Source organism: Cervus elaphus, chromosome X, assembly GCF_910594005.1.
Source record: "Cervus elaphus chromosome X, mCerEla1.1, whole genome shotgun sequence".
In the NCBI taxonomy this organism is placed as follows: Eukaryota; Metazoa; Chordata; class Mammalia; order Artiodactyla; family Cervidae; genus Cervus; species Cervus elaphus.
In genome coordinates, this window is record NC_057848.1 from 77,620,198 (window position 1) to 77,764,376 (window position 144,179).

Below are 144,179 nucleotides of genomic sequence, written 5' to 3' on the forward strand. Positions count from 1 at the left end.
ATGATAGATATAGTGGGTGTGATAACATTGATATAGTGGGTGGGATGACACAGATGGAGTGGGCATGTTGCCAGATAAAGTTGTGGTCTCAGACACACAGTGTATGATGTCATGTATGGTGGATATATTGTCATAGATAGTGGGTGGGATGTCATACATACAGTGGATGTGATGTTGTGGATACAGTGGATGTGATATCACATATGGTGTGTGTGATGTCACATATAGTGGCTGTGTTCTCACCCACAGAGTGGGTGATGTCACGTACAGTGGATGTGACGTCGTAGACATAGTGGCTGTCATGTCATAGATACAGTGGCTCTGATGTCACAGATAGAGAATGGGTGATGTCATATACAGTTTATGTAACTTCCTCTATATCCAGTGGTTGTAATGACACATGTATAATCAATGTGATGTCATACACCTTGGATGAGATGTCACACCTACTGGGTGCAATGTCATGAACACAGTGGATGTGAGGTCTTAAAGTGTGATGACAAAGATAGAGTGGATGTGACACAGATATACTCTGTGTGATGTCATATATTGCTGTTGTGTTCTCATACACACATGACATGATGTCATATATAGTAGAGGTGATGTCATAAACATAGTGGGTGTGATATCATAGCTGTAGTGTCTGTAATGTCACATGTACAGGGGAAGTGATGTCATAATCAGTGGATCTGATGTCATATATAGTCAGTGTGATGTCATCTGTCATTCATATGATGTCATACATATCAGGGGTGTGGTGTCATACACACAGGGGTTGTGATGACCTAGATACAGAGGATAGGATACCAGAGATAGTGGGTGTATGTCAGAAAGAGCAGCTGTGTTGTCAGACACAGTGTGTCAGTTGTCACATGTAGTGGATAGGGTGTCATAAACATAGTGGCTGTCATGTCATAGATACAGTGGCTGTGATGTCATAGAGTGCACGTGATATCATCTATAGTGGGTGTGGTGTCATGAAAACAGTGGGTGGGATATCGTATATATATTGGTGTGAATTAATGAGTGCATATTATGTCATGTATAGTGCATATGATATCATACATATGGCAGGTGTGATATCAGCGATACAGTGGGAGTGTCGACACAGATACACTGGATGTAATAGCACATATACTGGGTGTGACGTCAGATATAGTGGTGGTGTTCTCATACACCCTGTGTGATGTCGTATATACTGGGTGTGAAGTTATAAGTACAGTGGGTGTAATGTCATAGATACAGTGGCTGTGATGTCACATGTATAGTAAATGTGATGTCATAATCAGTGTATGTGATGTCATAAATGCAGCGGTGTGATGTCATAAAGAGTGCATATTATGTCAGATACAGTGCATATAATATCATAGATAGAGTGGGGTTGATATCATCAATATACTATGTGTGCTGACACAGATACAGTGGGTAAGATGTCAGAGAAAGTTACGATGTGTTATAGTGGAAGTGATGTCATCTTTAGTGAGTGTGATGTCATGAAAACAGTGGATGGGATGTCATCAATGCAGCGGTGTGATTTAATACGGAGTGGATATGATGTAATAGCGGATAAAGTGGCTGTGATGTCAGATATAGTGTTTGTGTTCTCATACACACTGTGTCATGTTGTATATACTGAGTATGATGTTAGGAATATGGTGGGTGTGATGTCATAGATACAGTGGCTGTGATGTCACATGTATAGTAAATGTGATGTCATAATCAGTGGGTATGATGTCAGATAAAGTGGGTGTGATGCAATACACACTGTGCGTTTATGTCGTAAAGAGTGATTGTGATGTCATGTACACTTCTCATGACGTCATACAGATGCCCAGATTGATGTCATACATGGACTGGGTGTGGTGTGATCGAGAGAATGGGTGCAATGAGGCAGGTATAGTTTCTATGATGGCACATGTGTAGTTGATGTGATGTCATAATCAGTGGATGTGATGTCATATATATGGGTCTGATGTCATGAGTGCAGTGGATGTGATGTCATAAATAGAGCAGGGTGATATCATAAAGAGAGGATGTGATGTCATATATAGTGCATATGATCTCATGTTTATACTGGTCGTGATATCATCAATGCAGTGAGTGTGATGACTCAGATACAGTGCATGTGATGTCATGTGTAGAGAAGATGTGATGTCATACACAGTTGATGTGACTGCCTATATTTTGGTGTGATGTATTGAATACAGTGGAAGTGATGTCATCAGTACAGTTGTGTAATGTAATAAACAGAAGATGTGATGTTCACATATAGTGCATATGATGCCATACAGCTAGATGGTGTGATGTCATGCATACAGTGGTTGTGATGACAGCGATAGAGTAGATGTGCTGTCAGAAATAGTGGACGTGATGTCAGATAGAGTTGCTGTGTGCTCATACACACAGTGTGTCTGATGTCACACATAGTGGGCATGACATCATAAGCATAGTAGATGTGATGCCATAGATACAGCGGTTGTGTTGTCCCATGTATAATCAATGTGAGGTCATACACAGTGGATGAGATGTCATACCTACTGGGTGCAATGTCATGAACACAGTGGACGTGATGTCATTAATACAGCGGTTGTCATGACACCGACACAGTAGATTTGATGTCAGATATTGAGGGTGTGATGACACTGATACAGTAGATGTGATGTCAGATATTGCGGATGTGATGTCATATATAGTTGCTGTGTTCTCATACACACAGGGTGTGTGACGTCACATTGAGTGGACATGACGTCATAAACATAGGAGGTGTGCTGTCATAGATGCTGTGGTTGTGTTGTCACATGTATAGTCAATATGATGTCATAAACAGAGGATGTGATGTCATACCTATTGGGTGGAATGTAGTGAACACAGTGGATGTGATGTCATAAGCACAGTGGTTTGATGTCATAATGAGTGGGTGTGATGTCGTATATAGTGCATATGAGGTCACACATATGTTGAGGGTGATGTCATACATGTACTGGGTGTGATGACAAAGATAGAGTGGATGTGATATCAGACATACTCTCTGTGACTTCAGATATAGTGGTTGTGTTCTCCTCCGCACATGTAGTAGAGGTGATGTCATCAGTGTGTGGTAACATAGATAGAGTCGCAGTCAGAGATCAGCTCCCCAGAAGAGACACACGGCACACTTGAGATGGCTCACCAGCTGCCATCCAGGAAGCCAAGTGGCTGGGACTGGGGAGGTGGTAAGACGTACCCCCCAACCTGGGGAGAGTTCGGTCGCCAAGCACCTGGTCGCCAGAGCTGCTCAGACCTTAGAACAGCACAAACCCCAGGCCCAACCGAATCTGCGCCTTTGAGGAGTACCCAAAAACCTGAATTTGAGCAGCTTAGTCTTGGGAAGTGCACGGAACCCATTGCCTGCCTCAGACAGTTCCCGGCAGAGCAATCTAGAGCCTGAGAAGAGTAGACCATGAAAGCACACATGCAGTGAGGTGGGGCAAACCCAGTGCAGCTGAAACACTGTGAGCACTATCCCACACATGACAGTGGTATTTGTTTGCAGTGATCCTCCCTCCCCAGAGCATGACTGAACAAGTGAGCCTAAAAGAGTGATCAAAATCACCTCTTGTGTCAGGGCGGAAATTAGACACTGAAGAGACCAGCAAACAGAAGCAGCCAAAATAAACAAAGGGAAATACAGCAGTGTGATATCATAAAGAGAGGACGTGATATAATACATAGTGCATATGATCTCATGTATATAGTTGTCATGATATCATCAATGCAGTGGGTGTGATGACTCAGATACAGTGGATGCAATGTCATGTGTGTAGAAGATGTGATGGTATATACAGTTGATGTGACTTCGTTTGTAGTGGATGGAATGTCATGAATACATGGATGTGACATCATAAATACAGCATTGTTATGTCATAGAGAATTAATATGATATCATATATCATGCATATGATGTCATTCGTCAGTGTGTGCGATATCATCGATGGCGTGGTTTTGATGACATTGAGAGAGTGTATGTGATGAGATACCATGGGTGTCATGTCAGATATAGTGGTTGTGTCATCATACACAGAGTGTGTGTGATGTTATCGATAGTGGGAATGATGTCATAAACATAGTGGGTGACAAATCATTGTTACAGTGGCTGTGAAGTCACAGGTGTAGAATATGTGAGGTCATATACTGTGGATGTGACTTCATATATATTGGGTGGGATGTCATGAAGAGAGTGGATGTGAGTCATCAATACAGTCGTGTGACTTCATAGAGAATGGATATGATATCCTTCATAGTGAATATGATGAACATCAGTGTGTGTGATATCAATAGTGTGCGTGTGATAACCAAGATACAGTGGATGTCATAACAGATATATTGGGTGTGATGTCAGGTTCAGTGGTTGTGTTCTCATACACACAGTGTGTGTGATGTCATATGTAGTTGATGTGATGTCATCAATATCCTGGGAGACATGTCATAGAGACCGTGGCTGTGATGTCACATGTATAGTCAGTGTGATGTCATAATCAGTGGGTATGTAAGATATAGTGGGTGTGATGCCATCAATAGTGTGTTTTGATGTCATAATGAGTGAATGAGATGTCTTGTAAGTGCATGCAATGTCATACATACACCCAGACGGATGTCATGTATGGAGTGGGTGAGATGTCATCAATAGAATGGGTGTGAGGACACAGATACTGTGGATGTGATGTCACATGGGTAGAAGATGTGATGTCACAGTCAGTGGATGTGATGTCAGATACAGTGGCTGTGGTACCATGAATCCAGTGGATGTGATTTCATCAACACAGCAGTGTGATGTCATAAAGAGTGGGTGTGAGGGATACGTATATAAGGCCGAGGATGGCAGCAGATCGTGGGTGTGGTTTCACACATACTGTGGTTGTGATGACATAGATACAGCGGATATGTGATCAGATAGACTGGGTGTATGTCAGACATAGTGGTTGTGTTGTCACACACAGTATATGATGTCACATGTGGTGGATCTGACATCATGAACATAGCGAGTGTCATATCATAGATACGGTGGCCATGATGTCACTGGTACAGTGGCTGTGATGTCATATATTGGACAGATGTCATATAGAGTGAGTGTGATGTTGTGAATACAGTGGTGTGATGTCATAAAGAGTGGATATCATGTCAAATATAGTGCGCATGATATGATAGATATAGTGGGTGTGATAACATTGATATAGTGGGTGGGATGACACAGATGGAGTGGGCATGTTGCCAGATAAAGTTGTGGTCTCAGACACACAGTGTATGATGTCATGTATGGTGGATATATTGTCATAGATAGTGGGTGGGATGTCATACATACAGTGGATGTGATGTTGTGGATACAGTGGATGTGATATCACATATGGTGTGTGTGATGTCACATATAGTGGCTGTGTTCTCACCCACAGAGTGGGTGATGTCACGTACAGTGGATGTGACGTCGTAGACATAGTGGCTGTCATGTCATAGATACAGTGGCTCTGATGTCACAGATAGAGAATGGGTGATGTCATATACAGTTTATGTAACTTCCTCTATATCCAGTGGTTGTAATGACACATGTATAATCAATGTGATGTCATACACCTTGGATGAGATGTCACACCTACTGGGTGCAATGTCATGAACACAGTGGATGTGAGGTCTTAAAGTGTGATGACAAAGATAGAGTGGATGTGACACAGATATACTCTGTGTGATGTCATATATTGCTGTTGTGTTCTCATACACACATGACATGATGTCATATATAGTAGAGGTGATGTCATAAACATAGTGGGTGTGATATCATAGCTGTAGTGTCTGTAATGTCACATGTACAGGGGAAGTGATGTCATAATCAGTGGATCTGATGTCATATATAGTCAGTGTGATGTCATCTGTCATTCATATGATGTCATACATATCAGGGGTGTGGTGTCATACACACAGGGGTTGTGATGACCTAGATACAGAGGATAGGATACCAGAGATAGTGGGTGTATGTCAGAAAGAGCAGCTGTGTTGTCAGACACAGTGTGTCAGTTGTCACATGTAGTGGATAGGGTGTCATAAACATAGTGGCTGTCATGTCATAGATACAGTGGCTGTGATGTCATAGAGTGCACGTGATATCATCTATAGTGGGTGTGGTGTCATGAAAACAGTGGGTGGGATATCGTATATATATTGGTGTGAATTAATGAGTGCATATTATGTCATGTATAGTGCATATGATATCATACATATGGCAGGTGTGATATCAGCGATACAGTGGGAGTGTCGACACAGATACACTGGATGTAATAGCACATATACTGGGTGTGACGTCAGATATAGTGGTGGTGTTCTCATACACCCTGTGTGATGTCGTATATACTGGGTGTGAAGTTATAAGTACAGTGGGTGTAATGTCATAGATACAGTGGCTGTGATGTCACATGTATAGTAAATGTGATGTCATAATCAGTGTATGTGATGTCATAAATGCAGCGGTGTGATGTCATAAAGAGTGCATATTATGTCAGATACAGTGCATATAATATCATAGATAGAGTGGGGTTGATATCATCAATATACTATGTGTGCTGACACAGATACAGTGGGTAAGATGTCAGAGAAAGTTACGATGTGTTATAGTGGAAGTGATGTCATCTTTAGTGAGTGTGATGTCATGAAAACAGTGGATGGGATGTCATCAATGCAGCGGTGTGATTTAATACGGAGTGGATATGATGTAATAGCGGATAAAGTGGCTGTGATGTCAGATATAGTGTTTGTGTTCTCATACACACTGTGTCATGTTGTATATACTGAGTATGATGTTAGGAATATGGTGGGTGTGATGTCATAGATACAGTGGCTGTGATGTCACATGTATAGTAAATGTGATGTCATAATCAGTGGGTATGATGTCAGATAAAGTGGGTGTGATGCAATACACACTGTGCGTTTATGTCGTAAAGAGTGATTGTGATGTCATGTACACTTCTCATGACGTCATACAGATGCCCAGATTGATGTCATACATGGACTGGGTGTGGTGTGATCGAGAGAATGGGTGCAATGAGGCAGGTATAGTTTCTATGATGGCACATGTGTAGTTGATGTGATGTCATAATCAGTGGATGTGATGTCATATATATGGGTCTGATGTCATGAGTGCAGTGGATGTGATGTCATAAATAGAGCAGGGTGATATCATAAAGAGAGGATGTGATGTCATATATAGTGCATATGATCTCATGTTTATACTGGTCGTGATATCATCAATGCAGTGAGTGTGATGACTCAGATACAGTGCATGTGATGTCATGTGTAGAGAAGATGTGATGTCATACACAGTTGATGTGACTGCCTATATTTTGGTGTGATGTATTGAATACAGTGGAAGTGATGTCATCAGTACAGTTGTGTAATGTAAGAAACAGAAGATGTGATGTTCACATATAGTGCATATGATGCCATACAGCTAGATGGTGTGATGTCATGCATACAGTGGTTGTGACGACAGCGATAGAGTAGATGTGCTGTCAGAAATAGTGGACGTGATGTCAGATAGAGTTGCTGTGTGCTCATACACACAGTGTGTCTGATGTCACACATAGTGGGCATGACATCATAAGCATAGTAGATGTGATGCCATAGATACAGCGGTTGTGTTGTCCCATGTATAATCAATGTGAGGTCATACACAGTGGATGAGATGTCATACCTACTGGGTGCAATGTCATGAACACAGTGGACGTGATGTCATTAATACAGCGGTTGTCATGACACCGACACAGTAGATTTGATGTCAGGTATTGAGGGTGTGATGACACTGATACAGTAGATGTGATGTCAGATATTGCGGATGTGATGTCATATATAGTTGCTGTGTTCTCATACACACAGGGTGTGTGACGTCACATTGAGTGGACATGACGTCATAAACATAGGAGGTGTGCTGTCATAGATGCTGTGGTTGTGTTGTCACATGTATAGTCAATATGATGTCATAAACAGAGGATGTGATGTCATACCTATTGGGTGGAATGTAGTGAACACAGTGGATGTGATGTCATAAGCACAGTGGTTTGATGTCATAATGAGTGGGTGTGATGTCGTATATAGTGCATATGAGGTCACACATATGTTGAGGGTGATGTCATACATGTACTGGGTGTGATGACAAAGATAGAGTGGATGTGATATCAGACATACTCTCTGTGACTTCAGATATAGTGGTTGTGTTCTCCTCCGCACATGTAGTAGAGGTGATGTCATCAGTGTGTGGTAACATAGATAGAGTCGCAGTCAGAGATCAGCTCCCCAGAAGAGACACACGGCACACTTGAGATGGCTCACCAGCTGCCATCCAGGAAGCCAAGTGGCTGGGACTGGGGAGGTGGTAAGACGTACCCCCCAACCTGGGGAGAGTTCGGTCGCCAAGCACCTGGTCGCCAGAGCTGCTCAGACCTTAGAACAGCACAAACCCCAGGCCCAACCAAATCTGCGCCTTTGAGGAGTACCCAAAAACCTGAATTTGAGCAGCTTAGTCTTGGGAAGTGCACGGAACCCATTGCCTGCCTCAGACAGTTCCCGGCAGAGCAATCTAGAGCCTGAGAAGAGTAGACCATGAAAGCACACATGCAGTGAGGTGGGGCAAACCCAGTGCAGCTGAAACACTGTGAGCACTATCCCACACATGACAGTGGTATTTGTTTGCAGTGATCCTCCCTCCCCAGAGCATGACTGAACAAGTGAGCCTAAAAGAGTGATCAAAATCACCTCTTGTGTCAGGGCGGAAATTAGACACTGAAGAGACCAGCAAACAGAAGCAGCCAAAATAAACAAAGGGAAATACAGCAGTGTGATATCATAAAGAGAGGACGTGATATAATACATAGTGCATATGATCTCATGTATATAGTTGTCATGATATCATCAATGCAGTGGGTGTGATGACTCAGATACAGTGGATGCAATGTCATGTGTGTAGAAGATGTGATGGTATATACAGTTGATGTGACTTCGTTTGTAGTGGATGGAATGTCATGAATACATGGATGTGACATCATAAATACAGCATTGTTATGTCATAGAGAATTAATATGATATCATATATCATGCATATGATGTCATTCGTCAGTGTGTGCGATATCATCGATGGCGTGGTTTTGATGACATTGAGAGAGTGTATGTGATGAGATACCATGGGTGTCATGTCAGATATAGTGGTTGTGTCATCATACACAGAGTGTGTGTGATGTTATCGATAGTGGGAATGATGTCATAAACATAGTGGGTGACAAATCATTGTTACAGTGGCTGTGAAGTCACAGGTGTAGAATATGTGAGGTCATATACTGTGGATGTGACTTCATATATATTGGGTGGGATGTCATGAAGAGAGTGGATGTGAGTCATCAATACAGTCGTGTGACTTCATAGAGAATGGATATGATATCCTTCATAGTGAATATGATGAACATCAGTGTGTGTGATATCAATAGTGTGCGTGTGATAACCAAGATACAGTGGATGTCATAACAGATATATTGGGTGTGATGTCAGGTTCAGTGGTTGTGTTCTCATACACACAGTGTGTGTGATGTCATATGTAGTTGATGTGATGTCATCAATATCCTGGGAGACATGTCATAGAGACCGTGGCTGTGATGTCACATGTATAGTCAGTGTGATGTCATAATCAGTGGGTATGTAAGATATAGTGGGTGTGATGCCATCAATAGTGTGTTTTGATGTCATAATGAGTGAATGAGATGTCTTGAAAGTGCATGCAATGTCATACATACACCCAGACGGATGTCATGTATGGAGTGGGTGAGATGTCATCAATAGAATGGGTGTGAGGACACAGATACTGTGGATGTGATGTCACATGGGTAGAAGATGTGATGTCACAGTCAGTGGATGTGATGTCAGATACAGTGGCTGTGGTACCATGAATCCAGTGGATGTGATTTCATCAACACAGCAGTGTGATGTCATAAAGAGTGGGTGTGAGGGATACGTATATAAGGCCGAGGATGGCAGCAGATCGTGGGTGTGGTTTCACACATACTGTGGTTGTGATGACATAGATACAGCGGATATGTGATCAGATAGACTGGGTGTATGTCAGACATAGTGGTTGTGATGTCACACACAGTATATGATGTCACATGTGGTGGATCTGACATCATGAACATAGCGAGTGTCATATCATAGATACGGTGGCCATGATGTCACTGGTACAGTGGCTGTGATGTCATATATTGGACAGATGTCATATAGAGTGAGTGTGATGTTGTGAATACAGTGGTGTGATGTCATAAAGAGTGGATATCATGTCAAATATAGTGCGCATGATATGATAGATATAGTGGGTGTGATAACATTGATATAGTGGGTGGGATGACACAGATGGAGTGGGCATGTTGCCAGATAAAGTTGTGGTCTCAGACACACAGTGTATGATGTCATGTATGGTGGATATATTGTCATAGGTAGTGGGTGGGATGTCATACATACAGTGGATGTGATGTTGTGGATACAGTGGATGTGATATCACATATGGTGTGTGTGATGTCACATATAGTGGCTGTGTTCTCACCCACAGAGTGGGTGATGTCACGTACAGTGGATGTGACGTCGTAGACATAGTGGCTGTCATGTCATAGATACAGTGGCTCTGATGTCACAGATAGAGAATGGGTGATGTCATATACAGTTTATGTAACTTCCTCTATATCCAGTGGTTGTAATGACACATGTATAATCAATGTGATGTCATACACCTTGGATGAGATGTCACACCTACTGGGTGCAATGTCATGAACACAGTGGATGTGAGGTCTTAAAGTGTGATGACAAAGATAGAGTGGATGTGACACAGATATACTCTGTGTGATGTCATATATTGCTGTTGTGTTCTCATACACACATGACATGATGTCATATATAGTAGAGGTGATGTCATAAACATAGTGGGTGTGATATCATAGCTGTAGTGTCTGTAATGTCACATGTACAGGGGAAGTGATGTCATAATCAGTGGATCTGATGTCATATATAGTCAGTGTGATGTCATCTGTCATTCATATGATGTCATACATATCAGGGGTGTGGTGTCATACACACAGGGGTTGTGATGACCTAGATACAGAGGATAGGATACCAGAGATAGTGGGTGTATGTCAGAAAGAGCAGCTGTGTTGTCAGACACAGTGTGTCAGTTGTCACATGTAGGGGATAGGGTGTCATAAACATAGTGGCTGTCATGTCATAGATACAGTGGCTGTGATGTCATAGAGTGCACGTGATATCATCTATAGTGGGTGTGGTGTCATGAAAACAGTGGGTGGGATATCGTATATATATTGGTGTGAATTAATGAGTGCATATTATGTCATGTATAGTGCATATGATATCATACATATGGCAGGTGTGATATCAGCGATACAGTGGGAGTGTCGACACAGATACACTGGATGTAATAGCACATATACTGGGTGTGACGTCAGATATAGTGGTGGTGTTCTCATACACCCTGTGTGATGTCGTATATACTGGGTGTGAAGTTATAAGTACAGTGGGTGTAATGTCATAGATACAGTGGCTGTGATGTCACATGTATAGTAAATGTGATGTCATAATCAGTGTATGTGATGTCATAAATGCAGCGGTGTGATGTCATAAAGAGTGCATATTATGTCAGATACAGTGCATATAATATCATAGATAGAGTGGGGTTGATATCATCAATATACTATGTGTGCTGACACAGATACAGTGGGTAAGATGTCAGAGAAAGTTACGATGTGTTATAGTGGAAGTGATGTCATCTTTAGTGAGTGTGATGTCATGAAAACAGTGGATGGGATGTCATCAATGCAGCGGTGTGATTTAATACGGAGTGGATATGATGTAATAGCGGATAAAGTGGCTGTGATGTCAGATATAGTGTTTGTGTTCTCATACACACTGTGTCATGTTGTATATACTGAGTATGATGTTAGGAATATGGTGGGTGTGATGTCATAGATACAGTGGCTGTGATGTCACATGTATAGTAAATGTGATGTCATAATCAGTGGGTATGATGTCAGATAAAGTGGGTGTGATGCAATACACACTGTGCGTTTATGTCGTAAAGAGTGATTGTGATGTCATGTACACTTCTCATGACGTCATACAGATGCCCAGATTGATGTCATACATGGACTGGGTGTGGTGTGATCGAGAGAATGGGTGCAATGAGGCAGGTATAGTTTCTATGATGGCACATGTGTAGTTGATGTGATGTCATAATCAGTGGATGTGATGTCATATATATGGGTCTGATGTCATGAGTGCAGTGGATGTGATGTCATAAATAGAGCAGGGTGATATCATAAAGAGAGGATGTGATGTCATATATAGTGCATATGATCTCATGTTTATACTGGTCGTGATATCATCAATGCAGTGAGTGTGATGACTCAGATACAGTGCATGTGATGTCATGTGTAGAGAAGATGTGATGTCATACACAGTTGATGTGACTGCCTATATTTTGGTGTGATGTATTGAATACAGTGGAAGTGATGTCATCAGTACAGTTGTGTAATGTAAGAAACAGAAGATGTGATGTTCACATATAGTGCATATGATGCCATACAGCTAGATGGTGTGATGTCATGCATACAGTGGTTGTGACGACAGCGATAGAGTAGATGTGCTGTCAGAAATAGTGGACGTGATGTCAGATAGAGTTGCTGTGTGCTCATACACACAGTGTGTCTGATGTCACACATAGTGGGCATGACATCATAAGCATAGTAGATGTGATGCCATAGATACAGCGGTTGTGTTGTCCCATGTATAATCAATGTGAGGTCATACACAGTGGATGAGATGTCATACCTACTGGGTGCAATGTCATGAACACAGTGGACGTGATGTCATTAATACAGCGGTTGTCATGACACCGACACAGTAGATTTGATGTCAGGTATTGAGGGTGTGATGACACTGATACAGTAGATGTGATGTCAGATATTGCGGATGTGATGTCATATATAGTTGCTGTGTTCTCATACACACAGGGTGTGTGACGTCACATTGAGTGGACATGACGTCACAAACATAGGAGGTGTGCTGTCATAGATGCTGTGATTGTGTTGTCACATGTATAGTCAATATGATGTCATAAACAGAGGATGTGATGTCATACCTATTGGGTGGAATGTAGTGAACACAGTGGATGTGATGTCATAAGCACAGTGGTTTGATGTCATAATGAGTGGGTGTGATGTCGTATATAGTGCATATGAGGTCACACATATGTTGAGGGTGATGTCATACATGTACTGGGTGTGATGACAAAGATAGAGTGGATGTGATATCAGACATACTCTCTGTGACTTCAGATATAGTGGTTGTGTTCTCCTCCGCACATGTAGTAGAGGTGATGTCATCAGTGTGTGGTAACATAGATAGAGTCGCAGTCAGAGATCAGCTCCCCAGAAGAGACACACGGCACACTTGAGATGGCTCACCAGCTGCCATCCAGGAAGCCAAGTGGCTGGGACTGGGGAGGTGGTAAGACGTACCCCCCAACCTGGGGAGAGTTCGGTCGCCAAGCACCTGGTCGCCAGAGCTGCTCAGACCTTAGAACAGCACAAACCCCAGGCCCAACCAAATCTGCGCCTTTGAGGAGTACCCAAAAACCTGAATTTGAGCAGCTTAGTCTTGGGAAGTGCACGGAACCCATTGCCTGCCTCAGACAGTTCCCGGCAGAGCAATCTAGAGCCTGAGAAGAGTAGACCATGAAAGCACACATGCAGTGAGGTGGGGCAAACCCAGTGCAGCTGAAACACTGTGAGCACTATCCCACACATGACAGTGGTATTTGTTTGCAGTGATCCTCCCTCCCCAGAGCATGACTGAACAAGTGAGCCTAAAAGAGTGATCAAAATCACCTCTTGTGTCAGGGCGGAAATTAGACACTGAAGAGACCAGCAAACAGAAGCAGCCAAAATAAACAAAGGGAAATACAGCAGTGTGATATCATAAAGAGAGGACGTGATATAATACATAGTGCATATGATCTCATGTATATAGTTGTCATGATATCATCAATGCAGTGGGTGTGATGACTCAGATACAGTGGATGCAATGTCATGTGTGTAGAAGATGTGATGGTATATACAGTTGATGTGACTTCGTTTGTAGTGGATGGAATGTCATGAATACATGGATGTGACATCATAAATACAGCATTGTTATGTCATAGAGAATTAATATGATATCATATATCATGCATATGATGTCATTCGTCAGTGTGTGCGATATCATCGATGGCGTGGTTTTGATGACATTGAGAGAGTGTATGTGATGAGATACCATGGGTGTCATGTCAGATATAGTGGTTGTGTCATCATACACAGAGTGTGTGTGATGTTATCGATAGTGGGAATGATGTCATAAACATAGTGGGTGACAAATCATTGTTACAGTGGCTGTGAAGTCACAGGTGTAGAATATGTGAGGTCATATACTGTGGATGTGACTTCATATATATTGGGTGGGATGTCATGAAGAGAGTGGATGTGAGTCATCAATACAGTCGTGTGACTTCATAGAGAATGGATATGATATCCTTCATAGTGAATATGATGAACATCAGTGTGTGTGATATCAATAGTGTGCGTGTGATAACCAAGATACAGTGGATGTCATAACAGATATATTGGGTGTGATGTCAGGTTCAGTGGTTGTGTTCTCATACACACAGTGTGTGTGATGTCATATGTAGTTGATGTGATGTCATCAATATCCTGGGAGACATGTCATAGAGACCGTGGCTGTGATGTCACATGTATAGTCAGTGTGATGTCATAATCAGTGGGTATGTAAGATATAGTGGGTGTGATGCCATCAATAGTGTGTTTTGATGTCATAATGAGTGAATGAGATGTCTTGAAAGTGCATGCAATGTCATACATACACCCAGACGGATGTCATGTATGGAGTGGGTGAGATGTCATCAATAGAATGGGTGTGAGGACACAGATACTGTGGATGTGATGTCACATGGGTAGAAGATGTGATGTCACAGTCAGTGGATGTGATGTCAGATACAGTGGCTGTGGTACCATGAATCCAGTGGATGTGATTTCATCAACACAGCAGTGTGATGTCATAAAGAGTGGGTGTGAGGGATACGTATATAAGGCCGAGGATGGCAGCAGATCGTGGGTGTGGTTTCACACATACTGTGGTTGTGATGACATAGATACAGCGGATATGTGATCAGATAGACTGGGTGTATGTCAGACATAGTGGTTGTGATGTCACACACAGTATATGATGTCACATGTGGTGGATCTGACATCATGAACATAGCGAGTGTCATATCATAGATACGGTGGCCATGATGTCACTGGTACAGTGGCTGTGATGTCATATATTGGACAGATGTCATATAGAGTGAGTGTGATGTTGTGAATACAGTGGTGTGATGTCATAAAGAGTGGATATCATGTCAAATATAGTGCGCATGATATGATAGATATAGTGGGTGTGATAACATTGATATAGTGGGTGGGATGACACAGATGGAGTGGGCATGTTGCCAGATAAAGTTGTGGTCTCAGACACACAGTGTATGATGTCATGTATGGTGGATATATTGTCATAGGTAGTGGGTGGGATGTCATACATACAGTGGATGTGATGTTGTGGATACAGTGGATGTGATATCACATATGGTGTGTGTGATGTCACATATAGTGGCTGTGTTCTCACCCACAGAGTGGGTGATGTCACGTACAGTGGATGTGACGTCGTAGACATAGTGGCTGTCATGTCATAGATACAGTGGCTCTGATGTCACAGATAGAGAATGGGTGATGTCATATACAGTTTATGTAACTTCCTCTATATCCAGTGGTTGTAATGACACATGTATAATCAATGTGATGTCATACACCTTGGATGAGATGTCACACCTACTGGGTGCAATGTCATGAACACAGTGGATGTGAGGTCTTAAAGTGTGATGACAAAGATAGAGTGGATGTGACACAGATATACTCTGTGTGATGTCATATATTGCTGTTGTGTTCTCATACACACATGACATGATGTCATATATAGTAGAGGTGATGTCATAAACATAGTGGGTGTGATATCATAGCTGTAGTGTCTGTAATGTCACATGTACAGGGGAAGTGATGTCATAATCAGTGGATCTGATGTCATATATAGTCAGTGTGATGTCATCTGTCATTCATATGATGTCATACATATCAGGGGTGTGGTGTCATACACACAGGGGTTGTGATGACCTAGATACAGAGGATAGGATACCAGAGATAGTGGGTGTATGTCAGAAAGAGCAGCTGTGTTGTCAGACACAGTGTGTCAGTTGTCACATGTAGGGGATAGGGTGTCATAAACATAGTGGCTGTCATGTCATAGATACAGTGGCTGTGATGTCATAGAGTGCACGTGATATCATCTATAGTGGGTGTGGTGTCATGAAAACAGTGGGTGGGATATCGTATATATATTGGTGTGAATTAATGAGTGCATATTATGTCATGTATAGTGCATATGATATCATACATATGGCAGGTGTGATATCAGCGATACAGTGGGAGTGTCGACACAGATACACTGGATGTAATAGCACATATACTGGGTGTGACGTCAGATATAGTGGTGGTGTTCTCATACACCCTGTGTGATGTCGTATATACTGGGTGTGAAGTTATAAGTACAGTGGGTGTAATGTCATAGATACAGTGGCTGTGATGTCACATGTATAGTAAATGTGATGTCATAATCAGTGTATGTGATGTCATAAATGCAGCGGTGTGATGTCATAAAGAGTGCATATTATGTCAGATACAGTGCATATAATATCATAGATAGAGTGGGGTTGATATCATCAATATACTATGTGTGCTGACACAGATACAGTGGGTAAGATGTCAGAGAAAGTTACGATGTGTTATAGTGGAAGTGATGTCATCTTTAGTGAGTGTGATGTCATGAAAACAGTGGATGGGATGTCATCAATGCAGCGGTGTGATTTAATACGGAGTGGATATGATGTAATAGCGGATAAAGTGGCTGTGATGTCAGATATAGTGTTTGTGTTCTCATACACACTGTGTCATGTTGTATATACTGAGTATGATGTTAGGAATATGGTGGGTGTGATGTCATAGATACAGTGGCTGTGATGTCACATGTATAGTAAATGTGATGTCATAATCAGTGGGTATGATGTCAGATAAAGTGGGTGTGATGCAATACACACTGTGCGTTTATGTCGTAAAGAGTGATTGTGATGTCATGTACACTTCTCATGACGTCATACAGATGCCCAGATTGATGTCATACATGGACTGGGTGTGGTGTGATCGAGAGAATGGGTGCAATGAGGCAGGTATAGTTTCTATGATGGCACATGTGTAGTTGATGTGATGTCATAATCAGTGGATGTGATGTCATATATATGGGTCTGATGTCATGAGTGCAGTGGATGTGATGTCATAAATAGAGCAGGGTGATATCATAAAGAGAGGATGTGATGTCATATATAGTGCATATGATCTCATGTTTATACTGGTCGTGATATCATCAATGCAGTGAGTGTGATGACTCAGATACAGTGCATGTGATGTCATGTGTAGAGAAGATGTGATGTCATACACAGTTGATGTGACTGCCTATATTTTGGTGTGATGTATTGAATACAGTGGAAGTGATGTCATCAGTACAGTTGTGTAATGTAAGAAACAGAAGATGTGATGTTCACATATAGTGCATATGATGCCATACAGCTAGATGGTGTGATGTCATGCATACAGTGGTTGTGACGACAGCGATAGAGTAGATGTGCTGTCAGAAATAGTGGACGTGATGTCAGATAGAGTTGCTGTGTGCTCATACACACAGTGTGTCTGATGTCACACATAGTGGGCATGACATCATAAGCATAGTAGATGTGATGCCATAGATACAGCGGTTGTGTTGTCCCATGTATAATCAATGTGAGGTCATACACAGTGGATGAGATGTCATACCTACTGGGTGCAATGTCATGAACACAGTGGACGTGATGTCATTAATACAGCGGTTGTCATGACACCGACACAGTAGATTTGATGTCAGGTATTGAGGGTGTGATGACACTGATACAGTAGATGTGATGTCAGATATTGCGGATGTGATGTCATATATAGTTGCTGTGTTCTCATACACACAGGGTGTGTGACGTCACATTGAGTGGACATGACGTCATAAACATAGGAGGTGTGCTGTCATAGATGCTGTGGTTGTGTTGTCACATGTATAGTCAATATGATGTCATAAACAGAGGATGTGATGTCATACCTATTGGGTGGAATGTAGTGAACACAGTGGATGTGATGTCATAAGCACAGTGGTTTGATGTCATAATGAGTGGGTGTGATGTCGTATATAGTGCATATGAGGTCACACATATGTTGAGGGTGATGTCATACATGTACTGGGTGTGATGACAAAGATAGAGTGGATGTGATATCAGACATACTCTCTGTGACTTCAGATATAGTGGTTGTGTTCTCCTCCGCACATGTAGTAGAGGTGATGTCATCAGTGTGTGGTAACATAGATAGAGTCGCAGTCAGAGATCAGCTCCCCAGAAGAGACACACGGCACACTTGAGATGGCTCACCAGCTGCCATCCAGGAAGCCAAGTGGCTGGGACTGGGGAGGTGGTAAGACGTACCCCCCAACCTGGGGAGAGTTCGGTCGCCAAGCACCTGGTCGCCAGAGCTGCTCAGACCTTAGAACAGCACAAACCCCAGGCCCAACCAAATCTGCGCCTTTGAGGAGTACCCAAAAACCTGAATTTGAGCAGCTTAGTCTTGGGAAGTGCACGGAACCCATTGCCTGCCTCAGACAGTTCCCGGCAGAGCAATCTAGAGCCTGAGAAGAGTAGACCATGAAAGCACACATGCAGTGAGGTGGGGCAAACCCAGTGCAGCTGAAACACTGTGAGCACTATCCCACACATGACAGTGGTATTTGTTTGCAGTGATCCTCCCTCCCCAGAGCATGACTGAACAAGTGAGCCTAAAAGAGTGATCAAAATCACCTCTTGTGTCAGGGCGGAAATTAGACACTGAAGAGACCAGCAAACAGAAGCAGCCAAAATAAACAAAGGGAAATACAGCAGTGTGATATCATAAAGAGAGGACGTGATATAATACATAGTGCATATGATCTCATGTATATAGTTGTCATGATATCATCAATGCAGTGGGTGTGATGACTCAGATACAGTGGATGCAATGTCATGTGTATAGAAGATGTGATGGTATATACAGTTGATGTGACTTCGTTTGTAGTGGATGGAATGTCATGAATACATGGATGTGACATCATAAATACAGCATTGTTATGTCATAGAGAATTAATATGATATCATATATCATGCATATGATGTCATTCGTCAGTGTGTGCGATATCATCGATGGCGTGGTTTTGATGACATTGAGAGAGTGTATGTGATGAGATACCATGGGTGTCATGTCAGATATAGTGGTTGTGTCATCATACACAGAGTGTGTGTGATGTTATCGATAGTGGGAATGATGTCATAAACATAGTGGGTGACAAATCATTGTTACAGTGGCTGTGAAGTCACAGGTGTAGAATATGTGAGGTCATATACTGTGGATGTGACTTCATATATATTGGGTGGGATGTCATGAAGAGAGTGGATGTGAGTCATCAATACAGTCGTGTGACTTCATAGAGAATGGATATGATATCCTTCATAGTGAATATGATGAACATCAGTGTGTGTGATATCAATAGTGTGCGTGTGATAACCAAGATACAGTGGATGTCATAACAGATATATTGGGTGTGATGTCAGGTTCAGTGGTTGTGTTCTCATACACACAGTGTGTGTGATGTCATATGTAGTTGATGTGATGTCATCAATATCCTGGGAGACATGTCATAGAGACCGTGGCTGTGATGTCACATGTATAGTCAGTGTGATGTCATAATCAGTGGGTATGTAAGATATAGTGGGTGTGATGCCATCAATAGTGTGTTTTGATGTCATAATGAGTGAATGAGATGTCTTGAAAGTGCATGCAATGTCATACATACACCCAGACGGATGTCATGTATGGAGTGGGTGAGATGTCATCAATAGAATGGGTGTGAGGACACAGATACTGTGGGTGTGATGTCACATGGGTAGAAGATGTGATGTCACAGTCAGTGGATGTGATGTCAGATACAGTGGCTGTGGTACCATGAATCCAGTGGATGTGATTTCATCAACACAGCAGTGTGATGTCATAAAGAGTGGGTGTGAGGGATACGTATATAAGGCCGAGGATGGCAGCAGATCGTGGGTGTGGTTTCACACATACTGTGGTTGTGATGACATAGATACAGCGGATATGTGATCAGATAGACTGGGTGTATGTCAGACATAGTGGTTGTGATGTCACACACAGTATATGATGTCACATGTGGTGGATCTGACATCATGAACATAGCGAGTGTCATATCATAGATACGGTGTCCATGATGTCACTGGTACAGTGGCTGTGATGTCATATATTGGACAGATGTCATATAGAGTGAGTGTGATGTTGTGAATACAGTGGTGTGATGTCATAAAGAGTGGATATCATGTCAAATATAGTGCGCATGATATGATAGATATAGTGGGTGTGATAACATTGATATAGTGGGTGGGATGACACAGATGGAGTGGGCATGTTGCCAGATAAAGTTGTGGTCTCAGACACACAGTGTATGATGTCATGTATGGTGGATATATTGTCATAGATAGTGGGTGGGATGTCATACATACAGTGGATGTGATGTTGTGGATACAGTGGATGTGATATCACATATGGTGTGTGTGATGTCACATATAGTGGCTGTGTTCTCACCCACAGAGTGGGTGATGTCACGTACAGTGGATGTGACGTCGTAGACATAGTGGCTGTCATGTCATAGATACAGTGGCTCTGATGTCACAGATAGAGAATGGGTGATGTCATATACAGTTTATGTAACTTCCTCTATATCCAGTGGTTGTAATGACACATGTATAATCAATGTGATGTCATACACCTTGGATGAGATGTCACACCTACTGGGTGCAATGTCATGAACACAGTGGATGTGAGGTCTTAAAGTGTGATGACAAAGATAGAGTGGATGTGACACAGATATACTCTGTGTGATGTCATATATTGCTGTTGTGTTCTCATACACACATGACATGATGTCATATATAGTAGAGGTGATGTCATAAACATAGTGGGTGTGATATCATAGCTGTAGTGTCTGTAATGTCACATGTACAGGGGAAGTGATGTCATAATCAGTGGATCTGATGTCATATATAGTCAGTGTGATGTCATCTGTCATTCATATGATGTCATACATATCAGGGGTGTGGTGTCATACACACAGGGGTTGTGATGACCTAGATACAGAGGATAGGATACCAGAGATAGTGGGTGTATGTCAGAAAGAGCAGCTGTGTTGTCAGACACAGTGTGTCAGTTGTCACATGTAGGGGATAGGGTGTCATAAACATAGTGGCTGTCATGTCATAGATACAGTGGCTGTGATGTCATAGAGTGCACGTGATATCATCTATAGTGGGTGTGGTGTCATGAAAACAGTGGGTGGGATATCGTATATATATTGGTGTGAATTAATGAGTGCATATTATGTCATGTATAGTGCATATGATATCATACATATGGCAGGTGTGATATCAGCGATACAGTGGGAGTGTCGACACAGATACACTGGATGTAATAGCACATATACTGGGTGTGACGTCAGATATAGTGGTGGTGTTCTCATACACCCTGTGTGATGTCGTATATACTGGGTGTGAAGTTATAAGTACAGTGGGTGTAATGTCATAGATACAGTGGCTGTGATGTCACATGTATAGTAAATGTGATGTCATAATCAGTGTATGTGATGTCATAAATGCAGCGGTGTGATGTCATAAAGAGTGCATATTATGTCAGATACAGTGCATATAATATCATAGATAGAGTGGGGTTGATATCATCAATATACTATGTGTGCTGACACAGATACAGTGGGTAAGATGTCAGAGAAAGTTACGATGTGTTATAGTGGAAGTGATGTCATCTTTAGTGAGTGTGATGTCATGAAAACAGTGGATGGGATGTCATCAATGCAGCGGTGTGATTTAATACGGAGTGGATATGATGTAATAGCGGATAAAGTGGCTGTGATGTCAGATATAGTGTTTGTGTTCTCATACACACTGTGTCATGTTGTATATACTGAGTATGATGTTAGGAATATGGTGGGTGTGATGTCATAGATACAGTGGCTGTGATGTCACATGTATAGTAAATGTGATGTCATAATCAGTGGGTATGATGTCAGATAAAGTGGGTGTGATGCAATACACACTGTGCGTTTATGTCGTAAAGAGTGATTGTGATGTCATGTACACTTCTCATGACGTCATACAGATGCCCAGATTGATGTCATACATGGACTGGGTGTGGTGTGATCGAGAGAATGGGTGCAATGAGGCAGGTATAGTTTCTATGATGGCACATGTGTAGTTGATGTGATGTCATAATCAGTGGATGTGATGTCATATATATGGGTCTGATGTCATGAGTGCAGTGGATGTGATGTCATAAATAGAGCAGGGTGATATCATAAAGAGAGGATGTGATGTCATATATAGTGCATATGATCTCATGTTTATACTGGTCGTGATATCATCAATGCAGTGAGTGTGATGACTCAGATACAGTGCATGTGATGTCATGTGTAGAGAAGATGTGATGTCATACACAGTTGATGTGACTGCCTATATTTTGGTGTGATGTATTGAATACAGTGGAAGTGATGTCATCAATACAGTTGTGTAATGTAAGAAACAGAAGATGTGATGTTCATATATAGTGCATATGATGCCATACAGCTAGATGGTGTGATGTCATGCATACAGTGGTTGTGACGACAGCGATAGAGTAGATGTGCTGTCAGAAATAGTGGACGTGATGTCAGATAGAGTTGCTGTGTGCTCATACACACAGTGTGTCTGATGTCACACATAGTGGGCATGACATCATAAGCATAGTAGATGTGATGCCATAGATACAGCGGTTGTGTTGTCCCATGTATAATCAATGTGAGGTCATACACAGTGGATGAGATGTCATACCTACTGGGTGCAATGTCATGAACACAGTGGACGTGATGTCATTAATACAGCGGTTGTCATGACACCGACACAGTAGATTTGGTGTCAGATATTGAGGGTGTGATGACACTGATACAGTAGATGTGATGTCAGATATTGCGGATGTGATGTCATATATAGTTGCTGTGTTCTCATACACACAGGGTGTGTGACGTCACATTGAGTGGACATGACGTCATAAACATAGGAGGTGTGCTGTCATAGATGCTGTGGTTGTGTTGTCACATGTATAGTCAATATGATGTCATAAACAGAGGATGTGATGTCATACCTATTGGGTGGAATGTAGTGAACACAGTGGATGTGATGTCATAAGCACAGTGGTTTGATGTCATAATGAGTGGGTGTGATGTCGTATATAGTGCATATGAGGTCACACATATGTTGAGGGTGATGTCATACATGTACTGGGTGTGATGACAAAGATAGAGTGCATGTGATATCAGACATACTCTCTGTGACTTCAGATATAGTGGTTGTGTTCTCCTCCGCACATATAGTAGAGGTGATGTCATCAGTGTGTGGTAACATAGATAGAGTCGCAGTCAGAGATCAGCTCCCCAGAAGAGACACACGGCACACTTGAGACGGCTCACCAGCTGCCATCCAGGAAGCCAAGTGGCTGGGACTGGGGAGGTGGTAAGACGTACCCCCCACCTGGGGAGAGTTCGGTCGCCAAGCACCTGGTCGCCAGAGCTGCTCAGACCTTAGAACAGCACAAACCGCAGGCCCAACCGAATCTGTGCCTTTGAGGAGTACCCAAAAACCTGAATTTGAGCGGCTTAGTCTTGGAAAGTGCACGGAACCCAGGGCCTGCCTCAGACAGTTCCCAGCAGAGCAATCTAGAGCCTGAGAAGAGTAGACCATGAAAGCACACATGCAGTGAGGTGGGGCAAACCCAGTGCAGCTGAAACACTGTGAGCACTATCCCACACATGACAGTGGTATTTGTTTGCAGTGATCCTCCCTCCCCAGAGCATGACTGAACAAGTGAGCCTAAAAGAGTGATCAAAATCACCTCTTGTGTCAGGGCGGAAATTAGACACTGAAGAGACCAGCAAACAGAAGCAGCCAAAATAAACAAAGGGAAATACAGCAGTGTGATATCATAAAGAGGGGACGTGATATAATACATAGTGCATATGATCTCATGTATATAGTGGTCGTGATATCATCAATGCAGTGGGTGTGATGACTCAGATACAGTGGATGCAATGTCACGTGTATAGAAGATGTGATGGTATATACAGTTGATGTGACTTCGTTTATCGTGGATGGAATGTCATGAATACATGGATGTGACATCATAAATACAGCATTGTTATGTCATAGAGAATTAATATGATATCATATATCATGCATATGATGTCATTCGTCAGTGTGTGCGATATCATCGATGGCGTGGTTTTGATGACATTGAGAGAGTGTATGTGATGAGATACCATGGGTGTCATGTCAGATATAGTGGTTGTGTCATCATACACAGAGTGTGTGTGATGTTATCGATAGTGGGAATGATGTCATAAACATAGTGGGTGACAAATCATTGTTACAGTGGCTGTGAAGTCACAGGTGTAGAATATGTGAGGTCATATACTGTGGATGTGACTTCCTATATATTGGGTGGGATGTCATGAAGAGAGTGGATGTGAGTCATCAATACAGTCGTGTGACTTCATAGAGAATGGATATGATATCCTTCATAGTGAATATGATGAACATCAGTGTGTGTGATATCAATAGTGTGCGTGTGATAACCAAGATACAGTGGATGTCATAACAGATATATTGGGTGTGATGTCAGGTTCAGTGGTTGTGTTCTCATACACACAGTGTGTGTGATGTCATATGTAGTTGATGTGATGTCATCAATATCCTGGGAGACATGTCATAGAGACCGTGGCTGTGATGTCACATGTATAGTCAGTGTGATGTCATAATCAGTGGGTATGTAAGATATAGTGGGTGTGATGCCATCAATAGTGTGTTTTGATGTCATAATGAGTGAATGAGATGTCTTGAAAGTGCATGCAATGTCATACATACACCCAGACGGATGTCATGTATGGAGTGGGTGAGATGTCATCAATAGAATGGGTGTGAGGACACAGATACTGTGGATGTGATGTCACATGGGTAGAAGATGTGATGTCACAGTCAGTGGATGTGATGTCAGATACAGTGGCTGTGGTACCATGAATCCAGTGGATGTGATTTCATCAACACAGCAGTGTGATGTCATAAAGAGTGGGTGTGAGGGATACGTATATAAGGCCGAGGATGGCAGCAGATCGTGGGTGTGGTTTCACACATACTGTGGTTGTGATGACATAGATACAGTGGATATGAGATCAGATAGAGTGGGTGTATGTCAGACAGAGTGGTTGTGTTGTCACACACAGTATATGATGTCACAAGTGGTGGATCTGACATCATGAACATAGCGAGTGTCATATCATAGATATGGTGTCCATGATGTCACTGGTACAGTGGCTGTGATGTCATATAGTGGACGTGATGTCATATAGAGTGAGTGTGATGTTGTGAATACAGTGGTGTGATGTCATAAAGAGTGGATATCATGTCAAATATAGTTCGCATGATATGATAGATATAGTGGGTGAGATAACATTGATATAGTGGGTGTGATGGCACAGACGGAGTGGGCATGATGCCAGATAAAGTTGTGTTCTCAGACACACAGTGTATGATGTCATGTATGGTGGATATATTGTCATAGGTAGTGGGTGGGATGTCATACATATAGTGGATATGATGTTGTGGATACAGTGGATGTGATATCACATATGGTGTGTGTGATGTCACATATAGTGGCTGTGTTCTCACCCACAGAGTGGGTGATGTCACGTACAGTGGATGTGACGTCGTAGATATAGTGGCTGTCATGTCATAGATACAGTGGCTCTAATGTCACAGGTAGAGAATGGGCGATGTCATATACAGTTTATGTAACTTCCTCTATATCCAGTGGTTGTATGGTCACATGTATAATCAATGTGATGTCATACACCTTGGGTGAGATGTCACACCTACTGGGTGCAATGTCATGAACACAGTGGATGTGAGGTCATAAAGTGTAATGACAAAGATAGAGTGGATGTGACACAGATATACTCTGTGTGATGTCATATATTGCTGTTGTGTTCTCATACACACATGACATGATGTCATATATAGTAGAGGTGATGTCATAAACATAGTGGGTGTGATATCATAGCTGTAGTGTCTGTAATGTCACATGTACAGGGGAAGTGATGTCATAATCAGTGGATCTGATGTCATATATAGTCAGTGTGATGTCATCTGTCATTCATATGATGTCATACATATCAGGGGTGTGGTGTCATACATACAGGGGTTGTGATGACCTAGATACAGAGGATAGGATACCAGAGATAGTGGGTGTATGTCAGAAAGAGCAGCTGTGTTGTCACACACAGTGTGTCAGTTGTCACATGTAGTGGATAGGGTGTCATAAACATAGTGGCTGTCATGTCATAGATACAGTGGCTGTGATGTCATAGAGTGCACGTGATATCATCTATAGTGGGTGTGGTGTCATGAAAACAGTGGGTGGGATATCGTATATATATTGGTGTGAATTAATGAGTGCATATTATGTCATGTATAGTGCATATGATATCATACATATGGCAGGTGTGATATCAGCGATACAGTGGGAGTGTCGACACAGATACACTGGATGTAATAGCACATATACTGGGTGTGACGTCAGATATAGTGGTGGTGTTCTCATACACCCTGTGTGATGTCGTATATACTGGGTGTGAAGTTATAAGTACAGTGGGTGTAATGTCATAGATACAGTGGCTGTGATGTCACATGTATAGTAAATGTGATGTCATAATCAGTGTATGTGATGTCATAAATGCAGCGGTGTGATGTCATAAAGAGTGCATATTATGTCAGATACAGTGCATATAATATCATAGATAGAGTGGGGTTGATATCATCAATATACTATGTGTGCTGACACAGATACAGTGGGTAAGATGTCAGAGAAAGTTACGATGTGTTATAGTGGAAGTGATGTCATCTTTAGTGAGTGTGATGTCATGAAAACAGTGGATGGGATGTCATCAATGCAGCGGTGTGATTTAATACGGAGTGGATATGATGTAATAGCGGATAAAGTGGCTGTGATGTCAGATATAGTGTTTGTGTTCTCATACACACTGTGTCATGTTGTATATAATGAGTATGATGTTAGGAATATGGTGGGTGTGATGTCATAGATACAGTGGCTGTGATGTCACATGTATAGTAAATGTGATGTCATAATCAGTGGGTATGATGTCAGATAAAGTGGGTGTGATGCAATACACACTGTGCGTTTATGTCGTAAAGAGTGATTGTGATGTCATGTACACTTCTCATGACGTCATACAGATGCCCAGATTGATGTCATACATGGACTGGGTGTGGTGTGATCGAGAGAATGGGTGCAATGAGGCAGGTATAGTTTCTATGATGGCACATGTGTAGTTGATGTGATGTCATAATCAGTGGATGTGATGTCATATATATGGGTCTGATGTCATGAGTGCAGTGGATGTGATGTCATAAATAGAGCAGGGTGATATCATAAAGAGAGGATGTGATGTCATATATAGTGCATATGATCTCATGTTTATACTGGTCGTGATATCATCAATGCAGTGAGTGTGATGACTCAGATACAGTGCATGTGATGTCATGTGTAGAGAAGATGTGATGTCATACACAGTTGATGTGACTGCCTATATTTTGGTGTGATGTATTGAATACAGTGGAAGTGATGTCATCAATACAGTTGTGTAATGTAAGAAACAGAAGATGTGATGTTCATATATAGTGCATATGATGCCATACAGCTAGATGGTGTGATGTCATGCATACAGTGGTTGTGACGACAGCGATAGAGTAGATGTGCTGTCAGAAATAGTGGACGTGATGTCAGATAGAGTTGCTGTGTGCTCATACACACAGTGTGTCTGATGTCACACATAGTGGGCATGACATCATAAGCATAGTAGATGTGATGCCATAGATACAGTGGTTGTGTTGTCCCATGTATAATCAATGTGAGGTCATACACAGTGGATGAGATGTCATACCTACTGGGTGCAATGTCATGAACACAGTGGACGTGATGTCATTAATACAGCGGTTGTCATGACACCGACACAGTAGATTTGGTGTCAGATATTGAGGGTGTGATGACACTGATACAGTAGATGTGATGTCAGATATTGCGGATGTGATGTCATATATAGTTGCTGTGTTCTCATACACACAGGGTGTGTGACGTCACATTGAGTGGACATGACGTCACAAACATAGGAGGTGTGCTGTCATAGATGCTGTGATTGTGTTGTCACATGTATAGTCAATATGATGTCATAAACAGAGGATGTGATGTCATACCTATTGGGTGGAATGTAGTGAACACAGTGGATGTGATGTCATAAGCACAGTGGTTTGATGTCATAATGAGTGGGTGTGATGTCGTATATAGTGCATATGAGGTCACACATATGTTGAGGGTGATGTCATACATGTACTGGGTGTGATGACAAAGATAGAGTGCATGTGATATCAGACATACTCTCTGTGACTTCAGATATAGTGGTTGTGTTCTCCTCCGCACATATAGTAGAGGTGATGTCATCAGTGTGTGGTAACATAGATAGAGTCGCAGTCAGAGATCAGCTCCCCAGAAGAGACACACGGCACACTTGAGACGGCTCACCAGCTGCCATCCAGGAAGCCAAGTGGCTGGGACTGGGGAGGTGGTAAGACGTACCCCCCACCTGGGGAGAGTTCGGTCGCCAAGCACCTGGTCGCCAGAGCTGCTCAGACCTTAGAACAGCACAAACCGCAGGCCCAACCGAATCTGTGCCTTTGAGGAGTACCCAAAAACCTGAATTTGAGCGGCTTAGTCTTGGAAAGTGCACGGAACCCAGGGCCTGCCTCAGACAGTTCCCAGCAGAGCAATCTAGAGCCTGAGAAGAGTAGACCATGAAAGCACACATGCAGTGAGGTGGGGCAAACCCAGTGCAGCTGAAACACTGTGAGCACTATCCCACACATGACAGTGGTATTTGTTTGCAGTGATCCTCCCTCCCCAGAGCATGACTGAACAAGTGAGCCTAAAAGAGTGATCAAAATCACCTCTTGTGTCAGGGCGGAAATTAGACACTGAAGAGACCAGCAAACAGAAGCAGCCAAAATAAACAAAGGGAAATACAGCAGTGTGATATCATAAAGAGGGGACGTGATATAATACATAGTGCATATGATCTCATGTATATAGTGGTCGTGATATCATCAATGCAGTGGGTGTGATGACTCAGATACAGTGGATGCAATGTCACGTGTATAGAAGATGTGATGGTATATACAGTTGATGTGACTTCGTTTATCGTGGATGGAATGTCATGAATACATGGATGTGACATCATAAATACAGCATTGTTATGTCATAGAGAATTAATATGATATCATATATCATGCATATGATGTCATTCGTCAGTGTGTGCGATATCATCGATGGCGTGGTTTTGATGACATTGAGAGAGTGTATGTGATGAGATACCATGGGTGTCATGTCAGATATAGTGGTTGTGTCATCATACACAGAGTGTGTGTGATGTTATCGATAGTGGGAATGATGTCATAAACATAGTGGGTGACAAATCATTGTTACAGTGGCTGTGAAGTCACAGGTGTAGAATATGTGAGGTCATATACTGTGGATGTGACTTCATATATATTGGGTGGGATGTCATGAAGAGAGTGGATGTGAGTCATCAATACAGTCGTGTGACTTCATAGAGAATGGATATGATATCCTTCATAGTGAATATGATGAACATCAGTGTGTGTGATATCAATAGTGTGCGTGTGATAACCAAGATACAGTGGATGTCATAACAGATATATTGGGTGTGATGTCAGGTTCAGTGGTTGTGTTCTCATACACACAGTGTGTGTGATGTCATATGTAGTTGATGTGATGTCATCAATATCCTGGGAGACATGTCATAGAGACCGTGGCTGTGATGTCACATGTATAGTCAGTGTGATGTCATAATCAGTGGGTATGTAAGATATAGTGGGTGTGATGCCATCAATAGTGTGTTTTGATGTCATAATGAGTGAATGAGATGTCTTGTAAGTGCATGCAATGTCATACATACACCCAGACGGATGTCATGTATGGAGTGGGTGAGATGTCATCAATAGAATGGGTGTGAGGACACAGATACTGTGGATGTGATGTCACATGGGTAGAAGATGTGATGTCACAGTCAGTGGATGTGATGTCAGATACAGTGGCTGTGGTACCATGAATCCAGTGGATGTGATTTCATCAACACAGCAGTGTGATGTCATAAAGAGTGGGTGTGAGGGATACGTATATAAGGCCGAGGATGGCAGCAGATCGTGGGTGTGGTTTCACACATACTGTGGTTGTGATGACATAGATACAGTGGATATGAGATCAGATAGAGTGGGTGTATGTCAGACAGAGTGGTTGTGTTGTCACACACAGTATATGATGTCACAAGTGGTGGATCTGACATCATGAACATAGCGAGTGTCATATCATAGATATGGTGTCCATGATGTCACTGGTACAGTGGCTGTGATGTCATATAGTGGACGTGATGTCATATAGAGTGAGTGTGATGTTGTGAATACAGTGGTGTGATGTCATAAAGAGTGGATATCATGTCAAATATAGTTCGCATGATATGATAGATATAGTGGGTGAGATAACATTGATATAGTGGGTGTGATGGCACAGACGGAGTGGGCATGATGCCAGATAAAGTTGTGTTCTCAGACACACAGTGTATGATGTCATGTATGGTGGATATATTGTCATAGGTAGTGGGTGGGATGTCATACATATAGTGGATATGATGTTGTGGATACAGTGGATGTGATATCACATATGGTGTGTGTGATGTCACATATAGTGGCTGTGTTCTCACCCACAGAGTGGGTGATGTCACGTACAGTGGATGTGACGTCGTAGATATAGTGGCTGTCATGTCATAGATACCGTGGCTCTAATGTCACAGGTAGAGAATGGGCGATGTCATATACAGTTTATGTAACTTCCTCTATATCCAGTGGTTGTATGGTCACATGTATAATCAATGTGATGTCATACACCTTGGGTGAGATGTCACACCTACTGGGTGCAATGTCATGAACACAGTGGATGTGAGGTCATAAAGTGTAATGACAAAGATAGAGTGGATGTGACACAGATATACTCTGTGTGATGTCATATATTGCTGTTGTGTTCTCATACACACATGACATGATGTCATATATAGTAGAGGTGATGTCATAAACATAGTGGGTGTGATATCATAGCTGTAGTGTCTGTAATGTCACATGTACAGGGGAAGTGATGTCATAATCAGTGGATCTGATGTCATATATAGTCAGTGTGATGTCATCTGTCATTCATATGATGTCATACATATCAGGGGTGTGGTGTCATACACACAGGGGTTGTGATGACCTAGATACAGAGGATAGGATACCAGAGATAGTGGGTGTATGTCAGAAAGAGCAGCTGTGTTGTCACACACAGTGTGTCAGTTGTCACATGTAGTGGATAGGGTGTCATAAACATAGTGGCTGTCATGTCATAGATACAGTGGCTGTGATGTCATAGAGTGCACGTGATATCATCTATAGTGGGTGTGGTGTCATGAAAACAGTGGGTGGGATATCGTATATATATTGGTGTGAATTAATGAGTGCATATTATGTCATGTATAGTGCATATGATATCATACATATGGCAGGTGTGATATCAGCGATACAGTGGGAGTGTCGACACAGATACACTGGATGTAATAGCACATATACTGGGTGTGACGTCAGATATAGTGGTGGTGTTCTCATACACCCTGTGTGATGTCGTATATACTGGGTGTGAAGTTATAAGTACAGTGGGTGTAATGTCATAGATACAGTGGCTGTGATGTCACATGTATAGTAAATGTGATGTCATAATCAGTGTATGTGATGTCATAAATGCAGCGGTGTGATGTCATAAAGAGTGCATATTATGTCAGATACAGTGCATATAATATCATAGATAGAGTGGGGTTGATATCATCAATATACTATGTGTGCTGACACAGATACAGTGGGTAAGATGTCAGAGAAAGTTACGATGTGTTATAGTGGAAGTGATGTCATCTTTAGTGAGTGTGATGTCATGAAAACAGTGGATGGGATGTCATCAATGCAGCGGTGTGATTTAATACGGAGTGGATATGATGTAATAGCGGATAAAGTGGCTGTGATGTCAGATATAGTGTTTGTGTTCTCATACACACTGTGTCATGTTGTATATAATGAGTATGATGTTAGGAATATGGTGGGTGTGATGTCATAGATACAGTGGCTGTGATGTCACATGTATAGTAAATGTGATGTCATAATCAGTGGGTATGATGTCAGATAAAGTGGGTGTGATGCAATACACACTGTGCGTTTATGTCGTAAAGAGTGATTGTGATGTCATGTACACTTCTCATGACGTCATACAGATGCCCAGATTGATGTCATACATGGACTGGGTGTGGTGTGATCGAGAGAATGGGTGCAATGAGGCAGGTATAGTTTCTATGATGGCACATGTGTAGTTGATGTGATGTCATAATCAGTGGATGTGATGTCATATATATGGGTCTGATGTCATGAGTGCAGTGGGTGTGATGTCATAAATAGAGCAGGGTGATATCATAAAGAGAGGATGTGATGTCATATATAGTGCATATGATCTCATGTTTATACTGGTCGTGATATCATCAATGCAGTGAGTGTGATGACTCAGATACAGTGCATGTGATGTCATGTGTAGAGAAGATGTGATGTCATACACAGTTGATGTGACTGCCTATATTTTGGTGTGATGTATTGAATACAGTGGAAGTGATGTCATCAATACAGTTGTGTAATGTAAGAAACAGAAGATGTGATGTTCATATATAGTGCATATGATGCCATACAGCTAGATGGTGTGATGTCATGCATACAGTGGTTGTGACGACAGCGATAGAGTAGATGTGCTGTCAGAAATAGTGGACGTGATGTCAGATAGAGTTGCTGTGTGCTCATACACACAGTGTGTCTGATGTCACACATAGTGGGCATGACATCATAAGCATAGTAGATGTGATGCCATAGATACAGTGGTTGTGTTGTCCCATGTATAATCAATGTGAGGTCATACACAGTGGATGAGATGTCATACCTACTGGGTGCAATGTCATGAACACAGTGGACGTGATGTCATTAATACAGCGGTTGTCATGACACCGACACAGTAGATTTGGTGTCAGATATTGAGGGTGTGATGACACTGATACAGTAGATGTGATGTCAGATATTGCGGATGTGATGTCATATATAGTTGCTGTGTTCTCATACACACAGGGTGTGTGACGTCACATTGAGTGGACATGACGTCACAAACATAGGAGGTGTGCTGTCATAGATGCTGTGATTGTGTTGTCACATGTATAGTCAATATGATGTCATAAACAGAGGATGTGATGTCATACCTATTGGGTGGAATGTAGTGAACACAGTGGATGTGATGTCATAAGCACAGTGGTTTGATGTCATAATGAGTGGGTGTGATGTCGTATATAGTGCATATGAGGTCACACATATGTTGAGGGTGATGTCATACATGTACTGGGTGTGATGACAAAGATAGAGTGCATGTGATATCAGACATACTCTCTGTGACTTCAGATATAGTGGTTGTGTTCTCCTCCGCACATATAGTAGAGGTGATGTCATCAGTGTGTGGTAACATAGATAGAGTCGCAGTCAGAGATCAGCTCCCCAGAAGAGACACACGGCACACTTGAGACGGCTCACCAGCTGCCATCCAGGAAGCCAAGTGGCTGGGACTGGGGAGGTGGTAAGACGTACCCCCCACCTGGGGAGAGTTCGGTCGCCAAGCACCTGGTCGCCAGAGCTGCTCAGACCTTAGAACAGCACAAACCGCAGGCCCAACCGAATCTGTGCCTTTGAGGAGTACCCAAAAACCTGAATTTGAGCGGCTTAGTCTTGGAAAGTGCACGGAACCCAGGGCCTGCCTCAGACAGTTCCCAGCAGAGCAATCTAGAGCCTGAGAAGAGTAGACCATGAAAGCACACATGCAGTGAGGTGGGGCAAACCCAGTGCAGCTGAAACACTGTGAGCACTATCCCACACATGACAGTGGTATTTGTTTGCAGTGATCCTCCCTCCCCAGAGCATGACTGAACAAGTGAGCCTAAAAGAGTGATCAAAATCACCTCTTGTGTCAGGGCGGAAATTAGACACTGAAGAGACCAGCAAACAGAAGCAGCCAAAATAAACAAAGGGAAATACAGCAGTGTGATATCATAAAGAGGGGACGTGATATAATACATAGTGCATATGATCTCATGTATATAGTGGTCGTGATATCATCAATGCAGTGGGTGTGATGACTCAGATACAGTGGATGCAATGTCACGTGTATAGAAGATGTGATGGTATATACAGTTGATGTGACTTCGTTTATCGTGGATGGAATGTCATGAATACATGGATGTGACATCATAAATACAGCATTGTTATGTCATAGAGAATTAATATGATATCATATATCATGCATATGATGTCATTCGTCAGTGTGTGCGATATCATCGATGGCGTGGTTTTGATGACATTGAGAGAGTGTATGTGATGAGATACCATGGGTGTCATGTCAGATATAGTGGTTGTGTCATCATACACAGAGTGTGTGTGATGTTATCGATAGTGGGAATGATGTCATAAACATAGTGGGTGACAAATCATTGTTACAGTGGCTGTGAAGTCACAGGTGTAGAATATGTGAGGTCATATACTGTGGATGTGACTTCATATATATTGGGTGGGATGTCATGAAGAGAGTGGATGTGAGTCATCAATACAGTCGTGTGACTTCATAGAGAATGGATATGATATCCTTCATAGTGAATATGATGAACATCAGTGTGTGTGATATCAATAGTGTGCGTGTGATAACCAAGATACAGTGGATGTCATAACAGATATATTGGGTGTGATGTCAGGTTCAGTGGTTGTGTTCTCATACACACAGTGTGTGTGATGTCATATGTAGTTGATGTGATGTCATCAATATCCTGGGAGACATGTCATAGAGACCGTGGCTGTGATGTCACATGTATAGTCAGTGTGATGTCATAATCAGTGGGTATGTAAGATATAGTGGGTGTGATGCCATCAATAGTGTGTTTTGATGTCATAATGAGTGAATGAGATGTCTTGAAAGTGCATGCAATGTCATACATACACCCAGACGGATGTCATGTATGGAGTGGGTGAGATGTCATCAATAGAATGGGTGTGAGGACACAGATACTGTGGATGTGATGTCACATGGGTAGAAGATGTGATGTCACAGTCAGTGGATGTGATGTCAGATACAGTGGCTGTGGTACCATGAATCCAGTGGATGTGATTTCATCAACACAGCAGTGTGATGTCATAAAGAGTGGGTGTGAGGGATACGTATATAAGGCCGAGGATGGCAGCAGATCGTGGGTGTGGTTTCACACATACTGTGGTTGTGATGACATAGATACAGTGGATATGAGATCAGATAGAGTGGGTGTATGTCAGACAGAGTGGTTGTGTTGTCACACACAGTATATGATGTCACAAGTGGTGGATCTGACATCATGAACATAGCGAGTGTCATATCATAGATATGGTGTCCATGATGTCACTGGTACAGTGGCTGTGATGTCATATAGTGGACGTGATGTCATACAGAGTGAGTGTGATGTTGTGAATACAGTGGTGTGATGTCATAAAGAGTGGATATCATGTCAAATATAGTTCGCATGATATGATAGATATAGTGGGTGAGATAACATTGATATAGTGGGTGTGATGGCACAGACGGAGTGGGCATGATGCCAGATAAAGTTGTGTTCTCAGACACACAGTGTATGATGTCATGTATGGTGGATATATTGTCATAGGTAGTGGGTGGGATGTCATACATATAGTGGATATGATGTTGTGGATACAGTGGATGTGATATCACATATGGTGTGTGTGATGTCACATATAGTGGCTGTGTTCTCACCCACAGAGTGGGTGATGTCACGTACAGTGGATGTGACGTCGTAGATATAGTGGCTGTCATGTCATAGATACAGTGGCTCTAATGTCACAGGTAGAGAATGGGCGATGTCATATACAGTTTATGTAACTTCCTCTATATCCAGTGGTTGTATGGTCACATGTATAATCAATGTGATGTCATACACCTTGGGTGAGATGTCACACCTACTGGGTGCAATGTCATGAACACAGTGGATGTGAGGTCATAAAGTGTAATGACAAAGATAGAGTGGATGTGACACAGATATACTCTGTGTGATGTCATATATTGCTGTTGTGTTCTCATACACACATGACATGATGTCATATATAGTAGAGGTGATGTCATAAACATAGTGGGTGTGATATCATAGCTGTAGTGTCTGTAATGTCACATGTACAGGGGAAGTGATGTCATAATCAGTGGATCTGATGTCATATATAGTCAGTGTGATGTCATCTGTCATTCATATGATGTCATACATATCAGGGGTGTGGTGTCATACATACAGGGGTTGTGATGACCTAGATACAGAGGATAGGATACCAGAGATAGTGGGTGTATGTCAGAAAGAGCAGCTGTGTTGTCACACACAGTGTGTCAGTTGTCACATGTAGTGGATAGGGTGTCATAAACATAGTGGCTGTCATGTCATAGATACAGTGGCTGTGATGTCATAGAGTGCACGTGATATCATCTATAGTGGGTGTGGTGTCATGAAAACAGTGGGTGGGATATCGTACATATATTGGTGTGAATTAATGAGTGCATATTATGTCATGTATAGTGCATATGATATCATACATATGGCAGGTGTGATATCAGCGATACAGTGGGAGTGTCGACACAGATACACTGGATGTAATAGCACATATACTGGGTGTGACGTCAGATATAGTGGTGGTGTTCTCATACACCCTGTGTGATGTCGTATATACTGGGTGTGAAGTTATAAGTACAGTGGGTGTAATGTCATAGATACAGTGGCTGTGATGTCACATGTATAGTAAATGTGATGTCATAATCAGTGTATGTGATGTCATAAATGCAGCGGTGTGATGTCATAAAGAGTGCATATTATGTCAGATACAGTGCATATAATATCATAGATAGAGTGGGGTTGATATCATCAATATACTATGTGTGCTGACACAGATACAGTGGGTAAGATGTCAGAGAAAGTTACGATGTGTTATAGTGGAAGTGATGTCATCTTTAGTGAGTGTGATGTCATGAAAACAGTGGATGGGATGTCATCAATGCAGCGGTGTGATTTAATACGGAGTGGATATGATGTAATAGCGGATAAAGTGGCTGTGATGTCAGATATAGTGTTTGTGTTCTCATACACACTGTGTCATGTTGTATATACTGAGTATGATGTTAGGAATATGGTGGGTGTGATGTCATAGATACAGTGGCTGTGATGTCACATGTATAGTAAATGTGATGTCATAATCAGTGGGTATGATGTCAGATAAAGTGGGTGTGATGCAATATACCCTGTGCGTTTATGTCGTAAAGAGTGATTGTGATGTCATGTACACTCCTCATGACGTCATACAGATGCCCAGATTGATGTCATACATGGACTGGGTGTGGTGTGATCAAGAGAATGGGTCCAATGAGGCAGATACAGTTTCTATGATGGCACATGTGTAGTTGATATGATGTCATAATCAGTGGATGTGATGTCATATATATGGGTCTGATGTCATGAGTGCAGTGGATGTGATGTCATAAATAGAGCAGAGTGATGTCATAAAGAGAGGATGTGATATCATATATAGTGCATATGATCTCATGTTTATACTGGTCGTGATATCATCAATGCAGTGAGTGCGAAGACTCAGATACAGTGCATGTGATGTCATGTGTGAAGAAGATGTGATGTCATACACAGTTGATGTGACTTCCTATATTTTGGTGTGCTGTATTGAGTACAGTGGAAGTGATGTCATCAATACAGTTGTGTAATGTAAGAAACAGAAGATGTGATGTTCATATATAGTGCATATGATGCCATACAGCTAGTTGGTGTGATGTCATGCATACAGTGGTTGTGACGACACCGATAGAGTAGATATGCTGTCAGAAATAGTGGACGTGATGTCAGATAGAGTTGCTGTGTGCTCATACACACAGTGTGTCTGATGTCACACATAGTGGGCATGACATCATAAGCATAGTAGATGTGATGCCATAGATACAGCGGTTGTGTTGTCTCATGTATAATCAATGTGAGGTCATACACAGTGGATGAGATGTCATACCTACTGGGTGCAATGTCATGAACACAGTGGACGTGATGACATTAATACAGCGGTTGTCATGACACCGACACAGTAGATTTGATGTCAGATATTGAGGGTGTGATGACACTGATACAGTAGATGTGATGTCAGATATTGTGGATGTGATGTCATATATAGTTGCTGTGTTCTCATACACAGTGTGTGTGACGTCACATAGAGTGGGCATGAAGTCATAAACATAGGAGGTGTGCTGTCATAGATGCAGTGGTTGTGTTGTCACATGTATAGTCAATATGATGTCATAAACAGAGGATGTGATGTCATACCTATTGGGTGGAATGTAGTGAACACAGTGGATGTGATGTCATAAGCACAGTGGTTTGATGTCATAATGAGTGGGTGTGATGTCGTATATAGTGCATATGAGGTCACACATATGTTGAGGGTGATGTCATACATATACTGGTTGTGATGACAAAGATAGAGTGAATGTGATATCAGACATACTCTCTGTGACTTCATATATAATGGTTGTGTTCTCATACGCACATATAGTATAGGTGATGTCATCAGTGTGTGCTAACATAGATAGAGTCGCAGTCAGAGATCAGCTCCCCAGAAGAGACACACGGCACACTTGAGACGGCTCACCAGCTGCCATCCAGGAAGCCAAGTGGCTGGGACTGGGGAGGTGGTAAGACATACCCCCCACCTGGGGAGAGTTCGGTCGCCGAGCACCTGGTCGCCAGAGCTGCTCAGACCTTAGAACAGCACAAACCCCAGACCCAACTGAATCTGCGCCTTTGAGGAGTACCCAAAAACCTGAATTTGAGCGGCTTAGACTTGGGAAGTGCACGCAACCCAGGCCCTGCCTCAGACAGTTCCCGGCAGAGCAACCTAGAGCCTGAGAAGAGTAGACCATGAAAGCACACATGCAGTGAGGTGGGGCAAACCCAGTGCAGCTGAAACACTGTGAGCACTACCCCATACATGACAGTGGTTTTTCTTTGCAGTGATCCTCCCTCCCCAGAGCATGACTGAACAAGTGTGCCTAAATAAGTGACCACCTTTACCCCCTTGTGTCAGGGTAAGAATTAGACACTGAAGAAGCCTGCAAACAGAAGAAGCCAAAATAAACAGAGGGAACTTCTTTGAAAGTGACAGGTGCACCTGATTCAAACCCTGTAGTTAACACCAACTACATTGGAAGGGGTCTATAGATCTTGACACGTATAAGCTAGAACAAGGAACTATCTGAAACTGAACTGACTCCACACCTCCTGCAACAGCTCCAGAGAAATTCCTAGATATATTTTTAATATTATCACTTAAAAATTGTTTTTAATTTTTTTTTAATTTTTAAGTCCTCTATTACTCCTTTAATTTTTATTTTTATAACCTACTATTACCTTTCAAAAAAGACCCTATATTTTTTCATTTATTTTTATAAAGCAAACTTCATATATATATTTTAAATAATTTTTGTGATTTTGTTTTGTTTTTTATAATGTATTTTTGAGAGTCTAACCTCTACTGTAGATTTTTAATCTTTGCTTTTTAGTATTTGTTATCCATTTTGTACCTTTAAGAATCCAATCTTCAGTGCCCAATTTTACTTAGGAGTGTGATACTGGCTTGATTACTCTCTCCCTCTTTTGAGTCTCCTTTTTCTCCCCCAGTTCACCTCTATCTGCTCCCTCCCCCTTCTCTTCTTTACCCAACTCTGTGAATCTCTGTGTGTGTTCTGGCCTGTGGAGAAAACTTAAGGACCTGATTACTGCCTAGATCTGTCTGTTTCCTTTTGATCCCCCATCTTCCCCTCCTGGTCAGCTCTATCTCCTTCCTCCCTCTTGTCTTCTCTATGTAACTCTGTGAACCTCTCTGAGGGTTCCAGACTATGGAGAGCACATAGGAAATTGATTACTGGCTAACTTGTGCTCGCCCTTTTTGATTGCCCCTCTTCTCCTCCTGGTCACCTCCATCTCCCTCCTTCCTCTTCTCTTCTCCATGTAACTCTGTGAAACTCTCTGGTGTCCCTCACTGTGGAGAATATTTTCACCATTAACCTAGATGTTTTATCATCAGTGCTGTGTGGATGGAGAAGTTTTGAGGCTATTGTATGAATAAAACTGAAAACCAGAGGCAGGAGGCTTAAGCCCATAACCTGAGAACACCAGAGAACTCCTGACCCCAGGGAACATTAATCGATAAGACCTCATCCAAAAGCCTCCACACGTTCACTGAAACCAAGCACCACCCAAGAGCCAAAAAGTTTCGGAGAAAGACATACCACGTGAATTCTCTAGCAACACAGGAACATAGCCCTGAGCTTCAATATACAGGCTGCCCAAAGTCACACCAAACCCACAGACATGTCAGAACTCACTACTGGGCACTTCATTGTACTCCAGAAAGAAGAAATCCAGCTCCACCCACCAGAACACCGACACAAGCTTCCCTAACCAGGAAACCTTGACAAGCCACCTGTCCAACCCCACCCACAGGGAGGAACCTCCACAATAAAGAGGAACCACAAACTGCCAAAATACAGAAAGGCCACCCCAAACACAGCAATATAAACAAGACAAAAAGGCAGAGAAATACACAGCAGGTAAAGGAACAGGATAAATGCCCATCGAACCAAACAAAAGGGGAGGAGATAGGGAGTCTACTTGAAAAAGAATTCATTATAATGATAGTAAAAATGATCCAAAATCTTGAACACAAAATGGAGTTACAGATAAATAGCCTGGAGACAAGGATTGAGAAGATGTAAGAAATGTTTAACAAGGACCTAGAAGACATAAAAAAGAGTCAATCAATAATGAATAATGCAGTAAATGAGATCAAAAACACTCTGGAGGGAACCAACAGTAGAATAATGGAGGCAGAAGATAGGATGAGTGAGGTAGAAGACAGAATGGTAGAAATAAATGAAGCAGAGAGGAAAAAAGAAAAAAGAATTAAAAGAAATGGGGACAACCTCAGGGACCTCTGGGACAATGTTTAAAGCCCCAACATTCGAACCATAGGAGTCCCAGAAGAAGAACACAAAAAGAAAGGCCATGAGAAAATATTTGAAGTGATAATAGTTGAAAACTTCCCAAAAATGGGAAGGAAATAGTCACCCAAGTCCAAGAAACCCAGAGAGTCCCAAAGAGGATAAACCCAAGGCGAAAACACCCCAAGACACGAATTAGTCTAATTAACGAAGATCAAACACAAAAAACAAATATTAAAAGCAGCAGGTGAAAAAAAAACAAATAACTCACAAGGGGATTCCCACAAGGATAACAGCTGATCTTTCAATAGAAACACTTCAGGCCAGAAGGGAATGGCAGGACATACTTAAAGTGATGAAAGAGAAAAACCTACAAACCAGATTACTGTACCCAGCAAGAATCTCATTCAAATATGAAGGAGAAATCAAAGCTCTTCAGACAAGCAAAAGCTGAGATAATTCAGCACCACCAAACCAGCTATTCATCAAATGCTAAGAATCTTCTCGAGACAGGAAATACAGAAAAGGTGTATAAACTTGCACCCAAAACAACAAAGTAAACGGCAATGGGATCATACCATGGTATGAGATACCATGTGTGTGATGTCAGATATAATTCTTGTTTTCTCATACAGACAGTGTGGGTGATGTCATATAAAGTGGATATGATGTCATAACATAGTGGGTGTAATGTCATAGATCTAGTGGCTGTGATGTGACATGTATAGTGGATGAGATGTCATATAGTGGATGTGATGTCATATATAGAGGGTGTAATGTCATGAACACAGTGGATGTGATGTTATAAATACAGTGGAGTGATATCATAAAGAGTGGGTGTGATGCCATATATAGTGCCTAGGATGTCTTACACATACTGGCAGTGATGTCTTACATACACTGGGTGTGACATGATCAATAGAGTGGGTGTGATGACACAGATACAGTGGATCTGATGTCAGTTATGGTGGGTATAATTTCATAAATACTGTGGTTTGATGTTAAAGAGTGAATGTGATCTCATGTAGAGTGCACGAGATGTCATACATACACACAGTGTGATGTCATAGATAGAGTGTGTGTGATTACACAAATAGAATGAGTGTTATGACACAGATACAGAAGATGCAATGTCACATGTATAGAAGATGTGATGTCATATACATTTGTTGTGAATTCATATCTAGTGGCTGTGATGTCATGAATACAGTGGATGTGATGTCATAAATACTGTGGTGTGATGTCATAAAGAGTGGATTTGATATCATATATAGTGCATTTGGAGAAGGAAATGGCAACCCCCTCCAATGTTCTTGCCTGAAGAATCCCATGGGTAGAGGAGCCTGGTGGGCTACAGTCCACAGGGTCACAAAGAATCAGACACGACTGAGTGACTACACACTTACTTACACTTATAGTGCATATGATGCATACATATACTGGGTGTTATATCATCGATAGAGTGGGTGTGATGAGACAGATACAGTGGATGTGATGTCAGACATAGTGGCTGTGTTCTCATACACAGAGTGTATGATGTCACATATAGTGGTTATGATGTCATAAATATAGTGGGAGTGATGTCATAGTTACAGTGGCTGTCACATTTATGGTTGATGTGATGTCATAATCAGTGGAAGTGATATCATATATAGGGGGATGTGATGTCATGAATACAGTGGTGTGATGTCACTTATACAGTGGGTGTGATGACACAGATACAGTGGATGTGATGTCATATATAGTGGGTGTGATGTCATTAATACTGTGTTTTGATGTTGTAAAGATTGAATGTGATGTCATGTATAGTGCATGTGGTGTCATGCATACACCAGACTGATGTCATATATAGAGTGGGTGTGATGTCATCAACAGAATGGGTATGATGACAAAGATACAATGGATTGGTGTCAGATACAGTGGGTGTGATGTCACACATAGTGGCTGTGTTGTCATACTCACAGTGTGTGAGATGGCACATATAGTGGACATCATGTCCTAAACATAGTGGTTGTGAAGTCATAGATGCAGTGGCTGTGATGTTACATGTATAGTGGGTGTGATATCATATAATGGACTTGATGTCATATATTGAGGGTGTGATGTCATGAATACAGTGGATGCGATAGAAGGGTTGTTGCTGAACCATGAAAAGATGTCAGGATTCTTAGCCTCCAGAGATGAGGCTTGATTGCTCAGAGGTTTTGTATAATAAAGTTTTATTAAAGTATAAAGGAGATAGAGAAAGCTTCTGATATAGGCATCAGAAGGGGGAAGAAAGAGTACCCCCTTGCTAGTGTTAGCAACGAAGTTATATACTCTCAAATTAGCTATTAAAATGAATCAAAAGAATATCTGGAGGTTTTAAAGACCTCACTAGACCTACTCCCATAATTTACATTTGAAGATAACAGGATTAGTCAGAAGGTTTTTTCCAGAGACTGTCCTCAAGCAGGATACATTATTGTTATATAATCCTAAGGAATGTAGAGGGAAAGAGAGGAAAAAAAAAAAAAGTCTGTCCTTTCTTCCTCCTTCAGAATTCCAGACCTCTCTCCCCTTGGCTCTCCTTGGGGACCCCTGGACTTCTTAACAATCTGCCTAGGAATTGACTCTCTCATGATGTCACAAATACAGTGGTGTGATATCATAGAGAATGAATATGATATCATATATAGTGCATATGTTGTCATACATATAGTGGGTGTGATATCATCAATACAGTGGGTGTGATGACACAGATACAGAGGATGTGATATCAGATATAGTAGGTGTGATGTCAGATGTAGTTGTGTTCTCATACACAGAGTGTGTGTGGTGTCATATATAGAGGATATGATGTTATAAACATCGAGGGAGTGATGTCACAGTTACAGTGGCTGTCACATGTATAGTTGATGTGATGTCATAATCAGTGGAAGTGATATCATATACAAGGGTGTGATGTCATGAATAGAGTGGTGTGATGTCATTTATACAGTGGATGTGATGACACAGATACAGTCGATGTGATGTCAGATAGAGTGGATGTGATGCCAGATATAGTGGCTGTGTTGTCATACACACATTGTGTGTGATGTCATATATAATGAATATGATGTCATAAAATAGTTGTTGTGATGACACACATATAATGGCTGTGATTCACATGTGTAGTGGATCTGATGTCATGAATAGCATGGATGTGATGTCATGAATAGCGTGGATATGAAGTCATAAACACAGGAATGACTTCATAAAGAATGGATGTTATGTCATATATACTGCATGTGATGTCATATATATGTGGCTGTGATGTCATATGTACAGTGGATGTGATATCATCAATTCAGTGGGTGTGATGACAGAGATACAGTAGATGTGATGTTAGATATAGAGGTTCTGTTCTCATACACATAGTGTGCGTGATGTCATATATAGTGGATATGATGCCATAAACATAGTGGGTGTGATGTCACATAGAGTGGATGCAATATCACATATAGTGGATGTTTTGTCATCAATACAGTCTGTGTGATGTCATAGATATAATTTGTGGGATATCATAGTTTTACTGGTCATGATGTTATATGTAGTGCATAAGATAGCATATGTTTTGTGTGTGATGTCATATAGAGTGGGAGTGATGTCAAATGTTGTGGGTGTGATGTCACAAATAGAGCGGGTGTGATGTCACAGATATAGTGGTTGTGTTCATAGATATCGTGGTTTTGAAGTCAAAGATAGACAAGATGTGATGTCAGATATAGTGGGAGTGTTGTCACAAAAAGAGTGGGGGTTATGTCTTATACAGTGGATGTGATGGTATATATAGCATATATGATGTCATATAGTGGATGTGACATCATAAATACAGTGGGTGTGGTATCATAAATACATTAGGGTGATATCATAAATATACTGGGCTTGATTTCATATGTAGTGGATAAGATATCATATGTTGTATGTGTGATGTCATATAGAGTCAGTGTGATGTCACATGTAGTCAGTGTCTTGTCATAAATACAGGGGTGTGATGTCATAGATAGAGTGGAAGTGATATCAGATCCAGTGGATATGATGTCACATACAGTGGGTGTGACGCCATTGATAGAGTGGCTGTGATGTCACAGATACAGTGGGTGTGATGGCAGATATAGTGGGTATGATGTCATAAATGCAGTGGGTGTGATGACATAGAGTGTGTGACATCATAGTTATGGTGGGTGCAATATCACAAATATACTGGGTGTGATGTCCTAATAACAGTGGGTATGATAGTTATAGTGGTTGTGATCTCATAGACATGGTGGGTGTGATGTCACATATATATATACAATGTTATGTCATATACATTGGAATTGATGTCATATAGAGTGGATGTGATGTCATTGATGCAGTGGGTTTGATCATAGATATGGTGGGTGTGATGTCACAGATGTAGTGGATGGGAAATATATAGTGAGTGTGATGTTATAAATGTGTGTGATGTCATACAGTGGACGAGATGTCATAAATACTGTGGTTGTGATGTCATCAGTACAGTGTCTGTGATCATAGATATGGTGTGTGTGAAGTAGCAGATAGAGTGGACATGATGTCAAATATAGTGGTTGTGTTGTCATAAACATAGTGGGTGTGATGTCATATATAGAGCATATGATGTCATACAAAGAGTGGGTGTGATGACACATACAGTTGATGTGGTGTCAGATATAGTGTGTGTGATGTCAGATATAATGGTTGTGATGTCATAAACATAGTGGGTGTGATGTTATAGATACAGTGGCTGTGATGTCACATGTACAGTGGATGTGATGTCATATACAATGCATGTGATGTCATTTATAGTGGCCTTTTGTCTTAAATACAGTGGGTGTGATGTCATAAATACAGTGGTGTGACATCATAAAAAGTGGATGTGATGACATATATAGTGCATAAGATGTCACCCATATGGTGGGTGTGATATTACCAATACAGTGGGTGTGATGACACAGATACACTGGATATGATGTCATATATAGTGGACGTGGTATAAATACAGTGGATGTGATGTCATAAATACAGTTGTTTGATGTCATAAAGAGTTGATGTGATGTCATGCATAGTGAAAATGATGTCATAGGTATGCTGAGTGTGATATCATATATACAGTGGGTGTGATGTCATTGATACAGTGCATGTGATGTCACATGTATAGTGGTTGTGATGTCATATACAATGGAAGTGTTGCCATATAGTGGACATTTTGTCATAAATATAGTGGGTTAGATGTGATTAAAACAGCGGGTGTGATATGATAAATACAGAGGGTGTTATATCGTAGTTATACTGGGCATGGTTTCATACGCTGTGGATATCATATGTTGTGTGTGTGATGACATATAGAATGGTGTCAGATCCAGTGGGTGTGATGTCAGATACAGTGGTTTTGTTGTCATAAACACAGTGAGTGTGATGGTATATACAGTGGATATGATGTCATAAATATAGTGTGTGTGATGTCATAGATGTGGTGGCTATGATGTCACATGTATATTTGATATGATGTCATAGATGCAGTGGCAGCGCACAGGTGCTGGATGTAAAAGCACAACCTCATGGGGCACACACATGCAGGCACACGCAGGATGGCCTCACGCTCGAGATTGTGTCTCCTGGATCAGTAGTGCCTCCACCCCGGCGAATGCACTGTTCACCGAGGTCTCTGGGGGAGCTGCGGACCCAGAATTAGCCTCTGGGCAGGAAGGGGCCATCTCCGGGCCCCTGTCTGCAGCCACCTTCTCACAGCCCCGCACCCTGCCTCCTGCCTGCTCCCAGAACACAGGACTAGTGTGGAGAGTAGGACAGGGAGAGGGGTGCCCGTGACTCTCAGCAGGCCACCCTGCCCTGGACTCAAGGTGGAGGACAGGGCTGCCAGCCTTTCCCCGCCTCTGAGGAAAGGGGGCTGTGGAACTCTTGCTGGCCCACCCACCTTTCCTTGGACATCACACCACCGCCCCCACCACCCCTGGGTGCCCAGACCTGGGCTGGCTGCCACTGGCCTGCAGGGGTAGACTGATCTCTGGAAGGTGGGCAAACACCCGAGCCCTGAAATCCTGCACCACAATCCTGACAGCAGCCTTTGACCTCATGACACGACCTTTCTGTGGCTGGCTGGTCCTTGGGATGGCACACATGATCTCTGAACCATCTGGGTACCTGGAGCCCCCATAGAGCTGCCAGGGATCCTGGAGCCTGGTGTCCTTCCTGCTAAACCTATTCTTCCCACACATCAAATCCACTTGTTCCTGGGGGCTCCCTGAGGTTCCTGGGGGCACCAACCAGCCACAGTCCCTGTCTCCCAGCTCCATCCAGCCCAGGGGGCCACACAGACTGTTCTCAGACCCTGCCAGGACCGCACCACAGCACTGACTCAGGGTACCAGTCCACTGTCACGCCCCTTACCCCCAGAACCCCTCCCCTCCACTGTCCAGAGCAGAGACGAGACTCAGCTCAAACTTTCAGGAAACTTTATTGAAAAGCAATCATATCCACTATATATGACATCAAACCCGCTATGTTAATGACAACACAACCACTATATCTGACATCACACCCACTATATCTGACATCACATCCACTTTGTCTGTGTCATCACACCCACTGTATTGATATCACACCCACTGTATGTATGACATCATACCCACTATGTGTGTGACATCCTATGCCCTATATAAGACATCAAATCCACTCTTTATGACATCAGACCACTCTATTTATGACATCGCATCCACTGTATTCATGACATCACAGCCATTATATATGACATCACAGTCAGTATATTTGTGACATCATAGTCACTGTATCTATGACATCACACCACTAGGTTTATGACATCATATCCACTATATAGGACATCACACACACTGTGTTCGTGACATCACAACCACTATGTCTGACATCACACCTGCTAATTCTGACATCACATCTACTGTACCTGTGTCATCACACCCAATCAATATTATCTCACTCACTCTATGTATGACATCACACCCAGTATATGTATGACAATATGTGCACTGTATATGACATCACATTCACTTTTTATGACATCGACCACTGTTTCTTGACACCACATACACTGTATTAATGACTTTACACTCACTATATAGGACATCACGTACACTATACATGTGATATCACAGCCAATGTATCTGTGTCATCACTCCCACTGTATTGATGGCATCACACACACTATTTATGACATCACACTCGGCATATGTATGACATCATTTGCACTACACAGGGCATCATATCCACTCTTTATGACATCAAACAATGCTATTTATGACATCACATCCACTGTATTCATGACGTCAGACCCACTATATCTGAGATCGTATCTACTGTATCTGTGTCATCACACCCACAGTATTGATGATATCACACCCACTGTATGTATTACATCACACCAACTATATGTATGACATCATATGCACTATACATGCCAGCGCATCCACTCTGTATGACATCACACCACTGTATTTATGACATCACATCCAGTACACATGTGACTTCACAGCCACTGTATCTGTGTCATCACACCCACTATCGATGATATCACACACACTGTATATATGACATCACACTCGCTATATTAATGGCAACACATCCAATATATCTGACTTCACACCCACTATATCAACACCTCATCCACTGTATCTGTGTCATCACACCCATTGTATCAATGATAACTCACTATTTATAATATCACATCCACTATATGTATGACTTCATATGCACTATATATGACATCACATCCACTCTTTATGACATCACACCACTTTATTTATGACATCAAGTCCACTATATCTGACATCACATCCACTATATCTGACCTCACGTCCACTGTATCTGTGTCATCACACCCACTCTATCGATGATATCACAGCCACTATATGTATGATATCACATTCAGTATACGTGTAACATCATATCACTATATTTATGACATCATATCCACTATGTATGACATCACAACACTGTGTGTTGATGACACCACGCTTGGCATATGTATGACATCATTTGCACTACAGATGACATCACACCCACTCTATCACACCAAACCACAGTATTTATCATGTCACATCCACTTCAGGCAGGACATCACACCCACTGTATCAGACATCGCACCCACTGTATCTTTGTCATCACAACCTCTCTACTGATATCACACCCACTTTTGTATGACATCACACCCACTATATGTGTGACATCATATGCACTATATATAACATCACACCCACTCCTTATGTCATCACACTACTGCACTTATGACATCACAACCTCTATATATGAAACAACATCCAGTATGTAGGGCAACATATACACTATACATGTGACATCACAGCCACTAATCTGTGTCATCACACCCACTGTATTAACATCACATCCACTCTTTGTATGACATCACACTCGGCATATGTATGACATCTTTTGCACTATACAAGACATCACATCCTCACTTTATGACATCAAACCACCATTTTTATGACATCACACCCACTATATTTGACATCGTATCCACTGTATCTGTGTCATCACATCCACTGTATTGATGATATCACACCAACTGTATTTATGAGATCTCATCTGCTATATATGACATCATATCCATTGTATACGACATCACATTCACTATATTTGTAACATCATAGCCACTGTATCTGTGTCATCACACCCACTCTTTCGATGATATCACACCCTTTGTATGTATGACATCACACCCATTATAACATCATATACACTATATAAGGCATCACATCCACATTTTATGACATCAAACCACATTATTGATGACATCACATGCACTGTATTCATGACATCACTCCCACTATATCTGACATTGCATCCACTGTATCTGTGTCATCACAACCACTCTGTTGATGATCTCAGACCAACTGTATGTATGACATCACACCCACTTTATGTATGACATCTTATGCACTATACATAATGTCACATCCACTCTTTATGACTTCACACCATTGTAGTAATCACATTACATCCACTGCATTCATGACATCACACACACTATATATGACATTACACACAGGACAACACAAATGTTATATCTGCCATCTCACCCACTATATCTGACACTACATCCACTGTATCTATGTCATCAAACCCAGTGTATCAATTATCCCACTCTCTGTATGACATCACACACACTATTTGTATGACATCATATTCAGTGTGTATGACATCACATGAACTCTTTATGACATCACACCCCTATATGTATGACATCACACCCAGTATATTTATGACATCATATCCAATATATATGATATCACACATACTGCTTTCGTGACAACACAACGGCTATACCTGACATCTCACCCACTATATTTGACATCAGAGCCACTGTATCTGTGTCATCACACCCACTGTATCAATGACATCACAACAAGTATGTAAGTCATCACGCTTGGCATATGTATGACATCATACACACTCTACATGACATCACATTCACACTTTATGACATCAATCCTCAGTATTTATGACATCACAACCACTGTATTCATGACATCAGATCTCCTATATATGACATCACATCCACGGTTTATGACATCTCACCCCCTATACCTGTGAAATCACAGCCACTATATCTGTAACATCACACCCACTATGTTTGTGATATCACACACTGTGATATCACACCCACTATATTTGACATCAAACACACTGTGTTAAGACAATACAACCACTATATCTGACATCACACCCTCCATACCTTTATCTGTGTGATCACACCCACTGTATCGATGATATAACACACACTGTATGTATGACATCACACATACTATATGTATGGCACAATATGCACCATATGCGACATCACATCCACACTTTATGACATCACAACACTCTATTCATGACATCAAAGCTACTATATCTCACATCACACCCATTATATCTGACAGCACATCCACTGTATCTGTGTCATCACACCCAGATTATCGATCATATAATCCCCATTGTATGTATGGTATCACAGCCACAATATGTATGACATCATATGAACTACATATGACATCACATCCACTCTTTATGATATCACACCACTCTATGATATCACACCCACTGTATTCATGTCATCACACCCAGTATATCTGACATCACATCCACTGTAGCTGTGTCATTACTTACAGTGTATTGATTATACCACACCTACAATATGTGTGACATCAAACCTACTATATGTATGACATCATATGAATTCTATATGACATCACACCCACTGTATTTGACATCACATCCACTGTTTATGACATCACATACACTATACTTGTGACATCACAGCCACTGTATCTATGACAGGACAACTACTATGTTTATGACATTATATTCAGTATATATGACATCTCACATGGTGTATGAATGACAACACAACCACTGTATCTGCCATCATACCCACTGTATCTGTGTAATCACACCCACTTGATTGATGATATCACACCCTATGTATGTATAAAATCACACCCACTGCATGTATGACACCATAGGCACTGTATATGACATCACATCCACTCTTGATGACATCATACCCTTGTTTGTATGTCATGACACCCACTATGTTTATGACATCATATCCACTATATATGATGTCACACACACTGTGTGTATGACAACACAAGCTCTATATCTGACTTGAAACCCATTATATCTGCCATCACATCCACTGTATATGTCATCACACCTACTGTGTTGAAGACATCACACCAACTATGTAAGACATCACAGTTGGCATATGTATGCCATCATATGTACTATACATGACATCATATCCACACTTTATGACAACAATCCTTAGTATTTATGACATCACATGCACTGTATTCATGATATCACACGCACTATATATGACATATCATCTACTGTGTATATCACATTCACTATATGTGTGACATCACACAATGACTGTATCTATGACATCACACACTCTATGTTTATGACATATCCACTTTATATGGCATCACACACAGCATTATGACAACACAACCATTGTGTAACATCACAGCCACTATGTCTGACATCACACCCACTGTATCTGTGTCATCACACCCAATGTATCAATTTTATCAAACCCAGTGTATGTATGACATCACAGCCATTATATGTATGACATCATATGCACTACATATGACATCACATCCTCTATTTATGATATCACACCAGTCTATGATATTAAAACCACTATATCTCACATCTTACCCACTATATCTGACATTGCCTCCACTGTATCTGTCTCATCACACCCACTGTATTGATGACATCACACCAAGTATGTAAGACATCAACTGTGTATGTATGACATCATATGCACTATAAAATACATCACATCCACACTTTATGGCATCATTCCTCAGTATTTATGACATCACAGCCACTGCATCATGACATCACACCCACTGTATGTGACATCATATCCACTGTATCTGTGTCATCACACCCACTCTATTAATAATATCACACCCTCTGTATATGTGACATCACACTCTGCATATATATTAAAGTATATGAACTTTACAAGCATCACATCCAGTTTTTATGGCATCAAACCACAATAATTATGACATGGCATCCACTCTATTCATGACATTATACTCACTCTATATAACATTGCATCCACTGTATCTTTGTCATCACACTCACTGTATTGATGATATCACAATGACTGTATGTATGACATTACACCCAGTATATGTATGAGATGTTGCTGGTCGTAAAGACCTTCTGAACGACCTGGGGTACTCACAGCATTTGGCCTCATTCCTGTACCTGAAATCATAGAAGAAGGGGATGATTGGTGAGATGAGGTTATTGTACCAAGCCCTCATAACCCCTTCTCTGTGAGTGGGCCACCAGAGTCATTCACAGAGGTAGTTGTCATCCTGGGGCTCGCTGACCTCTTGGTACACATGGCCCTTTTTTGTAGACTGTACCTCTTTACTCCAGTCTCCTTTCTTCTGAGTTCTACAATGGAGAACAGAAGCAAAGCAAGGCTGGTGGGGTCTGGAGAGTTAGTACTTATTTTATCAGAAAGTGTGAGATGACATACTTGTCCATCTATACACTTTGTTAAAACTTTTTTCACATTTATTTTTCAAACTTTTACTTTTGTATATTTATGTTTTAGTTTTACATTATTTATCTATTGGCCACACTGCATGGCTTGTGGGATCTTAGTTTCCTGACCAGGGATGGAACCCACACCTCCTGCAGTGGAAGCATGGAGTCTTAACCACTTAACCACTAGGAAGTCCCTTCTTTATACTTTGTTTGTTCTGTCTTTAACTACTGGTTCAGGAGACTGAGGCTCCACACTGACCACAGCTGCCCAGTTCAGTGTTAGCTTCCTGCACTGCCTGTTAGTAGGTTTAATTCCCCAGCTTTCTTACTTAGAAAATAGTTCACTGAAACATCTACTCAGAAAATAAACGTTTAGGGCACATGACACGTGAGGGATTAAGCAGAGGTCTGGGCATAAACACTAACACAGTGTGGTCCTTATTATCACAACTGGATTTATTGAACTACTTGTAGGTGTCAGCACTTTTGCATTTAATATAATGCTTTCAAACACTGTATGAGTTATGTATCCTTATCTTCATTTTACAGATTAGCAGTCAGGACCGCAGAAAATGTATAAGATTTTCCCATGGCCCCAGTGCTAACTTCATGTCTCAGATCAGTCCAGCTTAAAGCCATGCCTACCCAAAGTCCATGCCACACACCTAGGCCATACTTAGCTTTTCTACAGGGATTAGAGGAAGTAATTAGAGGAACTCCCCAAATTTTCTCTTACCGACTTTTTGTCTGGGGTGCTGTCCAGGGGTCCTTGCTTCTCTGGGAGGGGGTACTGGTTTCTGAGCCTGCTTGGAGCCACTTGTCTTCAGCAATTTTGCTGCTCCTGGCAACTCTTTCAAACTAGAAACCTTACCTAATGGTCCTCTGGACATTGCCTTCTGTGTGAGTAAAAGACAACATGCATTTCTTTAGTTCTTTAGGACTGTATGAAGTGTTTTCACATGCATGACTTTAGTTAATACTTTAAAAATTCTTGGAAATAGCTGGTGGAGGGTGTGGTCTGAACACTGGAGTGTAAAACAAGGACCTAAGTGGGTAGTGAATCAAAACTAGAATTCATGTCTTAAGGTTCTTTCCCTTCAACTTTCTGCATAAAAGTGAGAGCAAGGCAGGGAGAATAGCTGGAGGTAAGGGTTTATAGAGAAATCTGGTGGATTTTCTATTAATTATTGGAGCTTTGATGGAACAGGAACTATGGATAATTACAGAGGGGACAAAACACATCTGGAAAATAAGGTGACAAAGCAGTGAGATTGAGAAAAGACAATCAGCAGAAACTCATTTAGACAGTAAAGAAAATGAGCTGAAAGTTGCAGGTTGCCATGTCCTCTTAGAGACAATGTTCGGAATTAAAGTAGCTGGCCACATCAAATCTGCTTGAACAAGGCTTTACGACTAGTTGGTTCTCCTCAGTTTTCTGATCCATAAATTGGTATATATTTTAATTCTTAATGTTATAGTGAACATGAAATGTAATAACATTCAACAAATTGTTGTGTGAGCTATTTAATACAGTATGAATTTGAGCCTACGTCCTTCCCATCAATATATCCCCTCAACTGCCTCTATATTTGAATACATACTAAATATAAATATATAATAAAATATAAACATATATGATATATTATATATTAATAAATGTAATTAACAATATAATTTAATAATTAGTGGTTATTAATTATAATAATTGATTATATTAATTATTAATTAATATTAATTAGGTATACTTATAATTAAGTATATTATATATTATAGTGTATAATTAATTATTTTTAATTATAGTCACATTATTTTAAAGTTAATATTAATTAATTGTTAATTGTAATAATCAACCATTATAATTTATATAATTAATTTAATAATTAAATAATAGAATTTAATAGTTAATTAAATGAATATATAAATATATACTAAAACTGTACTAAATACTATCTTCAGCATTCCTTGACCTTATTATTCCTAGATGAATGTTTAAATGTGGAGTCACTCATTCACAAAACATTTAGGGGGCCGTCAGGGACTTTGAGCTGGACCTGGACTTCTGAGAATTAACGGGTATGGGCTAGGCTCTCAAAGCTCACAACACAGGGGCAGGCTAAACAAATGATTCCAAACAGGAGAGTTGTCTAATCAGAGCTCAGAGGAAGGACTTGTTACTTCCTCCTACAAGAATGAGCATTTGAAATCATGTCCAGATGAGTTTCTACTCAAAAGCAGGTAACCTATGTGAAGTCCTTCAGTTATTTTCTTATTTGTTGTTTTTAGTCATAAACCTGAGGCTTGTCAGGGCTGCGAGTTGCTTCCTCTTATTGGAGTGGGAGGCTGTGAGGTAGGGATCATGTCACCTTCTTTATCTTGGACCATCCACTCTACAAACTGTCCAGCATGTCCTTAAGCTTCTTCATCTTGGACTGTCCACTTTACAAACTGCCCAACACATCCTTAAGCTTCCCTTAGTCAGATGCCTTAGCATATCCCTCACTAGCACAGAACAAAAGAACTGAGGTTGAAAACATCTCTCAGATGAATGATGTAAAGATATATAAATAAGATATATGAATAAACTTTATAGAACTGTGGAAGTTTCAACCAGTTAGGAGAAGGTGCTTTGGATTAGATTGCACTACCAGTGATACATAATTAAACATTTTTTTTGCCTCAATTTCTTGATCTATAATGGTGATAGCTATATACCTACTTAGAGGTACTGTAGGATTGTTTTAATTTTTAAGTAAGTTTATTCACATAAAATACATAAAGTCTGAATTATTGTGAAAATAATGTAACAATAGAACAGCCTACTATCATTGCTGTTCTTACTAACTATAAAGATGGTGATGATATCAGATATTGTGCTAAAGATTCAGGACAGGAAGGCAGCAGTCTCCAGGATCTCTGTGTTTTCTCTTATTCTCACCTGTGACTGGATCCATGAGGAGGATTTTTGTCAACAGGATTTGGGAAATACTCACCTTCTGGTGTTTGCTGTGCTCCACTCTAAAGGCCATCCAAGAACGTTTACCTAAAAAATGATGAGAATCAGTGTTTTGACTGGACATTCTAATTAAGGACACAGGATTCTGAGTCAGAGAGTGACAAGGACAAGGATTACCAAAGGAGGAATGGAAAGTGATTTCTGTATCATCGACTCCTATGCTTCCAATGGGAGCATTACATAATTTTCTCAAAATTAAAAAGAAAAAAATATGAAACTTCATCTGTGCTTCATCTTATGTCCATAAAGTATCTAACAAATTTACTAGCCTTTCATGACAAAAATACTCAACAAAGTAGAAACAGAAGGAAATGACTGCAATATAATAAAGATCATATATGAAAAGTCTATCTCTAACATCATAGTCATCAGTGAAAAGCTGAAAACTTCTAAGATCAAGAAAAAAAAGGCAAGGATGCCCATTCTCAACACTTCTATTCAACATAATATTAGAAGTCCTAGCCAGGGCATTAGATTAGAAAAGGAAACCAAAGGCATCCATTTGGAAAGAAAGAAGTAAAATTATGTCTGTTCACAGAGGGCATGCTTTTATGTGCAGAAAATCTTTACAATTCCACACACACACACACACACACAATCCTGCACAGAAAGTTGCACAATACAAAATCAACATGCAAATATCTTTCCATGCATGAACAATGACCATTCCAAAAAGGAAAATAAGAAAATAATTCTATTTATTTTTTTTATTTTTTAAAGCTATAGTCAGGAGCTGAGTTTAAATTTTTTAAAAAATTATTTTTGTTGATTTATTTGTGCCAGGTCTTTCTTGCAGCATGTGGGATCTAGTTCCCAGACCAGGGATTAAACCCAAGTTCTCTGCAAGGGGACTGTGGAGTCTGAGCCACTGGACCACCAGAGAAACCCTGATAACCTTATTTATAATAGTATCAAAAAGAATGAAATAATTGGGAGTGACCTTCTGGAGATAAAAGACTTATACATTGAAAACTACAAAGTATTACTGAAAGGAATCTGACACAAGTAAATGGAAAGGTGTCTCATGTTTATGGATTTGGAGACAATGTTATTAAGCTGTTCATACTACCCAAAGCAATTTAAAGCCTCAATGCAGTTCCTATTAAAATCCAAATGGAATTTTTTTCAGATATAGAAAATCCATCCTACAGTTAGTACGGAATCTCAGAGAACCCCAAATAGGCAAAACGAACTTAGAAAGAACAGCAAAGCTGGAGGCCTCTGATTTCAGAGCATATTACAAAGGTACAGTAACCAAAAGAGTGTAGTTTCAGCATAAAGTGCATGCTTAGTCACTCATTCGTGTTGACTCCTTGCAACCTTTTGGACTGTAGTCCACCAGGCTCCTCTGTCCAGGGGATTTCTCAGGCAAGAATACTGGAGGGGGTTGCCATTTCCTTCTCCAGGGGATCTTCTTAACTCATGGATTGAACCCACATCTCCTGTGTCTCCTGCATTGAAGGCAGATTCTTCACCTGCTGAGCCACTGAGGAAGCCCACTGGCATAAAGACAGACATACCAATCTGTGGAACAGAATAGACAGCCAGAAGTCAACTCTTGGATACATGGTCTAATGATCTTCATCAAAGGTGTCAAGACATCAGGGAAAGTTTAATCCCTGTAATGAATGGTCCTGGGGAAACAAACTCTCCATATGCAAAATAATGAAGATTTTACATCATGAAGAAAAATCAATTCAGACTGGATTAAAGACCTAAATGTAAGACTTGATAAGACTTAGAAGAAAATAAAGGTGAAGCTTCACGACACTGAATCAGCAATGATTTCTTAGATCTGATACCAAGTGCACAAGTAGTAACAAAGTAAAAATAGACAAATGAAACTTTATTAACCTTAAAACCTCTGTGCAGCAAAAGACACAGTGTAACAAGAGGAACAGAGTGAAACAAAGGAAAGGAGTGAACAGACCACCTACAGGACTGCAGAAAATATTTGTACAATATGTATCTGATAAGGGGTTGATAAGCATGCACCAATATGAAGGCTACCTATAAGCCAGGAAAAGAACCAGATTGACCACGATGGCACCCTGATATCAAACTTCCATGCTCCAGCATTGGAAGAAAACAAATTCTGTGGTTTAAGCCATGCAGTCTGTTTTGTTATGGCAGCCTGAGCTGACTAACCCAGTGGGAGAAGGAACTGAACAGACATTTCTCCAAAGAAGATACACAAATGGCCAACAAACATATGAAAAGATGATCAATATTACTAATCATTAGGGAAATACAAATTTAAACCACACCATAAATTATCTCATACCTTCTGTGATGGCCAATATGAACAAAAAGACAATAGCAAGGTTGGTAAGGATATGGAGAAATTGGAACCCTTATACACTTTTGTTGGAAATGTGAAATGTTTCAACCTTTATAGAAAACAGTATGGAGTTTCCTCAGAAAATTGGAACTGCTGTATGATCTAGCAATCCAACTCTAGAGTATATTTCCATAAATTTGAAAGCTAGATCTTGAATAAATAGTGTGCACATCTATGGTCATTGCAGCATTATTCCCAATTGGCAAGATGTGAAAGCAGTCTAAATGTTCATTGGTGGATAAACAGATAAAGATTATATATACCTTATATATATTATATACACATGCACACAATGGAATGTTTTGAAGCCCTAAAAAGAATTTTGTCATATGCTACATCAAGGATGGGCCTTGATGATATTATGCTAAGTGAAATGAACCCATCAAAAATGACAAATATTGCATGATTCCACTTTTATGAGGTATCTACAGTAATCAAATCCATGGAAACAGAAAATACAATTCTGGTTGCCAAGGTCTGTGAGGAGGAAGAATTGGAGAATTGTTGCTCAATGGGTATAGGGCTTCAATCATGCAAGATGAAAATTTTCTACAGATTTGTTGTAGAGCAATGTGTACATAGTTAGCAATAGTGTACCCTACACTCAGAAATTGTTAAGAAGGTCAATAAAGTTCTGTAGAGGTATGGTGAACCATGGGGTATGTATTCCCTATGAAGTATCTCTCTTCATGTCAAAACCTATGGTTTTGATGTCTCTTACACTAGTTTTAATAACCTAAGGGAACAGATGGATTTCCCTGGTGGCACAGTGAATGAGAATCTGCCTGCTGATGCAGAGGACACAGGTTCGATCGCTGGCCCAGGAAGATTCCACTTTTTGTGGGACAACTAAGCCTGTGTGTCACAAACTACTGAGCCCGCATGTGCTCTGCAATGAGAAGCCAGTCACTGCAACCAGAGAAACCCCATGCACAGCAACGAAGACCCAATGCATCCAAAATTAAATAAATAATTTTTAAAAATCTGGGAGAACAGAAATCCATAAATGGAGAATCATAGAACGATCTAAATTGTTTTCATCAGTCTAGGCAGATTACCTCTTCTAAACTCTTTGAGCAGCAGAAGAGAAAGAGAGCTGCTCACTTCTATTTTATAATGAGTGTAGTTCATTTTTGTTTACCTGATGCTGTCTCTTGTCAGTGAAATGTGGGAAAGATCAGGGAGAATAAATAGTTCTCTCAAGTCCTTTCCCAGAATCAAAACAAAGAATTAGTTTCAACTTAGGGTAAGGAGATCATGTGGTGTTATTTTATATACATATATAAATAATGTATCTTATCATAATATGTTAATAATTTCCTCTTCTAAGAGATTTAATCCAATAATTGAATTATTATGAGATTAGTATTATGAATCTCTTTGGTGAATTTATAGTCTAAGATTTCTTTAATTGCCTTTCATTAACAATGTTTAGCAAAAATAATTCTTTTTAAAAAGAATGATAAATTTTAAACATAAAATTTTTGAGAATTACACTGGAAAACCTATACTTTCACCTTCATTCAGGCTGATGTCAATATTCGGCCACAACTACTTCAGAATGCTGGAAATTATGTTTTCTTTGCTAATGTCTGAGATGCAGTTGAGACCTAAGCCCAGGCTTGTTTCAGGAAGACACTTCTAAATCATCCTTGCCCCTCACTTTGCTGCCTTGGTGTCCATTCTTCATCAGAATCCCCAGTGTCATTTGCCTGGGGTTTGATGACCTGCCTACGGTGATGCATGAAAGCTGGTTGAGGGGCTCAGAGACCTAGAAAGAAGCAAAATACTTGTACTAAGAAGGAGGCACAGAACACAGAAGCAATGGGAAGTGTCACCAAGTCAGGGAAATTGGTAGATGGGCTGGGACATGTAGGACAAGGCAAGAAGTTTGCTCTGCACTGCAGGAGGCACAGAACACAGAAGCAATGGGAAGTGTCACAAAGTCAGGGAAATCAGTAGATGGGCTGGGACATGTAGGACAAGGCAAGATGTTTGCTCTGCACTGCAGGGTCAACCTCCCTTTGGTACAGAACTATAAACATTTCCTCCAGGTTAGTCTCCACACAAAAGGGAACTGTGAGCAGACGAAGACACCTAAGAGCGGGCCAAGTGAACACTGAGGGTGAAGACCTGTTTCATGTTCCCAGGCTCACAGGCACCCAGCACTTCCTGTTACCTATAGCAAGCAGTGCTTCGTAGTTTCTTTTCACATTCCTATATCAGATTTTTCCCCATTCTGCCATCTCTGCCCATTCTTCCTTGGAGAAGTATATGGAAATGTCTTTGAAAGCATCTTTGGCCTAAGGAAAATAATAGATTTCATCAGTTGTTTACTGATATAAGTCAGACCTTAGAGCTGGGCCTTCTGCTCCACCTTTTGTGCAGGGAGTAGCCTGAACCTAATGGATGGTCTCTGTGAGACAGGGATGAAGACTTCTCTTCCTGACTGTGTCCTGCTTAACTGAGCAAACACTGAGCATTTTCCTAACTCTCCCTGGACACAGAGCAGTTGGTAATGCTAGTATCCTGGTTTGTCCCACTCCACCCCACCATCTCAGACAGGACCAGGCATTCCCATTCTGTGTACGTTCACAGAGAAGTTCACTCAACTGTCCAAGCAAGCAGTCTGTGGTCCTTCAGGGACCAGCTCCATATTCTTCCTGTAGAGCTGGTGTAGAGGTGGACTTTGATGCCTCTGCCTCTCACTGTGGGCTTCCACTCTGTTCTCCCAGCATCTCCCCCAGTACTCTCCTCTGGAGACCTGCTCATGGTCATGGGACTGCAACAAGGTCAAGGTGCCTGTGGAAGAAGAAGATGCTGAGAAAGCCCAGACCACTGTCCAGAGCCTTGTCTGTCTTCCTTGGGTGGAGTGTCCAGGGCAGGAAGGTGAGGGGAAAGTCAGGGTGAGGGTATTGGTGGGAAGGACGGATCCTGACCAGCTATGACAGACCAGCCTAATGTGAATTAGATTTGGTTTCTTTTGTTCTCCGACAGTTTGGCCGCTCTGAGGAAAGGCACTGGGAGGGATGTGTCTGTGGGTGACGGAGGGAGTCTTGAGGAGACCTGGAAGGCTGTAACTTCTAGACTGGGGTCAGGCTGAAAACAGGGCTCTGTTCCAGTGCAGGAGAGGGAATATTTCTCCAAGAAAGGTTTTGAAAATCTCTGTCTGGGGACTCAGAAAAATCTGGGCATAACATGGGATCTATGTCTAAGGGATAAGTCACTTGACTTGAGGAGATCTGGGTCACAAGGGCTGGAGGAACTGGGGTCCTCAGATGGTAAAGATTGGGGATCTTTCAGCTGAGCTATTTCAAATCCTAAAAGATGTTGCTGTGAAAGTGCTGCTCTCAATATGCCAGCAAATTTGGAAAACTCAGCAGTGGCCACAGGACTGGCAAAGTTCAGTTTTCATTCCAATTCCTAAGAAAGGCAATGTCAAGAAATGCTCAAACTACTGCACAATTGCACCCATCTCACACACTAGTAAAACAGTGCTCAAAATTCTCCAAGCCAGGCTTCAACAGTATGTGAACCATGAACTTCCAGATGTTCAGTCTGGATTTAGAAAAGGCAGAGGAACCAGAGGTCAAATTGGAACATCTGTTTGATCATCAAAAAGCAAGGGAGTTCCAGAAAAACATCTAATTCTGCTTTACTGACTGTGCCAAAGACTTTAAGTGGATCACAACAAACTTTGGGAAATTCTTCAAGAGATGGGAATACCAGACCACATGACCTTCCTCTTGAGAAATCTATATGCAGGTCAGGAAGCAACAGTTAAAACTGGACATGGAACAGACTGGTTCCAAATAGGGAAAGGAGGCTGTATATTGTCACCCTGCTTATTTAACTCATATGCAGAGTACCTCATGAGAAACGCTGGCCTGAATGAAGCACAAGCTGGAATCAAGATTGCTGGGAGAAATATCCATAATCTCAGATATGCAGGTGACATCACCCTTATGCAGAAAGTGAAGAAGAACTAAAGAGCCTCTTGATGAAAGTGAAAGAGGAGCATGAAAATGTTGGCTTAAGACTCAACATTCAGAAAACTAAGATCATGGCATCTGGTCCCATCACTTCATGGCAAATAGATGGGGAAACAGTGGAAACAGTGACAGATTTTATTTTTAGGGCTCCAAAATCACTGCAGATGGTGACTAAATCCATGAAATGAAAAAATGATTACTCCTTGGAAGAAACATCATGACCAACGTAGACAGCAAATTAAAAAGCAGAGACATCACTTTGCCAACAAAGATCCGTGTAGTCAAAGCTATGGTTTTTCCAGTAGTCATGTATGGATGTATGAGTTGGACTACAAAGAAAGCTGAGTACTGAAGAACTGATGCCTTTGAACTGTGGTATTGGAGAAGACTTGAGAATCCCTTGGACTGCAAGGAGATCCAACCAGTCCATCCTAAAGGAAATCAGTTCTGAATATTCATTGGAAGGACTGATGGTGAAGCTGAAATTCCAATATTTTAGCCACCTGATGTGAAGAATTGACTCATTCGAAAAGAGCCTGATGCTGGGAAAGATTGAAAGCAGGGGGAGAAGGGGACAACAGAGAATGAGATGGTTGGATGGCATCACCAACTTGAACACGAGTTTGAGTAAACTCCAGGAGTTGGTGGAGGTGATGGACAGAGAGGCCAAGTGTGCTGCAGTCCACGGGGTTGCAAAGAGTCAGACAAGACTGAGCGACTGAACTGACTGACTGAACGAGAGCTGAGCTAATGATAGCTATCCTAAGGAGGGCTGTGCTAAGGAGAGTTGAACTATGGAGAACTGAGGTAAGGAGAGCTAAGCTAATGAGAGGAGAGTGGTGTTAAGGAAATCTAACCTGAGGAGAGTCGAGCTTATCATAGCTATACCAAGGAGGGCTGAGCTAAGGAGAGCTGGGCTAAGGAAAGTTATGGAGAGCAGAGCTAGTGATAGCTATCCTAAGGAGGGCTCCACTAAGGACAGCTAGGAGGGTTGAGCTTAGGAGAGCTAAACTAAGGAGAGCTAAGTTAAGGAGAGCTACAGACAGCTGAGTTAAGGAGAGCTGAGCTAAGGGGAGCTAAGCTAAGGGGAGTTAAGCTAAGGTGGGCTGAGCTAAGGAGAGTGAGGAGATACCAGGTTTGGTGGCTTCTCTGGCTAATTCTACTCTAATATACAACCAAGCATGACAAAAACACTAAGACAACAGTAGCCATCCTAAAAGAGGAGGGAATTTAAAAAATCCTTGCAGCATGGAGGCTTTTCTCTGTAATTGCAGCCTTCAAACTATTGCTGATGTCCATCTGATATTCACAAGGCCGCTGGACTCAACATGACATCTACCCTTCAACATGTCAGGGGTCACACATCAAACATAATAATAATAATATTAGAAACAAACAAAAACCAAAACAAAACCGGGACACACTCTGGAAGTAAACATAACCAGGAAAATACAACTCAAAGTGCTTTCAAAAACCAAAACCCCTATGAATAGTGTAAAAAGCCCATGAATAGTACTAAACAGTGTTTCTTATCAGAGATACAAAATCTAAACTGCCACGAGACATCAACTCTGAGCACTGGAAAAGGCCACCATGGAAAATGGTACAGACCAGAAATGGTAGATTAACATTAGTGAGGGGGATCCTTTTATACTAGTGAGGCATATCAATGGGAAGAGCCAGTATAAAAATCACTGTCCATGTGACTTTACAGAAACAAAAGAGACAGTATGACTTGGCCTTTTCACTCCTAGGATACTTCAGAAATACACAGATTTTGAAAACCACAGGCAAGAGAGCATGCACTGCAGCAGCATTCCCAGTGCCCAGAGATGAATGTAAAGAAAGTACACAGTGAGGAAGAGATGAATGGATCAAGGAATGGAATCCGGGTTCATGATGGAATATGACTTAGCATTGAAACAAGGAAATAATGTCATTGTCAGAGGTACAGATATGTGTGGTGATAATCGGAGTCAGTGAAGAAGGGCAGATGAGAGCTGTGCCATAGCATTTACCTTTCAAACTGGACAGACAATATTGCTGCCAGTGAGTACACCAACTGAGGTTAAGTGGGTTCCCATCAGTGCTGGGAACACCCTGATGCTTAGCAAAGGCAATGGGTGAGAGGAAGGCTTACATTGGTAGGCTGAAATTCATGGATTCCCACAAATACCTGTCACATACATAATCCACAGGGACCGACTTAGCAAGAGTGATATACTACACACTTTCTGAGAGCAGGTCGGAGGAAATAAACACTGCTGAATGCCTCTATGTATTGGTGTAAGGGAGCAAGAATTGGTACAGCCACAACAAAGGCAACTCTGTACATCAGCTTCATTAAACAAGAAATATGAACTACAAGAAAACCGAGAATGAAGGAAACACAAGATTTCGGGGTCGGGGGCAGAGCTTCCTCTAGTTCATTCTACTCTCATTTACAAGCAGAAATTGCTCATACCTCTAAAGATGCAGTTACTGTAGTAACAAGAGGAGAACCTAAAGAAATGCTGCCGCCTGGTGGCCACTTTCGGGAGCAGCAACCATAAACCTGAGGCTGATAGACACTGATTATTCACAAGGCGACCAGGCTCTAAATGACACCTACCCTTACAAAATGGCCAGGGGTAGCACACCGAAATAAAAACAAGAACACACCACACGATAAGGAAGGAAATTTCAACAGGTAAATGCCAGTCAATGCTTAGAAAGAAGCCTCTGGAAATGTGCCTCATTTGCTTCATAATCAGTGATACGAAAAATTAAACTGCAATGCAATAGCTCTAGTGAGAAACCAAACAGGCCATTATCCAAAACTCTATAGACAAGAAAGAGTAGAGCAATATTAGTAAAGCATCCCTTATATGCCCCTGGTGGTAGATAAGCGACCAGAACATTCATGGGCAAGACTGTCAAAATGCCCTGGAATCACAAAATGGGACACATGATATCATGTGGCGGTTCCAATCCCAGAGCATTTGAGAAACCAACAGATCATGGAAAACATGCCCACACCCCCACTCCCACAAAAATGCACTTCAGCAGCATTCACAATGCCCAAGAGATGAAAGGAAAGAGAATCGTTGGCTGCAAATGAAAAGAGAAAGAAATTGGACATAGAGCCACAATGAAATATGACTCTGACATTATGAAAATGCAAAAAATGCCATTTTCAGGGATAGGCAGAAATCTAGAGTGAATCACAGTAAATAAAGAAGGGCAGATTAAAGACAAATCACAACATATACCTTCCAGAGGGGATTAAAAAACATATTGATGGAGATGAGTACCCAAACAAAAGTGAAGTGGACTTAGGTTCCTGGTAACAGTTAGCAAAGGGTATTGGTGGGTGAGAGGCCGAAAGGTGAAGACTGGAATAAAGTTGTACCCACAAATACCTATGCAATTCATAATCCACATGGACCTCCTGTATCAAGAGACATGTCCTCAACAGATCCTAAAAGATAGCTATGATAATAACGACAGTTGAATACCTCCAGGCATCCGTGGAAAGGAAGGAGAAAATGTTTCCCTGCAATGACTACAATGGTGTGAAGAGTCTTAAATAAGAAATAAAGTTAGGCTTAAAGACAAACCTCAAAGGCTAAAGAGACAAAAACTTTTGGTGTCATCTTGTGCCTCATTCTACTCTTATTTACAACCAGGCCTGGAATAACCTCCGAGGCTGCTGTTACCATAGGAACAAGAGGAGGGAATGAAAAATGCTGCCGCCTTGTGGACATTTTCTCTAACAGCAACCTTAAAATGCTTGCTGATGGCCACACTATTCACAAGGGTGCTGAGCTCCAATTGATACCCACCCTTAACAAATTTCCAGGGCTCACAGAGGGGAAAATTAATACAGTAAACACAGGAGAAGCTAACAGGAAGAGGATATGAACAGGTAAACACAATTCCATGTTTTTTATAGAAGCATATGACAATGGGCACATAGGGTGAATTCTAAGAGATACAAACATCTAAGCTGTGAGGACATTATCACCTCTGCCTGAGCATGGAAACAGGCCACTGTCAAATGCTGGACATGGCATCAATGGTAGAGTAGCATTAGTACAGTGGATGCTTTAGGGTACTGGTGGGATGGACATGGTAAGAGCCACTATGACCATGACTAGAAAAGTGCACTCCCATGAGAGAAAAATAAATAAATAAAGAGGTAGAGACAGTATGATAAATCAGATCCTCTCCTGGAGTATTTCAGACATGAACAGATTTCGAACACCATCCACCCCAAAATGGATTCAGCCACACCATTCAGAACATCAAAAAGATGAAAGTTCATATTGTGTACCTGGACAGAGGAATGGATAAAGAAGTGTGATATAGGTCTGGAACGAATTTTGAATCAAGGATTGAAAGTGAAAGTAGGCCATCTTCAGCAATAGAGATAAATCCAGAGACCATCACACTGAGTGAAGGAGCAATTCAAGAAACATCATGGGACATAATGGAGTTTTGGGATACAAAAATCCACTGCAGCGAGCACCCACACAAATGTGAGGTGGACATCCAACCTGGCAAGAAACTTATGGGTGGCTGAGCACCTTGGTGGATGGAAGGGATACATCTGGAACTTGGTATTAATTTCTTCCCACAGATACATATGAAATACAAAATCCATGTAAATCTATTGCAGTGAGAGTGGTAGACGAAACAATTTCCAATAATATGTAGGGAAAAGCAAGCACAGCTGAATACATAGAGCAGTCTCAGTGTCTCAGAACAAGAATCTGTACACGTAAAACCTACTCATCCTTGACTTCAACTTAAAGAGAATAAGAACATTTACTTCAGAGATCCAAGAGTGAGGAGACACTAGGTTTGGTGGCATCCTCTGGCTCCTTCTACTCAAATGTACTTCCAGACCTGATAAAAACTCTTAGGCAGAACAGGCCATCCTAAAAGAGGAGCGAACAATAAAGCCTTGCAGCAAGGAGGGTTTTCTCTGTATCAGCAGCCTTAAAATTATCACTGATGGACATCTGATATTCACAAGGTCCTATTGCTGGACTCGACATGACACCTACCCTTGAACATGACAGGAGTCACTCATCCAAAAAAATAAATAAATAAAAGTGAAAAAGACAATCCAGGACACTCTCAGGAAGAAAACATCAACAGTTAAATACAGCTCAAAGTGCTTTTAAAAACACCAAAACATAATCACTTAATATTCCCAAGGCTGCTGGGCTTTAAATGATATCTGTTTTTCAAAAATTGCTAGCAGTCTCCTGTGAATGAAAAATGTCAAATAGCACACCGTATCTGGAAGCAAATATCAACAGGTAAATCCAATTCTCAGCATTTCTTTAAAAGCACATGAAATATGCTCATTATAGTGAATTACTGTGAACTCTTTCGAGTTCACCTCTTTGTGATCCCAGAGACCATAGCCCACCAAGTTCTTCTGTCCATGGAATTTTTCAGGCAAGAATTCTGGAGTGAGTTGTCATTTCCTCCTCCAGGGGATCTTCCCAAATCACATCTCCTTTGACTCCTGCCTTTGTAGGAGGATTCTTTACGACATTGCCACCTGGGAAGCCCAGTGTATTATTAGAGATACACAAACTATACTAATGAGGTATCACCTCTGAGTAGTGAAAAAGTATCAAATAGTATACAAAGACATTGTAGAGAAACATTTTTAAAGGGGAATCTTTATGGTACTAGTGGGGTATATTTGGTAGGAGCCATTATAAATGTCACTACAAAGTGCCTTGTAAAGAACACAAGAGACTGACCATATTATCTGGCAACTCCACTCCTAAGAGTATTTAAGAAAAAAACAAACAAAACAGATTTGGAAAAAACACATGTAAGCCAATCATGTACTGCACTAAGATTAACAACATCCTACACATGAAAGTCAAGAAACTGATGCAGCCACTATTGAAAACAGTAAACATTTCTCTTACAATTAATTTTTAGATTTTTATTGAAGGATAACTGCTTTACAGAATTTTGTTGTTTTCTGTCAAACCTCAACATGAATCAGTCATATGTATACATATATCCCCTCCCTTTTGAAACTCCCTCCCAACTCCCTCCCCGGTATAGAGTTTTTTTAAAAACTCTAAAAATACAGTTACCATATGATCCAACAGTCTCACTACTCAGAATATATCCAGTGAGATGAAAACTCCCATCATAAAAGTGATATGCACAACAGTGTTTATAGTAGCACAATGTACAGTAGCAAAGACATGGAAACAACCTTAAATGCCCATAGATAGGTGAATGGATAAAGACAGATATATTATGCATAAAATGGAATATTAGTCATAAGAAAGAATGAAATAATGATATTTGTTTTCAACATGGATGGACCTAGAGATGATCATACTAAATAAGTCAAACAGAGAAAGACATGAGGAGCTTAGGTGGGTTCAGCTCACCTTGACACTTCCTTTGGACCTCAGTTGATAGGAGGTCTTCATCTTTTCCTCCTGGGTATCTAGAGTCGGCTGTTCCATAACAGCTCTAGATCCTTGTGGCTTCCCAGTCACCTTAGTCATTCTGAAGACTCCCAGTGGTCTGCTCCAGAGCCCCTGAGCACCCCTATATATACCCCTCCCTAGGGGGCCACACCCTTATGCTTTATGAGGTCAGCAAGTCACTTCCCCAGCCAATGGTGGCCCTGGGTGAGCCTTGATATCACAAAGCCCCATCCTGATACCTCTAGGGGAGGATGGGGAGCAATTCAGACAGAGTTGGCCACCTCCCGATTCTTTTAACCACACCCTCTAGCTTCCTAGAGTTTTGGGCAATTATTTAAATTTCTTATTTTACATGATCTTTGCCAGAAGCTTAAAAGGGAAAATTTACATAACTTTCTTTGTAGTAAAATTCCTGCATGGCTGGATACACAATAAACAAGGAATTATAAAATGACAATTGAAAAATATTTGGACGATAGCTGGCAAAGGACTCATTTACCTCATTTAAGCAGAGTCCAAAGTTAAAATAAGAAAAGATGAAAAACACAATAGAAGAGAATCGTGAGGTAAACCAGGGTACAGAGAAATACCCAGAAAAAAATTACTGAAAATCAGGAAGAAATGTGGAAACTAACTGGCAATAAAAGAAATGCAAACCAAAACAATAATGGAATACAATTTCTCACCATGTAAATTGTCAAAGTTCAATGAGAAATTTGAAAAATACCAAATTTTTCCTCCAAATTGAGGATGAAGAATTGGAAAATGAGTGTTTCAGCAGTGATGTGAAAGCATAGTGTGATGCAAATTTCTGAAGGACAATTTGACATTATCTAGTAAATTTATAATTGCATGGAGCCACTTAGTAATACCCTGTTTGGAATTTGCATTGCATACATATTTCTGTAATATCACCAAGATTATATATCTAATGCTCACTGCATTTCCCCCCATCATCCTAGAGAATTGCTTTAGTACACTTCCCCACAGTGTCCTTCCCCCATGCAACCCCTGTTCTCAGTGCTATTAGTTTAGATTACTTTTGCTTCATCTAGAACTTCCAGTAAATGGAGCCTACACTATGTACACATGTAGTTGCTTAACAAGGTTGTGTTACTTTCTGCTGTACTGCAAAGCATATCAAGCATGTGTGTGTATAAACATAAACTTTTTTTTAAATTACCTTCCAATTTAGGTCACCACAGAGCATTGAGGACAGTTTCTGTGCTACACATATACATATGAGTGAATACAGTTGGATTTTATAAATTCCATACGTTAGCATTTTTCTGTTTCTCCTTGAGAGGGCATCATATGCATAGCAAACATTTATTCATACCCACATGTATATATAAAAGAATACGTTGACATTTTTTGAGTTATATTCATAAGTATTCTTCTGTTTCTCCAAAAGACGAAGCATAAGTGCAATAAATATTTATTCATACTCATATATACCCTGGAGAGTCCCTTGGATTGCAAAGAAATCAAACCAGTCAATCCTTAAGGGTATTATTCCTGGATATTCATTGGAAGGACTCATGCTGAAGCTGAAACTTCAATTCTTTGGCCACCTGATGTGAAGAACTGACTCATTGGAAAAGTCCCTGATGCTGGGAAGGATTGAAAGCAGGAGGAGAAGCGGATGACAGAGGGTGAGCTGGTTGGGTGGCATCACCCACTCGATGGACCTGAGTTTGAGCAGGCTCAGGTAGTACGTGATGGACAGGGAAGCCTGGCATGCAACAGTCCATGGGGTCGCAAAGAATTTCTTCTAGGTCCTAGTTAAATATTTCTTGCATCTTCTCAATCCTTGTCTCCAGGCTATTTATCTGTAACTCCATTTTGTTTTCAAGATTTTGGATCATTTTTACTATCATTATTCCAAATTCTTTTTCATATAGATTCCCTATCTTCTCCTCTTTGGTTTGTTTGGTGGGCATTTGTCATGTTCCTTTACCTACTGAATATCTCTCTGCCTTTTCATCTTGTTTAGATTGCTGTGTTTGAGGTGGCCTTTCTGTATTCTGCCAGTTGGTAGTTCCACTTTATTGTGGAGGTTCCTTGCTGTAGGTGGGGATGGATGGGTGGCTTGTCAAGGTTTCCTGATTAGGGAAGCTTGTGTCAGTGTTCTGGTAGTTGGAGTTGGATTTCTTCTTTCTGGAGTGCAATGAAGTGTCCAGTAGTGAGTTTTGAGATGTCTATGGGTTTGGTGTGACTTTGAGCAGCCTGTTTATTGAAGCTCAGGGTTTGTTCCTGCGATGCTGGAGAATTTGCATGGTATGTCTTGCTCTGGAACTTGTTGGCTTTTGGGTGGAGCTTGGTTTCAGTGTAGATATGGAGGCTTTTGGATGAGCTCTTATTGATTTAATATCCCCTGGAGTCAGGAGTATTCTGGTGTTCTCACGTTTTGGACTTAAGCCTCCTGCCTCTGGTTTTCAGTCTTATTCTTACAGTAGCCTCAAGATTTCCCCATCTATACAGCACCATTGATAAACATCTAGGTTAATTATGAAAAGCTTCTCCACAGTGAGGGACACCCGGAGAGGTTCACAGAGTTACATGGAGAAGAGAAGGGGGAGGATGGAGATAGAGGTGACTAGGAGTAGAAAAGGGGGAATCAAAAGGAGAGGGAGAGAGATCCAGCCAGTAGTCAGTTCCCTAAGTGTTCTCCACAGGCCAGAACACACAAAGAGATTCACAGAGTTGGGTAGAGAAGAGAAGGGGAAGGGAGGAGATAGAGGCAACCTGGTGGAGAAAAAAGAGAGTCAAAAGGCGGAGAGAGCAATCAAGCCAGTAATTGCACTCCCAAGCAAAAATAGGTACTGAAGATTGGGTTTCTAAAGGTATAAAATTGATAACAAATACCAAAAATCAAAGATTAAAAATATATAATAGATGTCAGACTCTCAAAAATACAATATTAAAAAAATAAAACAAAGTCACAAAAAATTATAAAATATATCTATGAAGTTTGCTTTAAAATAGGGTCTTCTTTTGGCAAGGTAATAGTAGGTTATAAAAATGAAAATTAAAGGAGTAATAGAGGACTTAAAATTAAAAAAATAAAAATGATAATTGTAAAAATATATCTAGGAATTTCTCTGGAGCTGTTGCAGGCAGTATGGGGTCAGTTCAGTTTTAGGTAGTTCCTTGACCTGGCTTATCCTTCTCAAGATCTATAGGCCCCTTCCAAAGTAGTCGGTGCTAACTACAGGGTTTCAAGCTGTTGCACCTGTCACTTCCAAAGTGGTTCCCTCTGTTTATTTTAGCTTCTCCTATTTGCTGGTCTCTTCAGTGTCTAATTTCCACCCTGACACAAGGGAGCAAAGGCAGTCACTTATTTAACCTCACTTGTTCAGTCGTGCTGTGGGGAGGGAGGAACACTGCAAACAAATATCACTGGTGTGTGTGGGGAGTGCTCACAGTGTCTCAGCCACACAAGGTTTTCCTCCACTCACGGTGTGTGTGCTTTCCCAGTCTACACTTCTCAAGCTCTAGGTTGCACTGCCGGGGAACTGTCTGAGGCAGGCCCTGGGTTGGGTGCACTTCCCAGGTCTAAGTCGCTCAGATTCAGGTTCTTTGGTAGTCCACAAAGGTGCAGACTTGGCTGGGCCTGCGTTTTGTGCCTTTCCCAGGTCTGAGCAGCTCAGGCGACCATGTGCTTGGCAAGCACAGTCTCCCCAGGCGGGGAGTGCATCTTATCACCTCCCTGGTCCCAGCCGCACAGTTTCCTGGGTGGCAGTGGGAACGCCTGCTGCAGGTGTTCCATGTGTCTCTTCTGGGGCTGATCTCTGTCTGCAACTCTCTTGGCAGATGTCAACCCTCCAGGATCCCAGGAAGACTTGGTTAGCAACTTGGAGCCTGCATGCAGTTTGGTAAAGGATGTCTCTCTGGGGCTGCGATTGCCCCTTTCTGGCTCTGGCTGGCCCCCACCTGCCTCCCTGTCTCCAGCGGGAGATAGACTGGTCTGTAGCCTGCTAACTCTCCTCTGGTATTTGCTCAGCCCTTTGTTCTGTGAGTGGACCTGTAAGTGCCTTAAGTTAGGGCTTTTTGTGGGATAGTTTCTCTCTCTCTCTCTCTGTCTTTCTCTCTCTGGCTCTCCCCCAGTTTGGGTTGCTATCTCACGTTAGTTCCCTCAGATTGCCCTCAGGGCATTCAGGCTTGGTCCTTACCCTAAGCAATGCAGCCCATGCCTCCCTGTTCAGCCCCCACTTGCTGGTGGTGGATATGAGCACTGGGAGTTGCCGTTAGGCACGTAATCTATGGGTTTTATTTATTTATTTGTTTGTTTATTTATTTATTTATCCTCCTGGTTATGTTGTCCTCTGAGATTCCAAAACTACCCACAGACGCACTGGTGAGAGGGTTTCCTGGTGTTTGGAAACTTCTCCTCTTTTAAGACTCCCTTCCCAAGATGGATCTCTGTCCCTACCTCTTTTGTCTCTCTTTTTATCTTTTATAATTTTTCCCTACCTCCTTACAAAGACAGGGGGCTGCCTTTCTGGGTTCCTGATGTCCTCTGCTAGCATTCAGAATTTGTTTTGTGCAATTTGCTCAGTGTTCAAATATTCTTTCGATGAATTTGTGGGGGAGAAAATGGTCTCCCCGTCCTATTCCTCCACCGTCCTAGGATCACCTCCAACATCTTTGGTTTTGAAAGAGAAGAATTTTTCGGGGAAGAAAAATTCTCTTCTTCAAAATATTTTTCTTAGACAATTGTTGTATGATTGTTAACAAATATTTACTAACTTCCACATTGTAAAAGAGTCAAAAAGAGTTTTTTTTATTTGTGCCAAGCATCTTGATAAATCCCATTGTTTTAATTTTACTTGGTTTAACTGTACAAAATAGAAATGAAAAAGAAGTTAGCTCTATTCTTAGCTCAGTTCCAGATTGGCCCAATCAATACTTTTTGGTTAAAGAAGCCATGAAGACAGAGTTTACAGTTATTTAAAAACAAAATAGACTTTTCCCCCTTCAATCTTCCTGTAGATAATACAATCCCCAGCCAAAAAGGGATTTTTTCTCGTGAAACTTTGTTTTCCAGGCCAAGAAGTAAGCTGAAAACATATTACCCTTGGGAACCAAGGAAGAAATTAGACGTTTTAAAGGACAGTGGGATGAGATATTTTGAAAAATCTTATCTGTTTTTGTCATATAGTTTTTTTTTTAACTAAATAAAGTTAGGTTTAACATGGGTTTTTCATTTCCTCTTTGAAACTACATGTTGAATAAGAGACACATGAAACACAGCATGTGTTTCAAATGCTGTTATTCAGTTGGTCAGTTGTGTCTGACTCTTTCAACCCCATGAACTTTAGGATGCCAGGCTCTTCTGTCCTCCACTATCTCCCAGAGTTTGCTCAGATCATTTGTTTCAAATAGCATGCTGTAAACTAATTCAAGCCAGAAAGATTGAGACAAAAGAATAATCATACTTTCATTGAAGTCTTCTCCCTAAAAGACTGAACAAAATTATGAATAGTGTTTTCTTAAGCAGGGACAGAATAATATTCATGCTTTGGTACCACTAGTTACTAACTAAAATTACAAAGAAGGATGTAACATGAGTAAAACCGCCAAGATGAAGAAGGAAGAAGAATTGAACCTAGTGAGGCAGGAAAACAAGCAAAAAGGGAGCAAAAAAAAAAAAAAAAGAGTCTCAGAAAACATATTTTATGCCACAGAATGAAGAATGAACCCAAAGAAATGATGACTTCAGGAATCAAGGGAAATGCAATCTCATTTGCAATTGGGTATATACTGATGGTGGAGAAGGCAATGGCAACCCACTCCAGTACTCTTGCCTGAAAATCCCATGGACGGAGGAGCCTGATGGCCTGCAGTCCATGGGGTCGCTAGGAGTTGGACATGCCTGAGTGACTTCACTTTCACTTTTCACTTTCATGCGTTGGAGAAAGAAATGGCAAGCCACTCCAGTGTTCTTGTCTGGAGAATCCCAGAGACGGGGGAGCCTGGTGGGCTGCCGTCTATGCGGTCGCATAGAGTCAGACACGACTGAAGCGACTTAGCAGCAGCAGCAGCATATACTGATGGATATAGCAGAAAGAGGATCCAAGAGATAACAATATGGTTTATTCTTAATTTTGATAGCTTGAAAATGCGGTGAACATATTTGTTGAGGCTATAAAAAAATCTGATAGCTTCAAGGATGAAATGAACCCCTCTACATAACTGTTCATATTATACATGTCCATATAAATACTCAATAACATGTTGCATTTAATAACTTTCACCAGCATCGGTATTCTAATTTTATACCTTGTTAAAATTTTTTTGGTATCATTTGGAGCTCTTAATATAACCCCAAAAGTGTTCTTAAAAATAAGCCTTAGAGAAGACCAGTCAAGATGGCAGAATAGGAGAATCTCAGGTTCACTTCTCCCCACAGGTACATCAAGAATACATCTATAAATGAAACAATTCACATGGAACCTGCTAAACACTAGCAAAGAACTTTGGACACCTTGGAGGACAAGAAAAGATCACAGCATAACCAGGTCGAATGAAGGAGAGAAATGGAAGAAAAAGAAGAGAGTAAACAGGATGAGACCACATCCTGGGGAGGGAAATGAAGAAGACGAGAGGTTACCACACAAAGGGAGGCCCCACACCAGTGGCAGAACACACTGAAATAGAAAGGGGCCTTCAGGGGCTATCAAAAGAAAATGCAGTGGTTGGTCTGTGGCAGGCAGGACAGAACAAGATTTGCATGGATGATCTGTACCACAGGCCTTGCATGCCCCAGCCTGGGATGGGTGTCCCCCAGTGCAGATGGGAGCTGGGTGCTGAAGCGTGGGGTTAGGAGAGTGGACCTGGATAGAGGATAACTGTTGGCTGCTCAGAGATGGCCTGAAGGGACAGAAGTGAGGAGAACAGCTGTGTGAAGACAGCCTGAGGGGATGGGGTGAAGCACTCCTCAGTCAGGAAACTCCTGGAGGAAGTGTGGACTGACTTGGAAGTGAGATGCCACTGTTGAGTGGGGCACAAACAGTAGGGCTACAATTGTGACTTCTCTTTCCACATGCCAGCCCCTGCCTCTGTGGGAACTGGGAGGCATTCCCAATAGAGCAAGTGTGTGCACCCCAATCTTAGCCATGTTATCCTCTCTCAGCAAGTATATAAGTCTTAGTCAGTTTCTGCCTTTGCACCCTCTTACCTGAGCAAGGAAGAGACACTTGAGGGTGGCCCACACATAGAGGTAGGCCTGAAACCAAAGCTGAGCCCAAGGGACTGTGTGACTAAGGAGGAGGAACAGAAATCTCTGTTCTCTAGAAGCAACGGATTGAATAATTGCTATCAGACTGATGTATCCAATGCCTGCAGAAAATCTGAAATGAAAAGTGCTAGCAGAAGGGAGACCAGTAGCTGTGGATTTTGAGAACACATATATGTGGGACATGGGCTCTGAGTTGTGACCATAGTGCCCACAGTGGGTCCAGAGACCTACCTGGAGGTCTTGGAGGGCCTCCTGGGAAAGTGAGGGTTTCCATTCTTAGCTGCTGGGCTCCCAGAGAATTCCTGACCCCAAGAAATATTAATTGGCAGGAACTCTCCCAGAGGTCCCCATATTGGACCAAGTCTCAGCTCCAACCGAAAAGCTGCAAGCTCCAGTGTTCAATACCCTCAGGCCAAACAACAAGCAAGAGAGGAACACAGCCTCACCCATTACCAGACAGGCTGCCTAAAGTCATATTAAGCTCATAGACACCCCCTTCACACGGCCCTGCTTACCAAAGGGACAAGACCCAGCTTCACCCACCAGAGCACAGGCACCAATACCTCCCACCAAGAAGCTTATATAAGCCTCTGGACAAACTTGCATGTGAGGGAGTAGACACCAGAAGCAAAATGAACTACCACCCTGCAGCCAAAAGAAAGACCACAGAGTAAGGCAAACAAAATCAGAAAATAGGAATATGTTGCAGACAAAGGAGCAAGGTAAAAACCTACAAGAACAACTAAATGAAGAGAAGAGAAGCAATCTACCTGGCAAAGAATTCAGAGTAATGATAGTGAAGATGATCCGAGGTATTGTGAAAAAAAAAATGGAGGCATGGATCAAGAAGATAAAAGAAATGTTTAACAAGAATCTAGAAGAACTAAAGAACAAATAGTGGTGAACAATAAAATAAATGAAACCAAAAATACATTAGAAGAAATCAATAGCAGAATAACTGAAACAGAAGAATGAATAAGTGAGCTGGAAAATAGAATGATGGAAATCACTGCCACAGAACAGGGGGAAAAAATGAAAAGAAGTGAGGACTGTCTCAGAGATTTCTGGGACAACATTAACATCCATATTTGAATTATAGGTCCCAGAAGAAGAAGAAAAAGACAAAGGGCCTGAGAAAATATTTGAAGAGAATTTTTAAAATCCCTAATATGGGAAAGGAAATAGTCACCCAAGTCCAGGAAGTACAGAGTCCCATACAGGATAAACCAAAGGAGAAACATGCCAAGACACATATTAATCAAACTAACAAAAATTAAATACAAAGAAAAAAAATATTAAAAGCAGTAAAACTAAAACAACAAATAACCTGCAAGTGAATTCCCCATAAGATTATCATCTGATTTTTCAGCAGAGCTTCTATAGGCCAAAAGAGAATGAAATGACATATTTAAAATTATGAAAGGGAAAAACCTACAACCAAAAATAGGTCACCTAGCAAAGATCATGTTTAGATTCTATGGAGAAATCAAAACCTTTATAGACATGCAAAAGCTAAGAGAATCCAGCACCTCCAAACCAGTTTTACAATAAATACTAAAGTAACTTCTCTAAACAGGAAACAGAAGAGAAGAAAAAGAACTACAAAAGCAAACCAAAAACAAGAAAATGGCAATACAAACATATATATCAATTACCTTAAATGTAAATAGATTAGGGGTGGGATGGATAGGGAGGTGGGAGGGATGTTCAGGTGGGAGAGGAAATAAGTAACCCTAGGGCTGATTCATGTTGATGTTTGGTAGAAACAAAGACAATACTATAAAGCAATTATCTTTCAATCAAAAATAAATAAATTAAAATAAAATGTAAATAGACTAAATGCTTCTGCCAGAAGACACAGACTGGTTGAATGGATATGAAAACAAGACCTGTATATATGCTTTCTACCAGACAACCATTTCAAACCCAGGGACACATACAGACTGAAACTGAAGAGATGGAAAAAAGATATTCCATTCAAATGGAAATTTAAAGAAAGCTGGGGCAGCAACACTCATATCAGACAAAATAGACTTTAAAATAAAGATTGTTACAAGAGACAAGAAGGACACTACATTATGATCAAGCAATCAAATCAAGAAGACATAACAATCGTAAATATATATGCACCCAAAATAGGGGCCCTGCATCATATAAGGCAAGTGCTGTTTATGGTTGTTAAGCCATAAAAGGGGAAGTTGACAGGAACACAACAGTGGAGGAATTCAACACTCCACATTCACCAATGAGTAGATCATCCATACAGAAAATTTATAAGGAAACACAAGCTTTAAATGACACATTAGAGTGGATATATTTAATTGATATTTGTGAGACATTCCAACTGAAAGGAGCAGAATACACTCTTCTCAAGTGCACATGGAGCATTCTTAAGGATAGATCACATTTTGGGCCACAAATCAAGTCTTGGTAAATTTAAGAAAATTGAAATCATATAAAGCATTTTCTGACCACAAAGATATAGAAATAAATTACAGGGAAAAAAAAAACTTTAAGGAACATGAACACATGGAGACTAAGCAATATTACTAAATATCAATAAACCACTTAAGAAATCAAAGAAGTAAAAATTACCTAGAGATAAACAAAATGAAAGCATGATAATCCAAAACCTATGGGACACAACAAAAGCAGCTCTAAAAGGGAAGCTTATGGCAATAAATTATTACCTCAGGAGACAGGAAAAATCTCAAATAAACAACATATTCTTACACCTGAAGCAACTAGATAAAGAACAAACAAAACCCAATGTTAGTATAAGGAAAAAAATAAAATATTAGGGCAACTATAAATGAAAGAGATGAAGAAAACAATAGCAAAGATAAATGAAACTAAAAGGTAGTTCTCTGAAAAGATAAACATAATTGATAAACCATTAGCCAAACTTACCAAGATAAAAAGGAAGAGGACTCAAATCAATAAAATATGAAATGATAAAGGAGAAATTAGAACTGACACCATAGAAATACAAAGGATTGTAAGAAATTCCCACAAGCAACTATATGCCAATAAAATGGACAACCTAGAAGAAATGGGTAATTTCTTAGAAAGATACATCCTTCAAATACTGAACCAAGAATAGAAAATATGAACAGACAAGTCTTAAGAACTAAAATTGAAACCATGATTAAAAATTTTCTAAGAAACAGAAATCTAAGACTAGATGAATTCACAAGCAATTTTTTTCAAACATTTAGAGAAGAGCTTCTGAAATTCTTCCCAAAAATTGCAGAGGAAGGAGCACTCCAAAGATCATTTTACAAGGCCACCATCACTCTGACACCCAAATCAGACAGATATCACAAGAAAAGAAAATTACAGGCCAATATCATTGATGAACATAGATGTTAAACTCCTCAACAGAATACTAGGAACCTGTAACCAACAACATGTTAAAAAGATCATACATCCTAGTCAAGTGAGATTCATCCCAGTGTTGCAAGACTACTTCAATATATGCAAATCAATCAATGTAATACACAATTAACAAACTGAAGAATAAAAGCCATGTGATTATATCAATATATATAGAAGATGACTTTGACAAAGTTTAAAATCCATTTATGATAAAAACTCTACAGAAAATAGGCTTAGAGGGAACTTACACCAACATAATAAAAGCCACATATGAGAAACCTGCAACAAATATATCCAATGGTGAAAAACTGAAAGCATTTCCTCTAACATCAGAAACAAGACAAGGATGCCCAATCTTGTCACTTTTATTCAACAGAATTTTGGAAGTCCTGGCCATGGGTATCAGAGAAGAAAATTAAATAAAAGGAATCCAAATTGGAAAAGAAGTAAGTGTCATTGTTTGCAGATGACATGATAGCATACATAGAAAATCCTAAAGATGTTACCAGAAAATTACTAGAGGTCACAAAAGAATTTAATAAAGTTGTATGATATGAAATTAATGCACAGAAATCTGTTGCATTTCTGTACACTAGCAATGAAAAATAAAAAAGAAAAATTAAAAAAAAAACAATCCTATTTACCATTGCATCAAAAATATAAAATATATAGCACTAAGCCTACTGAAGGAAGTAAAAGACCTGAACTCCAAAAATTATAAGACACTGATGAAAGAAATCAAAGATGGCACAGACAGATGAAAAAGTATACCATGTTCTTGGGTTGGAAGAATCACTATTGTCAAAATGATTATACTACCCAAGGCAATCTACAGATTTGGTGAAATCCTTGTCCTCTTACCAATGGCATTTTTCAAAGAACAAGGGGAAAATGTCTTAAAATTTTTGTGGAGACAAAAAAGACCTTGAATAGTCAAAGCCATCTTGGGAAAGAAAAACAGAGCTGGAGGAATCAGGTTTCCTGACTTCAGACTATACTACAAATGATACAGTCATCAAAACAGTATGGTATTGGCACAAAACAGGAATACAGATCAATGAACCAGGACAGAAAATCCACAGATTAACCCATGAATTTATGGTCACATAATCTGTGACAAAGTAGGCAAGAATATACAGTGGAGGAAAAAACAGTCTTTTCAATAAGTGGTGCTAGGAAAGCTGGGTTTCTGCTGCTGATGTTAAGTTGCTTCAGTCGTGTCTGACTCTGTGTGACCCCATAGATGGCAACCCACCAGGCTCCCCCATCCCTAGGATTCTCCAGGCAAGAACAATGAAGTGGGTTGCCATTTCCCTCTCCAATGCAGGAAAGTGAAAAGTGAAAATTAAGTTGCTCAGTCATGTCCAACTTTTCGTGACCCCATGGACTGCAGCCTACCAGGCTCCTCCATCCAATGGATTTTCCAGGCAAGAGTACTGGAGTGGGTTACCATTGCCTTCTCCGAGGAAAGCTGGGTAGCTATATCTAAAAGAATGAAATTAGAACACACCCTAACACCATACACAAAGTCAAACTCGAATGTATTAAAGATTTAAACATAAGGCTGGATACTATAAAACTATTAGAGGAATACACAGGGAGAACACTTCCTAATATAAATTGCATCAAGTTCTTTTTTTTCATCATCCTCCTAGAACAATGAAAATAAAAAACAAAAATAAACAAATGAGAGTTAATTAAGTGAAAGCTTTTGCACAACAAACAAAACCATTAAAAAATGAAAAGAAAACTCTCCAGATTAGAGAAAATACTTCAAATGAAGCAAAACACAAGGGATTAATCTCCAAAATGCACAAATAGCTCATGCAGCTCAATATCAAAAAAGGCAAACAATGCAATCAAAAAATAAGTGGAAGATCTAAATAAACATTTCTTCAAAGAAGACATACAGATGCACATGAGAAGATTCTCAACATCACTAATTTTTAGGGAAATGCAAATCAAAACTACCATGTTGTATCACCTCACACTGATCAGAATGGCCATCACCAAAAAGTCTATAAAAAATAAATGCTGGAAATAAGGTGGAGAAAAGGTAACCCTCCTACACTGTTGGTTGGAATGCAAATTGGTACAGACACTATGAAGAACAGTATGGAGATTTCCTTAATAAAACTGAAAACAGAGTTACAATATGATCTAGCCATCCCACTCCTGGGCATATATTTGGAGAAAACAATAATTTGAAAAATACATGCAATTGAATGTTCACTGAAGCACTACTCACAATAGCCAGGAATGGAAGCAACCAAAATATTCATCAACATAGAAATGGATTATGAAGATTGGTACATATACACAATGGAATATTACTCGACCAGAAAAAGGAAAAATGCATGCTATTTTCAGCAACATGTTTGAACCTAGAGATTCTTTTTTTTTTTTTTACTTCTTGCTGTATTTTTTTTAATTTTTTAAGTTATTTTATTTATTTTTTTTTATTTTTTCCCAATTATTTTTATTAGTTGGAACCTAGAGATTCTTATACTGAGTAAAGACAGTCAGACCGAGGAAGACAAATATCATATGATATTGCTTATATGTGGAATCTAAAAAGATGCTACAAATGGACTTATCTACCTGATGGGCTACTGTCCATGAGGTCACAAACAGTTGGACATGACTGAGTGACTAATACTTTCACAAAACCAAAAGAGTTGCTAATGTGGAAAATAAACTTGTTACTGAGGGGTAAAGGGTGGAGGAATAAATTGGAATTGACACATACACACTACTATATATATATCAATAACATAGATAACTAATAAGGACCTTCTGTGTAGCACGAAGAATTCCAGTCAATACTCTATAATGACCTATATGGGAAAAGAATCTAAAAAGGGTGGATATATTAATTTGTATAACAGATTCACTTCTCTGTACATTTGAAACTAACACAACATTGTAAATCAATTATACCCCAAAATAAAAAAAAAATTAAAAAAAAATAAGCCTTAGAGGCAAAATAATAAGTGTAGACAGAACATGCCACTTCCCTAGAATTAACATACACAAAGTTTAGATAATATAAGTCCTTCTAATAGGAATAGAAAAGCCATCAGTTAAATAAGACACTATACTAAGGAAATGTCAGCCTGGGCAACACTTATTCATTTCAGGAAAACCTACACAAATACTTTAGTTTAGTTTTATTTTTTGTTTTTCCTATTGCTTTTCTCAACCTCCTCCTTTATACCACAAGTGTTTGAGAATTCATTTTCTTCTATGTTGAATCCAAAGATTCTTTCTCTAAATACTGATTTTGAATAATCAACTCATATTATATCCAGTTGCAAAGATTCATTAGTAGACACACAACCCATCTGAAGATAGTTTGAACAAATCTAAATTCCTTATAATTCTGTAGAGTTACTTATCTATAGTGGTAAGTTTAATTTTTTAAAAGTATTTTGACAAAAAAAAAGGTGTTTAAATTGGGGGAATGCATGTATAATCAGAGCTTCTCAAATGCTCCATGATGTTTATAAACTTATCCATGTGATGATTACATGTAAATATGTACAAATATTACAGCCAATATCCAATGGTTGATTAATGGCTAATGCTAGTTAAATAGACTGGATAATATTCAATTATCCACACAAAAATCCACACAATCTGAAACTCATACAATAAGTGTTTACCATTGATGCAAAAATCAGTTCAGTTGGACCAATCATGAAAAGTATAACCATAAAAATACACCAGAGAGGTTTTTTTCTGTTGATTCAGTTTTGGTTAATGTAGGAGAATTACCCAGCTATTTTTAGAATCTAACTTTGACTATTACATATGATGTTTTCTGTATAAAATAGTGTATTTGTAATGTATATCTGCATGCCTCTTGCTACACACACACACACACATACATAAAAGTAGGGTGTTATAATAAAAAATATGTTCAAAAGGAAAAATACTTTCTTTTTCTAGTTCCTTGAGGTATAAGTTTGAATTGTTTATTTGAGGTATTTCCTTTTTATTAATATATTTATTGCTATAAAATTCTCTCTTAGAAGTGCTTTAAATGAATCCTATAAATTTTGGTAGAGTGTGTTTCCATTTGCATTTGTCTCAAGATGCTGTTATTTTTTTTTTTTTTTGAACTATTTTCTGTTCAGGAGAGGGTTATTAAATTTCCACACACTTATGAACTTTTCAATTTTTCTCCTGTTATTGATACCTAGTTTCATTCTATTGTGACTGGAAAAGATATTCAATATGATTCCAATTTTGTTTGGTGACCTAATATGTGATCTATCCTGTAGAATATCCCTTATGCACTTGAGAAGATTGCATATTCTGCTTCTGTTGTGTAGAATGTTCTGCATATATTTCCTCTGTTTATTTGGTTTGCATTGTTGTTCAACTGTTTGTTTGTTTGTTTTTTACATATTACTCATCTGTCTGGATAATCTGCTAACTGATAAATGTGGTGTATTAAAGTCCCCAATTATTATTGCATTGCTATTTTTCCATTCATCTCTGTTAATATTTGTTTTATATATTTATGTTTTATGACATTGTGCATATATATGTACAAGTGCTATATCCTTTTGACATATTGACCTCTTTACCGTTGTATGTGACCTTCTTTGTCTCTTGTGACAACTTTTGATGCAATGATTATTTTGTCTGATTTAAGTATAGTTACCCCTGATCATGGCAGCTTCTCTGGTTGCTCAGATGGTAAAGAATCTGCCTGAAAGGCAGGAGACCTGGGTTCGATCCCTGGATCGGGAATATTCCCTGGAGAAGGAAATGGCTACTCATTCCAGTATTCTTGCCTAGAGAATTTCATGGACAGAGGAACCTGGCGGGCTACAGTTCATGGCATCGCTAAGAGTCAGACACAACTGAAGTGACTAAGCACCTATTAGCACCCCTGATCTATTTTAATTATTATTGCAAAGATTATCTTTTGCCATCCCTTTATTTTCAGCCTATATGCATCCTTAATGCTAATGTGAGTCTCTTGTAGGCAGCATTTTAGTTGGATCATGCATTGTATCCATCCAGTCACTTTGTCATTTCACTGGAAATTTAATCCATTTACATTTAAGGTAATTACTGAGAAGTAAGGATTTGCCATTACCATTTTGGTAATTGTTTTCTGTCTGTTTTATAATTCCTTTTTTGCCTTCCTCTCTTGGTGTCTTCATTTCTGATTTAACGACTTTTTAGCAGTGTGTGTTAGTCGCTCAGTTGAGTCAGACTCTTTTCAACCCCACGGACTGTAGCCTGTCAGGTTCCTCTGTCCATGGAATTTTCCAGGATATAATACTGGGAGTGGGTTGCCATATTTAGCAGTAGGCTTTGATTTATTTCTCTTTTAGCTTTTCTACCACAAGTGTTTCTCTTTGCAATTACCATGAAGCTTACATAAAACTTCTTAGAGATGCGCCCCAGCTTTGGCAGCAACTGCCTCTCTACGCAGGTGTGAGCCTTGCTAGCCCTTCTGCCAGGAGACTGTTGCAGTCGGCCAGCCCCTGCTCCTTGGTAACTGTGTATGACCGAAAGGCCATCATCAAGAATGCTGATATGTCGGAGGAGATGCAACAGGACTCGGTGGAGTGTGCTACTCAGGCAGTGGAGAAATATAATATAGAGAAGGACATTGCAGCCCGTATCAAGGAGTTTGACAAGAAGTACAACCCCACCTGGCACTGCACCGTGGGGAGGAACTTCAGTAGTTATGTGACACATGAATCCAAACACTTCATCTACTTCTACCTGGACCAAGTGGCCATTCTCCTGTTCAAATCTGGTTAAAAGCATGGACTGTGCTACACACCCAGTGATCCATCCAAAAAAAAAGGACTGCAGCCTAAATTCCAAATACCAGAGACTGAAGTCTTCAGCCTTGCCTAAGGGAACACCTCCATCTTTGAACCTTTATTGTGTTTTGTATAGGGCATTCTCTGTACTAGTTTGTTGTGGTTATAAAGTAGTTAGCAAAACATCTTACATTAGTATCTATTTTCTATTCCATACCTCTCTGCCCCATGTTTTTTCTTTTCAAATTCCATTCCTTTAAAAAAATAAATCTGTTGGAGAAATGTGAAAAAAATTCTTATAGTTATAACTCTTATTTATAAAATGAGGAGGCTAAATTTTAGTTGAATTCACTAAAATTCCTTTTTGCTTTAATATTTCTGTTTTTTTCTAATGCATATGTGATTATTAATAGCTAATTTTTGGTTCATTAGGTGAGTAGTTTAATAAAAGACTCCAGTTAAAAAACTGATGCAGGAAGTTTTGGGATGGTGAGGGAAAATTACCTATGTTTCAGAGGTACCTCAATACAACATACCCAAAATGGAATTCACTATTTTCTCCCTGTCCATGATTACCTCTCTCCAGTTTATTCCTCCACATAATTTTTAGAGTTTCTTTGTAAAATATAAGATTAATCATATCACTCCCCTTGAATGTTTAAATATAAATGTCTCACCATATCTGTCAGGATAAATTCTAAACAAATTAGCAGAGAATAGAAAGTCTTACATTTTCTAGTTCCAGCTGTAACATGACTCCTATCATTTTCTTATGGCTTCTGTCAAAATATCTTTTTAAATTAACCTTATAAACACACTCCCCTGTCTCTCTCTTGCTCAATATCATTCACCCTTTCTGTCTTTTCCATGCTTTTGTGTAACTTGTAGCAGATTCATAATGAAGTAAGCCTCAATGAGGCAGAATCCTGTAAGGGAGACTACTTCTCTGATTTTGCCTAATCTAAGCAATCAAGTCTAAATAGTCGAGTAAGTTCTGTCCAGTGTAGATGTATTGATTTGAAAGTATATAAAAGGCATTTCAATGTATAACTTAAATATTTTTTAATACTTTTGGATAGCAAAAATACTTACTGAAAATATTAATTCACTATCTATATTGAAAAGTAAAAGTACTTACATTGAATGGTAAAATATCAACATCCATAAAGGATTTACCAGCCTTCATTTTTCTTCACTAAGGAAGAGCTAATAATCTATAATGTTTTAAAGTGTTTATTAGACTATTTTAGTCTAGTCTGGTTTCTCTTTTGGGTATGCAACATTCATCTCATCCCATGTAGTTTGTTCCCTGGAATACCTCCTTCTTGTAGCAATTTAAGTTTCTTGTTATTTGCTTAAAGTCTTTGAATACTAAATATGTATCCATCAATTTCACCTAAAGTCTTTGACTTCTTCCAATATGACCTGCAAATTTGCAGTTTATTTCAGCAGCTCTCTTGCTCTTTGACCTAAAGGTTTTGCATTGCCTTCTCATGAGCAACTGGAGTCAGTCTGACATCTCACATATATGGAGACAGGAAGGGCATTTTAAATTTCCTTTACAATCTGAACTGAACCTTGAAAAATAGGTTAAGACTAAAGCAGATATGAAGAAAAGAAAGGACATTCTAAGAAGGAGAAGTATTATAAAAATTCATGTAGACATAGGTATCCCTGGCAGATCAGTAAGACAATAAGAAGGCAAGTCTGAATGGATAGAGGGTACATATTCAGGAAATGTGGCATGAAAGCTCCCTCTGCCAAGAATGCTCTATCCTTGCCTTTTATCTAAACTCTTACTAGCTGGTAATTTTTATTTGAATCTTTTTCTCACCCAGCAAACCAAGTTAAGTGTCTTCTAATCCACTGTCTTGACATTCTTTACTTCCCTAAAAAATAGTCTATCATATATGGTAACATTTTCGGCTATGCTTCACATGTATCAGAATCATCTAGAGCTGGGGTCAACAAATGATTGTTCAAGGACCAAATCCAGCCCAACTCCCTGTTCTATAAATAAAGCTTTATTGGAGCACAGTCATAGTCATCTTTTTATATACTCTCTATGGTTGCTTTAGTGCACTAATGACAGAGCTAAGTTTTTGCGACAGGAACCTATGGTTCACAAACCTAAATTATGTACAATATGACCTTTAATAGGAAAAGCTTGCAGATCACTGACCTATAGGGGTTGTTAAAACTCAGATTGCTGGGCCTCACTCCTAGAGTTTTTGATTTAGTAAGATAAGAGTGTGGCCCAATGATGTGCATTTCTAACAAGTTCCTAGGTAATACTGGTGTTGATGCTGTTGGTTTGGGATCATAGGCTGACAACTGCTGCCCTATACCTACAGATCTCATCCTTGGTTAAATATTAGAATCATCTGCAGAGCTTTTAAAAATTAATATTAAATCAGAATCTCTAAGAGTGAAACTCAGACTTAAGTACATTTTTAAGTGATTCCAATATGTGGCTTAGAGTAAAACTCCTGTCCTGGGAAGCTCTGGGAAGGTATGCTCTCTGCCTTAGACTTAGGCAAGTGCCTGGCGTGCTGGAAGTGCTAAAGTAAATAATACGTAGATGAACTAACATTTTTTTTTTCAGTTAAAATTAAGAATAGAATAGATTTGATGGGGCAATCCACTATTCCATTGAATTGGGAAACTCAGTACTTTGTAGCATCAAGAATCTCTAAATATCATGAATCAACTTCCTGTACTATCATTCTCCTCAGGAACAAAGTCATACTTAGAGAAAAATGTAACAGGCAGACCACCAGGCTGCCACACAGCTCAGCAGATTTAACAAGAAGTGAGGAAGAACACAGCTGACTCAGTCATTTTTAGGTAGCAAATTGGAATTTGGCCGTTCCCCAAGATACTAATTCCAGCAAAAGAGTACATTTTTCATTCATGATGGGCATACCATTTCTCTCAAAGCCAAAAATTAGAAGACTATTGTGAATGTGGATCCTTTACATGAAGTGAATAGCAGGGGGTAGAAAGAGGAGGTCAGATGATTATAAAAAGCAACTGCTACATGGGGAAGGGGGGAATGAAGTCTCCTAATTGGTCTATCTGTTTCCATGGTAAGAAGCAAAAATGTTAATAATCTGTTCTAAATTGTTTTCAGAAGAAAAATGCATAGGTTAGGTTTTCCCCAGTATAGGAAAACTAATAGCAAATAGGACATTCCTTTCAAAAAAGATGGGAGAACAGTAACACCATTTCCCTACCCTTCACACAATCCACTATCTCTGAATAAAATGGCTCTGCCTTTGAAAACACTACTGCCATAACCAGTTCAGGTGGACAACAAGCAGAGTAGGAAGGCAGAGGGAAAGGAATGGAGGGTAGAAGTCAAGCCACATGCAGCCCATTCTCTGAAGTTTGAGAGAGAAGATAAAAAAAAAAAAAAAAAAAACAACAATGAGTGTAAAGGGAAAATAATGAAACAAATATCAGACAAATAGACAAATAAGACTGAAAATGAAAGAAATTGTGAACAGAGAAAAAAGATACCAGTAAGTGACAAAGAATAGATGAGGGTAAGATCAAGGTAAGAAAAAAGGATGGGAATAACAAAAGCAAAAGAATGCTGGAGAGAGAGAGAATATAATCAATAAACACACATACACATACATGTATACACAGAGATATCTACATAGATAAACATTTGTATCTTTTATTTTCCTCAGAGTAATGTCAGAAAGAAAAGCAGGCTTCTTTCAATGAGGCAACATCCAAAACCCCTAGAAATATTTGCCCCAGGCTCTGAATCAGAGATTTAGGAGCCAGATAAATTAGCTAGCCAGCTATGAGCCTCAAACCGCTGACTGCTATATATATAACTCAGGTTTCAAAACTTGAGTGAAATGCCCCACTATTGAGAAAACCTCCAAGCATAAAGTAAATGAGAGCAAGCTTTCGAGTATTTTGCAACATTTTATAATGGACCTATATAATCATATTATTCTAGACAGTGAGGTAATTTTGGAGATACTACTTCTGACAGTGTTGCATGAAATAGTGACTCGATGTTTACAGTGAGCTTGCTTATTTAGGTTTAAAAAGCACACAACTAGGAACTCTATGTTGTGCTCTTATCTCAAAATACTAAATTTCCACTGCCAGGAAGAAATCTTCCAGAAGCTGAAATCATACTAGCTAGTGGCAAAATTTAGTATTTAAGGTCTCATACAGGATCTAGAAATCAACAAAAAAAGTTCAAAATGCAGTACTTGAGTGCAACCTCAAAAATGATAGAATGATCTTGGTTCATTTCCAAAGCAAACCATTCAACATCACAGTAACCCAAGTTTATGCCCCAATGATTAATGCTGAAGAAGCTGAATTTGACTGGATCTACGAAGACTTAAAAGACCTTCTAGAACTAATGCCAAAAAAGAGGTCCTTTGCATCATGAGGGACTGGAATGCAAAAGTAGGAAGTCAAGAGAAACCTGGAATAACAGGCAAGTTTTGACTTGTAGTACAAAGTGAAGCAGGGCAAAGACTAACAGAGTTTTTTCAAGAGAGCATACTCATCATAGTAAACACTCTTTTCCAACAACCTAAGAGACAACTCTACACATGGACATAACTGATGGTCAATATCAAAATCAGATTGATTATGTTCTTTGTAGCCAAAGATGAAGAAGCTCTATACAGTCAGAAAAAAAAAAAAGACCTGGAGCTGACTGTGGCTCAGATCACCAGCTCCTTATTGCAAAATTCAGACTTAAATTGAAGAACATAGGGAAAACCACTAGGTCATTCAGCTATGACCTAAATCAAATCCCTTTATATTACAGAGGAGGTGATGAATAGATTCAACGGATTAGATCTGGTAGACAGAGTGCCTGAAAAACTATGAATGGAGGTTTGTAACATTGTACATGAGGCAGAGACCAAAACCATCCCCAAGGAAAAGAAAGGCAAGAAGGCAAAGTAGTTGTCTGAGGAGATGCTACAAATAACTGAGGAAAGAAGAGAAGTGAAAGGCAAGGGAGAAAGGGAAAGATAGACTCAGCTGAATGCAGATTTCCCCAAAATAGCAAGGAGATATAAGAAGGCCTTCCTAAGTGAACAATACAAAGAAATAGAGGTAAACAATAGAATGGAAAAGACTAAAGATCTCTTTTAAAAAATTGGAGATATTAAGAGAACTTTTCATGCATGGATAGGCATGATAAAAGACAGACATGGTAAGGACCTAATAGAACCAGAAGAGATTAAGAAGAGGTGGCAAGAATACACAGAAAAAAATATATACAAATGAAGTCTTAATGACTCAGATAACCACAATCGTGGGGTCACTCACCTAGAGCTAGACATCCTGGAGTGTGAAGTCAAATGGACCTTAGGAAGCATTACTATTAACAGTTAGTGGAGGTGATAGAATTCCAGTTGAGCTATTTCAAAAGATGTTGCTGCTAAAGTGTGCACTCAATATGTCAACAAATTTGGAAAACTCAGCAGTGGCCACAGGACTGGAAAAGCTCATTTCATTCCAATCCCATAGAACGGCAATGTTAAAGAATGTTCCAGCTACTGTACAATTGTGTTCATTTCACATGCTAGCAAGGTTATGCTAAAAATCCTTCAAGCTACACTTCAACAATACATGAACCAAGAACTTCCAGATGTACAATCTGGATTTTGAAAAGGCAGAGGAAACCAGAGATCAAAGTGCTGACATTCGTTGGATCATGGAGAAAGCAAGGGAATTCCAGAAAAAAAAAGATCTATTCCTGCTTGGCTAACTGTGCTAAAGCCTTTGCCTGTGTGGATCACAACAAACTGTGGGAAATTCTTAAAGAAATGGGGATAACAGATCACTTTAGCTGTCTGCTGAGAAATCTGCATGCGAGTCAAGAAGCAACAGTTAGAACCAGACATGGTACAACTGACTGGTTCAAAATTGAGAAAGGAAAATGGCAAGGCTGTATATTGTCACCCTGCAAAATTAACTTATATGCAGAGTACATCATGCAAAATGCCAGGCTGGGGAATCACAAGCTGGAAGCAAGATTGCAAGGAGAAATATCAGTAACCTCAGATATTCAGATGATACCACTCTAATGGCAGAAAGTGAAGAGGAACTAAAGAGCCCCTTGATGAGGGTAAAAGAGGAGACTGGAAAAGCTGGCTTAAAACCTGAAATTATAAAAAATAAGATCATGGCATCCAGTCCCATCACTTAATGGCAAATAGATGGGGGAAAATTGAAAACAGTGACAGATTTTATTTTCTTGGGCTCCAAAATCACTGCAGACAGTAACTGCAGCCATGAAATTAAAATATACTTGCTCCTTTGAAGGAAAACTATGACAAACAGGACATTAAAAATCAGAGATTTTACTTTACCAACAAAGGTCCATATAGTCAAAGCTGTGGTTTTTCCAGTAGTCATGTATGGATGTGAGAGTTGGACCATAAAGAATGCTGAGCAACAAAGAATCGATGCTTTCAAATTGTGGTGCTGGAGAAGACTCTTGAGAGTCCCTTGGACAGCAAGGAGATCAAACCAGTCAATCCTTAGGGAAATGAACCCTAAATATTCATTGGAAGAACTGTTTCTGAAGCTCCAATACTTTGGCCACCTGATGCAAAGAGCCAAAAAGACCTCAGCTAGAAAAGACCCTGATGCTGGGAAAGATTGAAGGCAAAAGGAGAAGGGGGGAGGAGAGGATGAGATGGTTAGATTACATAACCAGCTCAATGGACATGAGTTTGAGGAAACCCTGGGAAATAGTGGGGGACAGAGGAGCCTGGTGTGCTGCAATCCATGGCATCACAAAGAGCTGGCAGAACTTATCGCCTGAACAACAGCAACAACTACTACCAAGGAATAGCAATTATCGAAGCAGGTAGAAAATAGTGTAAGTCAAAAATTTTGCTACATAAACATTTTGGCTTTACCCTAAGAGACAAATGGAAAACCAAAGCTGCAATGATTTTAACTTGGAAAATATTGAAGTTTGTGTAACCAAGTACCCACCTCAGCTGTAAAATATATCTTATTATAGCACCTGAGACAGATAGGTTTATGAAATCTTATTCCTAGAGCCTATGATCCTCCTTTAGGGATTTTAAAAACCTCTTCATAACTGCCTTGAAGTTTGACAGAGCTTTATGATTGGCACTCATCAATGAAATGTGATTGTGTCGCTTATGTTTTGAAGAAGTAAAAAGTTCCTGAACAATTCTATAGTCTCCTTCTTACATTAGGATACTAGGGATAAGATCTTAGGTTGAGATCATGGAACTATAAGATTGCTAGACTGTTGAATTACTGCATAGAAAACAGACACCCCTGCAATACTACTCAGACCCCCAGCAAATTTCAGCTGAGTGAAAAGTAAAGTTTTGTTCTGTTAACCTCCTAAGATTTGTTACTACAACATAAGCTTAACGTATTGCAACTAATACAGCATCCATATAAAGTGTATCTCTCATATGAACACCCAGATAAACTGGTTACAAAACATACATATTCCTAAATCACTGAAAGAGTTGACCAATTCTATAGTATCTTTATATATGTCAGTAAAATCTACTGATTGGGTAGAATTTACCCTAAAAAATCAGAGTTTTGCTTTTGAAGTATCCTGTGAATTCCTTCTTTCTGGTAGTAAATAGTACAGTGTCCAGTAAAGCCACCATATGAGTTAGGGTTCCAGCAAGAAACAGCATATAATCAAATAAGATAATTGAGGATAATGCAATAATGTGTTTAAAGTGTTAACAGTGTTAAAATAAATAACAGGATTAGGAAAATCAAGTTCTCATTAATATTCTTAGCTAGCAATAGCACAGATACCTCACCAACACTAGAGCTAAAGGGATAAAGATGATAACATGGTTCCCAGAACAGAAATAAAGCAAGATCTCTAGTCTTAAGGAAAGAAATGAAACCACAACCAACTTGTAGACTGACCTCTCTTTCACTAGCTTTCTGATATTCTGAAATGCATCTCATTGGCTATATCCCATAAGAAGCCAGAGCAGAAGGGAGACTGTCAGTACAGTCCACTGAGGCCCTTTATCCAAAGGGCCTCCACAAAGAAGGTGGAGATTGGAGGGTGGTGGATCTGCGGGGGAGATATGAAGTATATCCAGGATAGCTACTCAAAACTATGCCACCTCCATACAGGGAAATTTTATCTTTCTATTCTCTATAGTGGAAAAATAGTAAGTGATTTTAAACCATCTTGTGCAGCCTTATTTTTATCCCTACTGGATATTATTTTAATGATCCAAATGCCACTCCTATCAAGTTCTAAGATAGTTTAAGATAAGTTTCTGTGTAAATATCAATATTTAAGAGTTTATATTGAGCTCATGCTTTTAACCCACAGTCTATTTCTCTTTGCAAAGTCAAAGACAATTTTATGTAATACTTAATATGATTATCCTAAAAGTGATAATTGGAGAAAAAATTGCAGTGTGGTAAAAAGTAGTTAGAACACTATCAAAATATGTCAAACAAAACATTCTGAGGTCCTAAGGAAAGTTGAAGAGGAACTGGAAAACAGACAGATAAGAGAAGTAATCTTAAAGTTGAATATATAGACTTACAGGTATTGATTGTAGAAAATTAAGACTTTTTTAATAAATAAATAAAGCAAAATGCTTCTAATTTAGAAGAATGAGACTAGAAAGTTGTGCTGGCTCTGATCCAGCTTTTCACGGTCAATTTGAATGGACCCACTGTTTCAGGACCCAGTTTATCTGCAATGGCAAGCTGAGACAAGCCAATTTCTGGAAAATCAATGCTATAAGACCAAGCTCTCCTTCACTACTCCTCAACCTTTTTTTAACAGGGAATTTACCCTCTGACCAGAGATGTGTAAGATCTTCATCAAACCATATCTATACTTGGACTTCTCACTTATATTCATGACATATTGGTTCCCATGTTCTACAGCAGAAAGTAATAATTCAGGGTGCATTCCCTAACAGAGTATTAGTTGCTTTCTGCAGCAATTATAAATCATTTGACATGACATTATTGTTGTGAAGCTTTTGGCAACCATTAATTAAATCTCATAATGTTCTGGTAGGTAGCTTTCTAGTAAAAAATAAACATTCATAGAGGCCTGACCCCTGTCAAAACAGAAATGGACAAGGACTGTGCCCCTTCTCTGTCAGGCACTGATAGCCTCTCCCATACAGCCCATATTCTCCTACCACAGAGGCCCATCCTGGACCTTGAAGGTGACAGTCCTATGCTCTCAAATTCCCTTTTCTGACATCTCAAAGTCTAACCCCTCAGGGTAGTAGGATTCATTTACAAAAATGAACAAATCCTGTCTAACTCAATATCAGAGAATACAATAACTTAAGCCTAATATATTACAGTAAATGGCAGAGGATTTCATGCACTGTGATAGAACAGTGGACAAGATCTTTTTCTTTTTTTTTTTTTTGGTGGGGAGAGTAAAGACATTTGTTTTTCCCCAAGTCTACACTATCAAAGATTAGTTTGGAGGCACACATGCTTCAAATATATAGCATTATTATGAGTCAAGAATGCAAATGCAAGGCTCTGAACAATATGGATAATGCCACCCAGATTAAGTAGTTTGATCAAAAATTTCTAATTGGAAAAAAAATGGAGAACTGACCTATGTGTTCCCACCCACATGGCCATCCTGAATGATTCATCCTTTGAACAGGAAGGGACAAGCTAATGTCTTACTGCCCCACGCACCCTTAGCCTTCTTCTTTATAATTTTCATCATATGACAGCACTACCTTTGACATAGATCAGCTAGAAACAAGAGGTTTGTCCTAAGCATTCCCTTCTTTCTCATACTTCATATACAAAAGAGTCACTAGTCAATTCCTGTTGATTCTATCTACAAAATTAAGAATGAAAATTTTCAACTCTCCTTTGTTTTCCTTTTATTTTCTTAGCTCACACTATTATCACCTATACCCTGAAGCACTGAAACAGTTTCTAGTTTTTGCCTTTTCCAACTGTTCCTCTGTTTTCAGAATAATTTTTAAAGTATCTACTAGTTACTAGTAACTTTTTATAGTAATTCAAACTTCACTTTCCTTATGAAATTTACCCCAATTCTTTAGGCAGTTAACCTTCTCCTTTCTCTGTGTCACTCTCTCTATCGTAGCCATTAAAATCTCAAATTGTTATGCATAAAATTCCATATCTAGTTCTTCATTAAACTTGAAGTGTAGAGATCATGTTTTCTTCATCTCTTTATATCCATAGTTGTGCCAAAACATTGAAGTTGTTTGCTATACATTTGCTGAAATATTCACTATTATAATCATTCCTTAAGGTTAAGGCCTGGAAGGTCTCAGCTAAAAATCAAACATTACCTTTGAAGAAAAATTTCCCATTCAGCTTTTAATTGTTAAAAACCTCTCAGTAGCCCCATCACAGAACAAGATTCCAAAAAGTTGGATCCAAGGACACATAGGTAATGAAAAGTAATCTGGAAATATCTAGAGCAGTGAACTGTATGCTAAAGAAGGTCAGCACACATAGCTTTCAGAGAACCAGAAGCCTTCCCAAGACTACGTGCATAAGAACTGGGGAAAATATGTAAATAGTGCAGAAAATCATCAAAGGGGTATACAAGTCAAACTGTGTCAAATTTGCTATCATGTTCAGGGCTCACCTTGACTAAGGCTAGGAGCTACTCTTCTTTCCCCCAAAAGGGTATAATTACCTTTATTCTTCATCCCAGTTAATGCTATATGACCCCACATTCTGTGTTATTCTATCACCTTGACACTGGATAAAAGGTTTGTCATCATAATCATTCATTAATTCATTTATTCGTTCATTTATCATTTCACCTATAAGATCATTTATTTCTAGAAAAAAAAAAAAAAAAAAAAACTAAGTAAATCCCATCTTGCCACTTAAACAACCAGAACTAGACTTGTGGAATTAGAGAAATAAGAACTTCTTATTTGCAGTATAGCTTAGAGTTGTCCCCTAATCTGTTCTCAAATTGCACCAAGCTATGGTTTCACTCACAAAACACCAAGGGCACAAAGCTGAATGGTTACACATACTCCAGCATATGAAATTCATAGCTTTATGAGGGAAATTAACATACATGTGTGCATTAGTCACTCAGTCGTGTCCAAATCTTTGGACCCCATGGACTGTAGCCTGCCAGGTTCTTCTGTCCATGGAATTCTCCAGGCAAGAATACTGGAGTGGGTTCTTGTTTCCTTCTCCAAAATTAATATATATGTATGCATATATATATATATATATATATATCTTAATTACATTGAAAAATGAAATATATATATATATTAATTACATTAATTAATACCTAATTACATTGAAAATGAAATGCATAGATATCTTAATTGCATTAATTACATTAAGATATCTATGTATTTCACTTTTATATACAAATATCATACCCTTGATGTGTGATGAGAGTCACACATCCATTGGGCATAGCACTGCAATATGGTAAGACATCTTTCCAATAAATGAGCCTTGGAATTTTTAACATCTTGAGCATATACATGAATGCCCAAGGAGTCATCACTAGGACAGCATCAAATGTTGGTAGCTGGAATCCACTTTAATAAAGACCACATCAAGGAGTTAATGAAGTGGCCAACAGTTATTCTTAGATCGTGTATTCCTTCTAAACTATACAAGACAAACTTGCTTCTTTGGTGGTGCCAATTCCTCACTGATATGCTTTTGGCTGTGACTGAACAAATGGGTGCAGTGTAGTAGTGTTAGTCACTCAGTAGTGTCTGACTCTTTGCAATTCCATGGACTGTAGCCCACCAGGCTTGTCTGTCCATTGAATTCTCCAAGCATGGACTCATTTCTGATTCTGCTACACAAAACCTTCAGAGGCCTCCAGAGATGCAGCGACCTCTGTGACAAGAGTAAGTAAGATCCCAAATTCCTGAGGAATGATACCCAAACCTGAACCTCAACTGTGTACACAAGATTAGCACTAAAAGAGCCATGAGCCACACAGTTCTTTCTACAATTGCTGGAACTCACAAAGCAAATGTTAGTGAAAGAAGATGGAGGAAGATGGGGAAGGAATTAGAGAAGCAGAGGCAGCAGTGGTGCAGATAAAAATTTCTGCCCAGACAATGGCCTTATATTTGCAATACTTAATGAATTTTCAGCAGTGTAAACTTTCAGATAAAAATACAAACAAACAAAAATACCAGAGCATTAGTTCTTGACCATCCTGTTTAGCTGTTAAAGTATAGAAGATTGTCCTGTCGGTGTTAGGTTTGTTTCCATCTCTTGTTATGAATAAACAACACTGTATTCCCTTAATGTTTGTCAATTATGTGCCAAGGAAAACAATGTATTGAGTTGCATTTCAGTGTTAATGTACTAGAATTTTTCATATTTTGGATATCTAATTATATTTGCTGCTGCTGCTGATGTAATGTTTAGGTACTAATGATTGAAAAGGTGGCTCTAACGTTCATATATTTGCTTTATTTAAAAGCAGTATATTACAGATGCTTTCCAAACACATTCATTATTGTCTACCTCCTATACTAGATTATTGAAATTATGTTTGATTGACACTTTTTAAAGTGAACATGAAGGTTCTATTAACCAGAATGACAGAGCCCAACTTAAAAAAATGGACCCTCAATATTTATTAAGTGCCTGGTCATCTCTGTGACCTACAAAGTATATTCAGCATCATTACATCAAGTATTTATTAAGGCCCACATTCAGGTACTGTGTGTAGAAGGAAGGGGTGAGAATTAGACAGGGTTACTTTTTTCAAGAAGTTAAATTATAATACAGGAGTTCCATACAAATATGTATCATACATTGCTGTAGTGAATGAATGTAAATAGCACAGTGATGTCATAAATAGAGTGAAAGTAATTCTGCTGGAGTGATGGAGAAGGCTTCATCAAAAGGAAAACTTTAACTGGATCTTGAAGCATGAGCATTTTACTAGTTAATATAAAAAGGAGGGGAGATTGCTCCAGGGAATAATATATGCAAAATCTAAGAAACAAGAACCTATATAACACCTTAGGGACAGTGTGAGTGCTACTTTAAATTGTATCATACAATGAAAAGAGCTGATGGGAGGTTGAGAAGAGCAACAAAAAATGAGGTTAGAGAAGTATTGACATTTAAGGATTAGACCATGATGAGATTTTTTGGACTTCACGTGCTAGTAAGTGAAATAAAAGATGATGAGAAGACAATCATTAGATCTTATTTATAAAAACTCACTCTAATACCAGTGTGGCTAATGGAATAAAGTGGAATTAAAGGCAAGGAGATACACTGTGAGACAAACACAAGAGTTTTCACAGGAGGTGATGACAGCCTGAACTAAAAAAAGTAGCACTGAAGATAGAAAAAAAAGGAACCAAACATTGTAGGAGAAAGTCAGGGGAGAGAATGTCCAGCATCTTCCATCCTAGGGAGAAAATGAAGGGACACAATCAACAGGACTAACTTCTCAGGGACTGTTGTTGTTTAGTCTTTCAGTCGTGTCCAACTTTTTGTGATTCTATGGACTGTAGCTCGCCAGGCTCCTTTGTTCATGGGATTCTCCAGACAAGAATACTGGAGTGGGTTCCCATTTCCTTCTCTAGGGGATCTTCCTGACCCAGGGATCAAACCCACATTTCCTGCATTGTAGGCATATTCTTTACCATTGAACCACCAGAGAAGCCCTCTCAGTGACTACTGTAGAGCAATTAAACATTTAGATTGACAGGCATGATGTGTTGGACTTAAGAGTCGGAAAACCAGGCTTTTAGTACCAGCTCTGCTATTAATCAGTTATGTTACCTTGGAAGAGTCATTTTTCTCTCTCTGGACCCCAATTTCTCATCCTTGAAATGTGAAGAGTTGCTTGATGCCCTATGATATATCTATGATGTCTGCCATTCTATGGCTCTATGGAAGATTTTGACAGAAGGAGGCATACAGTCTACTACCTTAGGTAATTCTCTAATTACTTAGGTCACTTCCTTTCTTAAGGAGTACAGTAAATCAAATCCCTGGAGTAGCAGGTGAAATGAAAGATGCTGAGTCATTTAAGAAAAATCTTACATAAACATGAGTATAGACATCTCTCGTTATCTAGGCACTGATTATTCATTCTCCGGATAACCCCTGACCTCCACTTCTACTCCTTCTGACTGAATGGCTTTTATGTATGTCTTTGTTCAAAAACAAATAAATTCAAGGGATTAGATCTAATAGAGAGAGTGCCTGAAGAACTATGGATGGAGGTCCGTGACTTTGTACAGGAGGCAGTGATCAAGACATCCCCAAGAAAAAGAGATGCTAAAAGGCAAAATGGTTGTCTAAGGAGGCTTTACAAATAGCTGAGAAAAGAAGCTAAAGGCAAAGAAGAAAAGGAAAGATATACCCATTTGAACGCAGAGTTCCAAAAAATAGCAAGGAGGGATGAGAAAGCTTTTCTCAGTGACCAATGCAAAGAAATAGAGGAACACAAGAGAATCAGAAAAACTAGAGATCTTTTCAAAAAAATAGAGATGCCAAGGGAATACTTCATGCAAAGATGGGCACAATAAAGGACACAAATGATATGGACCTAACAGAAGCTGAAGATATTAAGAAGAGGTGGCAAGAATACACAGAAGAACTATACAAAAAGATCCTCATGACCCAGATAATCACAATGGTGTGATCACTCGCCTAGAGACAGATATACTGGAATGTGAGGTCAAGGAAGCATCACTAAGAACAAAGCTTGTGGAGGTGATAGAATTCCAATAGAGCTATTTCAACTCCTAAAAGATGATGCTGTGAAAGTGCTGCACTCAATATGCCAGCAAATTTGGAAAACTCAGCAGTGGCCACAGGACTGGAAAAGGTCAGTTTTCATTCCAATTCCAAAGAAAGGCGATGCCAAAGAATGTTCAAACTACTGCACAATTGCACTCATCTCACAGGCTAGCAAAGTAATGCTCAAAATTCTCCAAGCCAGGCTTCAACAGTACGTGAAGCATGAACTTCCAGATGTTCAAGCTGGATTTAGAAAAGGCAGAGGAACCAGAGGTCAAATTGCCAACATCCATTGGATCATTGAAAAAGAAAGAGAATATCAGAGAAACATCTATTTCTGCTTTATTGACTATGCCACAGCCTTTGACTGTCTGGATCACAACAAACTGTGCAAAATTCTTCAAGAGATGGGAATACCAGACCACCTGACATGCCTCTTCAGAAATCTGCATGCAGGTCAAGAAGCAACAGTTAGAACTGGACATGGAACAACAGACTGGCTCCAATTTGGGAAAGGAGTAGGTCAAGGATGTATATTGTCACCCTGCTTATTTAACTTATATGCCGGGTACATCATGAGAAATGCTGGACTGGATGAAGCACAAACTGGAATCAAGATTGTCAGGAGAAATATCAATAACCTCAGATACGCAGATGACACCACTCTTTTGGCAGAAACCGAAGAAGAACTAAAGAACCTCTTAATGAGAGTGTAAGAGGAGAGTGAAAAAGTTGGCTTAAAACACAACATTCAAAAAACTAAGATAATGGCATCTGTTTCCAGCACTTCATGGCAAAAAGATGGGGAAACAGTGGAAACAGCGACAGACTTTATTTCTGGGGGCTCCAAAATCACTGCAGATGGTGACTACAGCCATGAAATTAAAAGACACTTGCTCCTTGGAAGAAAAGTTATGACCAACCTAGTCAGCTTATTAAAAAGCAGAGACATTACTTTGCCAACAAAGGTCTTTGTAGTCAAAGTTATGGTTTTCCAGTAGTCATGTATGGATGTGAGAGTTGGACTATAAAGAAAGCTGAGAGCCAAAGAACTGATGCTTTTGAACTGTGGTATTGGAGAAGACTTTTGAGAGTCTCTTGAACCGCAAGGAGACGCAACCAGTCCATCCTAAAGGAAATCAGTCCTGAATGTTCATTGGAAGGACTGATGCTGAAGCTGAAACTCCAATACTTTGGCCATCTGATGCGAAGAACTGACTCCTTGGAAAAGACCCTGATTCTGGGAAAGATTGAAGATGGGAGGAAAGGGATGACAGAGGATAAGATGGTTGGAAGTCATCACTGACTCAATGGACATGAGTTTGAGTAAACTCTGGGAGTTGGTGGTGGACAGGGAGGTCTGGCGTGCTGCAGTCCATGGGGTCGCAAAGAGTTGGACAGGACTGAGCGACTGAACTGAACTGAACTGAGTGGTCTACACAGTAATCTAAAAATTGTCTGGTTAACAACCTGCATAGCCTCAAAGCCAGAATTCTGGCCATTAATTATGATTATTCAGGAGTGTAAGTACAAATATAGGGTTGTAAACTAAATTTATACTGACTTCAAGATTTGCCAAATAAGTTATTAGAATAAATGACTGATAAGAGCTTATTGTCTTATTGTTTCTTTACCCCTGAAGTCAAATTCAAGAAAAAATTCTGTTAGAGATCCTCATGGATTGAATCTATATTTCAATATATAAATATCTTTCAACATAAGTTGTTCTCCCTTTTGGCACATCTAACCAAGAGTCACCAGACTAAACAAAATGTAAATGAATTGAGAATCATGGGTCAAGTGAAAATCACTCCCAGTTCTTGGATTCCTCTATGAGGATCCTAGAGGAAGTGGGTTAAGATTTTATTAACTCTGGAGTAGAAATCACAGCAGTGTATAACTTCTGTGTGAAACATCTACATGGTTATCAAATCTACATTATGGAGAGAAAGGAGGTAGAAGGGATACTGCTGTGAGAGGGCAACACTGCAGCTATCCTGGTGCTCTAAGGCAGAAATCAATTGACTGCTCAATGAAATGCAATCAAAGTTCTTGGGAAACTCAAGGTGGACTACCTTAAATACATTACAGTGCACTCAAAAAGAGCAATTCAATAAGCAATATAGGGATCTGTATCTAGAACGAAGGTTTTTTAATATATATATATATATTTTCTTCCAGTGAAGGAGATTTAGAAATACTGGAAGTTTAACAATTTTGATTCACATCTTTCTAATTTCTTTTTAGCACTCTCTTCTCTCAAAGGGTATGAAAAACAAATCTTCAAAGCTTTCCCTGCTGGGATTTTGCTTGGAACCAAAGGCATTCTTAAACAATTATTTTCTTATTAACACAAAGGAGAAGTGTGACTGCCACCACCTCTTCTTTGCCTGTGGCCCCTAATAACCCTAAATAATATTTCATAGGCGATCTACTTCATTATTTATTATTCTTCAGTAAAATTATTTTCTCTAACAGATCAAATGTGTCTTGCATTACTTCATATTATAGCTAAATTTTGACATCTTCTGATCTATGTGTTTTATATATCTATGATAGTGACGTGAATGCAATATAATAAATCTTAGAAATAATCTAAGGGTATTTCAACACTCAATAAAATAAAGCTAACAAACATTTTCTTAATTAGGGTAAGCATTAACCTTCATTTTTATCTAGTATGTTAAATCAACTGAAGAATAATTACTGTGAAGACTAGACCAAATGATGCCCATTTAGTTTCCCAATTTCTTCACGTAGTATGAATTGATGAACTTTTGGACAACCTCATGCTATAGCTAAACTCAATGATTCATTTGCAATTTCTTTCAGTGTCTCCATAAAAACAATTTGTATTTCAGAAGATATGCTAAACACAGGCAATCTGCAATGAACAATAGCTATTTTAAAATAGTTGCCTTTCACAGGAACTGGAAAACATCCCAAATTAATTTCTTTTAATTCTTCAACCAGCAGATTAAAACTGAAGAGCTAAATTTCATCCATTATTTTTTGCATTTTGTTATACATTTATGAGAATGTTTCATTAAATTGTGATAACAGTCATATCCTAAGGAATACTATTGTGTGAAAGTAAAATTTTCATTAATAAATCTTGGATGGCTAGGGAAACAGAAGCCATCTATAGATAATCTAACTTAGCCATAGAAGTAAAACTGTAACTGGGTGCCCCAGGGTTCAAAAGAAGTTCAAATAATTATTCAAGTTACAAAAACTTAATATGTCATCTTCTTTGATAGCTCCTTATTTGTATCTATGGAACTTTGAGCTATCTCCTCTATTGGACAAAGACAAGGGGATAGGGCTTTTGGTAAAAGTCTACAGAACAAAGAAATTAAGAATGTGTTAATCACAATGGAATATTACTCAGCCATTAAAAAAGAATACATTTGAATCAGTTCTAATGAGGTGGATGAAACTGGAGCCTATTATACAGAGTGAAGTAAGCCAGAAAGAAAAACACCAATATAGTATACTAAAGCATATATATGGAATTTAGAAAGATGGTAACAATAACCCTGTATGCAAGACAGCAAAAGAGACACAGATGTATTGAACAGTCTCTTGGGCTCTGTGGGAGAGGGTGAGGGTGGGATGATATGGGAGAATGGCATTGAAACATGTAAATTATCATATATGAAATGAATCGTCAGCCCAGGTTCAATGCATAATACAGGGTGCTCAGGACTGGTGCACTGGGATGACCCAGAGGGATGGGATGGGGAGGAAGGGAGGAGTTCAGGATGGGGAACACATGTTCCCCATGGAGGATTCAAGTCAATGTATGGCAAAATCAATACAATATTTTAAAGTAAAATAATAAATTAATTAATTAAAAATAAATTTTAAAATAGATGATGTAAACACACACACACACAGACACAAAAAAAGATCCTATTTTCAGTTATGTTGGATAAATACCCAGAGGGGAATTTGAGGATCATATGGTAGCTCTAATTTTAATTCTTTTTTTAATCTTCATGTTGTTTTCCATAGCATCTGCACCATTTTTCATCTCCAATAACAGTGTACAGGGGTTCCCTTTTTTCCACATCCTCTCCGCCTGCTTTTCAAAAATATACTATAGTCATCCTAACCAAAAAAAAAAAAAAGAACGTGTTAAATACCCACATGATGTTAAAACTGACAGGGTTATGTTACAGAAATAACATGTAAAGTGAATGTTGATACACTGGTCCTATGAAGCAGGAATAATGTCAACAGGAGAAAGCATAAACTATTAGGAACAAGTTTAAAAATAAAAAGAAAACCATAGATCCAGGTTGGAAGAGATCTCATTAAAAATAAGCACAGTTTAAGAGAACTGGAATTCATAACTGAATATAAGCTAAGTAAGAGTCAAAACTGCAATGGTATTAAGATGATTCAGAAACATATTTAAAAGCAATACACTACGCAAGGAATTATTTCAGAACCCTATTAGTCATAGTATTATAAGAACTAACATTTATTGGGCTTTATCCAAGTGCCAGGGCAGTGTGTTAAACATCTCATTCAATCCTCCAAATATTTTATCTCATAGGTAATATATTCAAAGAAAACATTTCACGCAAAGGTGGGCAAAATAGAGAACAGAAATGGCATGGACCAAACAGAAGTAGAAGACACTAAGAAGAGGTGGCAAGAATACACAGAACTATACAAAAAAAGATCTTCATGACCCAGATAACCATGATGATGTGATCACCCACCTAGAGCCAGACATCCTAGAATGCGAAGTCCAGTGGGCCTTAGGAAGTATCACTAAGAACAAAGTTTGTGGAGGTGATGAAATTCCAGTTGAACTATTTCAAATCCTGAAAGATGACGCTGTGAAAGTGCTACACTCAATATGCCAGCAAATTTGGAAAACTCAGCAGTGGCCACAGGACTGGAAAAGGCCAGTTTTCCTTCCAATCCCAAAGAAAGGCAATGTAAAGAATGTTCAAACTACCTCACAACTGCACTCATCTCACACGTAGCAAAGTAATGCTCAAAATTCTCCAAGCCAGGCTTCAACAGTATGTGAACTGTGAACTTCCAGATGTTCAACCTGGATTTAGAAAAGGCAGAGGAACCAGAGATAAAATAGCCAACATCCATTGGATCATCGAAAAAGCAGGATAGTTCCAGAAAAATATCTACTTCTGCTTTATTGACTATGCCAAAGCCTTTGACTGTGTGGATCACAACAAACTCTGGAAAATTCTTCAAGAGATGGGAATACCAGACCACCTGACCTGCCTCCTGAGAAATCTGCATGCAGGTCAAGAAGCAACAGTCAGAACTGGACATGGAACAACAGACTGGTTCCAAATCGGGAAAGGAGTATGTAAAGACTGTATTGTCACCCTGCTTATTTAACTCACATGAAGACTACATCATGCAAAATGGCGGACTGGATGAAGCACAAGCTGGAATCAAGATTGCCAGGAGAAATATCAATAACATCAGATATGCAGATAACGCTATCCTTATGGCAGAAAGCAGAGAGGAACTAAAGAGCCCCTTGATGAAAGTGAAAGAGGAGAGTTAAAAAGTTGGCTTAAAACTCAACATTCAGAAAACTAAGATCATGGCATCTGATCTCATCACTTCATGGCAAATAGATGGGAAACAATGGAAATATGTGAGAGACTTTATTTTGGGGGGCACCAAAATCACTGCTGCTGGTGACGGCAGCCATGAAATTAAAAGACTCTTGCTCCTTGAAAGAAAAACTATGACCAACCTAGACAGCATTAAAGCAGAGATATCACTTTGCCGACAAAGGTCCTCCTCGTCAAAGCTATGGTTTTTCCAGTAGTCGTGTATGGATGTGAAAGTTGGACTACAAAGAAAGCTGATCGCTGAAGAATTGATGCTTCTGAACTGAGGTGTTGGAGCAGACTCTTGAGAATCCCTTGGACTGCAAGGAGATCCAACCAGTCCATCCTAAAGAAAATCAGTCCTGAATATTCATTGGAAGGACTGATGCTGAAGCTGAAACTCCAGTACTTCCCTGATGCTGGGAAAGATTGAAGGTAGGAAGAGAAGGGGTTGACAGAGGATGAGATGGTTGGATGGCATCACCTCATCGATGGACATGAGTTTGAGAATGCTCTGGGACTTGGTGAAGGATAGGGAAGCCTGGCGTGCTGTAGTCCATGGGGTCGCAAAGAGTCGGATATGACTGAGTTACTGAGCTGAACTGACTGAATATATTTAGTTGCATTTAATGTGGGAAAGAGTCTTCCCAGTTGGCGCTAGCAGTAAAGAACTCACCGGCAGATGCAGGAGACAGAATAGATGCAGGTTTGATCACTGGGTGGGGAAGATCCCCTGGAGGAGGGCACAGGCAACCCACTCCAGTATTCTTGCCTGGAGAATCCCATGGACAGAGGAACCTGGTGGGCTACAGTCCATAAGGTCCCAAAGAGTTGACCATGACTGAAGCAACTTAGCATGCATGCACAGGTGGGAATACTGACATCCCAGACTTCTCTCAACTCTTTCCTGAACTATATACATGCTCCCAAATGTTCTGTTCTTTTTTTTTCCCACTCTATCTACACAACGATGCATCATGCAGTTTCATCTTGAACTATTGACCATTCTCTTCCCAGCACGTTCACAGTTTATTTTACCAAGCCTGTAGATTGCCCTGAAACTTTGGTTTTACTATGAACAAATGGATTCATTGATAGGTTTAGAGTTTTAACAATAAGTGTCCTTGAAAGTGTTTATTCTGTGATGGTAGGCCTGTCTGAATTCATGTCTGTTTAATACAAGGTGAATGTTGAGAAAATGGCTACTCTAATTTTGGAGAGTGAGGTGTTGTGACCCAGGAATCTAAACTGAGTCTTTTCCTTCTCCCTTGAATAATCTTTATTTTTTCACACTTTTTTTTCTCAAACAATGTGTGCATGGTTTTATAGGACAGATGATTTTGCCTTATAATCTATTTTGATTTATTAACAAAACTACAATGATGAATCACATTTAATTATGATCATTAAAATAAATAAATCAAAATGCAATTGCCTGTTCACCACAAAGATTATTTAAAAAATGTTTATTTTTAAATTCTGTAGGAGAGAGGTAAAAAAAAAAAAATGTTCTACCTGATCCAAAACAATTTCATTCTCACTTGAAACTTCAGAGAATGATGAGAATCTGAGAACTAGATTGTACTTCAGAAGGTCCATTCTCCAGTCTTCAGGCACCTGGATGGCAAAACATTCCAGGACCAATTATATAGGGTCTTCTTAAAGCCAATCAGTAAATTATGTTAGCTCTAGTAATATCAATCTTTCTCACACTTTCTATTTTTTTCTGCATCTAAACAGTACCTAAAAGCTGTTTGATAAGATTTTTTTTTTAATTGAACAAACTTCCATAGCCAGGTTTAAAGTAACTGTTAAACCAGGGATAGACTGATCAGTAGTCTTTGGTTGCCCATAGTGACTTTTCTACACCTTGATAATCTTAAAGGCTTTCATCACATTCAATAGAAATTTCTACTGCTTATGTTTTAACCTCTTTTACAGTTTTTAAATCTCTGAGTGATAGAAAATCTATTAAATACTCCTCCCTATAATAATCATTGAAAATTATATTCCAAATATCTGTCTTTGAAACAAAATCTCAACCCCAGTAGTTGGCTCTCATACAAAAAGGGAAAAAATACTCTATAAACTATTTTTCTCCTACTTTGCTCTTAATAGCATACTACTACTATGTAAATATATATACATATATGTGTGTGTGTATAACTGAATCACTTTGCTATACAGCAGTAATTAACATAACATTGCAATTCAACTGTGAAAGTAAAATGAAAGTGTTACTCAGTCATGTCTGACTCTTTGCAACCCCATGGATTGTAGTTCATCAGACTCCTTTGTCCATGGAATTTCCCAGGCAATAATCCTGGAGTGTGTTGCTATTCTCTTCTCCAGGGGATCTTTCCAACCCAGGGATCAAATCTGGGTTTTCTGCATTGCAGGCAGACTCTTTACCATCTGACTCACCAAATCAACTATATTTCAATAAAAAAATAATAATTTAAAAAATTTTGAGAAGAGCATAACATAAATGTATATATATATATATATGTTAGTCGCTCAGTCATGTCCAACTCTTTGCAACTCCATGGACTGTAGCCCACCAGGCTTCTCTGTCCATGAGATTCTCTAGGCAAGAATACTGGAGTGGGTTGCCATTTCCTTCTCCAAACATCAATGTATAATCCAAAGCAAAAGTTTAAATTGACACTTTGAGATACCCAGGAAGGAAAAGCTCAACTCAAGAGTCAATACAGAAGAACTTCTGTAAGCACTGGCATGACAAATCATAGGTTATATAGGCCTATAGTCTACATAGTATAGACTAATACAGAGTGACTTAAGAACAAAGTAGGAGCTCAGATATCAGTGCTAAGATGTTATGTCCTGAGTCAGAGCAGCAGAAGAACTGTAAGATTGTAAACTTCAAAAGGGATTGAACAGTGAACTGGGACAAAGCTGAGCCCACAGTGTACTTCACTAGTCCAAACTGGGGTAATTCAAGAAAGCATAAGCAAGAGAAATCAGGTGAGGGCTAATATCTTTCCTTGGCAAGAACTAGGATACAAGTATGTGCTTTGATAAGAGAAAGTGTTTTTGCACATAACAGTAGACAATTCCTATCATCTTTTTTACTATGAGCTGGGCATCATTGTATACATGCCCTTTTGACAACAACAACAACAAAAAATAGATTCTCAAGGACTCATGTGTACCATTTAGATGAGAAACTATCCAAGCTATAATTTGCAAGATTAAAATGATAATCTTAAAGGATGAAACTGCCCAAGAAGCTATATGTTTTTTGTAATATCAATAAAGAAGTACTGAAATGTTAGCAGCATAGAAATCTACCTCTTTAGAGAATTCTCTGTGTTTTATAGACCCTCAGAGTTAAGAGGAACCAGAAAGACCATCCAGATCAAACTCCTGCTAAATACAGGAATAAACTATGCAATCACCCAGACCTCTGGTCATTTAGCATTTATTTAAACATTTCCAGAGCTGTGGCACCCACTCAATTTTCAAATGGTTCCAGTTTTCATATTCCAACCAAAATCTGCCTTCCTGATAACACATTCTTCTATCTGAATTTGACTCTTTGGAGCCACTTAGAAACATTTTCCCTGGTGGCTCAGATGGTAAAGAATCTGCCACAATGTGGGAGATCTGGGTTTGATCCCTGATCTCCAGGGTCTGGAAGATCCCCTGAAGAAGGGAACGGCAACCCATTCCAGTATTCTTGCCTAGAAAATCCCACGGACAGAGGAGCCTGGCAGGCTACAATCCATGGGGTCGCAAAGAGTCAGACACAAATGAGTGACTAACACACACACACACACACACACACACACACACACACACACACACAGAAATCTAATCCTTCTTCCATCTAACAGTCCATCATTAAAAAGACAGGAAAGGTCATTGACATTACCTTTACAGCTGGTAAAGATTCAAGGATCCCGTACATTGGGTTCACATAGAGAAATAAAGTAAAATGGAGAGAGAGAGATCAAAGCTTACCTTGACCATCACAGATTATTCAGATGGTAAATAAACAGTGTGAAATACACTTGAAAGCCACCTTTTGCAATTATAGCGGCATGGTTATTAGACGTGAAACTCTCTTCAGGAAAAAACTATGTCTAATTCATTATCATGTCCCTGGCACATATTAGAAGATCAAATAGTTTGGGGCTAGGTAAGCTTTGTTTTCCAAAGAACCAAAAGAAGGTTGAATTAAGGATCAAAGACATGTTTTGAAGAGAATGCAAAGTAAGCCAAACCAAACACCTATAAGAAAAGTTGTCCTGTTATCTCAAGCCTATTAACAAGTCGCTAGGAGAAATATTTTAATTCTAATAATATCAGGCTCACAAATGCTTTTCATTGTCTCTATATCTTTATATATAAATGTAACATGCTTTTCATTGTCTCTATATGCTTATGCAGTTTCTAAGAAAAGTTGGACTAGGTTGTTTGAATTGTACAGCTATGCAGACATAACTTTTAAGCATTTTTTAAAAGTTAAAGGGAAAAAGCAAATGTGATGTGCTTAGCATAAAAGAAAAATGATGATGTTGATAGCTAACATTTATTGACCATTGACATGCCAGATACTGTGCTGCTTTACATAAATTATTTCATTTATATCCCATGAGTCATGTATTGTCATCTTCATGTTAAAATGAGGAAAATAGCAGCTTAGAGAGTTTATGTAACTTACCTAAAGTCTCAGAGCAAGTATTGAAACTGAAGTAAACTCAGGTCTGAATGACTTCTAAAATGTTAATGATACTATTGAAGACATCATTGTCAACAAATTTTCCTGTAAAGATGACATCGTAGCAAGATTCTTAACATGACTAGTGGCCAGAGTCACTTTCATCCTTGTTCCCATGTTCAAATTTTTAATGTTATCATTTTTGTTTAAAGTTGAATTGTCTCCATGAATTTTTCTCTGCTCAGACCCTAAAGGTCTAAAGATTCTGCAGTAATTTTAGGAAGCCAAAAGAGGCTCCACTTATCTAAAAATTGCCCCTATTTAGGATATGAAAGCAAAAAAATTACCAGGCTATTTGCCACTTTCTAGAGGTGCTCTCTTTTCTCTTGCTGCAGGTGAATGATAAATGAAAACTGGCCAAGAGAAAAATTACTTGGTGATGAATTGTGGTCAAAAGTCATGAGAAATACATTTAAAATTGTCTAGAAATAAAGTTGAACTTGTTCCAGCTAGATACATAGACACACCCCAAACAGCTATGACAAACAACTCCATCACAGAACTGCCTATCCCAGAGATTATATTCAAACCTTAGGTTTGGAGTGTAGTAAAAAAGTCATGCATGGAAGTGAGGCCAACTCCATAGAATGTGTCAGGACATTTTCTCATTCAATCTGTATCTACACATTTTTTTTTTTTTAGAGAAAGGAAGTGAATCACCAAAGAAGTATTTCAGCATTTTATTTTCCTTTTATTCTGTCTAGCCAATTTAGAAGTGACTTGATAAGTGGTGAGAGGAACAGGGTTTGGAATTAGAAAGGCATGGATTAAAATTTCCAGCTCTGCCACTTTCTACAAGTTGTGTGATGAGTCAGCTCCACCTCTCTGATCCTCATCTATAACGTGCATATTATACATGAATATACATTATGTAAATAAAGTATATGTATACATATACACATATGCATGTTATGTACAACTTATGTGTATGTGTACACACACAGACTTCATAGATTACAAGCATTAGTAATACATATATAAAGTAAATGCCATAAAATAGGTTTTCAGTAGCAAATATTGCTGTATGGATTTTTCTCCACACTTTTGTTTATATTAGAAATGTCACTTTTTTGTTTAAATTTTATTAAAGTCTACTTTGAGCCCTATTTTATTGGGCCGGCAGTAAATTAAATCTCCATTACTGGGCATCCCAAGAGTATTACACTGTGCAGAACATTTGGAGAGGATCTTTGATTTTAGGTTTATACCAGTCACCACTGACAAGCTCACATTGGTCCTTTAAAGTTGGAAAACTCAGTAGCTTCTATAAAACACAGGCATAGAATTGGCAAATGACAGACCTCATATTTTGCCACACACACAGCACAAACACCTCAGTTTTGACACTTTGATCCACCATCCCTAACCAGTTACAAAGCCTATCCTCTCATGACCTACTGTTTTTCAAACCTATTTTGAAAGATCTCACCTTAGAACTTTTCATTCCAGTTAAGCTCTCCAATGAGTTGATGCTTTTCAAAACTCAGAAGTTTTACTATTTGTTTGCTTGTTTGTTTTGTGGTAACTTTGGCAACATAAACTACATCTCACACCCAGATACAGTATGGCCTAACTACCCTCTAGAAATAGGAGAGAAGAAAATACAGAAAACAGAGCACATATAACTCCTTTGTGTTTCTTCTAACAGCTATAAAAATAAACAATCCCTACCATTTAACATGCCAATAAATGATCCTGGCCCAACTGTTGTTATATCCTCTCCAAGCAAAATGGTAAAGTGAGTGAAATGGGTCCTTCATTCTGCTTTCTTCTCTGCTCATCTTTAGAGTCCCTTAATCCTATCCAGGTGCCCAGAGCCCTCAAAGATCTTAATGTTCCACACATGCCTCTGGTTACCAACTCATACTGGTTTAGCCAGGAAAATTCTGATTTTAAAATGGAAAGTGCTACATCCCTGAAGACTCCTGAAGCCTAGACAAACAGGGAAGACATAACTTCCCTCCTTAGCACTCCATGTTTTAGAGCTGCTGTTGCTCTGTTAAAGCACATACTCCTTTTGCCAGCTAATCTGATAAACAAATTCAAAATAAGGTATAAATGTGTCACCTCTCCCTGATATCATTCTCATTTTAGCTAGGGTATTCAAATTTGAACACAGTTATTTTAGGCAGTGTAGTAGGGCTGATGCCAGAAATATAGCAAGGGACTTAAGAGACTTTTAGGGTACTTGAAATCTTACCATTTGGGTGTCATCTACTTGGCCTATAAGTAGAGCTAACACTTTGATCTGTTGGTACTACGTCTCAGTCTCAAACATCCGGCTTAAAAAAAAAAAATATGAGAATGCTTAAAATATGAGTACCTAGACCTTACCTTGGGCTTCCCAGGTGGTGCTAGTGGTAAAGAATCTGCCTGCCAATGCAGGAGATGTAAAGAGATGTGGGTTCAATCCCTAGGTCAGGAAGATCCCCTGGAGGAGGGCATGGCAACCCACTCCAGTATTATTGCCTGGCAAAATTTTACAGCTTTAGGCTTGTATCATGCATCATTGAGTCATAAAATAGGATACATCTGTTTGAATTTGCAAGAAAGTATCAAAAAAGACTTATTAACACAGCTCATCAAGACCCAGCAAAAGCAGAACAACCAGCAGGTCAAAGGGATAATATTATGACCATCTCCACATTCAGAAGATGCTAGGAATGTCTTGTAATCTGTGCCAATATTCTATTTGCCACCTCTGGTGCTAGTGCTGCAGAAACAAAATCATGGATTTTAATTTGATTAAAAATGTAAGTGCCCTCAATTTTACAGTGCTAGGAATATCTTGTAATTAGGAAAGTCACCAGGCTGCTAACCATTATAGTATAGGTACTGAGGTCATGGGAAGAGAAACTGAAGCATATATCAAACAAAGGTCTCTAGTTCAGATGTAATTAGCATTGGATATCAATTATAAATAAGACACAATACATATGGTGGGCAAGAGATAATGGTGAGGCTACCAGAGGACTCTTGGTTCTCAAATCAACATGCAAACAATATTAGTGTTTTCATTGTGGAATGCAATATTGCTGACCAGGAGGAATTGATCACTCTGCAAAAATTCAAATAAAAAAGCCCTGAGGGGTGAGGCGGAGGGGTGGCTGGGGTGGTCTGCCCACCCCCGTGGCGGAGCTGTGTGCAGGAATCCCGCAGTAGTGCCTTGCCTTTGCTCCTGTCCACTTTTATCCTGGAGACTCCCTTCGGGTTATCTTTTCAGGATCCCCGCAATACTCCTGTTTTGTGTTTCCAACTCCAAGTGGCAGAAGGGCCATTGAGAGAGGAGTTGGGCTGGACCAAGTGCCCCGGGAGACCACAGCACAAATGTCTACTCTGCATAATGTTGGAACCACAAGTCTGCAATGGGGGACTTCTCCCACCGCTCAAGACAGCCCATCCTTAAAGCTTTCTTTACCATGAATGTCTTCAAGGCTCATGGGAGCTGCCTGGCCCTGGGATTTTTTTTTTTTTAAACAACTTGAGGGGTTTCTTTTAAGCCTTTGTGGATTAACTGTTTCCTGCCCATTAGACACAAGTAATCTTTAATGGTCTTTGTCATTTCAACTGAAACTATAAAGTATTAAGCAATAAAAAAAAAAAAAGCCCTGAGATCCCCATTTTCACTATGTTAATCAGCAACAGTATGTGAAGGAGTGTCTGCTTATCTAAACTCTCAAATGCTCAAAAGCAGTGGCTATCAATGTTGACATGTGAAAATCACCTGGGGAGCTTTGAAAACAGAATCTACAGCCTGTGCCACCCCATAACATTAGCAATTTTGATTTAAGGGTTCTAAGGTAAGGTTGTGTGTGCCTGCATGCCAAGCCATTTCAGCTGTGTCTGACTCTTTACAAACCTATAGACCATAGCCAAACAGGTTTGTCTGTCCATGGGATCTCCAGGCAAAAATAATGGAGTGGGTTGCCATGCTCTCCTCCAGGGGATATACCCGATCCAGGAACTGAATCCAGGTTCTCATGTCTCCTGCATGTGGGTTCTTTACAACTAGTGCCACCTGGGAAGCCCAGATAGAGTGCCTGATGAACTGTGGATGGAGGTTCATGACATTGCACAGGAGACAGGGATCAAGACCATCCCCATGAAAAAGATATGCAAAAAGGCAAAATGGTTGTCTGAGGAGGCCTTGCAAATAGTTGTGAAAAAAAAAGAGAGAGAGAAGCAAAAAGCAAAGGAGAAAAGGAAAGATATTCCCATTTGAATGCAGAGTTCCAAAAAATAGCAAGGAGAGATAAAGAAGCCTTCCTCAGCGATCAATGCAAAGAAATAGAGGAAAACAACAGAATGGGAAACACTAGAGATCTTTTCGAGAAAATTAGAGATATCAAGGGAATATTTCATGCAAAGATGGGTTCAATAAAGGACAGAAATGGTAAGGACTTAGCAGCAGCAGAAGATACTAAGAAGAGGTGTCAAGAATACACAGAAGAACTGTACAAAAAAGATCTTCACGAACCAGATAATCATGATCTTGTGATCACTCATCTAGAGCCAGACATCTTGGAATGTGAAGTCAAGTGGGCCTTAGAAAGCATCACTATGAACAAAACTAGTGGAGGTGATGGAACTCCAGTTGAGTTATTTCAAATCCTGAAGGATGATGCTGTGAAAGTGCTACACTCAATATGCCAGCAAATTTGGAAAACTCAGCAGTTGGCCACAGGACTGGAAAAAGTCAGTTTCCATTCCAATCCCTAAGAAAGGCAATCCCAAAGAATACTCAAACTACCACACAATTGCACTCATCTCACATGCTAGTAAAGTAATGCTCAAAATTCTCCAAGCCAGTCTTCAGCAATATGTGAACCGTAAACTTCTAGATGTTCAAGCTGGTTTTAGAAAAGGCAGAGGAATCAGAGATCAAATTGCCAACATCCGCTGGATCATTGAAAAAGCAAGAAAGTTCCAGGAAAACATATATTTCTACTTTACTGACTATGCCAAAGCCTTTCACTGTGTGGATCACAATAAACTGTAGAAAATTCTGAAAGATATGGGCAAACCAGACCACCTGACCTGCCTCTTGAGAAACCTGTATGCAAGTCAGGAAGCAACAGTTAGAACTGGACATGGAACAGAGTGGTTCCAAATAGGAAAGGGAATACGTCAAGGCTGTATATTGTCACCCTGTTTATTTAACTTATATGCAGAGTACATCATGAGAAAGCTGGGCTGGAAGAAGCACAAGCTGGAATCAACATTGCTGGGAGAAATATTAATAACCTCAGATATGCAGATGACACCACCCTTACGGCAGAAAGTGAAGAGGAACTAAAAAGCCTCCTGATGAAAGTGAAAGAGGAGAGTGAAAAAGTTGGCTTAAAGCTCAACATTCAGAAAACTAAGATGATGGCATCTGGCCCCATCACTCCATGGGAAATAGATGGGGAAACAGTGGAAACAGTAGCTGACTTTATTTTGGGGGGCTCCAAAATCATTGCAGATTGTGATTGCAGCCATGAAATTAAAAGACGCTTACTCCTTGGAAGGAAAGTTATGACCAACCTAGATAGCATATTAAAAAGCAGACATTACTTTGCCAACAAAGGTCCATATAGTCAAGGCTATGGTTTTCCCAGTGGTCATGTACGGATGTGAGAGTTGGACTGTGGAGAAAGCTGAGTGCCGAAAAATTGATGCTCTTGAACTATGGTGTTGGAGAAGACTCTTGAGAGTCCCTTGGACTGCAAGGAGATCCAACCAGTCCATCCTAAAGGAGATCAGTCCTGGGTGTTCATTGGAAGGACTGATGCTGAAGCTGAAACTCCAATACTTTGGCCACCTCATGTGAAGAGTTGACTCATTGGAAAAGACCCTGATGCTGGGAGGGATTGGGGGCAGGAGGAGAAGGGGATGACAGAGGATGAGATAGCTAGATGGCATCACCGACACGATGGACATGAGTTTGAGTAATCTCCGGGAGTTTGTGATGGACTGGGAGGCCTGGCGTGCCTCAATTCATGGGGTCACAAAGAGTAGAACACGATTGAGTGTCTTAACTGAACTGATTCTTATCTAATATGTGTAAGTCATGAATTATGCAAAATGGATAATATATAATCTATGTCCTAAGGATATTGAAGTACAAAAAAAAAAAAAACCTAGTCAATGTTCAAGTTTTTCAAAAACTATAAAATTTACTATAGTTTTCCTGGTCTCTACACATCAAAAAAAAAAAAAAAGTATAGAAAGACCTCTATTATGATAATCACCCTGCAAGTCAGTCTTATCACAACATCTATATACCACTGATGGTTAACACCACAGTGCCATGTATCAAGATGCTGAAGGTATCTGCAAGTATTTGAGTAGATAGATAGATTATTGATAGATAAATAAAGATAGATATATATCTTGTTTCTGTCAGGTCATTTTATTTCTCTCCCTCAGTTCTTATCTCGTCATAACAAAGATTTGGAACAATGGACTAATTACAGCTCAAGCAGGCAGGATTTCTCAGTTCCTGTCTAATCATAGCAAGGATTTGAAAGAAAAGACCAGTTAAGCAGACAAATATTTTATTGAACAGAAAGTGTAGAGTACAATCCCAAAACTTGGGAGCCAGCCGACCCTGAAGGAGTGGCCATGACCACTCTTGGCTTCCCTATATATACTCCCTGTCTTCTCCTCTTGGTCCTGCCCTGTGCAAAATGCAAAGGAGCATATGCACAAGGCCAGTCAGGGAAGGGAGCATGTCTGGGCACATGCAAAATCGGGCTTTTACATATTTACATCTAGGTGGATGTGAACTGAGTTTTTTGATTAACAGTTGCAAGTTACATAACAACAGGTTTTATTGCCCAGCTTTCTCATAATTCTAGCACTTACAATCAGATATATGTATATATAGAATATTTGAGTGAGTGTTGCATCCTCATCATGTCTGACTCTGTGAGACCCCATGGACTGTAGCCCCCCAGCTTCCTCAGTTCATGGAATTTTCCAGGTAAGAATACTGGAGTGGGTTGCTATTTCTTACTCTAGGAGATCTTCCTGACCCAGGGATCGAATCCATGTCCCTTCTGTCTTTTGCATTGGCAGGTGGATTCTTTACCACTGTGCCACCTGTGAAGCCCATGTAGAATATTTATGAACACTTAGTGGGCTCCTAGCTGCCTAAATTTACTTGAATACACAGCTGTACATCAAATGTACATGTGCCACAGTTGGAGAAGCCCCTGTGGTTATGCACTTAGGGTGCATGGGCAGGCGTTGGAAAAATCTTTGTGGTTATTTTTGTAGCATATCTGTGAACTCTCATGAGGGGTGGTGTATGGGATTGGGTTTAGAGATTAACATGTATCCTTTTTAGCTGGACCACCACTTGTTGCTCATGCCTAACTTCCTGCCTAACATTTCCAACAAAAAGAGAAACAAAGACAGAGATAAACTTATTATGAGGAAGTGGCTCATGTGATGAAGGAGGCCGAGAAGTACTAAGATCTGCAGTCAGGAAGCTGGAGGTCCGTGAGGGTCAATGGTGTAAATTCCAGTCCAAAATCCAGCAGTATCAAGCTCTAAAAAATGCTGATGTTTAACAACGATCAAAGGCAGGAAAAGACCAATGCCCTAGGCCAAACAATCAGGAAAGGAGAAATTCCTTCCTACTTAACAGTTTGTTATACTTAGGTCTTCAATGATTGGATGTGGTCTATTCACATTATGGAAGGAAATCTGATTTAATCAGTCCACTGATTCAAATGTTAATCTCATTCAAAAATGCAAGGATCCTTCAATATTCACAAATCAATGTGATACACCATATTAACAAATTGAAAGACAGAAACAATATGATTATCTCAATAGATGCAGAGAAAGTCTTTGACAAAATTCAATGTCCATTTATGACAAAAACACTCCAGAAGGCAGGCATAGAAGGAACATACCTCAACATTATAAAAGTCATATATGAAAAACCCAGAGCAAATATTATCCTCAATGGTGAAAAATTATTTCCCCTAATGTCAGGAAAAAGACAAGGATGCCCACTCTCACCACTACTATTCAACATAGTTTTTGAAGTTTTAATCACAGCAATCAGAGAAGAAAAAGAAATAAAAGGAATCCAGATTGGAAAAGAAGAAGTAAATCTCTCACTGTTTGCAGATGATATGATCCTCTACATAGAAAACCCTAAAGACTCTACCAGAAAATTACTAGAGTTAAGCAATGAATGTAGTAAAGTTGCTGAATATAAAATCAACACACAGAAATCCCATTCACTCCTATACACTAACAAAGAGAAAACAGAAAGAGAAATTAAGGAAACAATTCTATTCACCATTGCCACGAAAAGAATAAAATACTTAGGAATAAATCTACCTAAAGCCACAAAAGACCTATACATAGAAAACTATAAAACATTGATGAAAGAAATCAAAGATGACACAAATAGATGGAGAAATATACCATGTTCATAGATCAGAAGAATCAATGTAGTGAAAATGAGTATACTACCCAAGTGATCTACAGAGTCAACGCAATCCCTATCAAGCTAACAGTGGTATTTTTCAGAGAGCGAGAACAAATAATCTCACAATTTGTATGGAAATACAAAAAACCTCAAATAACCAAAGCAATCTTGAGAAAGAAGAATGGAACTGGAGGAATCAACCTGCCTGACTTCAGACTATACTACAAAGCTACAGTCATCAAGACAGCATGGTACTGGCACAAAGACTGAAATATAGATCAATGGAACAAAATAGAAAGCCCAGAGATAAATCCATACACCATGGACACCTTATCTTTGACAAAGGAGGCAAGAATATATAATGGAGAAAAGACAATTTCTTTAACAAGTGGTACTGGTAAAACTGGTCAATCACTTGTGAAAGAATGAAACTAGAACACTTTTTTTTTTCTAACACTATACACAAAAATAAACTCAAAATGGATTAAAGATCTAAATGTAAGACCAGAAACTATAAAACTCTTAGAGGAAAACAGGCAAAAAACCCTCTAACATAAATCACAGCAGGATCCTCTAAGACTCACCTCTCAGAGTAATGGAAATAAAAGCAAAAATAAACAAATGGGACCTAATTAAACTTAAAATATTTTGCACAATTAAGGAAACTATAAACAAGGTGAAATGACAACCTTCAGAGTGGGAGAAAATAATAGCAAAAGAAGCAACTGACAAAGAATTAATCTCAAAAATATACAAGCAGCTCATGCAGCTCAATTCCAGAAAAATAAAGAACCCAATCAAAAAATGGGCCAAACAACGAAACAGACATTTCTCCAAAGAAGACATATAGAAACACATTAAACACATTAAAAGATGCTTAACATCACTCATCAGAGAAACGCAAATCAAAGAAACGATGAGTGGTTTTGACCATCTCACACTAGTCAGAATGGCTGCTATGAAAAAGTCTATAAACAATAAGTGTTGGTGATTGTACAGAGGAAAGGGAACCCTCTTACACTGTTGGTGGGAATGCAAACTAATACAGCCACTATGGAGAACAGTGTGGTGATTCCTTAAAATACTGGAAATAGATCTACCATACCACCCAGCAATCCCACTCCTGGACATACACACTGAGGAAACCAGAACTGAAAGGAACATGTGTACCCCAATGTTCATCACAGCACTGTTTACAATAGCTAGGACATGGAAGCAACCTACATGTCCATTGGCAGATGAATGAATAAGAAAGCTTTGGTTCATATAAACAATGGAATATTACTCAGCTGTTAAAAAGAATACATTTGAATCAGTTCTAATGAGGTGGATGAAACTGGAGCCTATTAAACAGAACAAAGTAAGTCTGAAAGGAAAACAAAAATACAGTATATTAATGCATATATATGGAGTTTAGAAAGATGGTAATGATGACCCTATATGCGATACAGCAAAAGAGACACAGATATAAAGAACAGAATTTTCAACTTTGTAGGAGAAGGTGAGGGTGGGATGATTTGAGAGAATAACATTGAAACATGTATATTATCATATGTGAAATAGATTGCCAGTCCAGGTTCGATGCATGAGACAGAGCACTCAGGACTGGTGCACTGGGATGATCCTGAGGGATGGGATGGGGAGGGAGGAGGGAGGGGGTTCAGGATGGGGAACACATGTACACCCATGGCTGATTCATGTCAATGTATGGCAAAAATTACTACGATATTGTAAAGTAATTACCCTCCAATTAAAATAAATTAATTATTTTTAAAAACTTCAGGAAAAAAAAAGAAAGAAAATGTGAACAGACACACCCTGAACAGTGTTTAACCAAATATCTGGGCACCCTTTATCCCAGTGAAGTGTGACACATAAAATTTATCATCACACTAATGAAAGATCAAAATATGATTCAAACATGGAACTTCACACTTGGAAATATTAACAATTTTTCTGTTGTTACAAAACTTACATAAAATAATACTTGAAAAAGAAAATGAAAATCACCAAGAAGAGTAATTGATTTTTCCAATCAATGTTAAGGAGTGTATTATTTCATGTACTACAGAGTTTTAGGAATGTCCAAAATTTCTAAATCAAAGGTGACTGGATATGTCACTAGGGACATAATTCCTGATCAAATAAGTGAGTTGTCACAATGAGCTAGAACAGTAGATCATAATCTTTGGTTCATTTTATCCTTAAAATGCAGTAAATAATTAGTAAACAACAAGTAGGGGTTGTTGTTGTTTTTCAGTCTCCCAGCCATGTCCAACTCTTTGTGACCCCATGGACTGCAGCACACCAGGCCTCCCTGTCCCTCACCATCTCTCAAAGTTTGCCCAAGTTCATGTCCATTTCATCAGTGATGCCATACAGCCATCTCATTCTCTGACGCCCTCTTCTCCTTCTGCCCTCAATCTTTCCCAGCATCAGAGACTTTTCCAGTGAGTTGGCTGTTCACATCAGGTGACCAAAATACTGGAGCTTCAGCCTCAGCATCAGTCTTTCCAATGAGTATTCAGGGCTGTGTTCCCTTAAGATTGACTGGTTTACTAAGGAAGAAAACTTAAAAAAAAAAAAAAAAGATTGACTGGTTTGATCTCCTCGCTATCCAAGGGACTCTCAGGAGTCTTCTCCAGCACCACAGTTTGAAGGCATCAATTCTTTGGCATTCTGCCTTCTCTACAGTCCAGCTCTCACAACTGTACATGACCACTGGGAAGACCATACATAGCCTTGACTATATGGACCTTTGTTGACAGAGTAATGTTTCTGCTTTTCAACACACTGTCTATGTTTGTCATCACTTTCCTTTCAAGAAGCAATCATCTTCTGGTTTCACAGCTGCAGTCACCATCTGCAGTGATTTTAAAGCCCCAAAAGAGGACATCTGTCACTACTTTCACCTTTTCTCCTTCTATTTGCCATGAGGTAATGGGGCCAGATGGAGAAGGCAATAGCACCCCACTCCAGTACTCTTGCCTGGAAAATCCCATGGATGGAGGAGCCTGGTGGGCTACAGTCCCTGGGGTCGCTAAGAGTTGGACACGACTGAGCGACTTCACTTTCACTTTTCATTTTCATGCATTGGAGAAGGAAATGGCAACCCACTCCAGTGTTCTTGCCTGGAGAATCCCAGGGACAGGGGAGCCTGGTGGGCTGCTGTCTATGGGGTCGCACAGAGTTGTACTCGACTGAAGCGACTTAGCAGCAGCAGCAGCAGCAATGGGGCCAGATGCCATGATCTTAGTTTCTTTAATATTTTGTTTTAAGCTGGCTCTTTCACTCTCCTCTTTCACCCTCATCAAGAGGCTCTTTAGTTCCTTTTTACTTTCTGCCATTAGAGTGGTATCATCCACATATCTGAGATTGTTGATGTTTCTCCCGCATATCTTGATTTCAGCTTGTACTTCATCCAGCCCAGCATTTCTCATGATGTGCTCAGCATATCGGTTAAACAAACAGGGTGACAGCAGACAGCCCTGTCGTACTCCGTTCTCAAGCTTGAACCAATCAGTTGTTCCATGCAGAGCTCTAACTGTTGCTTCTTGAACTGTATACAGGTTTCTCAGGAAACAGGTAAGATGGTTTGGAATTCTCATCTCTTTAAGAGCTCTCCACGGTTTGTTATAATCCACACAGGCAAAGGCTTTAGTGTAGTTGATGAAGAAGAGGTAGATGTGGTTTTTTGTTAGTCATCAACTCTGCTGTACCACTCTGGACTTGGCTGGTGATGTGATGGGCCATGCCCAGGTGTCAGTGTGTGTGAGGTGGGTAAGCAAGGCAAGTATGTCAGTAATCTCATTGGACGCAGGACCACTCTTTGTAGAAACATCTGAAGTGCTAGAAGGCCTGTCCCTGTGAGAAGAGGGAGGCGGGTTCTGAGTGGTACACTGCACCGTGGGTGGGGTGTGGATGGTAGCGAGACAGGAGTCCACCCCCAAGGGGCGAGTCCTGACTCCTACACTAGTGACTTGCTCCCTGTCCCCATAGAGGGTGGGGCCTGGAACATGAGACCTAGGAGGTCCTTTCAAGCACGACACACATTGAATGCTATGACTGTACCATCTGGAAATTCAGTCTTGACAGACTCAGAGGGTTGTCTTTCTCAGCCATCTTTTTGACTTCTGTGTTACTTGATTCTGTGCTGGCCCGGCATGTTTTGTCTCTGATGCTGGTTCAAGAAGCCCGCCTCCCCTAAAGTGCTTCCTCTTCCTACACTCAGTGTCTACCCAAAATCGTGCCAGGTTTCTTGCCTCAGCCATGGAGGAAAGACAGCTCTGGACATTGGGTCCTTGTTTGGTGTCCCAGCTCAACCTGTCGTTTCATTCCTTAGGTCACATGCTAATCACTCACTCCCAGGTACTTTTTATTTTTTATTTTTTGAGCCCTCAATAAATGTAGATATCTTTTTAAAAAAATTTTTTTACTTATTTCTTTTGGCCCTGCTATGAGAAATGTGGAATCTCAGTTCCCTGGCTAGGGATTGAACCCAGGTCCCCTGCAACGGAAGCGAGGAGTCAACCACTGGACCACCAGAGAAGCCCCACACTCCCAGGTACTTTTGCATTCTGGTTATCTGGAATTCATCATGACTGCCTTATCTTTACTTCTGGATAGGTACCTTCCTGCCTTCTGCCTTGTTATCTGAGTCCCACGCCTTTTCTTAGTGTTTCATTTCTCTTCTGTAAGTCTCTGAACCAGACAGAGATGAACAGTGAAGCTAATGAAATTTAAGATTAACCTTCAGAGTCATTGGCATTTCCAGAACTGGAAGGGGCCCTAGCATTATGGTACATGCAAGTAGTCTGGTTTGTAAAATCAACGAAATAGAGAGACAGCCCATGACTGCAGGGGACCTGACCACACACTCCCATCCTCACTTCTTTCCTTGTACCTGGAGGGGGCTCCCTGTTCACTGGAGGGGTGTGGAGGCAGTGGAGCTAAACTGTGGTTTAGCCACAGTTGGTTCAAGGCATCTCTGTGTCCATTCTGCTGCCTCCATCACTCTTGCTCTTGTATTGGGTGGCTATACAGTGACCCTGGGCATATTTGGAATCTGGCTAAGGGGAGATTAAATCAGGTTAAAGTAGTTTGGACTTGAAGAAACATATTTTAGGGGCTCCCAATCAATTCTATACACATTCAAGTTATTCTTAGCAGTCCTGTATTGAAATAGCTTCCAGGAATATTTGAACTCACCGTACCTGTGCACAGCATCAGGACAAGAGGTGAGAGGCTGGAGGGAACATTGTGATGTGTTCACCCAGTGAAGAGGGTGACCCTTTGTCACCCAGCAGGTGGACAGAGGTTCAGTCAGATGATGATGTTTGGGGACAGGCAGTGTGTGAGGACATGGCACTCTTGTCTGTGGTTGGGGGAGTGGACACGGGGTAGCCTTTGCAGAAGGCTGTTTGCTGGCAAGTGTCAGCACCTCAGGTGTGTGCCCTGTGCCCCGGGCCTGCTCCTGCATGGTTCTTCAGTCAGTGAGTGTGTGGTCCTGTCGAGTGGCTGTATTGGCAGAATGAGTTTTCCCTTTCCTTCCATCAGGGCGAAGGGTAACTTGTGGGACCCCCGACACTAGGAGGTGTAAACAGACACCATGTGAGGGTGAAAATAGACACATGAAGATGTGCAGATGTAGAGGAGAGTGCCCAAGGTGCTGGGAGTGGGGAAGTCATCCCCCCACTGCCCCCTTGCCCCTGTGGAGAGATGTCTGGACAGGGCTGACCCTCTGTCTCCAATTGCCGACAGTCGTTTCAGGGTCCAGGCTGGGTGGCTCAGCTACATACCGTGTTGGTTCAGGAGGTCAGCAGCCGAGGTCAAAGTGTCAGCTGATGTTGGCTCATTTGTGGGCTGTGGGGAGAGTCTGTCCCATCTCTCCCCCATCACTTCCAGGACATTGCTGGCCATGGTGGGCATGTCTGGGATTGGAGAGCTCTGCCTTCCTCTTCACCCTGAGTTTCCCCATGTGCCTGTCTAACAGTGTCCTTTGTATGGGGACAGCTGTCCTGTTAGAGGCCTGTCCATCCTAAAGAGCTCACTAGACCCCCATCAGCTCTGTGAAGACCTTTCCTTTGTCTATAAGGTCATACCGAGGTACTTGGGATTGAGGCTCCAGCACCTGACATGATGTGACTCCTCACACCCTACAAAGTCTCTGAGGGAGGAACACACTGGAATGTTCCAAAGATGGAAGGATGGCTTTCGTGGCTACTGGGGGTGAATCCAAGGTAGGAGCCAGATCATGTGGGCCTCGTGGGCCTGTGAGAACTGTGGCTGTGCTGTGCTAGGGGAAGGAGAGGCCTGGGTGGCCCTGGGCTGGGTGCCTCTGGGACCTTGTTCCCGTCCTCAAGCCACATGCAAACAGAGGCTCCCTGAGAGGTGCTTAAACCCTTCTGAGGTTCAGGCCTGTGGCTCTGCTCCACTGCCTCCACACCCCTCCAGTGAACAGGGAGCCCCCTCCAGGTACAAGGAAAGAAGTGAGGATGGGAGTGTGTGGTCAGGTCCCCTGCAGTCATGGGCTGTCTCTCTATCCCTCGGCACCTCCTTAGGCGTGGAATGAGGTGACAGTAACCTGTCAGGTTATTTGAGGTTTAAATTCTGTGATCCCTGCATGGGTCCATCCCAGGCCCTGGTGATGACATGGAGCGCACCCATCCCAGTAGTTCCTGCTCTCCTTAGTTCTTTCTCTAAGCTCTGGGCAAGGACTGAAGCGTCTGCTGACAGTCGAGGCCATATTGTGGGAAGGGCTTTGAGGAAGGTGGCTCCCAAAGTCGTGGGGAAGACTCCTGGCAGGGCTGTCTGAGGTCCAGAGCAGCCACAGGACCGAGGCCAGATTCATAAGCACGGATCTGCCCTCAGCAGCCCTGAACTAAGATGGGGGATCTGCAGAGCATGGACCGGGATGAGGCCAGGACCTGAGGGGTGGGGTGGAGTAGGGGGTGGGAAACCCAGGACTGTGCCTGTCTGTGCTGGGGGAGGACCAGAGCCTGGCCACTGGGCTGTGAAGCCAGGGGAGCCACCCTCTGTCCTCAGTGCTCCCAGGGTTTCGAGTCCCTCTGTCTTGGATCTCACCTCGTGCCTCTCTCCCCCTGTCCTGCCCTCCTTCCTGACCTCCCCACAGGCTGCATGTGACAGACAGGTCCTCTGAATCAAAACACCCTGTCAGTAGACCTTGTGGAGATGGACAGAAGGAGCCAGCCCTCTGTGACTGACCCCATTTCTGTGTCAGCAGGCTTGGAGGATGCTCAGGCATGTTGGGCTGAGGTCCGGCTCAGGGCTGTGAAATTGGCTGTGAATTCTGTGGCAGGCTCCTGACCTTTGTGGCTCTGTGTTTCTGCAGCCACGTGAGGCCCTGGGAGATGAAATTTGGCTGTCTGTCCATCCGACTGCCTTATGCGTGTTTCGTCTTAAACAGTGTCAAGATGCTGGAGATGTAGTGGCGGCCCATGCTATGCAGACCCGGCATTGTACCCTGGCTGTCCACCTCAGGCACAGGGACTAGGAGGTCACGGCTTGGCGGGAGCTGCTGGAGCAGAGGCTGGGGATGATACCCGCCCAGATCCAGGCCTTGCTGCAGGACGGGGACAAGTTCGGCCACGGAGTGATCATGGGCAAGTAATGCCCTGCCCCACGCTGCTCGCACGGCCCCCGGTGATGCCCTGGATCTCAGCTGGGTTGTGCTTTTTGTTTTCTGTTTGACTAGTTGGTGACGAGGGGGTGGTGCTAAAGTTTGTTCAGAGGGGCAGCGAGGGTCCCTGAGCTGGGAGATGGCCACAGGAGGTGCCTGACCACCACTCCGGGCCTCAGTTCCCTTTTGTGTTCTGAGAGGTACAGGCTGGTCCAGGTATGCACCTGCCACTTGTCTTTGTGTCTGTATGTGTGTGTGGGTGTGTCCACATGTGTGTGTGTGTGCCCAGCAGAGACCATGAGAGGCAACACAGCACCCAGCCTGGGTTTTGCATCCCCACTGCCTGCAGCAGGCCCTGAGCAAGTCCCCTGACTCCCCAGGGATGAGGCCCCATAGCAACACCTCTCTTGGTGAGTTGCTTGGGGACCTGATGCCAGCAGGCTCCCCGCTGGGGCCATCCTGCTCTGTCCCTGTGGCCTGCAGTGGACAGACTGAGAGCTGCCCAGGGCCTGGTGGGTTCCTATAGCACCAGGCCTCTCCCTTTCACTTCGTTCCCTCCCTCACTTGGCCTTGCCCAGAATTCTGCCATAAGGGTGGTATTATCTGCATATCTGAGTTTATTAATATTTCTCCTGGCAATCTTGATCACAGCTCATGTTTCATCCAGCCCAGTACACATGATGTACTCTGCATATAAGTTAAATAAGCAGGATGACAATATACAGCCTTGATATAATCCTCTCCTAGTTTTGAACCAGTCTGTTGTTACATGTCGAGGTCTAGCTCTTGCTTATTGACCTGCATACAAATTTCTCGAGAGGCAAGGAAGGTGGTCTGGTATTCCCATCTTTTTAAGAATTTTCTGTAGTTTGTTGTGATCCACACAGTCAAAAGCTTTATGACATGGTCAATGAAGCAGAAGCAAATGTTTTTCTACAATTCTCTTGCTTATTCTATGATCCAACATATTGTGGCCATTTGATCTCTGGTTCTTCTGCTTTTTTTGAATCCAGCTTGTACACCTGGAAGTTTTCAGTTCACATACTATTGAAGCTTAGCTTGAAGGATTTTGAGCATTTTAACATGTGAAATGAGCACAATTGTGCACTAGTTTGAACTTTCCTTGGCATTGCCCTTCTTTGGGATTGGAATGAAAACTGACCTTTCCCAGTCCTGTAGCCACTGCTAAGATTTCCAAATTTGCTGGCATATTGAGTGCAGCACTTTCACAGCATCATCTTTTAAGACTGAAACAACTCAGCTGGAATTCCATCACCTCCACTAGCTTTGTTTGTAGTGATGATTCCTAAGGCCCACTTGACTTCGAATTCCGTGATGTCTGGCTCTAGGTGAATGATCACACCATTTTGATTATCTGGGTCATTAAGATGTTTTGTATAGTTCTTCTGTATATTCTTCCTAACTCTTCTTAATCTCTTCTGCATCTATTAGGTCTTTCCCATTTATGCATTTCATGTTTTAATACAATAGAGCTAATATTTACTGAAAGGTAAGGCTGATCTTATTGCAGGTGATCCTCACATCTTGAACTGAGATACCAAGGAACTCATGAAAGGTCTCTTTCAAATTAAGACAGCAGTTAAAGTTCCACCTATTCGTTTTTTGCCTGTAATTGTTTGCTTGAGCCTGGTAAAAACACTGCTTTTGTTCTTAACAGAAATTTTACAAATCTAAGTGATGAATATGCTCATTACTCTCTGTCATAGGCTGATTTATGTGCACCCTCCAAATTCACATGTTGAGGCTCTAACCCCAGCACTTCAAAATCTGCTTCTGTTTGAAGATAGGGACTTTTAAAAAGGTAATTAAGGATCAGTGAGGTCTTATGAGTCAACCCTAATTCATTCTGATTGTGGTTCTTATAAGAAGATGAAGTTTGGAGACATAAAGGGACTCAGGGTTGGGCATGCACAGGGAAGGTGCAATCTGAAGACTCAGGACGGAGACCACCATCTACAAGCCAAGAAGAGAGTCTTCAGGAGAAACCTGACCTGCTGACACCTTAATCTTGGACTTCCAGCCTTCAGAACTCTCAGAAAATGAATTTCTGGGGCTTTCCTGATAGCTGAGTAGTACAGAACCCACCTGCTAATGCAGAAGACACAGGTTCAATCCCTGATCTGAGAAGATCCCACATGCCATGAAGCAACTACCCCATGTACCACAACTTTTGAGCCTGTGCTCTAGAACCCGGGAGCTGAAACTGTTGTAGGCTGTGTGACCTAGTACCTGTGCTCTGCAACAAGAGAAGCCACCACAATTAGAAGCTTGTGCACCACAACTAGAGAGTAACTGCCACTTGCCACAACTAGAGAAAAGGCTGTGCAGCAACAGAGACCCAGTACAGCCAGAGAAAAACACATAAAATTATTAAAAAAAAGAAAATGAATTTCTGTTGTGCATGCTACCCAGTCTGTGACTCTTTGTTCTGGCAGCCTTAGCAAACTAATACCTGCTTCTTCTTTTGGACCTTTGCCTCTTCCTAGTGATGGAGCTCCAGAAAATGGGAAATGGGGATCTGCTTGGTCCAGAAAAGTGATCTGGTATTGTAAATTTTTATGTCACTCTCTCCATGCATCTCAACTTCTCCCTCCTCTCCTCCCCCCGTGTCCTTATTGGCTTTGCCTAGCCTGCAGTCTTGCAGCACATCTCTGTGATGGGTAGGTGTGTTTGCTTCAGAGTGGAGTGGTTTTAAGAAGTTGTCTTGTGCCTGAGCCACATGTTTCCTTATGGGGCTGCTCTAATACCTGCTGTGAAGTTTTCATGGTCCATGGGGATGCAGTTGGGAGAGTTGCTTCTCAACAGGCATCCAGACTATGAACGAAACAGAGTTCTGGGGAACAATGCAAGCTGCCTTGGGTGTGCAGTAAAGCTTCTGCTAAGCCTGCTGACCCTAAGCCCTTTCTCGTTACTCTCAGTCTGGTGTTGAGCATGTCAGAGGTTGAGGTCTTCTCACTGACTACTCAGAACAATGCTAAGGGCATTCCACATTGAGTAACGTTCAACCTTCTAGGCTCCCTTACCCCCCTGAAAACTCTTTACAGCCAGGCACACAGTTCTGGAATGAGGAGTCCTGGGACAAGGCTGTGGATGAATGCATTAACCAGGCCTCACCTGGCCATGCATGTTACCTCTGCAGCTGATTTGCTGATAGGATCTCTTATCTTTGCCCCAAGAGGAAAGGTTTTGTCACAGAAGCTATTTCTCTGTCCCATCTTTTGTGAGTCTTTTTCTATTAGTGCATTAACCCTAAGAAGTATTGCTGGCTTAAAGGATTTATGTGAGTCAGCCAGGGATCTCCCATCATAGTGTTTAATCCTCTTCATTGCCATGCGATCTTCAGATTGCACCTGAAGTCCAGAACCACAGGTTTAAAGGGCCATGGCCATCTCCATGCAGCCCTGCTGAATTATTTACCTTCTGCTCATTGACTGGTAAAAAGGAAATGGTAAAGGTGCATGTGAATGTCAATATTTTAGGAATCAGCAAACTAAAATGGACTGGAATGGATGAATTTAACTCAGATTAACATTATATCTACTACTGTGGGCAAGAATCCCTTAGAGGAAATGGAGTAGCCAGCATAGTCAACAAAAGAGTCCAAAATGCAGTACTTGGATGCAATCTCAAAAATGACAGAATGATCTCTGTTCATTTCCAAGGCAAACCATTCAATGTCATGGTAATCCAAGTCTATGCCCTGACCAGTAATGCTGAAGAAGCTGAAGTTGAAAGGCTCTATGAAGACCTACAAGACCTTCTAGAACTAGCACCCCAAAAAGGTGTCCTTTTCATTATAGGGGACTGGAATGTGAAAGTAGGAAGTCAAGAAACACCTGGAGTAACACGCAAATTTGGCCTTGGAGTACAGAGTGAAGCAGGGCAAAGATGAATAGAGTTTTGCCTGGAGAACACACTGGTCATAGCAAACACTCTCTTCCAACAACACAAGAGAAGACTATACACATGGACAGGACCAAATGGTCAACACCAAAATAGGATTGATTATATTCTTTGCAGCCAAAGATAGAGAAGCTCTACACAGTCAGCAAAACCAAGACCGGGAGCTGACTGTGGCTCAGATTATGAACTCCTCATTGCCAAATTCAGACTTAAATTGAAGAGAGTAGGGAAAATGACTAGACCATTCAGATATGACCTAATTCAAATTCCTTATGATTATACTGGGAGTGAAAAATAGATTCAAGGGATTAAATCTGATAAACAGAGTGCCTGATGAACTATGGATGGAGTTTCATGGCACTGTACAGGAGACAGGGATCAAGACCATCCCCAAGGAAAAAGAAATGCAAAAGAGCAAAATGGCTGCCTGAGAGGCCTTACAAATAGCTGTGAAAAGAAGAAAAGAGAAAAGCAAAGGAGAAAAGGCAGATATACCCATTTGAAAGCAGAGTTCCAAAGAATAGCAAGGAGAGATAAGAAAGCCTTCCTCAGAAATAAGTGCAAAGAAATAGAGGAAAACAAGAGAATGGGAAAGACTACAGATCTCTTCAAGAAAATTAGAGATACCAAGGGAACGTTTTATGCGAAGATGGGCTCAATAGCACAATAAAGGACAGAAATGGTATGGACCTAACAGAAGAAGAAGATATTAAGAAGAGGTGGCTAGAATACAAAAAAGAACTATACAGAGAAGAACTTCATGACCCAGATAATCATGGTGGTATGATCACTCACCTAGAGCAAGACATCCTGGAATGCAAAGTCAAGGGGGCCTTAGGAAGCATCATTACAAACAAAGCTAGTGGAGGTGATGGAATCCCAGTTGAGCTATTTCAAATCCTAAAAGATGATGCTGTGAAAGTGTTGCACTCAATATGCCAACAAATTTGGAAAACTCAGCAGTGGCCACAGGACTGGGAAAGGTCAGTTCTCATTCCAACCCCAAAGAGAGGCAATAACAAAGAATGTTCATACTACCGCACAATTGCACTAAACTTACATGCTAGTAAAGTAATGCTCAAAATTCTCCAAGCCAGGTTTCAACAGTACGTGAACCATGAACTTCCAGATGTTCAAGCTGGTTTTAGAAAAGGCAAAAGAACCAGAGATCAAATTGCCAACATCCGTCGGATATCAGAAAAGCAAGAGTGTTACAGAGAAACATCTATTTCTACTTTACTGACTATGCCAAAGCCTTTGTCTGTGGGGATCATCATAAACTGTGGAAAATTCTTAAAGAGATGGGAATACGAGACTGATTGGCCTGCCTCTTAACAAATCTGTAGGAAGCAACAGAACTGGACAAGGAACAAGAAACTGGTCCCAATTAGGAAAAGCAATACATCAAGGCTGTATTAACTTATATAAAGAATACATCGTGAGACACGCTGGGCTGGATGAAGCACAAGCTGGAATCAAGATAGCTGGAAGAAATATTAATAACCTCAGATATGCAGATGACACCACCCTTATGGCAGAAAGTGAAGAATAACTAAAGAACCTCTTGATGAAAGTGAAAGAGGAGAGTGAAAAAAGTTGGCTTATAGCTCAACATTCAGAAAACTAAGATCATGGCATCTGGTCCCATCACTTCATGGCAAATAGATGGGGAAACAGTGGAAACAGTGGCAGACTTTATTTTGGGGGGCTCCAAAATCACTGCAGATGGTGATTGCAGCCATAAAATGAAAAGATGCTTACTCCTTGGAAGGAAAGTTATGACCAATCTAGATAGCATTTTGAAAAGCAGAGACATTACTTTGCCAGCCAAGTTCCGTCTAGTCAAACTTATGGGTTTTTCGTTAGTCATGTATGGATGTGAGAATTAGACCATAAAAAAAGGCTGAACACTGAAGAATTGATGGTTTTGAACTGTGGTGTTGGAGAAGACTCTTGAGAGTCCCTTGGGCTGCAAGGAGATCCAACCAGTCTATCCTAAAGGAAATCAATCCTGAATATTCATTGGAAGGACTGATGCTGAAGATGAAACTACAATTCTTTGGCCAGCTGATGCAAAGATCTGACTCATTTGAAAAGACCCTGATGCTAGGGAAAATTGAAGGCAGGAGGAGAAGGGGATGGCAGAAGATGAGATAGTTGGATGTCATCACTGACTCAATGGACATGAGTTTGAATAAACTTGGGGAGTTGGTGATGGACGGGGAGGTCTGGTGTACTGCAGTCCATGGGGTCACAAAGAGTCAGACAGGACTGAGTGACTGAACTGAACTGAACTGAACTGATATGAGTAGATGATCCAAATTGCAAATAAACATGATTTAGCTGAAGGTGGAATAAAATAATAACCGACATCTTATACTCTAGCTAAGTCGTGACCTTCCTAAGAGAAAGCTCAACAGACATTTCTGGAAATAATCTAGAAGGCACGTTTGGCAAATTAAAACCCATGTATCACTATCACATGAAGACACTGAATCACTGTATGGTTAAAATGAATTCATTAGAGGACGGTTGGGAACCAGACTTGAGTCATGATATGATGAATCTGACATGCCTTTGTTTATCCACAGCATTCATAACAAGCTTATTTCAGTATAATCAATCCCAGATTAAAATTGTTAGTTAGTAACTTTTGTAGATTCAGTTTCTAGAATACATTGAGATTAGAGGGCAAATGGTATTATCCTCACCTCATGGGTAAGAAAAATAGATTCAGGGATAAACACCTACAACCATAGCAAAGAGGAATGACTCTTGTTTATAAAAAGACAGTATTGAACAGTTAATAAAGGCTTTTAGAAAAGATAGAAATGTCAGAGTAAGACACTAATAGGTTGATTGTAGTGAATGAACTTTGTGTCAGGAACTATGCTACATGCTTTATATTTGTTGTTTAATCTTCAAATGAATTATATAAATGAGTTTCTATTATTTTAAAGTGAGGAAACTTTAAATCACCTGTCACCTGTCAGGTCACCTGTCTCGGGTCACACACGTGGTGTGTGGCACATCCCATGTCTGTTTGACTCTCACACCCATGCTTTTAACACCTGCTAGAGTGTGTCACCTGTCTCGGGTCACACATGTGGTGTGTGGCACATCCCATGTCTGTTTGACTTTCACACCCATGCTTTTAACACCTGCTAGAGTGTGTGCCTAGGAGTGATGGGGGTCATTCTAGCTTTCCTTCTGAGATGTGATAAGCAGAAGCTATAAACATGTTAGATTGACTCTGAAATGGTTGTGAATTCAGTGCCACTGGCACCACCATTGTTCATAGAGGACCTTGCCATGGTAAAGCAAATTCAAATAGAATGCATCATTTGACTGAATACAGAAAATGTTCCTCAATGTAATATGCTTTTAATGTAGGCCAGAAGTTTCCCAGGAAAAGTCAAGGAGCATTTCAATACATTTTAAAAAAGCTTTCTAAGAAGGAGTCAAATTAAGTTAAAAGTGGCAGTGACATTCTGTGACTCCATGGACTGGCACTCTCTGGCAGCTCTTCTTAACCGTTTCCTACCCTGAACTCAGAAGTGTGTGCAGTCCTGATGGGTGTACCCAGAGTAATGGGGGCATAAGGGGGTCTGCAGTAAACTTGCAAGCAGTCCTAATGGTTTAGCTCCATCCCTTCCTCCCCTACTGAGGAAGCAGATTGGAACACCCGTGAGAAGACCTTTTACAGGGAAACCCTAAGTCTGTGGCAGGTTCTAAAAATGAAACTCTTTGAAAAAATTTGGTTCCTAATATTAACTGCATATTATACACAGTCTTTTGTTGCTCTGATCACCATGCACAGTGCCATGCCTGTGGAGTTGACAGTCACTGTAGCATGCCTTGTCAGCACATTCCTTTTCTCTTGATGTGATCGTGTACATTTGAGAGTGGTAATTCCTCTGGGAAAATTGACAGTGGGGAGCTATAGACCTGTTTAATTCCACATTATATGTACATACTATGAAAAGATAAAATTACTGAACCCACTGCAAGTCTCTTCTGGAGACAATATATCTTTTCTTTTTTCTCTGTACTAGAGTTATAAGCAAACTTCTAAGCTCTGGTTAAACGTTTTGGGTCAATATTTTTTTTAAACCAAATCAAAGATTAGGTTATTCAGAGTTGGAATCAACTATGGTCAGAGAAAAGGAAGCTGTCCAAGGATGTCATCCTCTTCTAGTTGGGTTGTCACAGCCCTTCCTAAGATGCAGTGCATATGATCCCATCATAACTTCTGCTCCAGTCTGGTGATGTCCGTTCATTGTAGCCTGAATCCCACAGCTGTTTATTCCCTCCTGCCCTTGTAAAGTTCTGCTCTTTCCTTGTCTGGTTAGGTTCTTCCCACCCCTCAAGGGGGAGCCCAAGGCCTGCCTTGACCACAGAGCTTCTGTGATGTCTGCAGTCTGCGGTGGCCTGGTGTAGTGTAGTGTGTGTGCTAGTTACTCAGTCGTGTCTGACTATTTGCGACCCCATGGACTGTAGCCCACCAGGCCTCTCTGTTCATGGAATTCTCCAGGTAAGAATACTGGAGTTGGTTGCCACGCCCTTCTCCAGTGGATCTTCTTGAACCAGGGATCGAACCTGAGTCTCCCACATAGTAGGCATATTCATTACCATCTGAGCCAACAGGGAAGCCCTCACTTTTAGTACTTTACTGCTCTCACCGTTTGTATCAATTTTTTCCCCCATTCTTCCATGTCATTCTTAGTCCTATGGTATCCATTTAATGATATTATCCATTCATTTTTACCCATTCTAGTGAAATGCCCTCTAAAGTCCTCTTAACTCATTAACTTACACTGTCTGTTCACAAGCTGAAAACCCAGTCCTGTGGTTCTTTTAATATGCTTTTTGATATCTGAAGGCTGCGAAGTTCTGCCTATGCAGTTCCACACTGGGTCCCTCTAATTTGCTATCTTCTCTCTAATCCCTTTAACACTATGTGAGGAAACTACCTCCTGTCTCTATGTAAATACAATTCTATTCTTTAAGGATACATTAAAAAAAAAAAGAAACAGATTTTTTTTCCTTTTAAAATAAAATGTTTAATTCAGAAAAGAAAATGGAGCTATTGCAGGTTTTTAGGCTAATGTGAAGAAACAAAATTCCTCTTCTATACAAAATAACTTTTATATCTAAACTGAGTAGATCATTTGAAAGAAGTGAGTGCATTTGTTGTCAAGGGTAATCTCCAGGCGAAGAAAGAACAATTATGGTAACTTATTCAAACTGAAAGCCAAATCAAGTCATCCAGAATGTACTTTTTTCTAACTCTTTTTTATGGGTGTAGGGGGAGGAAAAGTGGGGTGGGTTTAGGAATACTGAAGCACAATGTAGGGAAAGGCAGCCTAATAATTCCCTCAGGACAAGTAAGACGTTTCTCTCTTAACACTGACGCGTTGGAGAGTTTAGGCTGTGTGGGAACTTGGCTGTTTTAATTCAACCACCTGTGTTACAGCCCTCCCAGCTCGCCCAGGGGTGGGATTGGTGGTGTTCCGAATAACTGAGTCTGTGAACATTGATACATAGAAGTGTATTCTACCAATTACAGGGAAGTTAACACTTATGCTGCTGTTAAAAGAGTCATAGAGGACCGCTAAAATTTAAATCTCACTGCACTCAGGCAGGTAAAGAAAAATGTAACATTGTTTTTCTCTAAGCATTCCTTTGTTTGCTGTCCACACAAGCCTCAGTCCTGCTGGATTGCCAGAAAGAAGGAAAAGAGAAGCCCCATAATTTTAGCCTAATCGAGTGAAATTATTCTAGTAAGGGAATTAAAAAAAAAAAAAAACTTCTTTGAATTTCTCCTGAGCATAGTTTGTTAAAATGGTTCAGTCTCTCTGTGCCCTCTCCTTGCTCCTCAGAAAGATAGCCTTTGGGGATATGGTGGGTGCTGTGGGCACTTGACCCTGGGCTCTCCTGTCAGGGTGGCCCTTTCCCATGCCCACTGATCCTACCTAGTGACCCTGAAGTGTAACTAGGGTGAGCTGTTACTGTGGAGCCAGGGCCTGGCATCATTGGGTTCATCTCAGTGCCCCATGGTCCTGGCCAATGTGCCCTCCTGAATGTGTGCTGGCATTCTGAGGCTCCTGAGGCCCACAGACCTCTGTTCACTAACCTTCCCTCTGCTCGCTCTCCTTGACCTCTCTATCTTATTTTTAAAAAATCATTCAGAATGGGGGAAAATAATAGCAAATGAAGCAACAGACAAAGGATTAATCTCAAAAATATACAAGCAACTCCTGCAGCTCAATTCCAGAAAAATAAAAGACCCATTCAAAAAGTGGGCCAAAGAACTAGACAGACATTTCTCCAAAGAAGACATACAGATGGCTAACAAACACATGAAAAGATGCTCAACATCACTCATTATCAGAGAAATGCAAATCAAAACCACAATGAGGTACCATTTCACGCCAGTCAGGATGGCTGCTATCCAAAAGTCTACAAGCAATAAATGCTGGAGAGGGTGTGGAGAAAAGGGAACCCTCTTACACTGTTGGTGGGAATGCAAAGTAATACAGTCACTATGGAGAACAGTGTGGAGATTTCTTAAAAAATTGGAAATAGAACTGCCATATGACCCAGCAATCCCACTGCTGGGCATACACACCAAGGAAACCAGAATTGAAAGTGACACGTGTACCCCAATGTTCGTCGTGGCACTGTTTATAATAGCCAGGACATGGAAGCAACCTAGATGCCCATCAGCAGATGAATGGATAAGAAAGCAGTGGTACATATACACAATGGAATATTACTCAGCCATTAAAAAGAATACATTTGAATCAGTTCTAATGAGATGGATGAAACTGGAGCCTATTATACAGAGTGAAGTAAGGCAGAAAAAAAAAACACCAATACAGTATACTAATGCATATATATGGAATTTAGAAAGATGGTAATGATAACCCTGTATGCGAGACAGCAAAAGAGACACAGATGTATAGAACAGTCTTTTGGATTCTGTGGGAGAGGGCGAGGGTGGGATGATATGGGAGAATGGCATTGAAACACGTAAATTATCATATGTGAAACGAATCGCCAGTCCAGGTTTGATGCATGATACAGGGTGCTCAGGGCGGGTGTGCTGGGATGACCCAGAGGGATGGGATGGGAGGGAGGCGGGAGGGGGGTTCAGGATGGGGAACACATGTACACTTATGGCAGATTCAAATCAATGTATGGCAAAACCAATACAATATTGTAAAGTAAAATAAATAAACTAATTAATTAAAACAATCATGCCTGTTCATTGTTGTTCCTGTTAGTGAGCAGAGCCCTTAATTGGATGGCACCTACGACTCCTCACTAAACAACTGTAGGGAAAGCTCAGTCCAGTGGGTTAAGAGGTTTTTGTTGACATCCATGACTCCATACTCTAAATAGAGAAGCAGATGGGTGAGTGTTTGAGGTGGATGGTACAGTAAGGAGAGCAGGAAATCTGGAAGATGGATGGCATGTTGAGACAATACAAGGCAGCTTGATATGTCTGGAGAGGTAGATCACAACCAGTGAAACTCAGAACCTTAAGAAGGGTGGGGAGCAGATTCAGATTGGTTACAGTGGTCTGAAAATCTACAGGGAAGCCAAGCATTACCTTTGTATTGAATAAAGAGAATGACTTAACTGTATATAGATGCTGCTGAAATAAGTAAAATACAATTTACTTGAATTCATGGTAACACTTTGGTCATATATTTGCTCAACAGGCACAGAACTTATGTGTCTTTGATCTATTTCTATGTTAAAGGGGACCTCCTACTCTAGTAAGATGGGCTTCCCAGGTGGTTCGGTGGTAAAGAATTCACCTACCAGTGCAGGAGCCACAGGAGATGTTGGTTCAATCCCTGGGTCAGAAAGATCCCCTGGAGAAGGGAACGGCAACCCACTCCATTATTCTTGCTTGGAGAATCCCATGGACAGAGGAGTCTGGTGAGCTCCAGTCCATGGGGTCACAAAGAATGAGACACCACTGAGCGACTGAGCACAGCACACAACTACTTAAAAATGGGAAATACATGGCTTGGGCTAACCTAACCTAATGGAGCCAATAAAAACAAACAAACAGCAGTAATAGTTAACACTTACATGTACTTACCACATTCTGAGCATTTTACATGTGACTCATTTAATGCTCACACCAGTAGTTTGGAGCTATTCTGATTTTACAGACGAGGAACTATCAATATTGTGTAACTTGCCCAAAGGCAGGCCTCTGTACTTGGTGGCAGTAACGTGAACTGAGGGCAGAAAGTGAACCATGGTTTGCAACTATGATACCTCAAAAATTAAGCAGATATAATCAGAGATCTACTGAATCAAGATTGAGTTAGAGAGATAAAACACGGATATCACTTTTTTTTTTTTTTTTTAACAAGAGGCTGATACACACCAGGGTTGAAATCTACTCTTCTATGATATTAGTCCTACAGAAAGAGCTCTGCTAAGTGACAGAGAATGTGAAGGTAAATTAAATCACAGTCTCAAAATACTACATAAAGAAGCCAGATTAATTTTATCAGGACAAAAATATTTTATTGGGCATGATACCTGTCACACTTGGCTGACACTTCTGAAATTCTGTAAATTTGGCATCATAAACTTTTATATCTGGAAAGGGATTTTCTAGATAACTGAATTTGCTCCTCTTTTTTTTTTTTCAGGTAAGGAAAAAGGACAGGAAATAGAGGGTCTAGGAAAAGACACCCCTTTGTCACAAAGACTCTCCACTGAGTGACTTATTTAACAACTTTTACTTACCATCAGTTTTGTGGTAATAACTGGGCTAAAGCCTTGTAAGGCATGTGACCACTTATATGTAAGTAATGGAAGGCCCTTTATGAGACCAGTGTTATTATGACAAAGTTACCAAAAGGAAACTGAGTGTAAACATAGAAACTGTAACAAATATTGCTGAATGGGATCTGGCAATATATAAAAATGATAATATATCATAAACTGATGTTTATCCCAGGAATATAAGAGTGATTCAACATTTAAAAATCAAGCAGTAAAAAAAAAAAAAAAAAAAAAAATCAAGCAGTGTAATCCACCAGATCCAGTCCAAAAGAGAAAACCAAAAGTATATGACAAACTCTGCAGATGAATGAAAGCATTTTTAAAAATTCAACATTCATGATAAGAATTTCCAGAAAACTAAAAATGTAACCATGAACTTGGGAATACCAGACCACCTGACCCACCTCTTGACAAATCTGTAGGCAGGTCAGGAAACAACACTTAGAGGTGGACATGGAACAACAGACTGGTTCCAAATAGGAAAAGGAGTACGTCAAGGCTATATATTGTCACCCTGCTTATTTAACTTGTATGCGGAGTACCTCATGAGAAATGCTGGGCTGGATGAAGCACAAGCTGGAATCAAGATTGCCAGGAGAAATATCAATAACCTCAGATATGCACATGACACCCTTATGGCAGAAAGTGAAGAGGAACTAAAGAGCCTCTTGATGAAAGTGAAAGAGTAGAGTGAAAAAGTTGACTTAAAACTCAACATTCAGAAAATTAAGATCATGGCATCCTTTCCATCACTTCATGGCAAATAGATGGGGAAACAGGGGAAACAGTGGCAGATTTTATTGGGGAGGGGTTTCAAAATCACTGCAGATGGTGACTGCAGCCATGAAATGAAAAGACGCTTACTCCTTGAAAGAAAAGTTATGACCAACCTGGACAGCATATTAAAAAGCAGAGACATGACTTTGCCAGCAAAGGTCCGTCTAGTCAAGGCTATGGTTTTCCAGTAGTCATGTGTGAATGTGAGAGTTGAACTATAGAGAAAGCTGAGCTCTGAAGAATTGATGCTTTTGAACTGTGGTGTTGGAGAAGACTCTTGAGAGTCTCTTGGACTGCAAGGAGATCCAACCAGTCCATCCTAAATGAGATCAGCCCTGGGTGTTCATTGGAAGGACTGATGCTGAAGCTGAAACTCCAATACTTTGGCCACCTCATGCAAAAGTTGACTCATTGGAAAAGACCCTGATGCTGGGAGGGATTGGGGGCAGGAGGAGAAGGGGACGACAGAGAATGAGATGGCTGGATGGCATCACCGACTCAATGGACATGAGTTTGAATAAACTCCAGGAGGTGGTGATGGACAGATACCTGCTGCTGTTAACCCTCTTCAGCTGAAACATCTTTTCTACAAAAGGTTTCTGAAACCTGCTGCCTGGTGCAGGACCCCCATGAGAAGGTGTGTGGTTTTCCGTGCTCTCCCATTCTCATGGATGCCGCAGCCCCCATCAAGCATATGTGCCATCAGGCTGTGTGGGGACTACAGTCTTCTCTAAAGGGTCAAGGAGGTCCCGTCCAGTGAGATCAAGGGGATCCAGTCACCCCCGAACAGAGGGTCCATAGAAAACAACTTCACACCTACTGGGACTCCTGGGGACCCTGGGCCGGCCTGTCAAATTAACCCCCTCACCCGGCTTCCTCAGTGGACACAGGGAATCAGAGGCTTGGTCTGTTGACAAGTTTCCTGTGGACAGAGGAAGGGGCCCACATCCTGCATAGACCCCAGGTGAGGAACAAAATAGACTGAGGGTTCCCAGGGAATGCATGTGTGGCTCACCTGACAGCCCTGGGTGACCATGGGGTGTGACATCCAGTTGTGACATCACTGATCATGCTGGGATGGGAGAAGTGAGGGCCTGGGTCATAGAGCTCGAGTTCATGTCAGATGTGTGAAGGAGTCCAGGCATGCTAGGAGTCAAGGTCCCCTGAGGGGGACTCTGGGACCCTAGAACATACACCTGGTCACTGCTTTTAGCCCTGGGCAATACCAGCAGGGTTGTGGGAGTCAGCCCCCGAACCCTGGTTTCCCTCTTGGGTGTCCTGGCTCGAGAGGGCCTGGGTCTCTAAGGGAAGCAAAATCAGGTGGACAGAGGGCAGTGCCCAGACTAGCTGAGAGTCAAGGCGAAGAGCACAGGGAAGGCCGAGTGGCTCCCAGGACATCATCTCAGCCCATGGCATCCTCAGCCACTTAGAAGCCCTGGGCTTGGAGCCCTGATAGAATGTCCACAGCCTCCTCCAGGGGCCTCAGGGCAGTGAGTCCCTTGGTGTGAGGGTCTTGTCTCTGCCGAGGACTTTGGCATCCCAGGACCTGCCACGGCTCAGGATGAAGACCCAGAGGGAGAACACAGGTGACCCCACAGTTCTACAACTCTGCTGCCAGCCCTGGGCATCCATGGTGGTGGGATGAGCACTTCACAGGGTGTCCTGACTTCCACATCAGGGTCAGAGAGACTGGGATCTTAGGATAAGGGGTGGGATCCTTATCCTAAGGACCTGCAGAGGGAAGGGTGCAGGTCTTCTAAGAAGTCAAAGGGAGTACACTGTCAGAGCCCTCAGGGGACCCTGTATCCCAGTGAGGGGACCTCACAGATCCCCACCCCTACATTCGGCCCTGGGAGGTCTCCGGTGTGGAATTAGCACTCTAGGCCAGTCGTCACTTTCTGACATCTGGGTCTCAGAGAGACTGCGGACCTGGATAGAGGCACGAGGCCACAACTGGGGTTAGGAGAGAGTCCCAGGTCCTGCCTGGAGACAAGCTAAGGTCCTGGGGGAGGACTGAGGGGACCCCAGATATTCCCACCCTGTCATCTGCCCTGGGAGACCCAGGAGTGAGAAGAGCACACGAGGCCTGTCCTGACTTCCTGACATCCGGGTCTCAGAGAGACTGGGGCCCTGGTGGGAGGAGCTGGGCCTCAGATGTGGAGAGAACAGAGCCCAGGTCCTAGCAGGAGTCAAGGTGAGGACCCTGAGGGGGAACTGTGGGGAGCGAGACTCCAGAACACAGAGGACCCTGGTAGTCTTTGGGTGGGACAATCTCGTGCAGCATTTCCTGACATCCAGGTCTCAGGGAGACTGGGGATCTCATGAGAGTGGTAGTGCCTCAAAATGGTGAACGGGAGAATCCCTGGTCCTGCCTGGAGTCCAGGCTCCATGTGAGGAAGGACTGAGGCTGTTAGACCCCAAGGCAGGTAGGGATCCTGGCCCTTGTGGTGGGTCTTGGAGGCCCCAGAGTGGGGTGAGCTGTTTATCCGTTCTGGCTTAGGAGCCTCGAGAGGTGCGGTGTTAGGGCGGAGGGTGGAGGTTTCAGATCTGCAGAGGATGGACACCCAAGACCCCGAGGCAGGACTGAGCAGACCCCCAACTCTGTGGGCAGTGTTAGGAGGCCAGGCGGGACGTGAGGAGGAGATGATGATCAAGCATTTCCCCAGCCTAGGGCCTGCGGGAGGCCTTGGGCAGGTGTGACCACATGTAGGGCCCCTCAGTGCTTTCGGTACATGCTCAGGTCTTGTTCTCAGTTACCCTGCAGGTCTCCAAAGGGGAGGGTCCAGGCCATGCCAGGGGAAAGGGGGCACTACAAGGGAGCCCCGAGGGGACCACCCACCAAAAACTGTGGGGGCCTCACAGAGTTCACCCCTCCTACCAGCACAGAAGGCCCAAGTCTGCGCCACAGTCTACCCCCGAGGTGCCCCTCCATTTCTTTCACGGGGGCTCCAGGAACCAAGAGGAGAAGGCGGAGGGCTGAGGTCCAAGTCCACGGGTCAGAGAACAGAGGAGGTTCAGGCTGTGCCTGGAGTCAAGGTGAGTTGGTTCCCCTGAGTGTGTACCAGGGACTCCCGATCCCAGAACAGAGGGGACACCACAAGACCCTAATCCCCCACCATGTCAGCCCCGCAATCTCAAGCTGTGTTGGCTGCACCCTGGGGAGACACCTCACGTCCTCCTTCGGGTAGCCAGGGGTCAGGCCGCTGAGGATGAGCTCCTCTATGAGGCCCGAGAGCGCCCCTCGAAAGGAGACCTATAAGTGGCCCGAGTCAGACTGCCCAGGGTGGGTTTCTCAGCCGAGGCCACTCACAATCCCCCTCTCCCACAGGCCAGGGGTCCCCATCTGTCCCCCTTCCTCATTCCTGTCTGC

At 40.7% G+C, this 144,179-nt stretch overlaps 1 protein-coding gene and 1 long non-coding RNA gene across 2 annotated transcripts; both read left to right on the plus strand.

Moving 5' to 3' along the window:
• Window positions 1–56,650: 56,650 nt before the first annotated feature.
• On the plus strand, window positions 56,651–79,866 carry LOC122690143. Its single transcript, XR_006339988.1, has 4 exons — window positions 56,651–56,661; window positions 64,045–64,048; window positions 67,388–67,396; window positions 79,739–79,866. It is a non-coding gene; the product is annotated as an uncharacterized LOC122690143 (long non-coding RNA).
• Window positions 79,867–82,548: 2,682 nt separating this feature from the next.
• Window positions 82,549–86,377, plus strand: LOC122690366 (dynein light chain 1, cytoplasmic-like). Its single transcript, XM_043897396.1, has 2 exons — window positions 82,549–82,598; window positions 85,644–86,377. Exons 1-2 carry the CDS (start codon window positions 82,549–82,551, stop codon window positions 86,077–86,079), a joined length of 486 nt encoding a protein of 161 aa, XP_043753331.1. The 3' UTR covers window positions 86,080–86,377.
• Window positions 86,378–144,179: the final 57,802 nt, after the last annotated feature.

Coding starts and splice junctions, on each gene's coding strand:
- LOC122690366 (XM_043897396.1), top strand. CDS start 82,549: ATGGAAGCAACCAAAATATTCATCAACATAGAAATGGATTATGAAGAT. Junction 82,599..85,643: donor GAAATGGATTATGAAGATTG/GTACATATACAC, acceptor TTTCTCTTTTAG/CTTTTCTACCACAAGTGTTT.